Here is a 101,560-nt window from a genome sequence, read left to right on the forward strand (position 1 = left end):
TGACAGTCGAAGCAAACAGAATCGTGTTTGTCCATATACCTGAATGAGCCCAGGTAAACAAGTATATAAGACAATTTTTGCCTTTCGCCATATTTGCTCGTTAAGTGCTTCAACAGAATATCAAGGTCATATAAACGATCTGCAACCTCGACAGCATTGTTCTTAATGTTTTACATATATTTTTTTGATCATTTTTTGTTTAACAAATAAATCTTTTTAAGGCTATTTTTTTAATATCGAGCGGAAGAATATTTGTTAATACAGTTCAACTTGACTTGAAAATTAGTTGGATCATTTGTTAACAAATTAATATCATTTGTAAATAATAACATATAATGTGATACTTTTTAATAAGATGTGCATACATTTTAGACTAATAAAAACCATCTTGATGTCACTTATTAAATAGTATAAACAAAAGAGGAGATATAGGACCTCCTTGTTTTGCAACAAAATGTTTGTCAATTTGTTAAAAAACGTTATTTGTTTAATATTTTTAACACAGGCTTTATCTTTCGAATAAATAGTTTTAAACAGTGTTAATATGTTTTACAAATCATATGTCAATTAGCCAGCTGCATTCATAATACATCGTGTACGATGGTGTAAAAGTCTTTTCATGATCAATAAATGCCATATTTGGGTTTCAATTAATAAAAGACTTAAAATAACTTCTGTATTGTAGTAACCAGGATGAAAATAGAGTCAAATACTTATATTATTTCTCTCTTTTATCTCGTAAACAAAATTAAGAATCGTTTAAGATCTGTTCATGTTCGCTCCATTTATTCATCCTCTTTCTTAACAAAATCGAACTAATTTCAAATCAAAGCAAATACAATAGAGTATTTATGCAAGCATAAGTTAACAATTATATTTATCATTTTTAGATCAACAGAACTGTAACTTTTTAAGACAAGGCAGAAATAAAGTAAATACAAGTATGCGCTACATTTGTTGACACCATCTCAAGACATATCACCATCAAGAGCAAACCATAATTAATGCATTTTCTGATAGACGAAAAGGAGGATGTCTACGACATGCTCCGTGTCTTACAAACCTTTAACGTGTTCTTTGTTTTGGTTACATAACCCTAAACGGAAGTGGAATTTGGGGGGTTACATGCAGTCAGTTTGCTACTTAGCACATATGATGCAGGTCCTGGTGCATAAGATTTCAAAAATGTATTTGAAATGATGAGTTTAGGTATCAGTTTCAAGGTACATGTGTAAGTCACAGGGCAAAAGGCCTGATTTGTGCATTTCTCTGTATGTAAGTGGTAAGTGAGATCAAAGATTGCGAATTATATATATAACAAAGACGGACATTAATTGGGCATGTGTAACCTTTTGCTGTGCTTCGTTTGTCAATTGTTTTTATGCCTAAATAAACGATTTTGTCTGGTGGGAGTAATGCACTTAATATATTACTGTAAACAAGTAATTAGTTCTTTTAACGCTTCCGGGTTGAGAAGTGTCGTTTTTTAAAGATATGGTTATAAGTGGGATAAACACGGTAGCAAATAGTTTGCATAGATTGTCCATTTCAATAATTTGAATTAAATAGCTGAAAAAAAAGCTCACCAAAAATCATGTGCTTTGTAGGGTATTGTTTACAGTTGTACAATCTTACTTGTATTTACTTTTATTTAATTATTTTTTTAATTATTTGATTTTTTTTATTTTTCGTAAGCATGCTTTATTTCGAATGAGATTTATTTTGTTTCTTTACAAAATAAACTAATTTTCTTGCAGTAAATAATATACTAACATTGTAGTGAGTCACGTGTTGCTATTTTGTAAAGACTGTACGTGCTTTCTTTGCCTATTACGTTAATTAGTAACAAACATCATATCAGAATGAATCATCCTAACGCATTTCATTTCGATGATAGGTTCACGTAACACTCGTTTAACGTATTGCAATATTCCGTCACAGAAATAGTTGTGATTATACAATTGACTGCTTTGAACGGCTTCATACGTCAGCAGTGTACCCAACAGTGTCGGCACTGTAACAAGATAATTGAATGAGCCGCGTTCTGAGAAAAATGAGCTTAATGCATGTGCTTAAAGTATCGTCCCAGATTAGTTTGTACAGTTCGCATGTGCTTATCAGGACGACACTGCCGCTATTATGTAATTGTTTGTTTAAAGAGAATCTCTCCTGACCGAAAATTCAGTGTAAGCGGAAAGTGTCGTCCCTTATTAGCCAGTACGTGTCAGTGTAAGCGGAAAGTGTCGTCCCTTATTAGCCAGTACGTGCTGCTCAGGGCGGAAAGTGTCGTCCCTTATTAGCCAGTACGTGCTGCTCAGGCTAATCTGGGATGACACATTATTTATATCCTTTAAAGGGACCTGACACATTATTTACATCCTTTAAAGGGACCTTTACAGATTTTGACAGATATTGAAGTTTGTCATTAAATGCTTTATATTGATAAATGTTAACATTGCATCTAAATTCTGCCAGTTAACAAACCAAGAATAAAATTAGAGAAAGAAAAAAGTATCCCTCACGTGGCTCGAACCACTGACCCCTGGAGTAAGACGTCTAACGCTTAGACAACTCGGCCATCTTTGCTCATACAATGAGTGATGTATTTACTACTTTTTACAAGCAATCCTCATAGTGTAACAACATATAACGACAACAACAGAACTCTCCAAATTATTCAATCGTTTCGCGTTGCAACGCTTTATACTTTTTTAGGTATTTGAATCGTCACAAGATGCATATAATGGCTATTTTAGAGCATGGCAAATGTTCAATATTACTGTTTCCTCACAATTATCATTACTACAACGAAATTTTGCGAATCTGAAACAATTTTGTTTTTATTTTGTCAATTTTCCTAAACGTGAAAATGTCCCTTTAAGCCTAGTTTTCAAAGAACGAGGATATAGTAACTGTTTTGAACGGCCTCATACGTCAGCCGTGCATTAGTGGTTGAGTCGGGTCTATAACAAGATAATTGAATATACTCTGTCTATGACTGCTACCGTATGCACTTTACTAATAGGGTCACGGTGCGGGGTAATATCTGCTCCTTAGATTCTCTTTACTGCACGCGGCGGGCGGTACCAATGCCGTATCCGTTATCCATATCTCATTATATTTCTGACGCGTGCTGAACGCATTAACACTGTGGTGTAATGGAGCGTTTTGAAGCGAGAAAGCGGTATCAAAACAAGCAGATTGCGCCGTGAGAACTTCTTCAGACCACCTGTGAAATAGCGCACGAAAGCCTTAAATCTTAAGGAGATAATTACCTCTTAAATGCATATGGTAAATTGAAGGGAGCGTGCTGATTAGAGGTAAAAAATTAAATGGGCCATCAAAATAATCCTATAATATAAGGGTTCATCCATGAAAAAGATGTTTGTAAATAGATGTATTTTGCATGCATTAATATAACATGTCTTCAATACATATTAACGGTGAAATTTATACATTAAACGTTGCGCTCGGGGAAAATGGGGCTTATTGCCTGTGTTTACAGTTTTGTCACAGATTAGCAGCCTGAGTCGTGTTCTGAGAAAACTGGGCAACATGCATGCAGTCCGCACAGGCTAATCAGGGACGACACTTTCCACATAAATTTGATTTTTGCTAAGAAGAGACTTCATTTAAACGAAAAATGTCATAAAAGCGGAAAGTGTCGTCCCTCATAACGATGTGCGGACTTCACGTGGTAATCTGGGATGACGCATTACGCACATGCATTAAGCCATTCTTTCCCAGAACGAGGCTCATTTTAAACTGTTACCCTCTATACACACGAAATGGTGACTTATGCACATACAGTGTGCGACGCATGTTTCTTTATTGACAGGGTAAGCACAATTTGTATAATACCAACTTAAATGGAAGCAAATATAAATAAAACTTTATATTGGAGTACTTAATAACACGTTTTTAAAGGAATTAGAAACATTTTTGGTATATAGAAATGTTATGTAAATAAAGTAAGAGTGATTGTTGTTACAGAATGGGGCTCATTATGAACCTTTTGTGTTCCGTAAACCCGTATTATTTAACTGCCTAGTTTCACTCCAGTATACTTGTTAGAATATAAATGGACCCAAATAAAGTTTTACTTCAATTGTTCTTCAAAACTAACTCCATGTGCTCTTATTGTTGTTTTTTTCGCCATCGCGCTCAGTTATTTGATTGCTATTACGTTATTTTTTCCATTACTTTATGTTAATGACCGGTAAAATCACAATGAAACCAAAACTTTAAATTGACCCGTATGAGCTTTCGTTATACAGTTCGCGACTTGTCATGTATTTGTCATATTGATCACTCGAATGGAATAAAAGTCACTTAATAATTCACAACGAGTTACTTTCCGGATTATGTATCATGACTTGTATTGTTCTTATATTTAACTTATAAACTTATATATCTGTTATTTTCGGTTGTATTCGAAGTCCAGAGACATAACAGGTTGTTCAATTTCAGTTTCAAACTTACTTTTGATTTACATTTTTATTCTTATTGAGTATTTGATATAAATAAATGAACGTCTTGTGAGTCATGTTTGTAACACATTTGGAAAATAGTTTGTTAATGTCTAACGTTAGGCGTATGGTTTTAACAAATTATTTTTCAAATGCCCTACCCTGTTTCCCATGTAATATAACCATAACGAATATTTTTATCTTAAACATGTGTAACAAACTTTTTAAGCGCTTTCATTGGCTTAGTTTTTGTTCGATTGACCAATCGCATTTTGTTATTTTGCTGAAATGATGTTGCAACATCAAATGACGTCACGAAATGTAAACAAAATTCGGGATTTATCATTATGTTTGCGTAAATATTTATTAAATTTGCTCATTTAAAAGCATGTGATAAAAAGATCTGACACCCATTGTCATTTCATACCATATTTTATTAAACTCGTCCAGGAAATTCGTTAGTAAGCTCGCCAAAGGCTCGCTTACTAACAAAATTCCTGAACTCATTTAATAAAATATGGTATGATATGACTAATTATGCTGTAACTACGTTTGCTTTCGTGACGAACGAATTTTTCCTGATTATGTAGACATCGCTTTTAATACAATCCAAATGTAAGTGGGTGTTGAAGAATCATGCATAAATAAGGAACAAATATTGTTAATAAATAAAGAACGCATAAATAAGGAACAAATATTGTTAATAAATAAAGAACAAGAACACTTTTTGTACAACATAACTATCGGTAATTGATAGGGAAACTCTCTACCATCGATTTTCATTTACTTTAGATGAACACGAGGGAAAATAAGAAATACAACAAGGATTGCTGAGTGGGCGCCAAGATTATTGCCATAGACATCATAGACATCGGGATTTGTTTGAACATATTAAACATGTATAAAACATGTACATTTTCTCAGCTGGCGACGGATCTGTTTTTCTCAACCGTATATTTATAAAGCGTGTTTATTCTTTGACGGCCGCATTGTTTTATTGTTATTACGCACTGGCATTTCGAAGCAAAATGCAATACGATTTTAGAAATTATTTTTGCTAGAAAAAAATGGTGATGAATTTCGTTTTTTTTCTTATAATAAATATTGGATCTTAAATACAAATTAGCATTTCATTTAAATTATACGTGCATGCAAAATGAATAGAAAAGTAACATGTTTACTATCAATCAAAATACATTCGTTCAAAATCAAATAATACTTTTGAACTGAATGGTTTTATTATACAAACTATATGTTACGTACTTAAAGTAACAGTTGTTAAATTTTGGTTTGACATATTATTAATGTAGTAATACTGAATCTAAAACATATCATCAGTAAATAAATTCTAGTCACTATCCGCTTATGTTATTTTGTTTAATTATTGTACAAATATCAGACAGTGGTGTATGCGGAAAGCAAATACATTAAGTTAGGGTAAGTAGGGCTAGATACACTGAATGCGACAATATTACAAGCAAAATGAACAAGTTGAGCCTTGTAATGTATATGAGTCGCGTTCTGAGAAAACTGGGCTAAATGCATGTTCGTAAAGTGTCGTCCCAGATTAGCCTATGCAGTCCGCACAGGCTAATCAGGGACGACACTTTCCGCTTTAATGGTATTTTTAGTTTCCATGAAGTCCCTCCCTAACGAAAATCAAGTTTAGGCGAAAAGTGTCGTCCCTGATTTGCCTGTGCGGGACGACATTTAACGCACATGCATTATGCCCAGTTTTCTCAGAACACGACTCATATCATCTCTAATATCATCACACAATAAAATTATTTACAACTTTTACATGTGATTCACGTACCTGCCGTTTCAATGCCGCACGTCTCTGTCGTACAACCACGGACCTATCATTAAAACCGGGATCAAGCCATCCAAACAATAACATGGTCTGTATATCCATTAGTAGTATACATGTAGCTGTTTTTATATAAATCTGTTCACACTTATAAAACTCACATTCTCATTTTATTTGTATATGGTGATAATTAAGAATTGTTGATAGGAAATAAATTCTATCACAATTTAATCAAATATTCTCCACAATAAACGCACGTATATTTTGCTCAAACAAGTAAATTCACATGAATATATTTCCAAAATATAAGCACAACTCCCACAACACCCAAGCGGCAATTGTTGTTTATTATAAAATATCCGGCTCACATATTAAACCAGTCTTTCCCCGAAAACTTCAAACAGATACACATCAATTAACCATCTTTATAAACCCATAACCAACAACGATCGACTACAAAACGCATATCTGATGAGGCGAAGTTTTTGTCTTGAAACGTTGTTATTTTTCTTCTTCTTTTTGAGAGGTTTTCAAAGAGAGCCTCGCTTATCGGGTCTAATTAATTAACAAGACATTGGCAATTTCGTTTAGCGGTTTGAACTACCTACGTAACAAGTACAGAGCTCTTGGCTGACTCCCCGTATTTAATGAGAAAACCACGGGGCGTTAGAGAGAAGTGTATGAAACAAGTTCAATGGTTTGCCTCAAACTTTTCGACGTTTAATAAGCAAAACACGATCGAGTTGTCAATCACAATCAGCGTGCCCCAGTTTTACTACTAACCCTGTTTCCGATTGCACATATGCCTAACATCAGCAAATCAAAAACACCTACTCTTAAATGAAAGCAGTAATAGAGATCATACTTGTACTTTATGGATTACAGGCTAACAAGAAAAACAAACACGTTTTGAAAAGCCATCCAACGATATCATAAACGTAGTTGTACAAATACGCGTGTCCCTGGTAAAATGGTTAACACTAAAAGAATAAGCAGATGAGAATTTATATTTTGTATGTGGTTTTTTATTAAGGGAATAATATAGTCCAGCAGCAGTCTAGTAACTATACACGGAACTCAAGGCAAGTAACCAATGAAATAGACACACAGGACCACGTGACTCAATGCAAGTGACCAATGAAATAGACACACAGTACCACGCGACTAAATGCAAGCGATCAATGAAATAGACACACACGTCCACGTGACTCAATGCAAGTTACCAATGAAATAGACACACAGGACCACGTTACTTAAGGAAAGTGACCTTAAGAAAGAAATAGGCACGCAGGGGCACGCGGCATAAGCCAATTGACCGTTGTAATAGGCACATAGGACCACGTGACTCAAGGAAAGTGACCGATGAAATAGACACACAGGACCACATGACTCAAGGCAAGTGACCAATGAAATAAACACACAAGACCACGTGACTCAAGACAAGTGACCAATGCAATAGACACACAGTACCGCGTTACTCAAGGCAACTGACCCATGAAATAGACACACAAGACCACGTGACGCAAGCAAGTGACCAATGAAATAGACACAAAAGACCACGTTACTTAAGGCATGTGACCAATGTAATAGACACACAGGACCACGTTACTAAAGGCAAGTAACCAATGTAATAGACACACAGGACCAAGTGACTTAATGCAAGTGACCAATGTAATAGACACACAGGACCAAGTGACTTCACGCAAGAGACCGATGTAATAGACACACAGGACCACGTTACTTAACGCAAGTAATCAATGTAATAGACACACAGAACACGTTACTTAAGGCAAGTAACCAATGTAATAGACACACAGGACCAAGTGACTTAATGCAAGTGACCGATGAAATAGACACACAGGACCACGTTACTTAAGGCAAGTGACCGATGTAATATACACACAGGACCACGTTACTTAACGCAAGTGACCGATGAATAGACACACAGGACCAAGTGACTTAATGCAAGTGACCAATGTAATAGACACACAGGACCAAGTGACTTAATGCAAGTGACCAATGTAATAGACACACAGGACCAAGTGAATTAACGCAAGAGACCGATGTAATTGACACACAGGACCAAGCGACTTAATGCAAGTGATCGATGTAATATACACAGGACCACGTTACTTAAGGCATGTGACCAACGTTATTTACACACAGGACCACGTTACTTAACGCAAGTGACCGATGAAATAGACACACAGGACCACGTTACTAAAGGCAAGTAACCAATGTACTAGACACACAGGACCAAGTGACTTAATGCAAGAAGCCAATGTAATAGACACACAGGACCAAGTGGCTTAATGCAAATGACCAATGTAATATACACACAGGACCACGTTACTTATGGCATGTGACTGATGTAATAGAAACACAGGACCACGCGACTTAAAGCAAGTGACCAATGTAATATACACACAGGATCACTTGTCTTAAGGCATGTGACAACGTAATAGGCACACAGGTCCACTTTAAATAAGACAATAGACCAATGAAATAAAAACACAGGGCCACGCGACATAAAACAAGTGTCCGATTTAATAGACACATGACTTCAGGCAAGTGACAAAGGATATAGGCACACAGGATCACGTGACCAATGAAATAGACGCAAAGGACAATACATAAAACAACGCTAATACATTAAATAGTCGCTTTTCAGACAGACAGACAGACAGACAGACAGACAGACAGACAGACAGACAGACAGACAGACAGACAGACAGACAGACAGACAGACAGACAGACAGACAGACAGACAGACAGACAGACAGACAGACAGACAGACAGACAGACAGACAGACAGAAAGACAGACAGACAGACAGACAGACAGACAGACAGACAGACATACAGACATACAGACAGACAGACAGACAGACAGACAGACAGACAGACAGACAGACAGACAGACAGACAGACAGACAGACAGACAGACAGACAGACAGACAGACAGACAGACAGACAGACAGACAGACAGACAGACAGACAGACAGACAGACGGACAGACAGACGGACGGACGGACGGACGGACGGACGGACGGACGGACGGACGGACGGGCGGGCGGGCGGTCGGGCGGGCGGGCGGGCGGGCGGGTGGGCGGGCAGGCAGGCGGGAAGGCAGGCGGGCAGGCACGCAGGCAGGCACGCAGGCACGCAGGCAGGCACGCAGGCAGGCACGCAGGCAGGCACGCAGGCAAGCAGGCAGGCACGCAGGCAGGCACGCAGGCAGGCACGCAGGCAGGCACGCAGGCAGGCACGCAGGCAGGCAGGCACGCAGGCAGGCAGGCACGCAGGCAGACACGCAGACAGGCACTCATAAAGGCACGCAGGCACGCAGGCAAGCAGACACGCAGACACACAGACACACAGATAGAAATTTTATTTTTCTGGCACAATGTACATCGTCAACATCACATGTGGTTGGTATTGATATATGTCAACATGTATATGCGCAGAAAACAATTGTCAACAAACATGAATATTTACAAAACAAATATATACAGAAGTACAGAGGATGAACAATTTTAAAATTACGATATACGATTTAACAAATTCAATCTAATACTCATCGATTCCTTAACAAACAAACAAAGTTTTATTATTTAAGACCTATTGGTTGATTGAGGCCATTGTACATGCTTAATAACATATGGATTATTATAGAAATATTTTTTAATGCATTTCTTTCTTATATATGAACAAATACAGACAAAATGAAATTCGTCCTCAATATCCGTGGCATATCAACAACGACAATATCTTTATTGTCTAGCAATACTGTTTCCATTATATCTACCAGTCTGTATACGAAGGGGGTGAACAGATAATCTTAATCGGCATATATAAAACCTTACATTTTTCGGAACTAAGTCTAGGTAAATCTCATCTTCAAGATTTGACTTAAATGTTCTATAAATATTTAACATTTAACTATATTCTAGTGTACGGTGCCAATTTTGTTTATACGAATCAATAATTCTGGATTTTAGAATGGGTTTTAAAAAAGTAACATCAATATCATGAACGCTGTTAAAGACATAACTGAATCCGTAATCATACAATAATTTCTTGATGTTATAAATCCGATTTCGGCAGCCTCTGGCGTTATCTGATACTCCAATGTTGTATACAGTTTAGATAATTATGTTATCAGATGCTGCTATTTTAAACCAATATTGTACGATTCCTATGTATCTATGTATAAAAAGAGGATATCTTCCTAACTCACCATGAACACATGCATTAGGTATTAGTTTCAACTCTTTAAAGCCTTTTACAGAACTTCAGATGTATCCTTTCCAATTCTTTAGATCTCGTAAAACCCCAAACTTCTGCTGAATAACCTACAATAGACCAAAACGAATGCATCAAATAACTGACATAGAATTTTTGGCTTTTAATAAAAATCTTGACATTTACAAAACAATGCATTCAATGCTCTAAGAGCTTTGCCAATAAAATGTTCTTGGTTTAACTTAAAACTAGCTGTATAATTGAATACACGCCTAAATAATTAACATTTACAGTTTCTATAGCATGGCGATTGTGTGTCCACATTTCATTTGGCAATAATCCGCCTCTTTTTCGAAAAAAAATACCTTTGTCTTATCAATATTAACCTTCATTCTCCATGTATTACAATAAGTATATAAATTATCTAAATGGTTTTTGATTTCCTCTGATGATTTACCCACAATGGCCAAAATGTCTGCAAAATGTAATAAAATTAAAACAATGGCATCTAGTTGCAAATCTTAATCAATATTATTTTGAAAAAAACACAACAACTCAAGATCTTCTACAAAGATAGAAAACAACAAAGGGGACATAAGCCTATGACACATAATATATATCATTTTAACAATAATATGTGTCAGGATAGTATGATTTAAATGGCTGGACGCTGCATGACGCGTTTAATCATCTAAAACAAATGTTCGTTTATCAAGATATTTCTAAATACCTCACCCTAACCGTTACATATCTACATACATAAACACCGATGTTTGAATGAAATACTGATCGTATCATCGTAATAGAACAACATTACAGTGCGTTGTTTTATGACCAATTAAATACACACAGGACCACGTTACTTAAGGCAAGTGAAAAATGAAATAGGCACTCAGGGCCACGTTACATAAGGCAAGTGACCAATGAAGTAGACACACAGTGCAACGTGACATAAAACAAGTGACCGATGTATTGACACTCATGATCACGTGACTTAAGGCAAGCTACTAAGTAAATATACGAACAGGCCAATACATTACACAACGCTTATGAATTGAATAGTCGCTTTTCACCTAGGCGACCCGGGTTCAATTCCAGTTCTCGGCAACATGCGAGTTTGGTTGGTGGTCACCATACAGGGCAGGTGGCGTCTCAGGTACTCCGGCTGGATATTGCAGCTTTAATTCAAACTTCGTCCCAACGTGCGTGTGTCAATTGATTTAATTATGTTTGAGTGCTGGGGCACACTCCGTGCTTTATGGCGCACCAAAGGGGTCGAAACTTTAACTTAGGAATTTGCTGCTCGAGCAGCATCTAGATAATGCTCGACCAGCAAATTCAAGCAATGTGCAGCTCGAGCAGCATTTTCTCTGCCTCAGCAGAAGTTAAAGTTTCGACCCCTTTGGTGTGCCATATAATATAGCCTATGGTTCGAAACGAACCATATACACAAGCTCACACACACACATATTTAATGACAAGATAAGTATTGATGCAAAGCATCAAAGGGCGTCGGGAATTTCAGTGTAAAAGGCACTCAATGAAGTTACATGGAACGATTTTTTTTCTTCTGTAAATATTAATTTATTGGTCAATTATTTTTAACAAAATAACAAAAGATACTGGTATAACCATTGTCTATAATTTTGTGTTATACCCCCAAATAAGCATTATCTATGAAGTTGTGTTATAACCCCCAAATAACCAATATCTATGATTTTGTGTTGTAACCCCCAAATATTTCATAGTTCATTTTATTTACATTGTTTACTTTTTTTACTGGCATCCGTGTGCAGTTTTCATAAATGGAACAGACTGTGTAGGTTTTAAAAACTGCTTCATCTTGTAAGCGTAATTTCATAGTTTTCTCAACTTCAATTGGAGATGATTCTGAACTTATTCTTACGTTGCTCATTTACGAAAGGGGTTGAGTACTCATTGATATGAAAACACTGTTAAAGTTTTAATGTGTTTACCAACCCCCAACCCGCTCACACATATATTTCATGGGCATAATAAAAACAAAAAAATGGTTACAATAAAACAGCATATTTATTTAATCTAAAATGTCTACATCAAAACAAAAAGTTAACATAGAACACAAATAAAATAATTTGATTCTACTGGGGCTCGATTATTGGGCCTCTCACATGTGAAGCGAGCGTGTAACCACTTCACTACGGAACCGCTTGCAAAATCACCTTCTAACTAAGATATTAATAAGTGACTGCAGTGTAACGGTTATCAGTAAAGCAATAAACCGTGTAATCGCTGTCGTCTTGCAAAATTGAAGAAAATAGGCGTTAACCAAAACTCGAACAGCAAAAGTCTGTGCTATTGTTAGAAAAACCACAAAATAAATATATTTTGATTATGTTTTGTTTTTATACAAAACCAGAAAGTTTCACCGGTTCGCGTATTTGCCCAGTCCCTGTGATCTTTTATTATTGCCCAGTCCCTGTGATCAGTTATTAATTAAAAGAATTAACTTTGCATTATTGGCAATAAAGGTTGTAGTAAATGTAATAGGCACAAATGCAGTACTTATTTACACTAATTTACACAACAAATCACCACTATGCAAGATATTCTGACAACAAAAATATATACATTGATCCGAACAATAACTTCTCCCATAAGCGAAAAACAAACGTATTACATACGAGTCGCCGCACTTCAGTGCGACGCCAATAACAGCTAAGGTCCCTGTCCCCAAACTGTCAGTGAGAATGATAGGGGTTAAAACCAATGGAAAGCCACTTAAAGTATTTATTTTAATGCTTTGATAAATATAACATTATAATGACTTCATTCAATTAAATAAATATTAACCCTTATATTGCGCTTAAGAAGGCATACAGACACTATGTTTTACTTTTATTTTTATGGGTATGTAAATGTTCATTTACGTCCATATAAGCTCACATTTTGTACTGAGGAAAGTACTTTATATCTTTATGTAAACACCGACATGCGTCGTGTGTTATATGCCTAAAACTGTACATTTGCTGACAAAGAAAAAGGTAGTGAACTTGAATTAAGTACAAGATGAAAATTAATATTATGTTAATATTGTCCAACAAACAGTTCTTCAACAATTAAATAATGTCAGAGGATTCAGGGTTTTTATATGACACATAATATTAATCATTTAAACAATAATATATGCCAGGATAGTATGATTTAAACGGCTGGACGCTGCGTGATGCGTATTATCATCTAAAACAAATGTTCGTTTTATCAAGATGTTTCTAAATACCTCACCCGGAACCGTTACATATTTACATACATTAACACCGAAGTTTGAATGAAATACTGATTATATTCTCGTTACAGAACTACATTACAGTGCGTTGTTTTCTGCTTATTAACATGAGAACACCTGTTTGATAGTATCATGCAGGAAGTGTTGTTTTCAAACTGTTTAAATTTTAAACTCACTACAATGTCAAAATAATGTTTTGTACGTCATGACATGTGCTTCATTTAAGCCTGAAAAACTTGCTTTCTCAACATGCCGAACATCTGTAAAGATATGGGTCGTTTTCTGTGAAAAAGGGTTAAATGCATGAGCGTAAAGTGTCGTCCAAGATTAGCCTGTGCAGTCCGCTCAGGCCAATCAGGGACGACACTTCCAGCAAAACTGGATTTTTGGTACGAAGAGACATTTTTTTAGACAAAAAAATATCATAAAAGCGGAAAGTGTCGTCCATGATTAGCCTGTGCGGACTGTACATGCTAATCTGGGACGACACTTAACGCCTTAACATTTAACCCCTTTTCACAGAGCACGGCCAGTATCAATGTTAGCTCTTTATCTGAAGTGATCAAATCTCTGAAAGAACAATTTGCATGTATACGGTTCATGTGTTACATACAAAAGCATCGCCAAGTTGCTTCATACTCATACGTCAGCATGGCGTTGCTTCATACTCATACGTCAGCATGGCGTTGCTTCATACTCATACGTCAGCATGGCGTTGCTTCATACTCATACGTCAGCATGGCGTTGCTTCATACTCATACGTCAGCATGGCGTTGCTTCATACTCATACGTCAGCATGGCGTTGCTTCATACTCATACGTCAGCATGGCGTTGCTTCATACTCATACGTCAGCATGGCGTTGCTTCATACTCATACGTCAGCATGGCGTTGCTTCATACTCATACGTCAGCATGGCGTTGCTTCATACTCATACGTCAGCATGGCGTTGCTTCATACTCATACGTCAGCATGGCGTTGCTTCATACTCATACGTCAGCATGGCGTTCTTTTAACAAACGCTACGGCGGTTAGTTACAGTCAAATGACATTTTTTTAATAATAAAGTCAAATCTTCGAATAAATTATTAAAAACATTTACATTGTGTATTTTTATGTTTTACTGTTTTCATGTTACGTTCATTTGAGTCGCGTTCTGAGAAAACTGGGCATAATGCATTGCGTAAAGTGTCGTCCCAGATTAGCCTGTGCAATCCGCAAAGGCTTATCAGGGACGACACTTTCCGCGTTTATGACATTTTTCGTTTAAATGAAGTCTCTTCTAAGCAAAAATCCAATTTAGGCGGAAAGTGTCGTCCCTGATTAGCCTGTGCGGACTCCTAATCTGGAACGACACTTAACGCACAAGCATTATGCTCAGTTTTCTCAGAACACGACTCATTTTATAAAACAGTGCAGTTGTTAATCCATGATTAATGTTACACCGCTCTGTATAGAAATTAATCCATTTATCAGACGATCCTATCAATTTGGCCTCATCTGACATAAGACCATTTTTCGCATGCTGCTCGTATTAAGCATAATGATCATATAAACCTCGTTCTGGGAAAACATGGCTTAATGCATGTGCATAAAATGACGTGCCAGAATAGCATGTGCAGTCCATACAGGCTGAATCGGGACGACACTTTCTGTCTAAACTGAAATTTTGTTAAGAAGAGACTTCCTTTAAACAAAAGATTCAATCAAAGCGTTCGGTGTCGTCCATTATTAGCATGTGCGAACGGCACAGGCTGTTCTGGCACGAATCTTACTTACGCACATGCATTAAGACCAGGTCTCGCAAAACGAGGCCAAAATGTTAATAATGCTGTACCAGCTGGGCGCTTAAAGTTAAACAGATGTGGTGTCATTTGTTGACACCTTCTATACTGTTCAGCTTATACCATGGATGTAAAACAAGTGTTTGAACAGCGTTTCCACAATTACTAAAAAGGTATACTAATATACGAAGTGTCATATATTACGGACATTGTTTGTGCAGTTTAAAATGCATTATGTTATTTCTGTCTAATATTGTACAAATAAATAACATGTTGCACCCCCCCCTCCCCCCAAAAAAAAAATTCGACTTATTTCAGTTTTACATAAGAACTTATCAATGCAAAATACTGCATTAATTATTTAATTCCCTCAGGTTATCCTTCTATCTGATATTGTGCAATAACATCGATAGCAAGTTACAAAAATATATTTGAACGACCACGAAAATAGTTGTGAACGATAACGTTAATAAGTCTGATAAAAGATGATGCTTTCCTTAGATCATTAGAAAATGAAGCTTATCAAGAATCCAGAAATATAAAAGTAACAAATGTAAAATAATATATTCCTGCATGTTCGCGTAATTAACGGAAACAAAAACTGGACCACCCGTTTGCGATAATGCCGCGTCGTGCGAAAATGGATCATATGTCATATGCAGCAGCGTATGCATTCGCGCATGCGCGCAGTCTGGTCTGGAGCTGCCCTGTCTGCTCGAAATAAGTCTCATTAGCGAACATGCTGGCTTCACACCAGACTGTGCGGATGTGCAGTCGGGTCTGGAGCTACGCTGGGCGCATAAGAAGTAAGACCTATTTTCGCATGGCGCAGACCAATTGAAGCATTGAGCTAAACAAAATGATAAATGTAGTAAAAACTCTCGTTATAATATTTGATAGGTCAAATTGTTTCAATATATAAAGCGATTAATCTGTTTAATCGCACATTGAAACATCTTTTTATTTTCATGCGTGAATAATACAAAAAATCATTCTTAAAGTAAAACATATTTTAACTATTTCATATTTTTGCCTTTGGATATTTTGAGCCGGTAAAGCATTAAAGACTTCGTTCTCGTTTAATTTTGCTTCCAAGTGAGTGTATATCTTAGGATCATAAGTGGTTATATATTATTATAAGTTATCAATTGATGAAGGGTCAATGAACCCGAAACTTAATAAGATGATAACAGGATAACTTACAATCATTGTATCTGTATGACGTTGTACCGTTAACTAATAAATAAAACTCGATTTTCATGTTATATTAACTTATGCCTAGCGTCTAGAAAAAAGGCATTGGCAAACAGCGTAGACACAGATGAGACGCCGCATGATGCGGCGTCTCATCTGGGTCTGCGCTGTTTGCTTAAAGGAATTTCTGTAAGAAATATTCTAAATATATAAATAAATATACTAGACATCCCTAATTTTGGAAATAAATTGATCCAATTTAGAAGGATGGGAGAGTCCACTAGGCATAAATGGGTTAATATGTATCGATATCACACCAATTTAGCCCACCCACCGTCTTTGATTGCAAAAGTCTACGCACGCCTTTTTCTTCAGCATTTTAAAGTGATATTATGGGCATCTAACCATATATATAGGTGTCTATCGCAACCGTTGTTTATTTTTGGTGTTTTCACTCCATATACACTTATATGTGTTAATGCAGCATCAACATACTAAAACAATATCCCAGAAAGAGGAAAATAATGCGTGTATATATCAACTGTACTTTCGTTTTGACAACTGATGAAAGAAATAATTTGATTTACGTTGTGAATACGTTCATACGACACATAGACACTATTTTGTTTTACGGATCATTTCGACTTATAAGACTCACCAGTCATGTAAAATATCGAATATAATATATATTTTGTATAAACAACTGGAAGCAAGATGAGTTGCAGATAATTGGTCAGTAACCATGTTTTAACTAACTCTTTAGACCTGTAAACTCTGTTCAGCTCAATTCAACAGTGAAAAATGCCCATAATATCACTTTAAATATGGGCCGTGCTCTGTGGAAAGGCGGTTAAATGCGTGTACGGTAAGTGTCATCGGACTGCACAGGCTTATCAGGGAAACACTTTCACTTTTACAATTTTCGTTTCAAGAAAGTATATTCATACCAAAAAATCAAGTTTAGTCGGAAAGTGTCGTCCCTGATTAGCCTGTGCGGACTGCACATTCTAATCTGGGATGACACTTTACGCACACGCATGAAACCCCCTTTTTACAGAGCGCGGCCCATATATATGTAACAAGATAGAATGCCAAGGTGACATTCTTATCTTCGTTAAGTTTCTATTAACAAAGACAAATTTAAATGTGATTAATGGATTAAATACATTTGTAAGTTCATAAAAACGATTGATCCATTCGGAACTATATTAAACCTATGAACAAACATACTTAAAAAACGCACTTATGTTACTTGACTTTGGTTGCAACCTTTATTTATTGATATCAAACATTTGAACGTTTGTATGTTCAGTACTAAAAACTGCTAATAAAATAATTTTATATTATCCCTTTGCATGCTGGGAAATTTGTCGTCTGCTAGAATGTCGTCTGCTGAGTTTGTAAAATAAGCATTTTCTTCATTTTATTTCAAAGAATACCATCAGAATAGCAAACAGTTTGGATCCAGATGGGACGCCACAGAACGTGGCGTCTCATCTGGATCCAAACTGTTTGCAAAGGCCTTTAAAATTCGGTTCCCGCACTGAAAGGGTTAAGGTGAATGAATTGCTATTTATTTTTGCAACAAATATCTCGGATACATGCTCCATATATTACATAAAAAATTAACCACCTTTATTGTATCTTTATAATTTTCTATCAGCTGATATCAAAGCTAAGGAATGGTATGAATGCCTAAGGAATTCGTGCAATGCCTATAAACTATGGGTATAAATAGATTTCATCAAACATAAATAGGAATAAAAGCAAGCACGAGATATTAATGATATGGACGATTAGTGTGCTCCCACTGCGATGCCTATAGAGATCTTGAAACTTAACAGGTTGTTTAAGTCATAATTTAGCATCAAAATACCCACCCTAAACAATCTGCTAAACGAAATTGACCTTGCTCTGTAAAAAGGGGGTTTAACGCACGTGCGTTAATTTTCGTCCCATATTAGACTTTGCAGTACTTACAGGCTAATCAGGGACGAAAACTTCCATCCAAACTGGATTTTTGCTGAGAAGAAAGTATCGTTAAACGACAAAAATCATAAAAGTGGAAGTGTTGTCTCTGATTAGATCCCTTTTCACGTAGCAAGGCCCCAATTTATTTACTGGAACAACACACAAAGAAGGAAGAATATATCCGGACAAAAAACTTATTTTGTTCAATGACCAGACGAAATTTAAATGTTAAAACGCCCCCCACCCCACCCCATTCTTTCTATCGACAATTCAAACGCGGCGCCCCATTTTATCCTCTTGAACGTGTTCGTTCCGTTGTACATTTTTAGGTTTTGTCTTGTGCTTTTAGGCTGTCTCAGACTATGAAACAATTCAGCTTTGCTATAACAAAGGACCGCGTGCTGAAATAATGCCTCTCTTGTTTTTGTAGCTGAAGTTCCACAATGTGTATAAATGCATGTGTAATTATTTGGTCAATGGCCATTCGATATTTTTTGTTTGTTTCAGAATTTCGCCAACAGTTGTTTGTTGTCTTTAAAGCTGTATATATACATATATGGACGATAAATACAGAAAAATAAAGCAGTCGCGCTCTTGGAAAACAGGGCTTATTGCATGTGCGTAAAGTGTCTTCCAAGATTAGCCTGTGTAGTCCGCACAGACTATTCCATGATAATACTTTATGCTAAGACTGTTCTTTTCGTGTCTAAGGGACATCCGTCAAACGGAAAATTCCATAAAAGAGGAAAGTGTCGTCCCGGATTATAATGTGCGGACTGGAAAGGCTTATTTGGTACGCACATGCATTGACTCCATTTTTCCATGAGAGCGGCGATTTTTTTTAAATATATAGCAATCCTCAATCCCGTCTAATGCGGCAACGCATCTCAGCTCTCGGCGGTCGTTCAAATCCGAATTGCATGCGAACAGTGCAACTTTAGATATAGCATTTCATGTAAAATTCTCGTTCAAAGCGAGTGCAGAATAGACTGTTAAAATGACGCATTCTTTGCATTGTCCGTTTCAAAGCCGCGACTCAAACTTTGATATGTTTATGTTTAATATTGTTATGAATGGCGATTCGTCGCTTGAATTGCATACCAAGAAAGAGAAGGGAAGCAATAGTTTATGTGTCTGGAGTTAATTTTTATTTCATTAAACAAATAAAAATATATTTGTTCGTAGCCGTTTTAACAGAAATTGCATCAAAGCCTGGTTGTGCTTTGTCCTGCATTTGGCTAACATATGTCTTCGATTTGCATTTATCGTCCATACGCATATGCACCATCTTACTAGCAATAGTACTTCAGTAATTGGTTTATTTCTTCTATTGTTTCTGCTCTTTTTGCTTGCTGAATATAATCATGTTTATAAATGAACATCGTTTTCATCGCGTGTTCCGACTTCTCAAGGATAAGCACGTTTATTTGTATAATCATGATATGTTTCTTCTGTACGTGTCAGAAATTAAAAATAAAAACGTGAAAAAATGCTCTTGTATGTGCCGGTTAAAGCAAATATAAATCATACCTCTACAAATCTCATATTTTTAACTCATTGATTTTAAAAGTCTTTTCCTTTCAAAAAGGCCCTGCAATTACATCACTCATTGCGCTAGTACGAGAGGCCCTGTAATTACATCACTCATTGCGCTAGTACGAGATGCCCTGTAATTACATCACCCATTGCGCTAGTACGAGAGGCCCTGCAATTACATCACCCATTGCGCTAGTACGAGAGGCCCTGTAATTACATCACTCATTGCGCTAGTACGAGATGCCCTGTAATTACATCACCCATTGCGCTAGTACGAGATGCCCTGTAATTACATCACTCATTGCGCTAGTACGAGATGCCCTGTAATTACATCACTCATTGCGCTAGTACGAGATGCCCTGTAATTACATCACTCATTGCGCTAGTACGAGATGCCCTGCAATTACATCACTCATTGCGCTAGTACGAGATGCCCTGTAATTACATCACTCATTGCGCTAGTACGAGATGCCCTGTAATTACATCACTCATTGCGCTAGTACGAGATGCCCTGTAATTACATCACTCATTGCGCTAGTACGAGAGGCCCTGCAATTACATCACTCATTGCGCTAGTACGAGATGCCCTGTAATTACATCACTCATTGCGCTAGTACGAGAGGCCCTGTAATTACATCACTCATTGCGCTAGTACGAGATGCCCTGTAATTACATCACTCATTGCGCTAGTACGAGATGCCCTGTAATTACATCACTCATTGCGCTAGTACGAGAGGCCCTGCAATTACATCACTCATTGCGCTAGTACGAGATGCCCTGTAATTACATCACTCATTGCGCTAGTACGAGATGCCCTGTAATTACATCACTCATTGCGCTAGTACGAGATGCCCTGTAATTACATCACTCATTGCGCTAGTACGAGATGCCCTGTAATTACATCACTCATTGCGCTAGTACGAGAGGCCCTGCAATTACATCACTCATTGCGCTAGTACGAGATGCCCTGTAATTACATCACTCATTGCGCTAGTACGAGATGCCCTGCAATTACATCACTCATTGCGCTAGTACGAGATGCCCTGTAATTACATCACTCATTGCGCTAGTACGAGATGCCCTGTAATTACATCACTCATTGCGCTAGTACGAGATGCCCTGTAATTACATCACTCATTGCGCTAGTACGAGATGCCCTGTAATTACATCACTCATTGCGCTAGTACGAGATGCCCTGTAATTACATCACTCATTGCGCTAGTACGAGATGCCCTGCAATTACATCACTCATTGCGCTAGTACGAGATGCCCTGTAATTACATCACTCATTGCGCTAGTACGAGATGCCCTGTAATTACATCACTCATTGCGCTAGTACGAGATGCCCTGTAATTACATCACTCATTGCGCTAGTACGAGATGCCCTGTAATTACATCACTCATTGCGCTAGTACGAGATGCCCTGTAATTACATCACTCATTGCGCTAGTACGAGATGCCCTGCAATTACATCACTCATTGCGCTAGTACGAGATGCCCTGTAATTACATCACTCATTGCGCTAGTACGAGATGCCCTGTAATTACATCACTCATTGCGCTAGTACGAGATGCCCTGTAATTACATCACTCATTGCGCTAGTACGAGAGGCCCTGTAATTACATCACTCATTGCGCTAGTACGAGATGCCCTGTAATTACATCACTCATTGCGCTAGTACGAGATGCCCTGTAATTACATCACTCATTGCGCTAGTACGAGATGCCCTGTAATTACATCACTCATTGCGCTAGTACGAGAGGCCCTGCAATTACATCACTCATTGCGCTAGTACGAGAGGCCCTGTAATTACATCACTCATTGCGCTAGTACGAGATGCCCTGTAATTACATCACTCATTGCGCTAGTACGAGATGCCCTGTAATTACATCACTCATTGCGCTAGTACGAGAGGCCCTGCAATTACATCACTCATTGCGCTAGTACGAGAGGCCCTGCAATTACATCACTCATTGCGCTAGTACGAGAGGCCCTGCAATTACATCACTCATTGCGCTAGTACGAGAGGCCCTGCAATTACATCACTCATTGCGCTAGTACGAGATGCCCTGCAATTACATCACTCATTGCGCTAGTACGAGATGCCCTGTAATTACATCACTCATTGCGCTAGTACGAGAGGCCCTGTAATTACATCACTCATTGCGCTAGTACGAGATGCCCTGCAATTACATCACTCATTGCGCTAGTACGAGAGGCCCTGCAATTACATCACTCATTGCGCTAGTACGAGAGGCCCTGCAATTACATCACTCATTGCGCTAGTACGAGATGCCCTGTAATTACATCACTCATTGCGCTAGTACGAGATGCCCTGTAATTACATCACTCATTGCGCTAGTACGAGATGCCCTGTAATTACATCACTCATTGCGCTAGTACGAGATGCCCTGTAATTACATCACTCATTGCGCTAGTACGAGATGCCCTGTAATTACATCACCCATTGCGCTAGTACGAGGGGTGCGGAAAGTCTTATCCGTTATAGACGAAAATGCAATGTTCATGTTAGCTCGAGCCATTCATAGAGCTGATGCGGCTCGTAATTTTCATACGAGTACATAAATTAATAGTTGACTTACCTCTCTCAAAACAAATAAGAATCACTATGTGTGTACCTTAAAAACGTAACTGTTTATTTATCATACTATATAGAAGCAGGTCCGGTTTAACCACTATTATGGCGGCACATTTTTGGTTAGGCAGTGCGGCGCTATGAGCCTTCCTGTCATAGTCAGCAATTGACTGTAGGAAGTAATGAAGTAGAAGTAGATTTTTTTTTTAATAATTGACGCCCTTAAGTAATAAATGGATTAAATAATTTGTTTAGTGGAGTTACACTGTTTTCACATTAGGTTACATTATGCTAAATCATTTTGTATTCGCCCGTACCCTCTGTGGTTACATTTAGTATATTGCAACTAAGCGTAAAAACAGCGTCACTCGACTCAACAAAAAAAAGAAATCCAGTTATTACTAAATGGAAGTTTCAATTTAACATGTATCTTATATCACTGTTGGTTTCACTGGGGGCTGACGAGGTCAAAGCGTAGTCCGTTTCGCTACGACGTCGGGTATATGTTTTACTACAAAAACATGGTGTAAATACACTACTTAATCAGGCGAGTTCCATATTTTCTGGTGTTTATGGATTAAAGAACGGAACATCCAGTAATGGTAGGTACTTATTTTCAATAACAAACTAATAACAAATGCGCGTAGTTGCAACCTTTAAGTTTATTTTGAGCTAAAATCGAAATATTTTGATTTGAAGCAATGCATAAGGTGGTTATTCTGTTAAAATAGCCTATTACGGTAACTTAAATTAAATAAAACTACATTTTACTTCGATTCAGTGTACATTACACATTTTAAAGTACAAAACAGGTTACGAACATATATTTTAATTATGCAAATTTTTTGTTTCGAAGGAAATTACAAGTCGTTTTATGTAAAGGTTTCGCACAGAGTATGTATTGGTTGCGCAACGAAGTACAAATATAATGTATAGGTTGCTCAACGAAGTTTCTGTATCCATTTCTGGACATATCACATGCAGTTTTCAGTTACTGCAGACTGCCATTTCCCAGTGCAAAAGATGCCGTGCTTCACTGTGCGCATGAACATCCAAACGAAAAGGTTGAACCCGGTGAAAGCCTGCAGAGTCCCGGCAGAGCCCCGGTATACCGTCACTACGCCGGCACTCACCGGGGTTATACCGGCATCAGACCCCGGCAGAGCTGCGGCAACGCCCCGGTTTAACCGGGGACAACCGGGGCTCCACCGGGAAAGTATTCAAATGTTTAATACCTTCGGGATGAACCAGGAGTTACCGGGAAGGACCGGCAATAACCGGCTTGGCACTGGAAACAACCGGGACTGCATCGGGAACAACCGGGACGGTACCGTCAGAGCACCGGTTTACTTATGTAACGTAGCTATAAAGGGACTCTGCCGGCATTCACCGGGGCGTTGCCGTAGCTCTGCCGGGGTGGTTTTGGGCCCCGGTGGAGCTAAGGTGCCGTCCCGGTTGTTCCCGGTACAGTCCCGGTTGTTCCAGGTGCCACGCAGGTCGTTGCCGGTCCTACCCGGTGACTCCCGGTTCATCCCGGAGGTATTAAACATTTTAATACTTTCCCGGTGGAGCACCGGTTGTCCCCGGTCGTCCACGGTTTATCCCGGTGGAGCACCGGTTCATCCCGGTAGGGCCCCGGTTCATCCCGGTAGATGCCTGATCACGCACTGGGGCTCCGCCGGCATCATAGTGAGACTGGGCCTTAACCGCATTGTAACACGAAGTAAATTTACCGGCCGTCATGTACGCAGTTAACAATAACCTGTGACAGAAACCCACTGCCACAACTTTACAACAATATATTGATTATGCAATTGCGGATTTGTGCCATTGGGGTCCTACTTTCCACACCTTACGGCTGTTACAGGTGTGGATTTTACAGGTACAATCATGTATACGAACATGAAATTCACCTCAAAATTAGTTGACGATTACCGATTTTCAAGAAAATCGCTTTGATATATACAATGTAAAAATCAAAATCCGTATGAGATAAATAATGATCGAAGTTGGAACATGGGATTTACTTTGACATAAGCAGAGTTTCGAGATAAGCGAGTTGGGAATAACGAGAATCGAATGTCATTTGATAAAGAGCACCGTATGCTGAAAACCTATCGTCGGTCTCTACCAAAATGAACGTATAAGGGATTGTCAAAAGGTGAAGATGCGTCATTTTTATTGAGACCGACGACATTAGGTTCTCGACTCTCAACTGTCATCTTATATATGGATTTTCGATTTTAATCGTTTCCTTTGGCCTAGTCGTGAATGTAATTATATCATAATAATGTGCATTACCATGTCGACTGTGCGCTTCGGATCATGTTGTGCCGTTGTTACTACCTCTGTCTCAAAGGAAACATCCAGCCACTCCATGACTCTGTATTAATTTTTTTTCTTCTTTATTTTGCCTTTGAGAGATAACCAATACGTCTTCTGTGAGAAACGCATGCACGCTAAAGCGTTGTCGTAGCGAGGCATATACGTATGCTGTCAGAGACATGATCATGCCTTATAATAATATGTAGCCTTTATTTCTGATAACTGGGTCACCCTACACATTTCTAAACACCCCAGTGGCTTAACAATACATAGATCAATATGGAAATTGTAAAATTGTGTCAATTAAACACAGTTGTAAACCTTAATTGCATTTTTTAAAAGTGAAACTTGACTTCGGTTTGATAAATCAGCGGTCTATTTCATGTTTAACCGCATAAACCAGACACATCTTGGATTATAATTTGATGTAACAGACCTATGAAATGACATTGTGCTTAAATTCAGAGTTTTGTTATTACAAAATCATAATCTTACATGTTTTAAACACAATTTTCGACTTATCCGTTCTCGATGTCATGTGTATTTAAACAATGTTTTCGTAGTAAAACATATACTCGACGTCGTAGCGAAACGAACTGCGCTTTGACCTCGTCAGCCCCCAGTGGGTTTACTAAGTGAAACAAGACGGGACAGTCGAATTGATCCTTTGAAACCACCCGTTAGAGAAGGAAGAAGAATGAATTTGAATACGAAGGAGATGGCAATGAACCTATTCGAACCTATTCTCGATCCAACAGATTAATGCAAAGTATATTTGAGCATCGCTCTGTGAAAAGATGGTTTTATGCATGTGCGCAAAGCGTCGTCTCAGATTAGCCTGTGCAGTTCACACAGGCTGATCAGGGACGACACTTTCCGCTTGTATGATATTTTCCGTTTAAAGAAAGTCTCTTCTCAGCAAAAATCCAGTTTGGGCAAAAAGTGTCGTCCCTGAATTACCTGTGCGGACTACACTGGCTAATCTGGGACGACACTTTACGCACATACATTAAACCCCTTTTTCTTAGAGCATGGTTCATATGTGTTTAGTGATGTATTGCATAATTTGTAAAGTAAATGTAAGTGTTCACTTTATTTATATAAGCGATAATCACACGTCTTCACTAATTTCTCCCCCCCCCCCCTAATGTTTCTAGAGTTTCATTGTTTCCTAAATTCAACGTGTTTTCGTATATGTACAGTAAATTTAAACATTATACTTTTCATTACATGTAATAAACACGAATTTCGTCGTAAGCATTTCTTACATGATAACTGCGCTTCACAGTGAATGGATAGCAATGTCGTTAATTTGCAATAGTGCTTATTATACCTCATTAAAATAGGCATCACATAATAATTTACGGTTGTTATCGCTCATCATTTTTAATTAATACCCTTGAAGAAGTAAAAGATTATCGAACTTGCCAACACTGTTCCAATAGCTTTCCAAATTTCCCCAATACTGTGAGAATTATTCTCACATTCAACATTTATTTGATTGGTAAGTGTATGGCATACAGAAAATAATACGTGAAGTAATCTTATTGTAAAAGCATACATGTATGATAATTTGTATCAACTATAAAACAGTTAGTAGATAAGTAAATGCATGTGCGTAAAGTGTCATCCCAGATTGAGATGACACTTTGCGCCTAAACTAGATTTTTGCCATAAAGATACTTTCTTTCAACGAAATATATCAAAAAAGTGAAAGTGTCGTCCTTGATTAGCATGTACGGAATGCACAGGCTAATCTTGGACGACTTTTTACGCACATGCATTAAACCCCTTTTCACAGAACATGGTCCTTAATCAAGTATTTACAGGTCATGTACAAAGGGATGCCGATTCAGTAGGGTGGCAGGGGATATATCAGTGAAAGGGGGGTCCATGAAAATTACATATCTTTAGGGTAGGGGTAAGCTATGGTCTTTAAAAATCAATTGGGTATTTATAAGATGTATTTCTTGTGTTAGGTTTGAGAAAGAATGTCTCAAAATTTTGGAAAAAAACATTGAAACTCGTGACAGCTCCCTAGCAAGTAAATGTTGAATCTTCAAAAAGGAGGTTTTCACTTTTGGCGGAAGTCAATATTTCACGCTGCAGAAACAGAACAGAACTTTGGAGGTAAATTGTGAAAAATCTAAACGTATGGGAGACACTTTTCTATGTGAATAAACACAGCACAGGGATGAAATTAATGAGTAATGTAGCCAAAACTAGGATTGCATTCTGTTTGAATGTACTGTGCATGCCATGAAATGGGTCAAATTTCTTAAGTTTTCATTAAAAAATGAGGTGGGTGGGGGGAAAGATCAAGGGCCATAGTTTCACAAGTGAAGAAACCAGCCTTGTGTTTGACTGTATTTTCAATGTATGTTGCCTATGTTATGACACTGACACAAAAAGACTTTCATGTGTCACTTTTTGTTTTGATGAAATGGATTTGACTGTTTGCGGCCTTTCGGAACTCGAAATTTGGTCAAAAATATATCCCCTGCCCCCTTAATGATGTGAAGTAAACTGTGTTGACATTAACCTAAGCGATAAGTTTACTAGCAGGATACATCACTCTTGATCAGCAGACGATTTTTTCCATATGTCAATGGTGTACGGATGGGTCCAAAAGTATGGGATACGGATAGGTCCAAAAATCGTATTTGTATCAGACGGTTTAGTTAGAACCGTATCAGACGGTTTATAAACTGTATGATACGCTTTAAACTGTATGATACGCTTTAAGACTTTTGGACCGGTTCGTACGTTAAACCGTATGATTCGAAACCGTATGATACGAATTGTATCAGACGCTTTATGACGGGTATTTTTCAATGTACAATCAGCCAATTTATAGATTTATTCAATGTTAACCGTATGATACGGTTTACGCTAAACCATATGATACGAATCGTAAACAGTCTGATACGAATCGTATCATACGGTTTCGCATCAAACAGTTAAGCGTACAATCGGTCCAAAAGTCAAAACCGTATTCGCATCATACCATCGTATTAGACGGTTTTGACTTTTGGACCAATTGTACGCGTAACTGTTTGATGCGAAACCGTATGATGCGATTCGTATCAGACGGTTTACAATTCGTATCATACGGTTTAACGTAAAACGTATCATACGGTTTACACTGAATAAATCTAATTTTAGATCTGATTGGCTGATTGGACATTGAACATTACCCGCCATAAATATGGGATACGGATAGGTCCAAAAGACGTATTCGTATCATACCATCGTATCAGACGGTTTAGCTAGAACCGTATCAGACGGTTTGGGGGTCATAAACCGTCTGATACGATTGTATCAGACGTTTTTGACTTTTGGACTGATTGTACATGTATGCTTAACTGTTTGATGCGAAACCGTATGACGTCGCTGTCGTTCTCAAACCTCGTAGCTCCAAAATTTTCAAAATATTTTTTTCGTCTTTTTCGAATATATTAAGTCTGGCGCGTGTTTTGTGCTATATCTCGTAGCTCTACGCCAATAAGAGCCCTTGAAAAAGCCACGTGACGAAATGTTGTAGAATGATTGTTGGCTTTTTTCCCGGCGAAAAGTCGTAGCGACGCCATTTCACCTATAGGTACGTCGTTTCGTTTGGACAAATTTTACAAAAACATTTTTATAAAAAAAATTATTTGCAACTACGAGGTTTCCTATCAGGACGAATTGTCGTACCTCATAAAATGACAAAACTGTGGTGACAAAATATCGTAGCTACCATGTCTGACTGTCAGTATGACTTATCAGTATGACTTACGCGTCTACGGCTTATACCGTATTTTGCAGCTTCATTTGTTTGGTATTTTTACAGACTTTCAATTTCTAAAACATCGTTATATAAAAATAAGATGTTTTTTTTCTCTCTCCTGAAAAGTTGACATTTTGTAGCTACGAGGTTTGAGAACGACAACGACGATGATACGATTCGTATCAGACGGTTTACGATTCGTATCATACGGTTTAGCGTAAACCGTATCATACGGTTTACACTGAATAAATCTATTTTTAGATCTGATTGGCTGATTGGACATTGAATATCACCCGTCATAAACCGTCTGATACGATTTTTCTAACTAAACCATCTGATGCGAATACGACTTTTGGACCTATCCGTATCCCATACATAAACCGTCTGATACGATTCGTATCATACGGTTTCAAATCATACGGTTTAACGTACGAACCGGTCCAAAAGTCTCAAAAGCGTATCATACGGTTTAAAGCATATCATATGGTTTATAAACCGTCTGATACGGTTCTAAGTAAACCCTTTGATACGAATACAACTTTTGGACCTATCCGTATCCCATACGATTGTACGCTTAACTGTTTGATGCGAAACCGTATGATACGATTCGTATCAGACAGTTTACGATTCGTATCATACGTTTTAGCGTAAACCGTATCATACGGTTTACATTGAATACATCTATAAATTGGCTGATTGTACATTGAAAAATACTCGTCATAAAGCGTCTAATACGATTCGTATCATACGGTTTCGAATCATACGGTTCAACGTACGAACCGGTCCAAAAGTTTTAAAAAAAGTAATCATACGGTTTAAAGCGTATCATACGGTTAATAAACCGTATGATACGGTTCTAACTAAACCGTCTGACACCAATACGACTTTTGGACATATCAGTACACCATATAAATCATCCTATCTTGCGGAGGAGTCCGGAGATAGCCGATGTAGCACGATTGAGGATACATGTCACAATCAACAGTTAACGTTTAAATAACTTGCAGTACAAACCAGAACAGAACAGTAAGCACATAAAGCTTATCGTACACATGTACAACAACACCACGTGTTTGAAGTAAATACACAAAATACATCATTAAAAAAAATATCAATTTAACAAAAACTAAAACATGATTTATTCACAAAACAACAGAAGCACAAATGCAAATGAACGCCATAGCATCGGGATTGAAATCAAAGAGCTTTTCAAAAGAATACGTTTAAAAGCAAATACCATTTAACTGAAGTTTAATTTATCATAAAATCACAGTTCTATAAAAAGCAAATATATTTTTTTAATTTACATGACCGTCATAAAATCAACAGTTTATTAAATTGTTAAATGTATAGTTACAGTTTGTTTACAGTTGTCTGCGTTTTGTTTAATAAGTACAGATATACATATCAATATTTTATCGCAAAACTTTTTATGGACATTATTAAATATAAATAAGATATTATCACACACAATCTTCGTTTTTTTATTGCTACGAAAAAAGGAATTTCTAAAGCAATGTAATAAAGTTTATTTCCATAAACATATGTCTGTCTTCAACAGCTTCTATATTTTAGGCCAAACAGAAAGGGTTACAATATCACATACTGATTTGTACCGACATATCAAGTTTAAATCTTCTGTTTTTAAATGCCTTAAACACTTATGGGCACAGGCACATGCCAAGAACGTCAGTAAAGGACCACTTGGATCAACTGGAAATAACTCTCAATGAACTGGTGTGGTTGAGATATGCAGTTATCTCCATTATAGACACAAAACAATTAGGATGTAAGTGCAACGATAAGGTTCTTTTGTATGGCCATTATCTATTGGCTTTGTGCGCTTTATCATGATGGTTTCTTTGATGCGCTTTTATATATAACATTGATTGGCATATATCTTTTATGTATATGTATGCTTTGTGTACCGATGCAGTTCAAATGCGCCTATTTTATGTTGTTGTTTATCTGAATTTCTCATGTTGTTTATTTGTATTGCGCGCTTTTTGCACATATTTAATTACGCTTATTATTGGCTTTGGTTGTATTTTCATACCAGGCGCGCTTTTCAGCATTAACTTTACGGAGCTGTAGTTAGTTTTTGATTTAGTAATAAAGCTCTCTTACCCCCCTTATAATTAGTTTGTTCATTCGTTTAAGTGTAATTAAGCTCCTTAATTGTATTAAGACGAATGAGCAATGCTGCGCTGCCCCTTCTGGGCCCCTAGCTGGGTCACGTGGGTTTCCTGTTTATCAGCCCGCCTTTGCACACAGGACATAAATGAATGCGCGTCTGTGCAGAACGCAAGATGTTTTTAACCCACCCTCCGTCCCAGCCGGACCCTTGAGGGGGGCTTTACTTTCTTAATTGCTTCAGGGGGGCATGGGGAACATTTCATTTAAGTGCAACGATAAGGTTCTTTTGTATGGCCATTATCTATTGGCTTTGTGCGCCTTTTCATGATGGTTTCTTCGATGCGCTTTTATATATAACATTGATTGGCATATATCTTTTATGTATATGTATGCTTTGTGTACCGATGCAGTTCAAATGCGCCAATTTTATGTTGTTGTTTTTCTGAATTTCTCATGTTGTTTATTTGTATTGCGCGCTTTTTGCACATATTTAATTACGCTTATTATTGTCTTTGGTTGTATTTTCATACCAGGAGCGCTTTTCAGCATTAGTTTTACGGAGCTGTAGTTAGTTTTTGATTTAGTAATAAAGCTCTCTTACCCCCCTTATAATTAGTTTGTTCATTCGTTTAAACACAAAACAATTAGGATGGGCTCTGTGAAAAATAGGTTTAATGCATGTGCGTAAAGTGTCGTCCCACATTAAGCCGTGCAGTTCGCACAGGCTAATCAGGGACGACACTTTCCGCTGTAATGATATTTTCGTTTCAATAAAGTCTTTTCTTAGCAAAAATCAAGTTTAGGCAGAGAGTTTCGTCCCTGATTAGCCTGTGCAGACTGCACATGCATAAAAAACCTGTTCACAGAGCACGGCCAAATTTTATTCATACAAATCGAACAATATCCCTCAACGTCACGATATAGACTGTTATTGTGAATGTCTTCAAACATCAACATTTTTCAGGGTAGTCACGTCGTGTTTTTATTTATTGCGTTCTGTTTTGTTGTTGTGTGATTTCGCTTTCCTCCTCCTGTTGACAGTAGCAGTAACCTTCCTTACATGTGAATGTTCCTTGACACTCTATTCTGAAGAATTCGCACATTTCGGCTGTGCTACACTCAGCTGAAAATGTATAAAAATAATACGAATTGAAATAAACCAACCTATTGCCTTACCTTGTGTTATATGTTCACTGCTGACATGACTTTTAAGCATAGCAGAAAGACAAAATATACCACTAGTAACCGGAAAACGACGCAATACAGAACTCATATCAATGTATGCAGCATTAAAATGCACTAGATATGGAAATGCTTTTTATATACACGCACAGAGCATTAAAATATTATTTTTATATTCCGTAAAAGGTTTTAACAAAATATACGATAAATAAATACCAAGATATACGATTTACAATATGCACAGTTCGTTTATTTACCTTTTATATGTTTCATTTTATTAACATAAATGACGCACTTTGTTACTACCGTACCTTGTCTACATTGACATTGACCCTTTGAATCGCAGTAGGGAAACGTGCAATCGGTCTCGCTCGAACACGTGACTGGACAGTGGGCAACGTGACCACATTCGCCATAAGCCATACTCTGTCGCAAGTGGCACGTGTCTGATTTTGATGATAATTTTTGTTTCGTGTCCCAAAGGCTTTCAGTTGATTGAATGGAACTATTTTCTGAAGGACTGGACTGACTGTTAATCAGTGCATCCAAGATTGATATCTGGTCTTCTGTTTTATCCGTGTTCAAATTCTCGTACTCACTTCCGTCTGCTGCAATTACATCTCCAGCTATGGTTGCGTCAATATATTTCTCTTTTTTGCCATCAGTTTCCTCAACCTTTAAACTGTGATCGGTTAAGTCGAATTGTTCTGTTTGGTCAATATCTTTCAAACTGTCCGACACCATGTCTGTCAAGCCTTTAGGACGTTCAGCGTAATTTCCGACATCGTCATTTCCAACACCGTCATTTCCGACATCGCCATTTCCGACATTCGTATGTATTTGTCTCGACAGTAGGTCCACCAATGACGCTGCTATGGATCCTGTATAAAGAAAAATAATTGTATTATACAAACCGTAAATACCCCAATACGTCTAATACGTCCCTACCATGATTAACGCTTTAAACTCTCGTATTATAAACACATATCCCCATGTCAAATTAATGCTTTATTTTGCTTAAAAGCACTCTGCATACATTAGGGAAACAGGGCTTAATGAATGTGCGTAATGTATTGTCCCAGATTGCATGAGCAGTCCGCACAGGCTAATAAAGGACGACACCCTACATTTATTTATTTTTTCTTAGCAAAAATCCTGTCTACGCAAATGCATTAAATCTGGTTTTCACAGAATTCTAAGATAAATCATTCACTGACAACATTTCACGATGACCTACATCGTGAAAAGGTAAAAGGTTTTCTCGAAATGCTTTATAAAATGGCATTATTTTTACTCCTTGCAAACGCCCACCCTCTGGTGAAAAAGGTCAAAAGACGGCGTATATATTGGGGGATATATTGGAATAGTAAATTGAATTAAATTAATATAATTTTAGCGTTTTGTTCCATTTTATTTTCTAACTATTGAAATAAATGAACATCAGTATTAACATACATTAAGAAACATGGTGTGCCTCTTATAACCCTGTATCTGTAGATGAATTAAGTTTGTAAGGGTTTGTAACCAGACATACTTGGTGGTCCGATGTCCGACGCGATTGCAGGATAGCATTGACCTATTTGCATTGTGTGTGTGTGTTATTCAGATAACCTCTGCAATGGCACGGCACCTATATTAAGGTGTAGTAGTCAATTTGAATGATATATCCATTTGGAAATATTAACTTTATAGTATGGGCATCTCTCTGCAATATATGTTATAATCATTAGCCCATGAGCAATTCACATTCAATTACATCGACGATTACATATGAGGCGCGCTCTGTGAAAAGGGGGTTAACGCATGTGCGTACAATGTCGTCCCAGATTAGCCTGTGCAGTCCGAACAGGCTTATCAGGGACGACACTTTCGTGAAAAGAAAAATATCATAAAAGCGAAAAGTGTCGTCCCTGATAGGCCTGTGCGGACTGCACAGTCTAATATGGGACGGCACTTTACGCACATTCATTAAACCCCCTTTTCACAGAGCACGGACCATATTTTGAAATGTTCTTATCCTTTTCAACGGTTAAACATTGAAAAGAACCATGCTCTTTATTTAGACGTGATCAAACGTTAAAAATAAAGATTATTTAAAGGCATACACACGTCGCGGCAAGGAAATGGAACCGTAAATAATAATACCCAGACTTTACAAATATTTAATATAAAGAATAAACATATACATAAAATAAAGCACGATGGCTGAATTATAGTTAACATTTTCTTAAAGTTAATAAAATAATGCTCATTTAACGATAGGTTTATAGTTGACACTTTTTGGCACAGTTTCCTGTAAAGAGATATGGAATAAGAAGCATTCCGATTGGAGTAATCTCGGTTTTTTGGTAAATTAACAGATTCAAATTTTGTAAAAAAAGAACAAACTGCAATCATATATAAACTTGCCAAATCTGAAATGATTATCAGTTTGTTACTTTTATATTTTAATGTGAACATCTGCGCACATTTCTAAATTAATAATTAAATTGGTATCTGTTGACACACGATTGAAAGCAGAGGAGTTGAAATCCCAAGTACCATCGTCGTTGCAGAGTTCATCAAAATAGAATGTGTATGGCTATATCGAAAACTGACGGAATTCTTTATCCAAGCAATATTACAATTATGTCAACTTTGCAGGCGCTGTTCCTTGAAATATTTACAAATAGCGTATTACCAGTTTATTGTAGCACTTAACTGATAGTTGTTATGCACGAACAAAGTGATATTAATTTGCCGTCATATTATATTACAGATATCGATGCATGGTATATTTGGGAAACTGTTGACAAATATTGTGGAAAGATTTGAATTTTGATGAAAAAAATACTCAAACCTGACCCGTCCTATATAACTTGACATGTTGTCACTAGTCTTACATAAAAGTCTAACGAATGGTTGCAAGAATGAATATCGTGAAATGGCATCATTCCGATGTTCGATGGATATTGTTAAAAGGGCCATTTTGTTTAGTAAGTCGCACTTTATTTTATTATTTGTGTCTTGTTCTGAGGAAACTGGGCCTAAGGCATGTGCGTAAAGTGTCGTCCCAGATTAGCCTGTGCAGTCCGCACAAGCTAATCAGGGACGACACTTTTCGCTTTAATGGTAATTTTCGATTAAACGAAGTTCCTTTTTACCGAAAAGCTAGTTTAAGCGGAAAGTGTCGTCCTTGATTAGCCTGTGCGGACTGCACAGTCTAATCTGGGACGACACTTTACCCACATGCCTTATGCCCAGTTTTCTCAGAACAAGACACAAATAATAAAATAAAGTTACACACAGATTACCCTTTCAAACATGGACGGATTTTCAATCGTTATATATCGACTATCTCCGGAATCCTCCGTAAGATAGACATATTTAAGCAATAAATCGTCTGCTGATCCAGAGTGACGGATTTTATGACGTTGATTGTTACCACTGGAGACATAGCCGTGTCTAGGGATTGCGTTTTTTTCCATAAAATTACAGATATAACAACGAAAGAAGAACGCACTCTTGCTGGGAAATCCTACGCATAGTTCAGTTAGATATAGTCCTTTTAATTGCAAAATCATAGATTATGTGACAATCTTAAAGAATCGATGTTAATTGGCCAATAAATCAATCCTTTGGAAATGTGTCTTTCAAATACAAGCCGAGAGTACTATTTAAATATCTCGTACATCTCCAATATGCAACGTTTAACTTTATCTGCAGTTGCATTACTCTGTTTATGTGTTTTGCGTCATTTGTGCATTAACTATAACGATTTTGTCGCGACTCTCGTGAATGATTGGTCATTAGGGAATGGAACATTTCAGTTCTGAAAGCTTCTCAATGATTGTATTGTCGCAATTATTGCTGATTGAATGATTACATGTATATGGAACAGCGTTTTATCGTAAATATTGAAATATCATTAAAGCGCTTACTTAAAGTAGAAAGTTTGAAAGACAAGACGAATATTTATTCAGACTTGCACAGTGTACATCGTCTTAAATCTTGAAAGTTTACTACATAATGTTATGTCACAGAGATAAACATTGTAATAAAATAAACATAAGCAGCATCGTGTACGGTAACGAAAATGCTTGGTGAAATACCAGTTATATAATAAATTATCATATTTAAAGCGGATATATACGATTTTTTTTATATGTGTTTAATTGTAATATATTTATAAAATATGTTACAATAACACAAAATAGGCAAGAAAAATTATACATTAAAGCCGAATTTCATAAAATGCAGCAAAGACAAATTAGCGCCCCGAGCCGATAGTGACGAACATATTTTCCTACAATAACCGAAGCATTCGTCTTTGTATTAGGATCGGAGATAGTGTTCGTGTGTCGTATGAATAGATATCGTTGCAGGAATTCAAATAAACCGTTAAACTAAGTTTAGATGCACATCGTACATGTATGGTATACATGCTGGCGAATTCGGCTGTACAGCCGTTTTCAATTTCAGAATTAAATATCTGGCTTATTTCGCATTTTTCGACATATGTTCTTCTTAACTTTTATTTTAATTTATATTGAAATATATATATAATAAGTTTTTTACACAGTTAATATAAATTCATAAATATTTGACAAAATCGTATATACCCGCTTTAATTAAAAAAAAATAGCTTGAAATATGTTGTTGAGCGCAGCCTTTTACATTAGATTGTTGAAATGCAGTGTCAATAAATCGTGACATTACACAAAGACGTTTTGAAATACGCGTATGCATGTGTTTACGTGTTACATTTCAACTTTAGCGACCCAACTGTCGAGGAATTCCGAAACATCAAACGCAAGTGTTTGAGTATTCAAAACCGAAGTTTTCGTTTGGTCTAAATATGATTCCGTTTGTTTCTCTCTTTTCTTTAAAAGCAATATCTTTTTTGTTCATACGTTTCCAACTTCTTCAAGGTGCACGCAGCAGACATCAAATACGACTCGTTGCAGGTATCATTAAGGACAATAATGCATCTCTAGAAACATAATTAACACAAAACGAAAACCTACACCATACCAATCAAAATGCACAATACAACATAGGAATATCATAATAATGATACTAACAGAAGCATTATTAGGAGATAATTGTTCGTTCACAATATCTAGTGTTTTATTACTGTTTTAATATCTTATTACTTCAGGTCGCAATGGCGTATTTGGTTTGGTCTTCGCCTAGCGGCCGGGAGGTAATGGGCTCGATCCCGAGTGCGGGAGAGTTCTTAAGATCTCTCCCCATAAGACAGTAAGTATTGGTTCTACCCAGAAAACGGACTCAATAGCGTTTCAATAAGCTTAATGATAACGCTGAAATGAAAATAAAATAGGATAAAACTTAACACTCTAGAGTATTCACAATGTTCACATATGTACGACAGACGACGCACGACAAACGGCGGTCCAAATGTGATCGCAAAAGTTCGTTTTGTTCAGGCGAGCTAAACATGTATGCGATCGTCATGCACATGTGAGCTAAAAAGCTTCAAGTATTTTGCAAAGTATCAAATTTTAGTCCATTCTTAACAGCATATCGGCGAAATAACACTCCGTTGTATAAACTTCATCAAAACACTATTGAATAAAGCAAATATCATCATACCTATAACGTCAAACGTGTTATGTGCTTTATTTAAGTTTATGTTTATCAATGTTCTTTGTGTTTGGTTTGTTGTATACAAAGTACAAAGACATACACACACAAAATCAAATATAAATGGCAAATATTCGATTACGATAAGTTTATTTTGGTGTTGTTCAAACTCTCAAATAATAACTGTGAAAAAACCTGTTCACAGAGCACGGCCAAATTTTATTCATACAAATCGAACAATATCCCTCAACGTCACGATATAGACTGTTATTGTGAATGTCTTCAAACATCAACATTTTTCAGGGTAGTCACGTCGTGTTTTTATTTATTGCGTTCTGTTTTGTTGTTGTGTGATTTCGCTTTCCTCCTCCTGTTGACAGTAGCAGTAACCTTCCTTACATGTGAATGTTCCTTGACACTCTATTCTGAAGAATTCGCACATTTCGGCTGTGCTACACTCAGCTGAAAATGTATAAAAATAATACGAATTGAAATAAACCAACCTATTGCCTTACCTTGTGTTATATGTTCACTGCTGACATGACTTTTAAGCATAGCAGAAAGACAAAATATACCACTAGTAACCGGAAAACGACGCAATACAGAACTCATATCAATGTATGCAGCATTAAAATGCACTAGATATGGAAATGCTTTTTATATACACGCACAGAGCATTAAAATATTATTTTTATATTCCGTAAAAGGTTTTAACAAAATATACGATAAATAAATACCAAGATATACGATTTACAATATGCACAGTTCGTTTATTTACCTTTTATATGTTTCATTTTATTAACATAAATGACGCACTTTGTTACTACCGTACCTTGTCTACATTGACATTGACCCTTTGAATCGCAGTAGGGAAACGTGCAATCGGTCTCGCTCGAACACGTGACTGGACAGTGGGCAACGTGACCACATTCGCCATAAGCCATACTCTGTCGCAAGTGGCACGTGTCTGATTTTGATGATAATTTTTGTTTCGTGTCCCAAAGGCTTTCAGTTGATTGAATGGAACTATTTTCTGAAGGACTGGACTGACTGTTAATCAGTGCATCCAAGATTGATATCTGGTCTTCTGTTTTATCCGTGTTCAAATTCTCGTACTCACTTCCGTCTGCTGCAATTACATCTCCAGCTATGGTTGCGTCAATATATTTCTCTTTTTTGCCATCAGTTTCCTCAACCTTTAAACTGTGATCGGTTAAGTCGAATTGTTCTGTTTGGTCAATATCTTTCAAACTGTCCGACACCATGTCTGTCAAGCCTTTAGGACGTTCAGCGTAATTTCCGACATCGTCATTTCCAACACCGTCATTTCCGACATCGCCATTTCCGACATTCGTATGTATTTGTCTCGACAGTAGGTCCACCAATGACGCTGCTATGGATCCTGTATAAAGAAAAATAATTGTATTATACAAACCGTAAATACCCCAATACGTCTAATACGTCCCTACCATGATTAACGCTTTAAACTCTCGTATTATAAACACATATCCCCATGTCAAATTAATGCTTTATTTTGCTTAAAAGCACTCTGCATACATTAGGGAAACAGGGCTTAATGAATGTGCGTAATGTATTGTCCCAGATTGCATGAGCAGTCCGCACAGGCTAATAAAGGACGACACCCTACATTTATTTATTTTTTCTTAGCAAAAATCCTGTCTACGCAAATGCATTAAATCTGGTTTTCACAGAATTCTAAGATAAATCATTCACTGACAACATTTCACGATGACCTACATCGTGAAAAGGTAAAAGGTTTTCTCGAAATGCTTTATAAAATGGCATTATTTTTACTCCTTGCAAACGCCCACCCTCTGGTGAAAAAGGTCAAAAGACGGCGTATATATTGGGGGATATATTGGAATAGTAAATTGAATTAAATTAATATAATTTTAGCGTTTTGTTCCATTTTATTTTCTAACTATTGAAATAAATGAACATCAGTATTAACATACATTAAGAAACATGGTGTGCCTCTTATAACCCTGTATCTGTAGATGAATTAAGTTTGTAAGGGTTTGTAACCAGACATACTTGGTGGTCCGATGTCCGACGCGATTGCAGGATAGCATTGACCTATTTGCATTGTGTGTGTGTGTTATTCAGATAACCTCTGCAATGGCACGGCACCTATATTAAGGTGTAGTAGTCAATTTGAATGATATATCCATTTGGAAATATTAACTTTATAGTATGGGCATCTCTCTGCAATATATGTTATAATCATTAGCCCATGAGCAATTCACATTCAATTACATCGACGATTACATATGAGGCGCGCTCTGTGAAAAGGGGGTTAACGCATGTGCGTACAATGTCGTCCCAGATTAGCCTGTGCAGTCCGAACAGGCTTATCAGGGACGACACTTTCGTGAAAAGAAAAATATCATAAAAGCGAAAAGTGTCGTCCCTGATAGGCCTGTGCGGACTGCACAGTCTAATATGGGACGGCACTTTACGCACATTCATTAAACCCCCTTTTCACAGAGCACGGACCATATTTTGAAATGTTCTTATCCTTTTCAACGGTTAAACATTGAAAAGAACCATGCTCTTTATTTAGACGTGATCAAACGTTAAAAATAAAGATTATTTAAAGGCATACACACGTCGCGGCAAGGAAATGGAACCGTAAATAATAATACCCAGACTTTACAAATATTTAATATAAAGAATAAACATATACATAAAATAAAGCACGATGGCTGAATTATAGTTAACATTTTCTTAAAGTTAATAAAATAATGCTCATTTAACGATAGGTTTATAGTTGACACTTTTTGGCACAGTTTCCTGTAAAGAGATATGGAATAAGAAGCATTCCGATTGGAGTAATCTCGGTTTTTTGGTAAATTAACAGATTCAAATTTTGTAAAAAAAGAACAAACTGCAATCATATATAAACTTGCCAAATCTGAAATGATTATCAGTTTGTTACTTTTATATTTTAATGTGAACATCTGCGCACATTTCTAAATTAATAATTAAATTGGTATCTGTTGACACACGATTGAAAGCAGAGGAGTTGAAATCCCAAGTACCATCGTCGTTGCAGAGTTCATCAAAATAGAATGTGTATGGCTATATCGAAAACTGACGGAATTCTTTATCCAAGCAATATTACAATTATGTCAACTTTGCAGGCGCTGTTCCTTGAAATATTTACAAATAGCGTATTACCAGTTTATTGTAGCACTTAACTGATAGTTGTTATGCACGAACAAAGTGATATTAATTTGCCGTCATATTATATTACAGATATCGATGCATGGTATATTTGGGAAACTGTTGACAAATATTGTGGAAAGATTTGAATTTTGATGAAAAAAATACTCAAACCTGACCCGTCCTATATAACTTGACATGTTGTCACTAGTCTTACATAAAAGTCTAACGAATGGTTGCAAGAATGAATATCGTGAAATGGCATCATTCCGATGTTCGATGGATATTGTTAAAAGGGCCATTTTGTTTAGTAAGTCGCACTTTATTTTATTATTTGTGTCTTGTTCTGAGGAAACTGGGCCTAAGGCATGTGCGTAAAGTGTCGTCCCAGATTAGCCTGTGCAGTCCGCACAAGCTAATCAGGGACGACACTTTTCGCTTTAATGGTAATTTTCGATTAAACGAAGTTCCTTTTTACCGAAAAGCTAGTTTAAGCGGAAAGTGTCGTCCTTGATTAGCCTGTGCGGACTGCACAGTCTAATCTGGGACGACACTTTACCCACATGCCTTATGCCCAGTTTTCTCAGAACAAGACACAAATAATAAAATAAAGTTACACACAGATTACCCTTTCAAACATGGACGGATTTTCAATCGTTATATATCGACTATCTCCGGAATCCTCCGTAAGATAGACATATTTAAGCAATAAATCGTCTGCTGATCCAGAGTGACGGATTTTATGACGTTGATTGTTACCACTGGAGACATAGCCGTGTCTAGGGATTGCGTTTTTTTCCATAAAATTACAGATATAACAACGAAAGAAGAACGCACTCTTGCTGGGAAATCCTACGCATAGTTCAGTTAGATATAGTCCTTTTAATTGCAAAATCATAGATTATGTGACAATCTTAAAGAATCGATGTTAATTGGCCAATAAATCAATCCTTTGGAAATGTGTCTTTCAAATACAAGCCGAGAGTACTATTTAAATATCTCGTACATCTCCAATATGCAACGTTTAACTTTATCTGCAGTTGCATTACTCTGTTTATGTGTTTTGCGTCATTTGTGCATTAACTATAACGATTTTGTCGCGACTCTCGTGAATGATTGGTCATTAGGGAATGGAACATTTCAGTTCTGAAAGCTTCTCAATGATTGTATTGTCGCAATTATTGCTGATTGAATGATTACATGTATATGGAACAGCGTTTTATCGTAAATATTGAAATATCATTAAAGCGCTTACTTAAAGTAGAAAGTTTGAAAGACAAGACGAATATTTATTCAGACTTGCACAGTGTACATCGTCTTAAATCTTGAAAGTTTACTACATAATGTTATGTCACAGAGATAAACATTGTAATAAAATAAACATAAGCAGCATCGTGTACGGTAACGAAAATGCTTGGTGAAATACCAGTTATATAATAAATTATCATATTTAAAGCGGATATATACGATTTTTTTTATATGTGTTTAATTGTAATATATTTATAAAATATGTTACAATAACACAAAATAGGCAAGAAAAATTATACATTAAAGCCGAATTTCATAAAATGCAGCAAAGACAAATTAGCGCCCCGAGCCGATAGTGACGAACATATTTTCCTACAATAACCGAAGCATTCGTCTTTGTATTAGGATCGGAGATAGTGTTCGTGTGTCGTATGAATAGATATCGTTGCAGGAATTCAAATAAACCGTTAAACTAAGTTTAGATGCACATCGTACATGTATGGTATACATGCTGGCGAATTCGGCTGTACAGCCGTTTTCAATTTCAGAATTAAATATCTGGCTTATTTCGCATTTTTCGACATATGTTCTTCTTAACTTTTATTTTAATTTATATTGAAATATATATATAATAAGTTTTTTACACAGTTAATATAAATTCATAAATATTTGACAAAATCGTATATACCCGCTTTAATTAAAAAAAAATAGCTTGAAATATGTTGTTGAGCGCAGCCTTTTACATTAGATTGTTGAAATGCAGTGTCAATAAATCGTGACATTACACAAAGACGTTTTGAAATACGCGTATGCATGTGTTTACGTGTTACATTTCAACTTTAGCGACCCAACTGTCGAGGAATTCCGAAACATCAAACGCAAGTGTTTGAGTATTCAAAACCGAAGTTTTCGTTTGGTCTAAATATGATTCCGTTTGTTTCTCTCTTTTCTTTAAAAGCAATATCTTTTTTGTTCATACGTTTCCAACTTCTTCAAGGTGCACGCAGCAGACATCAAATACGACTCGTTGCAGGTATCATTAAGGACAATAATGCATCTCTAGAAACATAATTAACACAAAACGAAAACCTACACCATACCAATCAAAATGCACAATACAACATAGGAATATCATAATAATGATACTAACAGAAGCATTATTAGGAGATAATTGTTCGTTCACAATATCTAGTGTTTTATTACTGTTTTAATATCTTATTACTTCAGGTCGCAATGGCGTATTTGGTTTGGTCTTCGCCTAGCGGCCGGGAGGTAATGGGCTCGATCCCGAGTGCGGGAGAGTTCTTAAGATCTCTCCCCATAAGACAGTAAGTATTGGTTCTACCCAGAAAACGGACTCAATAGCGTTTCAATAAGCTTAATGATAACGCTGAAATGAAAATAAAATAGGATAAAACTTAACACTCTAGAGTATTCACAATGTTCACATATGTACGACAGACGACGCACGACAAACGGCGGTCCAAATGTGATCGCAAAAGTTCGTTTTGTTCAGGCGAGCTAAACATGTATGCGATCGTCATGCACATGTGAGCTAAAAAGCTTCAAGTATTTTGCAAAGTATCAAATTTTAGTCCATTCTTAACAGCATATCGGCGAAATAACACTCCGTTGTATAAACTTCATCAAAACACTATTGAATAAAGCAAATATCATCATACCTATAACGTCAAACGTGTTATGTGCTTTATTTAAGTTTATGTTTATCAATGTTCTTTGTGTTTGGTTTGTTGTATACAAAGTACAAAGACATACACACACAAAATCAAATATAAATGGCAAATATTCGATTACGATAAGTTTATTTTGGTGTTGTTCAAACTCTCAAATAATAACTGGGTCCGAATTTAATTGTATACGTATGAACAATTAAGAAATATAGGAGTTTCGGTTTAGAGACTAACACATCAGAGGTTGGAGGAGTAATTTAATAGATCATCGTTACTCCAGCTAAATATGTTACGTAAAATTAATTGTAATTCGTTGAGTGTTGAAGACATCCCTCATTTATTGAAATTCTAAATTAAATCATGGTTTGACAGAACAATTAATTATCGATTAACACATTCACACACAAATATGGAAACTCTCGTCTATAATCGAATAAATAATTTAACAAGTAATTATTTATCGACGTTGCGTAACATTTAATATCCGAAATAATCTCGGTCCCTCAATCATTGGAATTATTAAGTTACACAACAAGACAAAGCAAACCGCGGCTGAAAAGTGCGTATAAGTGAAGAAGTGATTGACAGTGATCTGTTTATGTGCGTCCAAGTAATGAAGTGATTGACCGTGATCTGTTTATGCCACAGCGGTCTTTTAGTTAAAACAAATAAAATACTTTCTTTCAACCACACAATTTGGTTACGAATTCACGCACTACACGATTGTGGAAGGCGCGCATATCGCAAGGAAAATTACGAGCTCTTGTCCCATCTCCGCAAAATATGCGCGATTCATGAAGTCTTATTGCATGACAATTTTTTTTTTGTAGACCTACTATTGTTATTCCTTCTCATTTTTTTTTATTTCTTTGTTTAATTTTCCGTTAAGAATATTTGTATGCGTTATATTCAACGTTCGGTATTTGAATGAGAAATTCAATAAGTTTTATATACATGTTTATATAAATATATTGTAATAATTGTGATATTTTTTCCATTTTTTTATTGATTGATATGTTGTGTAGTCGACCTATCTAAGCTTATTATGACTGGTTCATCATTCTGACGTGACTTGCACATGTCGTTGTTTAATAACCATAAGGATACGAACATATCTTTGCATAAGCGTTCTTGATCGGTGAATTAACAATGATTTCTTGAAGCGATAGAAGAAGAAAGCTCAATAAGACGCGCATCACTCGCTTTTAAACGTGATCGTTTCTCATATCTTTAATGGAAATGTTAAAAAATATTTTCCTTCCGCGTCAGCAGTATATAACTGTTATCAAAAGAAAGCCATCATTAAATGCCACAAGTGAGCAATAACTCTCATTAAAACACATGCAGGCATTAATTGCGGTCAGGATTACAGTCAACACAAAGAAATTTAAATACTTAAACCTGTTTCAAAAACGCATGAAATATCACTGGGTTAAGGTGGGTCACGATGAAATATGATCTAATTGCACAACATATGTCATTGAATCCGTCACATAATGATATAAAAAAGATAAGCGATTACATAGCAATACGTTTATACGGAGTAAATGCTTACATAAAATTTGCGGTTGACTCAGTAAAATGATCCATTGCTTGTTATTGTGAAAGATCGTGGATAAGTTGTGTAATAACACAGAAACATAACCTTTGCCATTGTTGCGCTGTTTAGCGTTGAATGATAATGTAAGTTAAAATGCACGAATTACGTTGCAAACAGATGGTTGAGGAAACAGTAATGAACAATTGCATACCTTTTTAAATATGTTTATATAAACATAGTAATATTCCAGAATCATTATAAAGAGGGAAACTCCTGTCCGTAAGTATTTTATTGAAGGGAAATGACCAGATTGTCTATATTATACAAGACTATATAAATGACCAGATTGACTATATTTTACAAGACTATATATATAATATGGCATTTGACATACACGTATGGTTATAGCTTTGGTCAATCCAAATAATTGGCTGTGTGAACCAGTTGAAGGAGTTCCGATAGGCATACTTGGCCAAGAATTAAGCCATTTATGCCTTTCTCCCATCCTTCTAAATTGGATCAAGTTATTTCCAAAATTAGTGATGTCTAGTATATTTATTTCTATATTTAGAATAGTTCTTACAAAAAGTCCTGTAAGCAAACAGCACAGACCCAGATGAGACGCCGCATCATGCGGCGTCTCATCTGGGTCTACGCTGTTTGGCAAGGCCTTTTTTCTAGACGCTAGGCATGAATGGGTTAATCACAAAACATTCAAGTGTCAGTAAATACCTTTTGCAACATTATATAAACATAAGTTTAGTTTACAAACGAATGTTTTATCTACAAAGAGTGAGGTTTGAGCGATTGGTTTGAATATGCTTGACATCAATATTTCCAGGGCAGTAACTTCCGTTGTATTATTTATTTCTGTGTTTGTAATGTAAGTGTTTGTGAACAATGATTATATGGTTTCGTTCCTGCTGATACAACTGAAGGTTCAAGTTGCTTTTTATCAAATTACTTATTCATCCAAGAAGTCGGTTTTACTTATTATTTAATAACTGTAAATCAATGAAAACTTCTAAAGCACTTAAAAAATGAAGTGATGAAATTTACGTATTGCCATGAACTGCTAACAATGCTGACATGTAAAAATACATTGTTATATAATTATAAAGAAGTTAACTAAATAATAAATTTACAAACATTGATTTACGAAGTAGTCTATCTACACAAATAATTGAAAGCCTAACCTTTTTAAAACAATAAACTATTATTCTATTTCCTATTACGCCTTTGAGCAATAATTGTTCGTTTGAATCTCGATGTAATCAAATTCTTAAATATGTATCACAGCCAAATTAATATAAGTATTTCGTTTCCTAATACAAGTGCCATCAGTATCTAGAATATGTATGGTTTCTCTACCAAGAAGTGCAATCGACTTCCAAGATCATAGGTTCAATTATGCAGCCTTATCAAGGAAATAAATCGGTGTTTAAACCCTATAGAGACATTGTGATAGATGTCGTATGATTGCAGTCGTCCTTTGACATGCACCAATACAGTAGACACTGGATTACTTCATGAAGACAACGCGTAGCAAATATAATTGAATCCGTCACATAAGGCAACAAAAAGAACCAATATCAAATTCAAAAAACTTTCAAACTAGCTACATGCCTAAAATAGAAACATTATTATAATGTTTGGTACCGAAACACTCTCCAGTGTATTAATTAACTACGTATACAATAACTGATGCAAATGTTGTATTTCATAAAAAAAGTTTTATATTTGTAAAACGCATTGATGTTTCGTTTAAGTAAAACATTTGCATTTTCCTATTGTTTTCATCTTAATCTGTTCTGAACAAAATGATAATATTAGGAACATAGAATAAATGTAAGAATACCATCTTTCACCAAATATGCATTAGACATAAAAGAAACAAGCTATGTCGAAAAAAATATCTTAAGCCGTATACATATTCCATTAAAGACATGCACAATGGGGTATATAATAATAGTAACACTTATAGAAGCACCTCGTTGTGTCTTGTTTGTGTTACTATATGATGCTATAAGTTCTTAAATTTTGTTAACAAGAGGGGATTTAGCTAATGCATGCACTTTCATTTTATTTTATCGTACCTCAAACAATATAATTTTGTTGCTGAGGGGTTTGTTACACATTGGGTAACATAATGACATTTAAATCGATTTATCATTCTGTTTTATTTCTTTTTAGTTTAATTTCAATGTCATTAGTTGAAAGTTTATTTGCACATATGTCTTTTGTGATCAAGTCTGTGCTAGGTGGGAGAATGCATTTGTATTGACAATTTAAATGAGACGTTTTGGTTTATATAAGATTATTTTGTAGTTTCTATATTTAGAATATATCGTACAGAAATTCCTTTAAGCAAACAGCGCAGACCCTGATGAGACGCCGCATCATGCGGGATCTCATCTGGGTCTAAGCTGTTTGCCAAGGCTTTTTTTGTAGACGCTAGAAGTAAATGAGTTAAATCCCTTAGTCTTTCCATAGACCGTTGCAGATGTGATCAGTATTTTATATTTAATATCTTTGTGATTGTGTTTTCTTTATTGTTTAGACAATTGGTCATTTGATGGAAATTAATGACCAGCGGACAAAAATGGCTCTCCAGATAAGGATTCTGGATGAATGTTTTCTACAATTTGGTCATACGATACTTGACACAATTCTTGTCTTGAATTATTGTGCCATCATTGGATAAGGGTTTGGCATGCACGAATAAACCCTTTCCCACTCAGAGACAAAGTGAACATAGCTATGTGCGAACAGCATAATAGACAGCCTGCGAGTAACTCGCAGTCTGTTTAGCTTTGATGCTGTTTGCTGCTCATCAGTATCTTATGGTTGGAAATGAAGCCTAAAACAATTGAATTTAGTAAGAAAAGGTCTTTTAATAAATGTAAATTTCGAAGGGACTGCAAATGCGTCACAATACGTGTTTCTAAGTGGTAAGGGGTTGAGCGTCTGGCAAACAAAGCGTTACATGTGATTTTAAAACGATTGAATGAAGTGGTGGCAGACCCAATGTCATGTTTTAATAACATGGTTGCAAATACACATGTACGTCTACATGGTTTCTGTAATAAAAAGTTCACATTATAATGGATATATTAGACTTATGCGGATTTTCATTACGTTGTGTTTTCTTTGAGATTAATTTAGAAATAGTTTGTAATAGTATAGTTGGTCAAACCTGTTTACCGGCTTAATAATTATTAATGTATTTTTGTAATGCATGCACATCGTTCTCAGTATATGTTATTGAATACTATGAGTGCCCTAGGAAATCGAATGTTGTCAACTGATTTATTGTGTGTATCAATGGAATGTATGAATATTCTTTGAACCATGTTAAGTAACTGTTGTCATGTTGATATATGTTGCAAACCTTTTGAAATATCGGATATATAGAGCCAAAGGCTACGACGTGTGACATGTATTCGTAAAAAAATAACCAAGCTACAGACAACTGGGAGACTTAGCAAACATACATCGTATATACAGAAATATATTAGACTTAGACACTGAGAACGAATACCATGCAACTAGCTAGTAAACGGGGAAACATTTCATAAACGTGTTTTAAACGGGTAAACATTTCATTAACGTGTTATGACTCTATAACGTATGGTATTTTTTATACTAGCAGACGTTACTATATAGCCATGTTGTTTACTAGCAGACGTTACTACATAGCCATGGTGAACTTTAATATAAAAAGTGTATTGTTTGTTTGTTCTGCATACCTTACAACAGTCCATATTGAATCTTATTGTTTATGAAGTGGTGTCCTGGAACGATGTTCCAATTAATATTACAGATATCAATAATCAATTTCCCATGGGAAATATCCTTCTACCAGATGAAGGTGGAAGTAAAAGCCTGAACTATTCCATGTGGACTATGTGGACTGCGGCAGTGTGACTATGACGTCTATGAAGACTGTTATTAAACACTTAGAAATGACAAATAACACTAATTTAGTGCTATTTCGAAAACCAAAACATACTTTAACATTCGATCGCAAGCCTCATATGTAAGATCAAGGAACGACAACTCAGCGTGAAGATTGGAATAACGCATAATGCATGATGTCACGAGTAGCGAAAAACATTACGTAGCCTTGGCCTCGATTACTCAGGCGTGTCTTGTTCTGTGAAAACTGTGCATAATGCATGTGCGTTAAGTGTCGTCCCAGATTAGCCTGTGCAGTCCACACAGGCTAATCAGGGACGACACTTTCCGCTTTTATGGTATTTTTCGTTTAAAGGAAGTACCTTCTTATCGAAAATCTTCTTTAAGCGGAAGGTGTCGTCCCTAATTAGCCTGTGCGTACTGCACAAGCTAATCTGGGACGACACTTTACGCACAGGCATTATGCATAGTTTTCTCAGAACGCGACACAGTCAATGACTTTCCATCACTGAATTCGCCTCATTATTATTTTATTATTCTCACGACATCTTGTCAGAAAATATATTGATTGTTAGATTCACACTGCACATCGCCTACAATGGTGTTTGTTCTATGGAACAAACGGTTGGTGATGGGAATTCATGTCAATTTACCGCCAGAGTTGTATTAATGGGTTGTATCAAAAAGCTGTGTTCATATCTGCGATTGAAACATTTTCATCTTCGATTTTTGCCTTCCCAACAAAGTAACACAGTAGTTGCTAAGGTGAGACGACAATGGTTTGTTAACTTATTTTAATAAAATGATCCATAATACCGGTACATACTATTTTATTGAATGTGGGTCGTGTTACAATAAATAGTTTTCGACATGTGCTATAGTTACTCCAAATTGGTAATTTTTTTAAGCTTTTTATTTTTTAAACATATGAAAATGTATTTAAGATACAAACTAATGGATACATATGTTATGTTCCAATTATGGAAATACTATTTTATAAATAAGTCATTTCATTAGCCGATACTGAAAACGAAATACATGTTTTTCAATATTAATATGTGCAAATAAATCCAAGCTATGTTATCTGGTATTTTTCACCCGACTTCTGCCTGAGATGATAACTCCGATTTTGGGATAGTATAATAAGATGCTACTTTCTGAAATCGTGTCAACAAGACGGAGTTAAGTGGATATTTATTTTATTTATTCGTGCCTCAGAAAGTGGTTATTCTGTTGCCATGGCAATATTAAACAACTAAGTAATCATATTGAAATAAAATCGTTTTTTCCTTGGTTTTTCATCTAAAGTCAATGTAATAAAGTTAAAGTTTATTTACACGTGAGTGTTTTCTATGAAAACTCGCCCAAATGGTGAGATTCGGCGTGCCTTTCAGAGATCGTATAAATGCTATAACATCTGAATAAAGCATGTAAGTGTATTTGTTTATGGTTTTGATGTAGTTTCTATGTTGCCCTCTGTGTTTGTTCCCTCTTATAGCAGGACGGGGCTTGGCGTAACATCTGACCGGTTTAAACCCCACAGACTTTACATGGACACTGACACGAGCTTCAATATTATATATGTTTATGTTTATATTTCTGTCGTATATGTTGTCCTGTCATGCATAGGCAATGTATCACTTGCCTTAATAAAAAAGCATATGAAAACGATGTTTTGTCTTGATTCTTCGTGAGTTTCATTATGACTATACCTTACCAATAGTCTAGTACTCGGCCATATATAATTAAAGGAAGTAATAACGTATTATTAACGGAGCGCATTTTGTTCTTGTGCAAACTAGTGACCGACAATGTTGGTCATCGTTGCATGTGCGTATAGTGTCGTCCCAGATTAGCCTGTGCAGTTCGCACAGGCTAATCAGGGACGTCACTTTCCGCATAAATTGGATTTTTACTAAGAAGATACTTTCTTGAAACGAAAAATATCATTAAAGCGGAAAGTGTCGTCCCTAATTAGCCTGTGCTGACTGCATAGACTAATCTGGGACGACACTTTACGCACATCAATTAAACCCTATTTTGCAAGGCTCATTTATTGTTTGAAATGAATTAGTAATGTGTACTTAGAATATCAATCACAATCGTTTTTAAGTTAATTATTAGTTTCCAGATGAACACAAGTCGACCACATCTTTTCATAAAGAATTCATAAGACATCGGCTTTAGCGGTAAAGTGCAACATCATGGGCGTTCTTTACTCAAATCATACAATCATCCGTGAATATGTGAAACAATATAGCAACTAGTGCCGAGTGATACTCCCTTGACAGAATCAACACAGTCCCTCGGGTATAAGAAAAATAATTACTAGCATCATTTATCGAATCCGTTAACTGAAAGTAATCATATCACTAATAATCGAATGCAATTGTTTCGAAAATATTCATTACATAGTTAATATTTTAGCCATATCATTCGAAATAGAAACAGTTTCAAGCAATATTCATTCCACCTTAAATCACAATGTTTTTCGGTCCTTATTATTAGGGGGTGAAGTCCTCACAGGCTAATCAGGGACCACACTTTCCGATAAAGAACTTATTTTTGTATTAGCAGAGACTTTCTGAAAAGGAAAACTATCATTAAAATGGAAAGTGTCGTCCCTGATTAGCCTATGCGGACTGCACAGGCTAATCTGGGACGACACTTTACGTACATGCATTAAACCCCCGTTTTCATAGAGCACGACTCATATATATGTAGCATGCCACTATAAATATGAGATATATTAAGTTTGAATCTAGGAAGTGTGACATGTATTCGTCAATAACTAATAAGGCAACATACAACTGTCAGACTAAACACACATGCCTGCCTCACATCCAGAGAGATTGATGATGCACTTATGCAGCCATCGAATGCCATGCAATCTAGTTTTATAAACGAAAATAGAGGGAGCATTTGTTGGTATGTGTCTTTAATTATTGAGTATCTATGATAACTATAGCAGACGAACCTGCATTGTAAATGTCAACTAAAATGAGAAGCACTCTAGGTTTCAAAAACATACTCGTAAAACAATTGAGCGATTTTTTTTTATCCGGCTGAGCACAATTTAAATTAAATAGTATTCTATTTGATTGCACACAAATTCATAATCAGCATTCAATGCGAAATATGACTTCATCAGATAAATGTGGGCAGAAAGTCTTATACTATTACGTGACCAATATTTTGCCACTTATAACTTATAAAAAGTCTATGAAGGCTGTAAGCAAACTCAAAAAATGTCAAAAATAGCGAAAATAACGCTCGTTAAAAAAACTTATTTTCATCAGCAAGCCTTACGTTTATATGTGTCGTGTTCTGAGAAGACTGGGCATAATGCATTTGCGTAAAGTGTCGTCGCAGATTAGCCTGTGCCGTTCGCACAGGCTAATCAGGGACGACACTTTCCGCTTTTATGGTATTTTTCGTTTGAATGTAGTCTTTTCTTAGCAAAAATCCAATTTAGGCGGAAAGAGTCGTCCCTAATTAGCCTGTGCGTACTGCACAGGCTAATCTGGGACGACACTTTACGCACATGCATTATGCCCAGTTTTCACAAAACAAGGAACATTATTATGATTGTATATGCATTGTCATGCTGTGTTGGCAGCACAGAGGCAGATGAGATGTCGAAGATACAAACCAATTGGAACTATATCTGTGTTTACTAGAGATTGTCATTGCAGTAGTCGACATATGCACTTATATTGACGAAGGGGATATGTTTGTTACATAGTACGACGATCGTGCATCTAGGGAGGTTAAATAAAATTGAACCGAGCTCTGGGAAAAAAGGGGTTTAATGTATATGCGAAACGTGTTGTCCCAAATTAGCCTGTGAAGTCCTTACAAACTTATAAGGGACGCACTTTCCACACAGACTTGATTTTCGGTATGGGTTTGAAGAGCATTATTTCAGGCTATGTGAACACGTCTAATAGTTTCGTGTTCGTACAATGTATATGCATGTTAAACAGGTCCAATACTGTTGTGTTCTTTGTACATGGTATACACATGTTAAACACTCTAAAATCGCTGCATGAACACCGCTGAAGTAAGACTTAAATCGCTGCATGAACACCGCTGAAGTAAGACTTAAATCGCTGCATGAATACCGCTGAAGTAAGGCTTAAATCGCTGCATGTAATCGTACAAGACAATTTCGGTAAACACATTATATCATGACAGTCCCATCTTAATTTGTGGATAATTTCAATTTAATTATGTGTGAAATGTGATTTCATTTTATATATGATCATCATCGACTTGGTAAATTAAACGATCAAAAATGTTAATGACTTTCGCAAATGTATTATGTTCCAAAATCAAAATGTTTATTAATCAATTTACATGTATTTGTTAAACCTACAAATAGTGTAGACACTTGATATTATATTGACTTTTTTACTTATAAGTGCCTAAGTCACGATATAAATCAAATTTGACTTAAAATTTCAACATTTTTTACATAATTACCCCCCCCCCCCAAACCACCATCACCAGTTTGTGGTTACTTTATTACAAAATAAAATGTATATCAGAACGGTACGTAAGTTGCGGTATGGGAGCGGCTCCTCTGAAGTTGCTCTGACTGTTATATTTGCTTCGTTATTTACTATAGTAGCACTTTCCTTCAGTCGGTTCTAGCATATAAGTTTGAGGTTGATAATAAAAAGAAGGAAATCGACTTTAATATTACTTAGTTTTTTTTATAAAGCTATATGACAAATAATTGTCGTAAATGTAATTTTTAATGTATGTATTTTACTTTTTATTTTTTAATTTCTTATTTGAATCGGTGAAAAACAATCCTGAGCTTACTTTTTGCATGCCAGCCGTTTTCGTACAAAGATGTTAAGAAAAAAAATGCAAATTATATATCATGTAAAATATATGAGCGAATCAAATAATGTTCTTTTACATTGCTTCAATAACATGCCTATACCGTCATGGTATACCATAACATGCCTATACCTTATAGTTATGTTTAATAATATGTTAAAAGTCAAATAGTGGTGTGTTCCTTTATATGTTATATGCATGTTAAATACTCTCAAATCGCTGCATGAAAAGCGCTGAAGAAATGCTTAAAGTGATGCATGTAATTGTTGAAGACTATTACGGAAAATCCATTAAATCATAACGTTCACTTTTTATCCGATTATATTATCGATTTACTAATGGATCCAATGTAATTTCATTTCATACCAGTACGTAATCGACTAAGATTGTTGAAAGGTAAAAAATGTTCAAGGCTTAGGAATTTATGCTTAGTTTCAAGATTTTTTATGTGTTTAAATCAATATGCGTGTATTTGCAGAAAACCTCAGACATTTTAAAAGGAATTTACTGATATGTTTTAAATACCATATACTTCAAATAACCTTACAATTAAATAATGTCATAATATAGCTTAATTTGCATTAAAACTCACACTTTCAAAAAGTTACAATTATTTCAATCCAAGGGAAAATTACATAATCATGTATTAAACCGAAATTAACTTGGCGGGGAAAAAAGTTTTTTTTTAAATTGCCTGTTAGGTCACTTCATTTTTTCGATAATATAGACACACATGAGTTATTTACCAGAATATTTACTTAACGACTTCAGAACGAACATCAATCTTATTTGATGAAAAGTGCCTCTTATGGCGTGTTCAACATTGTGAGCACATTAACACCAAAATAAACAAGAGAGCAAATCAATTCTCACCTATTTGTACCGTAGTCGGTCCCGAGAAATAACAAATGGGAACAAGATCAGAATGCAAACATTCCAAGCATTATGCAATTTGATGTAAACCTTCAATTTGATTAAACAAAAATGTCACCATTTTGCACAAATTAAAGTGATATTATGGGAATCTTACAGTTTATAGGTGTCTATCGCAACCGTTGTTTATTTTTGGTGTTTTCACTTCATATACACTTATATTTGTTAATGCAGCATCAACATACTAAGATAATATCTTGGAAAAAAATATAATTCATTTGAATATCAACCGTAATTTCGTTTTGACAACTGATGATTCAATTAACGATGTGAATCTAAATGTAGTTTAAGTGCAGATTCGTTCATACGACACAAAGACACTACCGGTACTTTGTTTCCCGGATCATTTCGGCTTAGAAGACTCACCAGTCACGTAAAATATCGAATATAATATATATATTTTTTAAACAACTGGTAGCAAGATGATGTGCAGATAATTGGTCAGAAACCACATTTGAACTAACTCTTTTGACCTGTAAATTCTTTTCAGCTCAATTTAACAGCAAAAAATGCCCATAATATCACTTTAACATATCAGACAGAACAGAACGTATGTTTTATTATGACTTGCACAATGTACTTCGTCAGTATAACAAAAACAAAACAAAGCATGATTAAGAACATTCATGTCACGTTAATCATATATATATACATTCAGTAACTACTGTATATCTGTATATACGGTATACCTGGGGACCGTTTCAATAAGCTCTCGTAAGTATGTTACGACTCGTAAACCAGTTGCGATTATCGCAACTTGCCATTTTGCGTTTCAATAAACTTTCGCAACTTACGATATCGTAGAATTCTCTCGTAAGTCTACGAGACGTAAGAAGCAGTCGTAGTTACGTCGAAAACAAAATGGACACCGCGTATGTTGTGCATTTAGACGCCGAATAAGAAGCTTTTGAATAATTCAATACGAGAATCGTAAATCCAATCGCAACTACCCGAGTAACGATATCGTTATATTTACGATACGATATCTTATTGAAACGGTCCCCTGGTCTTTGTTATGAAACTTATTACATCGAATTATGATATACATACATATTGTGTTATTCAAAATGTTAAAGTATGTGTCATTGTTTTACGAGGATGAACTTTCATTTAACAATGAGTTTCGTTTATTTTATAAGTATTTAATAAAAAGAGAAATTTTAACTTTTTTGGTTTTGTTATATATAAATGCCCAACATTTCAAAAAAATTTAAACATCGATGGGTGTTGTTTATAATACTTTGGTACATATTTTTTGCCTATCTCCTCTTAAAATGGACATGTAAGCATAACATGATATTCATCTTCAATATCATGTGAATTACAAAATAAACAATAACGCTGATTCCTATCAATTCGATTTCTACCATATCTACCGGTTTGTATTCTTAGTGGGTGAACCGATAGTCTTAGCCTACAGAAAAACATTCTTAGGCTGCTAGGTAGTAAATCGAGATATGATTCGTAATGCAAATTGTTTTTGAAGAGTACATAAGTAACAAGAACATGGTTTGTCTGCATGCTCTGGGACCATTCCTGGATAAAATTGTCAATGATACGATGTTTAAAACTACAAATAAATTATTTAAAATCGACATTTTTAGCGTCTTCAAAAATATAAGAGAAACCATGATTGCATACCAATAACTTTACATTATATACCCATTTGTTAAGCCATCGCTACAATCTGCTTTGACCTGCTCATTAACCTTTTTAATAATAATATTATCTGTATGTGTAATTTTACTCCAGTATTTAATAATTTGTATATACCTTATAATGAACAGAGGGTATCGACCTAACTCCCCATAAACGCCCGCATTACATTAGTTATTTTTAAATACGTTTGCAAAATTTCAGGTGTATTCTCTATAGTTCTTTTGATTGCGTGAATCCCCATACCTCTGCTGAAAAGATAAGTATACAACCAACATACGAATCAAAGAGTTGACACAGTATCTTTGGCTTTAGTTCGTACTTTTTACAATGTTGCAATAGTACGTTTAATGCCTTAATTGCTTAACCTGCTAAATATTATTGATTCAGCTTAAAATTCCATGTGTTATTGAAAACAGTGCCAAGATAGTTAAAATTGTCTACAACAGTTTATTCTTTGCCATCACAATTCCATTTTTCATTTGACAACAGTCTGCCCCTCTTTCTGAAAACCATAATTTTAGTTTTGTCTGTGTTGACCGACAGTCCCCATGTTTTACAATATGATTGCAAAAGATTAATATTGGTTTGCAATTCAACTGGCGATTTCGCAAAAATTGCCATATCGTCTGCAAAAAGTAACTTCGCATATTCATTATGCCCCGTTTTCCTAGAGCGAGGCTGAATTGTATACGTGGGGCATTTTTAAAAAATCAAATAGCGTAGATTTCTTTTTGATTGTATAGGCATGTTGAACAAATCAAATAGTGAAGAGATCTTTAGCATTGTGTAAGCATGTTGAACTAATCAAATAGCGTAGAGATCTTCAGCATTGTATAGGCATGTTGAATTAACTAAATAGTGTAGAGATCTTTAGCATTGTATAGGCATGTTGAATTAACTAAATAGTGAAGAGATCTTTAGCATTGTATAGGCATGTTGAACTAATCAAATAGCGTAGAGATCTTCAGCATTGTATAGGCATGTTGAATCAACTAAATAGTGTAGAGATCTTTAGCATTGTATAGGCATGTTGAATTAACTAAATAGTGTAGAGATTTTTAGCATTGTAGAGGCATGTTGAATTAATCAAAAAGTGTAGAGATCTTTAGACTTGTATAGGCATGTTGAACACATAAAATAGTGAAGACTTCTTTTACATTGCACATGTATAGGCATTTTAAACAAATCAAATAGTGTGGCGTTCTTTAACGTTATATAAGCGTATTAAATAACTCAAATAGAATTGTGATTTTGCACGGTATTTGCTTGTTGAACACTCTCAAATCGCTGCATATACATTGAAGTAAGGATTCAATCGCTACATGTAATCGTTGAAGACAATTACGGTAAATCAATTAAATCATGGCGTTGCTTTTTAATTCCAATTGTGCATATCATGAATTAATTATAGTTTCAAATGCGCTTAAACTCGCATATTAACAAAGTAACCATTATTTCAGTACAAGCGCAAATTACAAAACAGACCGAAACAGGCTAGACGGCAAAAATACATTTTTAATTGCCTTTTAGATCACCGCATTATTGCGATCAATTGAACACAAATAATCGTTTAAAAGGTATTTTTAATTTACACATTTAAACTTTTGCTTGGACATTTTAATCCTATGGCCCCCCACCAGTTTGTGGTCCTTTTATTGCGAAGTGTAAATCGACGCGGTAAGTAAGTGGAGAAATGGGAGCGGCAGCTCTTTCTGTTGCAATCACAAAATGCAATATTCATCAACTATTTCTCCCTGTGGGATAGCATTTCTGTAATGAAAAGTCGGTCGTTAGTTCTGAGCTTTCTTGTTCCAGAGCGTAATCCTCAATAAAGTCGTCAAAATGTATACAAACAATGAAGGCACTGTTAATACGAATATATATGAGCCTCGCTCTGAGACAAGTGGGCTTAATGCAAACGGGATTTTCGCTAAGAAGACATCGTTCAAACGAAAAATAAAATAAAAGCCGAAAGTGTCGTCTCTGATTAGCCTGGTGTCGTCTCTGATTAGCCTGTTACCAGAACAAGGCTCATGCATTTGAGTCGCGTTCTGATAAAACTGGGCATAATGCTTGTGTGTAAAGTATCGTCCCAGATTAGCCTGTCCGCACAGGCTAATCAGGGACGACACTTTCTGCTGTTATAACATTTGTCGTTAAAATGAAGTCTCTTCTTAGCAAAAATCCAATTTAGGCGGAAAGTGTCGTCCCTGATTAGTCTGTGACGAAACGTTACCTGCATGCATTATGCCCAGTTTTCTCAGAACACGACTCATTTAATGTGCTAGGCTAAGAATCGTCATGCATCTATTGCTGTCGTTTTCTTCTGTCGTTGTTTCGTTACTACGGAATGGTACATTTGTATTTTTGTAACAATTAAAACAATAACAATTATTTAGATATGGTTGTATCTTTAAATCTTAAAATGTCCTTAATAAAATTAAGACATAATCCTGAGATGCACGACGATGATCTGGACTTTTTAATTATGGTCTATGATGTAAAGTTCTGTAATCGGGTCAACAACGAAGGATTTTTTTTATATATTTGTGGTTATTTCATTTCATCGCGACTAAAAAGGTTGTGATTCTGTAGCTCTGATGCATTGTAACCATTGATTCATAGGATTGCAATTAAATTAAACTATTATTTTCGATTCTTGGTTATTAATTATGATTGTGACTCGATTAGATTAATGTTTAATCACACGTTTGTGTTTCATGATTAATTCTCAAAATTGCATGCCATCAATCGGCTTCAACTCCAATTAGTTGCATTGACAGTTACAAGGCGATGACCGCAGCTTTAACTATTGTTTTATATTGACCAGCCTCATTTTTGTATGATTAGGGTTTGTGTTGCATTTATTTTCTTGCATTTGTCTATTGATTTATTTAAAAGACTTGAGGAGGTGACAAGAATATTTTTCAAGATAATGTCTATGGAAATATTTCCTGCATAAGACAAAAGGACAATATTATTAGACTTACTGCAAACTGAAAAGTTAAACTTAAAATAATGCAGACAATATTGTATTTGTCATATTTACTTATCGCCTAAATAATAAGATTTAACTGTCGATTATGTGCTATAAAAGTATGCATTTCTGTGTCGATTGGTCGGAATATACACATAGAGATAGAGAAATTCTTAATGTCCCCAAACTACAATAATTGCTCCCTATACGAGCAGGTAGATAATTGTGTTGACTTATGGAACCCAAACAATTTAGGCATATATACACCTGTGATAATACAGGTATGTTCTTGTGGTCTTTTTGCAGTTTAATGTGACATTGAATGGCCTCCAGCTGTCTTTACATAAATGCGATGCAATGTCGTAAGTTGATCTTTTGTCCGTACTTGGTGTATGAATCGCCATATGAATTTTTTACCAACCGTGCGGCTTTTTCGTAGCATATGTCGCTATGTTCATTGTATTTAATGTGTAATGAATGTTAAAAGTATATTATAAATGACTATATCTGTAATTGATTGCGTTCTTATCAACAGAAGTAAATGGCACGCTTGAATATTCATCACACCCACGACTTGTGTTTTACTGTCAATTTATTCCAGAAATAAGAGGGTAAACATAACAAATAGAAGTCCTTTTATGTAACAATATAACGGGATATTCAGCATTTCTATAAGTAATGTATGGCATTACCACGTTCGTATGTATCTGCTTATAAAAGAGCACAAATATTGTTATTGTTATGTTTCTTCGTGGTATAATCATCGCTATCGTTCGCATCATTCTGGAAAAATCCCTGGAGTGACGTTCGCCCCAGTTTGTCATCATTATTGCCTATGTGACGAAGTTCGACAACGTTGAATGCCAGTCCCTCTGGAGACCTCTGAGACGCCACAGAGTGCCAGGAAAAATCACCATCATCAGGAAGTCGTATGAAGGGAGTCGCGTTCTGAGAAAACTGGGCATAATGCATATGCGTAAAGTGTCATCCCAGATTAGCATGTGCAGTCCGCACAGGCTAATCAGGGACGACACTTTCCGCCTAAACTTGATTTTCGGTAAGGAGGGACTTCCTTGAAACTAAAAAAAAACATAAAAGCGGAAAGTGTCGTCCCTGATTAGCCTGTGCGGACTGCACAGCCTAATCTGGGATGGCACTTTACGCACATGCATTATGTCCAGTTTTTCAGAACGCGACTCAAGGGATGACCTACAGAATCATACAGAATGTCCGACTTCTGCGAAGTGAGGAACAGAGTGATGGCTGGCTGCGTTCTTTCACCTTTCATGTTCCTGATGACCATAGACTGGGTCATGAAGCCATCGACGGACCAGAAGAAAAACGGATTTCAGTGGAATCTCTTGTTACAGTAGGTTGGCATTGACTTTGCCGACGATCTAGTTCTTGTTTCCCACAACCAACAACATATATATATATATAAAGGCCAATATGGTCCCGGGCATGTTTATGTTTATAATCAGGGACGACACTTTTCGCTTTAATGGTAATTTACGTTTACTAAAAGTCTCTTCTTAGCAAAAATCCAGTATGGGCGGAAAGTGTCGTCCTTGATTAGCCTGTGCTAATTTGGGATGGCACTTTACGCACATGCATTAAACCCCCTTTTCACATAGTACGGCCCATATCAACGAATAAACTAAACCTTTTGGTAATACATTGTTTAAATTCCCTTTGAATCAATAAAACCCTAAATATGCTGGTCCGAACTGCTTTTTATTGGCATTGATTCGAAATATTTTATCTTATATAGATACTGGAGATATTTTTGTAGTAAAGATACAAACAAATACAGATAACATTAATTTAATATCTGAACAACCGATTCTAGTTTCAATAAACATTTCCCTGGAGCACACGAGGCGATTCGTTATCGATATGTAGCGAGGCGTTATTTGTGTAAGAAATATTCTAAATATAGAAATAAATATACAAGACATCCCTAATTTTGGAAATAAATTGATCCAATTTAGAAGGATGGGAGAGTCCACTAGGCATACATGGGTGAACAGTGAAACGACTTCAGCAATGCAAAACGATCTGGTAGACGAAGAAGTGACCCAATGAGTGGACCCAATAACTGGTCATCCACCTACCGCAAAAAGGCAATCCAAAGTGCTAGAATTACTCCAATATCGACCTCACCAGTCATCCCAGCAAAGTCATGCTACAGAGCAGAGTGGATTAAGAACTGAGCGTAGAACAGTGCAAAAATATTAAACTGCAGAGCAATCATTTGAAAACGCATGCAATTCCAACGTGAGCTGTTTCAAAACTTTATCGACTTTAAAAAAAAAATCAAATGCGTGTGGCATGATGGCAACATTGACGAAGGGATGGTGCGAGTCATCCAATGAATCAACGGAAACGCCTGCAGCGCAGTACCTCTCAATGGAAAGCATTGGGCGTCCGTCAGGGATATCTCCTATCTACCGTCCTGTTGAACTGTTTTCTTTAGAAGATAATGCAGGAGACTCCCCATGACAATCACAACTTTATCTCCATCGGTGGAAAACCCATCCCCAACTTGAGATTCGCTGATGACATTGACCTCATGGTTGGCACCAGCAGTGAACTTTAAGATCTCACCAACGGACTATGGGTGTCAGCACAGATAAGTCCAAGATCATGGTGAACATACGACCAACACTAGAGTCAACATCACAATGAACGGCGAGAAGCTAGAAGTGTTTACCAGCTTCAAATACTTGGGCGAAATCCTGTCGAAGGATGGTACCAGTACCGCTGAGGTCCGAATACAAATTGCCATGGCGACCGCAGTGATGGCGAGACTTAGCAGGATGTGGGAAAGCATTTCGATGAGCTTCCCTACCTTGTACAAGCTCTACGTCAATCTGGACGCTTCAAGCGAGATACTGCATTTGAACACATATGCCTTCGAAGACTGCTTCGCATCTTCTATACGGAGCACAAGACGAACAAATACCTCCTGAACATGACTGCAACATTTGTTGGTCCAAGAGAGACCCTACTGGCGACCGTCAAACAACGACGAAAATCGACGTTAAGGCCGTCCAGGGAAAGCTGGATAGACAATATGAAAGAGAATACATCCCTTCCAATGGATGAATTACTGTATGCAGCATACAACAGACCATACTAAAGGAGGATTTCTGCATCGTCGTCTCTCATTTACCTCCAACGGCCAGATTGGTCAATGGAACTATGATGACGTTATCTATAATGAGCACATCGACATGCTTTTTTAAAGAAATGTTATAGACCACAAAAAACGATTGTATAAATTATTTTTTTTTTATACAAAAAATGTGTGTGTATTGTGCCGGCAGAACAGATTGCACGAGGTCCTTTATTTCAGGTGCGTCATTCGAAAATGGGTCTTTAGTAATATCCGTACAGCCGGTAGCCCAGGTGCGCAGGCTATTTCGGAGCTACGCTGGTCGCATATGTCACAAGACCCATTTTCGCATGACGCAGCTCATTTATATCGAGTGGTCTTTCGCATCACTCAATACAAGAATAGGAAATCGAGTTAAAAACGCATCCAAATGTGGTGTTTCATTTTGCATCGGGAAACAATTGAACAAAAGAACTGTGCTCTAATTTGGGCAGTATGAGTTAATTTCATACATTAAAATAAATCGTGAGTTAAACGTTAAAATGTAATATTTTTTATGCTTTAAAGCACGTTTGTAATAATACATTATGCATAATTCTGCATCGAAAATGAGATGAATAATTAACTAAAACGGCCTACATCAATTTCTTTTCTTACATGCATTGATAACTGTTTAATTAAGGGTAACACAATATTAATGTCTCCACCATGAAATAATGTATTCCACTATGTTTGCTGGTGTCTTTATAGCAGAGAGAATTTATCATTTGAGAAGGGCTCGCAATAAAAGGGTTCAGTGCAAGTGTGTTAAGTGTCGTCCAAGACTAGACTGTGCAATACGAACAGGCCAAATTCGAGACAATGCTTAACGCTCTGATGCTAATTTTCTTTATAAGAAACTCTCTTCTACACGAAAATCCAGTATGACAGCTTCTCCCCTGATTAGCCTGTGCGGACTGTACATCTGGGAGGACACTTTACGCGCATGCATTAAGCCCCGTTTTCTCAGAGCGCGGCTTATATATATAATAAATAATTATATAGTGTACCTTTAGTACACGTGCTATTTTCCTATATTACGGCTTTAGGTCCGTACCATGCGATAGGAACAATGAAGAATAAGACTAGTCCGGCATTTTTATAAGATTGTTTCATTTAGTAAAATATATCAGTTCTTCTACGGTGTGCGATATATCTTAATTCGTATTAAATGTTTCATTGTTTAATTATATGTATTTGTTTTTGTTGTTTTGATTTGCGATGAACGAGAGAGATAAGTTGGTGTATGTGAATTTGATATGTATTCCAAATATGTAAATAAACGCACTTTTGATTGCTTCCTTCATGATGAGAGTTGTAAACAGCCAAATGGGCCAACAGTTATAGCAAAAATTGTGAACAATAATATAAATCATTCGCCAAAACAAATTCTTTATATTATCAGCATGTGTACACGGTGTCTTAATATTAGATGACGTATTCAATAAATATCTATGATAATATAGTTTTAAAATTAAAAAAATGTTATATTTCTCTTATTCCACATAAGCTATTCATGTAAAAGTAAGTAACAGATTAAACTACAAATACTCACCCTGTACCAGTAATCCAAGGATTATCGCCGCCCTCATTCGAGCACCCATAACGTGTTAACGTACAACGTAACGTATAACGTATAACGTAATTGATAACGTATCCAGACTCCACAATTTACTGCATGCGAATGACGCCTCCCCTTAGCGGTCTACCCATCTAATATACGAATGTCGTTGACTTTTACGATGACAAGTTCCTACCAGCTGAGACCGTGTACCAATCGTGATACATCGGATTTCTCCGGAATATAATATCAGCCTAACCCTCCGTAAGATTGATTGAAGCAAAATATCGTCTGCTGATTTAGCTGCGATTTTTTGTACGTTAGTGTTGCCATGTCGTAGCGGAAGTCAATAATTCGTGCCAAGGCACAGGTTGATTTTAATTAATTTTGTTGACAATTGTGTGAAACTCTGCAGCGATCTGAACTTGCGTTGAGTTTAATTAAATTGTATCGGCTAAAACACGGTATTGGTGCTGAGAATAGTATCACTGACTTAAACATTTAAGTGTTTGATAGAACAATTCAATGAAGCTCATTATATATCCTAGGGTGTCCCCTAGTCAGATCAAGTTAAATTTAGCTGAACCATTATTTCAGTTATGTGGTATAAAACAGTTACAGACACTACACTTGGTGTATAACATGCACTGGTGAGTTTGTGTATTGGTAAACATTACCAAAAAATCTTGTAATCTCTGCCGCACATTTAAAACATAAATTCAAGCCTAAATGAAACAAGAGCACCGCATAACGGTTTTTTTTAGAGCCTATGTTTTAAAGGTTTTTATTAGAGGTCACAGTGACCTTAACCTTTGACCTAGTGACCCAAAAATGGGTGTGGCGTGAAGAACTCATCAAGGTGCATCTACATATGAAGTTTCAAAGTTGTAGGTGGAAGCACTTTAACTTTAGAGCCTATGTTAAAGTTTTATATTAGAGGTCACAGTGACCTTGACCTTTGACCTAGTGACCCAAAAATGGGTGTGGCGTGTAGAACTCATCAAGGTGCATCTACATATGAAGTTTCAAAGTTGTAGGTGGAATCACTTTGATTTTAAAGCCATTGTTAAGGTTTTAGCACAACGCCTACGGCGGACGGCGGACAGCGGACGGCGGACGACAAGCTGGTTATGACAATACCTCGGGTTTTCTACGAAAACAGCCGAGCTAAACATGAATGCACAATCGAACGAAATAATTGTTTGATTATAGTGTTTTGAATAAAATACAAACGTGTGTATAATCTATAAAATTAAATCAAATAGCTGTTCTTTTTTTAAAAAAAAAGCGAGTTACTACAAAAGATAAATGGTCTAACATAGGAATATTGTCATCCGAAAATCGATTAGCAATACCGTTACTGATATCTTTTTTTATCTTTAAATTAACAAAGATTATGCGTCCTCATTCGTGCATAAACACACACCAAGGACTTACGTCATTAGAACTTGAATTAGTTGTTTATTAACTGATAAATAGCTGAAAATTTAAACGTACCCCACAAAGTATTTCACTAATACATAATATTTGCTAATTGTTTTAAAATTGATAAATACTAAACCACGCAAGCAGAAACCACATTCCTGCGCATAGAACAGGAACATATTATTCTTAAAGTTGTCAGTTCACGTTATACGTAAGTATCTCGTCATTTTGGGTTACATATTTTTTAATAAATAACCATTTAATATCGTTAAGATACGGGACTTTTAAACGAGCACTGCTCTTAGAACTCTCTGTTTTTAACCATAAACAACAACTTATATTAATTAGTGTAGTATTAATATATTGTATGATTACAGATCGACATGAAGATATTATAAAGTATAATCGTAAATCGTAACTTTTTAAGCGATTTGTAATAACCTCTTGTAATCGATTTTTTTCACATATCAAACTCTGGGCTTAGAACAAGAAAAGACAATCACGTGTAGTATTAATGCATGAATTACCATTTATTAAAGATCGGCGTATACACGAATCGACTTCCTTTTGTTATTTGTGTGTTTTCTATCGGATATTTATTTGATTAAGTTTTTTTTTAAGTGTGTAATCATACATGTATTAGGGTATGAAAATCAAGTAATGCTTTTCGAAAGAAAGTGTGTGTTTTTGTGCCAGTCAGGATTCAAACGTCAAGACGGTTGCAGTCAACATGAAGGTAAACGGTAGTCATTTAATGATATTCACACATGATTGATTTCAAATTAAATATCCTTACGAAGCAGACACTGGACACCACTCAATGCGTCTTTTAAGTTAATAGATGTAAATATACACGTATTAGGAATTAACATTCAAGTCATAACCAGTATTGTGTCAACCCAAATTATTAGAGGCGTACATCTGATAATTTGGGAAGAGCATGCCTTAACGTGTACATACTACTACTTCTAATAAAACAACTAAAATCAATCAAAGCGCTGTAGGCGCTGAAGGCCTGGGGCTATGTTTAGTGTGACGTAAAATGCATTTAGGATGTTTTGTCCGAATTTCTCCCTTTGTCCGAATTTATACGGATTGACCCTAGCGGTTGAGTGCAGAAGCTCAGAGACTGCAAGAAAAGACAATAGTTGTGTATATTCTACTGTGTACATAGACGGTGGAGGACAACACGATACTGGTTGTGGAAACGATAACCTTTTGTTCAACTCTACAGATCTGGTAGAGGTTCGTCTACATAGGCGGTTAAGATATACAGCAACAACATGGTCGCAAAAAATGTTATTGTTGGCGTCAAATAAATACCTTTCAATAGCCTGAAATAGTTTTCTATTACATAACTAACAGATCAGGAAAACACTCATACTTCCTTCGTAATGTGTATACAAAAGAAAATCCACTTAAGCTCAAGTCTCACTTTTGCCGGTAGAACCCCGGTCCATCCCGGTTTGCTGACGCCGGTCGACCGGCGAGGACCGGGATGATTCGTAGACATTTATTAACGCAGTCACACTATTTCCCAGTGCCGCCCGTTGAAGCCGGTAAACAGCCTGTCAGAGTCCCGGACTGGCTACGGTTTATCCCGGTCAAGCCCCGGTTGTCACCGGTAGTGCCCGGTGAAAGCCGGCAGCGTTCCGGCATAGCCCCGGTTGTCGCCGGTAGTGCCCCGGTGTCAAAAATAAAGTAAATAAATATATTTTTTTAAACTATGTTTCAAAGAAAAACATATTCTTTTTGGGATGGGTAGGGCAGGGGGGGGGGGTTGAGCGGGGGTATAATGTGGGGTGTGGTCATCTATAAGACAATCGTTTAAAAATAAAAAGAGGGAAAAAAATATTTATTTTTTTTTTTTTTCTTTGGTGGAAGGGGTGGGGGGGGGGGGCGGGGGTGCAGGGATTCTGGGTTGGGGCGTGGGGTATTGTTTTGTTTGGGTGGAGTCTATTGTGGTATTCAGGTAAGTGTTGTATTGTCAAATTATGAATAAAATCTTATCATACATATAGAAGATATGGCAATTTAACTAAAATGTATTATTGTGACCTTGAGAGTCAAGGTCATTCAAAGGCCAAGGTCAAATTTAACTTGCCAGGTACAGTACCCTCATAGTATTAAGAAAATATTTGAAGTTTGAAAGCAATAGCTTTGATACTTTAGAAGTAAAGTGGGCCTAAACACAAAATTTAAGAAAATATTCAGTTACTAAGACAAAAAAGGGCCATAATTCCCTCAAAAATGCTTGATATATGTGTCTGCTCTTGTTTATAGATTGGGGTCATGTTGGTAAAGAAGTATGCAAAATATGAAAGCAATATGTCAAGGGATATTGAAAATTTTTGAGGTGGTACGCAAACTTTAACATAGATTTATCAATAATGTGCATATTCTAAATGGAAAAAGGGCCATAATTCTTACAAAATGCTTGATACAGTTGTCTGCTCTTGTTTATAGATCGGGGTTATGTTGGTATAGAAGTTTGCAAAATATGAAAGCAATATGTCAAGGGACATTGAAAATATTTGAGGTGGTACGCAAACTCTTACATAGATAATATGCATATTCTTAGTGAAAAAAGGGCCATAATTCTTACAAAATGCTTGATAAAGTTGTCTGCTCTTGTTTAAAGGTTGGGGTCATATTGGTCAAGAAGTATGCAAAATATTTAAGCAATTTGTCAAGGGACATAGGACATATTTGGGGTGGTACGCAAATTTTTACATTAATAATATGCATATTCTAAGTAAAAAAGGGCCATAATTCTTACAAAATGCTTGATACAGTTGTCTGCTCTTGTTTAAAGGTTTGGGTCATGTTGGTAAAGAAGTATGCACAATATTAAAGCAATATGTCAAGGGGCATAGGAAATATTTGGGGTGGTACGCACACTTTAAAATTAATAATATGCATATTCTAAGCGAACAAAGGGCCATAATTCTTACAAAATGCTTGATACAGTTGTCTGCTCTTGTTTATAGGTTGGGGTCGTGTTGATAAAGAAGTATGCAAAATATTTAAGCAACATGGCAAGGCACATAGGAAATATTTAAATATAGGAAATATTTAGGGTGAGTAGGATAGCTCAACTATATATATTTCATATATAATAGTCGAGCTAAAATTGGGGGTCAGTATTGAAAACGAAAAGTTTCCGCTTTACAATCATGGTTACCCCCCTTTTCCAGAAACGCCATACTGAATTTGAGATTTTTATATGTGCGCATAAAATGAGCTAAATGTTAAAAAAATATTATAAATAAATAAAAAAAGAGGAAAGTCTATAATACACTCATAAACATATAAACATACATACATCTTATATATCACGTGTGAGATGGAACCTACTCAGTGCAGCAAGATTTGCTAACCTAGTTTGAAATTGCACGTGAAATGCGTTCTTCAAAAGACGCTTGGCATTGGTGACCCTGGGCTGACCGTCAGAGTTATTCATTATGAAAATGTTCTTGAGACCATCGCGTTCAAAGATCATTTTCAGATGCATAAGGTGGAGTCCAGAGCCAGCTATAATATTTATGTTGTTGCAGCATTGAACACATGAATGTAAACAAGAACACTCAGTGACTGCAAGTTCCTCGCTTTTTTCTGGGTTGAATTTGAGTCCATAATCTGTCTGGTTTCATTTTCCTCCTGCACAGGTAATCAGCATACAATGTGTCACTGAAAAGGTAACACCATTGTTCCTTTGAAGTTGAAATTTGACTAGTACATGTAGTTTATATTCAGACAGGTTCACAAGAACTGCAATAAGTTTCAGTCGAAGAAAATTATGCATACTTGCAAATTGTGTATGAATAATTTTAACCATTTTAATTTATTAAAATAAAAATATTTGGTCTTTTCTTATTTATTTGGCTTCAATAAGCATTCTCAAAGTTGTTTCTATGAATTGACAACATGTTCTTCATATTATTTAACAAAATAATAATATACAGATGTCAAATACACAAGCACTTGTATAGGAGTAAGAACTGACATTAGTGTTTCATGAGAAGTGTGACATAATCAATTATGATATACGTCATCATTTATTCAGACATTCACGACATAGCATGTCATTACTAGTATTAAAATTATACACACTTTTAAACTGGATTAATAAGTAAGTGTAAACACCACATATATACATTCTTCGTCCAAATTTTAATACCAAATACATGTATCATCCTTACTGGATATGAAACTGACTATTAACGTTACATTTTATTTATTACTTAAAAATAAAACATTTTACATTTACAATCACATAAATCAGTGAAATACCTACTTCGTTTCCATTTTATAAGCTTGTCTGCTATAAAGGAGATAGTTGAAACATGATGAATGGTCCTTCCCGCATGTATTTCCATTTTCTTTAAGTTCAATTGATCATTGGAACATACAGTGTTGACAAAAAGTAATTAACCGTTCCTGGACCACCAATGTTGTTGATCATTGCTAAAAAGATGATAAATATGCAGCATTTTAATTTGGATAACCATAATACATAATTTAGGTCATCACACAAGTAGCAGCCATTGGCATATCCTTTTCAGAATAGTAATTTTAGTCTTTGGGACATAACATACTTTTTTGTTGTTTGTTTGAGGAAAACATCATTTCTTGGCCATACAATTCAAATATGCTGTCATTGATTTCCATGCATTTACAACACAACTTTTTCCTTACACGGCATATTTTTTTTTCAAAATGGAAGCAAATATGAGTTTTAATATAAGGTAAAAATCACTGACAGGGTGCACTTTTCCTACAAAATCTACTTTACTTCAATTATGAATAATGAAACTGTAATACTTAAAAAAATTTGCATAATCCATGTACCTTCCTGTTACCGAGCTTTGTGTAGATAGCAAAACAAGGCATCCCTTTCTTGAAAAATTGAAGACTCTTTTTTACGTGATGGGTTTTGCCGTACGATAACCCGTTCACATGGCTACAGTCATCACACAAGCATAAATCCACTTTATCCCATTTTACTGCTCACCAACAATATTAAATTTTGTAAGTGACACGGGTTGTAAACGTTATTCTTGACTGGTCAAACTTTTCAAGCGTTTGACATTCGTATGTCCAGGAATCGTTTTCTTCATAAATATCAACACTTCCATGCATTAGTTGACGTTTATCATTAACTCCAGTCACATTAATATGAACAATAATAACACTTCTATTAATTTTTCTATTTCAATATAGCAAATTGCTTTTTCTTTAAACGACCCAATCTGTCAGGTACAATGTCGGCCATATTTGTTGTCATTGTATCTAGCTTGCGGGTCCTACATTTAGTATTTCAAAGCGAATTTAATAGAATATTCGTAGTTTTCCGCTCATTTCCGGATAACGTTCGGAGTGACGGATATGTACGAAAGAAGGCGATATTACACGAAGTTCATTAGAGTGATAATACCTTAAAAATGTATCAGACAACATTCTTCTAACTGTCACCGTGTCTCGTATATTTTCGGCCTAGACCGTCAAGTGAGGAACTTATTCTCGCATGAATATGCAAACAATAATAAAAACTATGTCGTACCCAATGCTTAGCAATGTTGCTTCAATAATATTTTTTACACGTTTAATGACACTGTCATGTTTTATAGTGATTTTCTGTATTTACAATGCGGGTTATTGAGATCTGCGAAGCACTTCTTTGCAGGGACCTATTTGTTTGTATAGGTCCCTCTTCTTTGATTGCGCATGAATGACTGCCAAGTGGTAAATCGGGCTTTTGGGAATTCATTCATTCGTGGATGTTTTGGCAGCCAGTTAATTCTGACTGTCTCAGAAATTTGTATCATTACTATGGCCTTAGGGCTTCGCCCCAGGCCAAAAATAATTATCCAATTCGATACGATTTAAGATTCAGAATTAACTTTGTATACAATTTTATTTTTAAAATAATGTTTAATAATACAACACAATACATATACATAATAAAAAATATCGGTGTAAAATACCAATTTAATATTTATTAGTTCACAATTTATAATTTTAACTTAGCGGTAAGTGTACGGTATATAAAACTGTAACACAAAGGTAATACCCTTAATACATAAACTGGTAGTTGTATTTAGTATAGAACACAATGATATCTTTGGACAGTAATGGCCTCGTTAACTTAAGCGTTTATTAAAATACAGTCGACTCTCGTTATCTCGAAGTCGGCGGGAACAATAAAAATATCGAGATAACGAGAGTTCGAGATATCCGTATAGGTGTTTTCAAAGAAAAAAAATAGACGAAAAGTTACATTGTTTTTAACATCTAAATACCTGCTAAGTGGTATTGCTAAAGCCGTCATCGTGTGGCATAACTACCCTATCTATTACATGATATATACGCGTTTTTACGAGGCACCATTAAATTTGCTATTTAATTTAAATGCTTAAAATGACGTTTTAAGTGTTACAGAATTGCATGAACACATGCGGGTATCATTTTTCTAAACTGTAGAGTAAACATCCTGTAATGTTGCTATTTAAAGTTATGATGCAAATGACGTCCAATCAAGACGAGGGTTTTCCATCTGAACATGCGTAAATCACGTACCGGAATACTGAACTGTACATGTACATTTTGTAATTTGAAATGCAAAGTTCAATCGATTATTAGTACAGGATAAAATAAAAATGAAAAGCCATTCTGAGTCTTATATGTATTATTTTTATTAGCATTCCGACAAATTGCCATGCAATAACAGAGCAGCACATAGACATTGGCGTTCATTCAAATCCAAATTTGCAACGGTTTATATACGCAAAAATATAACTCAATGCATTTTGGAATGTTGTTTGTAAAAACAATTAGTCTTTTGGCTTTTCTGCAGGCTGTGTATTTATTGCAGTGACAGGTCTTACTCAAGTGGTAATGGCTAACGACATTACACACGTGTTGTCATTGATGCAATTAACGAATCATTTATCTACCGCACAGTATCGGGAGCAGTCGGGCGAAGCGGGACGGTGAAGTATCCAAGAAAACATTTCTCACCTTTGCCGACACTGGGACAGGTTTTCGCACTTCGAGATAAACCACAATAATTACATGTAAAATCGGGACTCGGGACAGATTTTTATATCGAGATATCGAATTATTCGACATAACGAAAATCGAGATATGCGATGTTTATTAATATAGATTAAGAAGGAAAAAAGGTGGGACATTGAGCTTACTTCGACATAACGAGAATATCGAGATATCCGATGTCGAGATAACGAGAGTCGACTGTATACCGTTTTCGTAATGATAATTGTAATGCCATTTATATTGCTTCGTATAATATGCATTTCTGAATCGCCTTCACAACAAAGTAACACTTCTTTAAAATGTTAGGAGCTGACCAAAGGCTTAATTTAAATGAAACGAATCTTCACCCTCATGTGTACTTGCTAATGTGTATAACACCTCGTTAAACAAAGTTTGAAGGAAACTATACCTCTGTCACCATGTTGGACCATGCGTTAACAACGCAAGTGAAAAACACCCAGAACCTATCGTCAAACCTCTGAATCCGTATCAAAGAGACATGCTAGGTTATATATAACCTCCACTGTTAAGTTTTTTTAGTCACATAACAAATAAGAGATACATTTTTCACCACTTGGTTACTTCGAAATTGTAGTAATAATGTCCCTAAAACCGCAGTCTTTGATAAACTTGCCACAAAAGTCGAATTATATGCAGTACGGCCGCATTTCTTTGAGTTAGCATTTTTGCAAACGATGTGTACGTCTCCCATGCCATTTTCAAATTCTGTTCCAGTTCGAAGCAGTGCCCTAGCATGTTCAACGAGGTATCAAAGTGTGATATATAGAAGATATCGCCCTCCGATGATATAAATGGTATGGGTTTAATGAGTGTTATAAATTTGCCTAATTTCATCAAAGCTTCCGTCCGTTTAGGTTCTCGGTTGAGTAGTTTGTATGTAAGATACTGTAGATAGTAGAGATATGGTTCGATTTGCACACAGATGCACTCATCATAACTACAAAATGGTAATAGATAATCAGGTAAAGTTAGGATGCCAAAACGTCCTCGGTACATTTCGCATCGCAGGAATTCAGGTACACACATCGCCTCTGCTCGTCTAAATTGCAAAAATACCGACCACCTTTGTTTGAAAGTCAGTTCATATGATTGCTTTGCTATCTTTACTGCTAATAACTCTGACTGGGAAACTAATAGCTGGTAAATAAGATTACATTTCTTATCTTCTTCTATCTTTTTTTCTATCAAGTCAAAATAAGTACATGCTTCATCAAATTCTCCATTGCAGAAAAGGAAGGAAACGTATCGCATGTATGTGCCAATAATATCAGCCTTTAGAGTTTGTGCATACATGTGTCTAGCTTTATTGATGCTATCCCGATCTAATTCATGTCCTTCTGCCTTCTGTTCTAAGCACGCGGACGCAAACAAACTAGCCATACGTGACATGACGCCATGCACTACATAGGCATATTTTTGGTATTTTCCGAACGGTAGGCATGAATACATTTCTAAGCTTGTAAATTCGTTTTCGAACGACACTTTTCTTGCATTGGCGGGGGGTAGTTCTAAAAATTCAGGTTCAAAAACTGCATCCATCGCTCCCTCAATATAAAAAAATACATAATTTAATAGTCCTGAATCATTCGCACAATAGGTACTGCGTTCATTTGTTCTCGTACTGAGCTCATAAAAAGTATTTCCAAGGTTGTCTATTTGTATATGTTCGATCGTTGTCCTCAGTGAATTAATAACATATGTAAGTGTTTGCACCAACTTCTGAAACTCGTGTTTTTCAATTTTCCCGTCAAAAAGGTTAACATTCTCTATAGTAAAGTGAGGACAATTGTGGCGCATTAAGAAGCGCCTCAAAGTTGCAAGAATGTACTTGACACAATTGATAAGATTGTCCTCCCTCCACAAATCAGGCCGGGTGTTCTCGACCGCAAAGAAGAAGGCTGTTTTAAAATGAAATGTACTCAGCCTGTCTCGATATTCTTGCCCGAACAGCTCTTTTCTTATCATCTTTGTTAGAACATATGCTTTCAGATGTATTGTATCTAAACTGAACATAAATAGCCGTTCAGTTAAATTTGTGGAAATTCGCCACTGATACTCACTATAATCGTACGTACAAATGTTTGTACTTTTGGGGGATCCCTGTGGGATTATAAACACGCCTGCCTCTTTAAGAATCTTCTCCGAAGGCCAGTGACCGGGGCGAGGCCTTTTAAAAACGAACTTGCATTGTTCGGGAAGACTTTTACAGTACCATGCGCTAACATGGTCTACATTCCCAATCCTTTCTGCAGGTCCATGTCGTGTTGCTTGTCGGAAATCTAACATAACTGTATGTGGAATCCTGCCGTCATGGTTTTTATCCAATCCCATCGACAAAAACCAGGGAGATCAATAGTATTAAGAACCAAATGTTGAAAACGCCTTGCTAATGTGGGTGGTTCAATTCTTGTTAAAACACAGACCTGCGGAGCACAACCGCTTGTGCTTACCTTTATCACGACTTGATGATCATGCGGCTGAATGGGTGGATTTTCTGAATCAAAAAACAAATAGAACATATCAAAATGATGTAGGATGTCTATGTCAGACATCATTCCAAAGGTTAATGTGCCCTCGATTTGACTTCCAAATATAGAAGTTCGTTTGTTACGCCCTAAACCTTTGTGAGTCAGTGTCAATTCACGTTCAGAAGAGCGCATTATTTTCCTTCTTAACTGTATAACGTGTTCATTGACGGCTAAGTCATCAAGAGCACGCGAAAGTATCTCTGAGATTTCTTTATTATCTGTCAAATTAGTCTCCACATAGTGTGCTGCTTTCCACGGTTTCTTATCTATTGTTGTTTTTTTCTGTTTGCTTCGCCTATTGTGATCCATCCTCAAATAGACAAAAGGAACGGTATTTCGTGATTTCTTATTTATGGATGGTGTCTTGACATTCCTGGAACACATGGGGTTTTTTAAATATTGAATAAGGCATTCAAATTACTATAGTTTAAAACAACAGCAACGGCATATTATTCACAATTCATGTTAATGAAGAGACCAGTACTTTGGTTTCAGTCCTAAAGTACAACATAATAACACAATATTAAAAAAGTATAATTTCAAAGAGATTCTTAGGTCTCTTAAGATAAGTGGAAAACATACAAATAAACTATAAGTTACAATACTTTAAGAGTCATTATTCACATGATTTGACCTTGCATTCCAAGTCTAGTTCTTAAACACAAAAATAAAAGATAATCAACATGATAATGGAAAGATGTAAACACAATCTAAATTACTTGGAACGTTGCTATATACCATAAACAAGGTCAAACATTTTACATGCTGTTTGGTACTCTTCACAAAGACCCAGCTCGTACTCTCAACCGCGCTGTCCATTCCTGATTAATGATGTAACAATGGTTTGAAATAAAAATTAAAAGGTGATAATTTTGATAGCATTCGGATATCCCAGCTTTAACAATTGGCCTAAGTCTGCATAGAACAGCGACAGAAAAGACACGAACTAAACCTGAATTTACAACAAAAGACACACAACTTATAATCCTATAAATCCATTCACATACCTTAAATATTTATATCGCTTATTAAGGATACGTTAATAAACGATTCAAATTTGGCAAGATGTCAAGCGCTCCAAATTTACAAGAATACACCTTTCTATTGTCACTATTCTCTTATTATTACTCTATTTTCAAATATCGCAACTTTTCTTGAAACTGAGTGTTCTTAAACAAAGTATTTAAACATCTTATCCGCTTATCTCAAACGCGTAGTCCACTTTTATGTCACATTGTTTCCTATTAAGAATGTACCCAATAACCAAATTGTTGAAACCTCATGAATAAGATCGATAATTTGAAATATAACTACCGGTCCTATTCATGTCACATTATTATGACGCTGTGCTTGACAGATCTATGGTAACTTGTATACTAAATGTTAAAGGGATTCGATCGATGGTCTTAATTACGTAGCGGTCATAATTGAAAGTGGCGGATTATTTTTTGCATGGCGAATGGTAAAACACATTGAAACGCGAGAGTTTAATTTGCTTTGGATTTAGAGGTACAGTATTTTGCATTCAAATGTATATAAAATTATAAATTAAGGCCAAGTATCAACCTGTAAATATTAGCTACAACGCCCTATTTACGTTGTTTAGTTTTTTAACCTGACATGATAAATGAACTGTAGAAGAACATCCTTATTTTAAAAATTACAATAATTTGTATGGGTAAAATATACTCGTATTTACCTATAATTGCTTAAAGGTGCCTTTTCACAGATTTTGGCATATTTTGAAGTTTGTCATTAAATGCTTTATATTGATAAATGTAAACATTGGATCTTTAAAGCTCCAGTGGAAAAAAATCAAGAATAAAATTTAAAAAAGGAAAAAACGGAGCCGGTACCAGGGCTCAAATCAGTGACCCCCGGAGTCCTGGAGTTAGTCTGAAGTAAAAACGCATTAGCCCTTTCGGCTATTCCGCCGAGTAAACACAAGTTAAGTATTGTATACCTTATATAAGCAATCTTCGTAGTTTCGTAAATTTAAACGACAACACCAGAACTCTCTAAATTATTCAATCGTTTCGCGTTGGAACGCTTTATAATTTTTAGGTTTTCAAATCGTCAAAAGATACATATAATGGCTATATTAGACTATGGTGAATGTTCATTAATACTGTTTTCTCACAAATATCATAACTCAAACGAAAATTTGCGAATCTGCAACAACTTTTTTCAATTTTGTCAATTTACCAAACCGTGAAAAGATCCCTTTGATAGTTATGTTACAATACTTTAATAGTCATTATTCACATGATTTGACATTGCATCCTAGTCTAGTTCTTAAACATAAAAATAAAAGATATTCAATATAATGATGGAAACATGTAAACACAATCTATTTTTTTGTAAATATGCTTTATACCATAAACAGGGTAAAACATTTTATAAGGTATTTGGTACTCTCTACAAAGACCCAGCTCGTACTCTCAACCGCGCTGTCCGTTTCGGATTACTGATGTAACAATGTTTTGTAATTGTAGAAAATGAAATGGGGATAATTTTGATAGCACTCGGAGAACCTAGCTTTTACAAAACGATAGAGGATTAAACAATTTGCCTAAGTCTGCATAGAACAGCCACAGAAAAGACACGAACTACGCCTGAATTTCCAACAAAAGGCACACAACTTATAATCCATTCACATACCTGAAATATTTATATCGCTAATTAAGGATACGTTTATAAACCAGTGATAATTTTTCATGTGCGTTTTGCGTTATTTGCGCATTAAAATTACCAAAAGCGCAAGTGACAAAAATATCTTCGTCTAATAAAGCGCATTGATTCTCAAGAAAGACAAATTCGGAAAGATACTTGTTAATACTTAACATTAACCCGAATTGTTCCGCATTTGATCGGAACGCCAGAATGATTTTTATTGTAACGCCCGCTGTATGTGTACTACATCATTCTACGCCATTTGTATCTGCGTTTCATATTGGTTCTCTGCTTTGTGCATGGACTATAAGGTTGAATACGACGATGAAGAACCATCCAAACGTTCGCATCCGCTTTCGCTTTCTGAACTGTCAAAATGCCACAAAAAAACCTGTCAAGATCAATTAACTTTGAAGGCTGCACTTTGAATTGCCGAAAGTAATGAACATGTAGCATCATCCGAGAGCGTAAGCGAGGCATTTACATCTATTTCGAAGAAGTTTTTGTCTAAATGGCAAATAACTTATAGTTGGTTTCAATACGAAAGTGAAGATGACTTTATGTACTGTGGGGTATGCACTGACGCTTGCATTATAAACGGCATGTACCAACGCTGCCAAAATCAGAATTTTAAGCATACAACATAAAAACCAAAAAAGCTCATTGTTTTTGGAAAAAGCTCATTGTTTCAGCACATGTGCACTTTTAAAACTCATTGGTTAAAAATGAAAAAAATATCACTGTAAACGATTTAAAATTTGGCTAGATATAAAGCGCTCCAAAACAAGAATACACCTTTCTATGTCTTAATTGTCATTATTCACTTAGGGAGACTCTATTGTCAAATATCTCAACTTTTCTTGAAAGTGAGTGTTCCTAAGCAAACTATATAAACTTCTTTTAAAGTCCGCATATCTCAAACGCGTAGTTTTATTTTAAATTGTTTCCTATTAAGAATGTACTCTATAACGAAACTGTTTAAACCTTATGAATAAGATCGATATTTTGAAACTCAGATTCTTCTCTATTTCTCTCAACATCTTTAATAAGTATGAACTCCCTTCTCGAAACTGTTTTAGCTTCAGTATCTGTATTTTCCATTTTCAGTTTCCCTGTACAAATGATATGCACCTTCTGCACAACCTATCACCTTTCATTAGCTGATTATAGCTCTGAAGCAAGCATTCTTGACTGTCGCATCGAGACCATCGCAAACACTCTTTCCATGTGATGTTTCGAAAAAATGTCCTGTTACAGATGGCTTTTTCCTCAGGCTTACGTCAGCAAAGGCTTTCTTCCTCTTATACTGGGCAGCACAGCCATCTGTCCACTCACGGATCTCCCTAACTTTCACACCTTTTGTTCTTCAGAATTGCTATAGCTTTGTTCTCAAAAGTGATAGCTAAGTCTGCATCATGTTTGGTTTCTTCACTGATGCCAATAATGGCATGCTTTATCCTTAATTCTTTTTCTCTCTATTTATCTGTATAGTAACACATGATTGGGTGTATTGAAACTTAGTTCCTGTCGAAGAATCCAGATTTTTTTTTCACTTTGAAAAACACACCCATAGTTCTCAATTAAACCCATGACCATAGCAATAGAACCCTCACCAATTATATCAAGACAAATTCCTATATGTTGCTCTTGCCAGTTGGCCCTGAAAACGTGCTCTTGATACTCTTGCATGTAAGTTTCTAAGCATGTAATTAATGTTTGTATGTCTGTTTCTTTAGGCACACTGGAGATGCAACGCTTTACTCTACAATCTTTTGCTATTTCTATACTTTCCCATTGATACCATGATATCTGCCTGTCACTATACTTTTCAACAAATGGTGAAAGATAACTCTGCAAACAGTTCACACCGCATTGTTTGCATTATCTTCTAAAAAAATTAATAGCTGGATTGGTGTCATCTTTACAAAAAGTAGCATCACTTAAGCTTTTCTAATCTACTGAAATTTCATCCAATCTCCATGGTCTTTCACTGCTGTTTTTACATTTGCTAGTTCCTCACTTTTTAGGGCCACGTTACAGCACTTAAGGCATATGCATGATCTTCTGCCTTTTTTTACATTCACTGGTTTCAATCAAGAAAATTAAGGTAGTCCTTTTTTGTGACTAGGGTTTCTTAACTTGTACTCGTTGTTGGCTTCTTCTTATGTCATAGTCATCACATGTTTTTGTAGTATTTCTTTTTGGCCACTTTTTCTTACTTTCACAGTTTCACGTTTATTAGGCACTTCCCTACTGATTTCTTGAGTTAGAAAAAAATCTTTCACAGATTTTTTTAAAGGAGAGTTAAGTTCATCTCTTCTTCTTTTTCTTTGGTTCGTCTTCCACCATGTAGAACTAGCTTTTTTCCCTTTCACTGATACTTTAAAGTCTCTGCCTTTTATATTTATTCAGTAATGCGTCACAAATGATGTTGTATGCATGTTTCGTTGCACCCTCTTTCCTTGTTTTCACTTCTGAAATGCTCTCTGGCACAGATTGTATAACAGTATCTGTCAATTCAAGTTTTTCTGCAATCTGGTGTCATTGTCATTTTATTCCTATTTAGAAACTTTGATGTTGATGGTGATTCAATTAATTTACCTATGATGACTGCTTTTCTATTTGGGATATTTGGTAATACTTCTTTTACCTTTTTTATAGTCTGTACAGAGTTGTTTTAGGTAACACGTTATTCATTGGTGAATCTCTGGCTGACCCAGTATTTCCAATTTCACAATCAATCTGAATACACTCTTTCTGTATACTTTCATTCAGTTTGATACGCCATGATTGTGTTCTTTTCACAGCTTCTTTCTTCTTTCTACTTAATTCAGCAGTTTCGGACTTCTTAATTCAGCACTCTTATTAACCGATAATGCCAGGGATGCTTTTTCTTTCTATTTCGGGCGATACCTTTTCATTTCTTCACGTTTTTTACTTCTTAATTCTTGTTGAAAATTTGAATCGGAAAGTAATTGTTGTTTTTAAATAGTATTGCATCTTTTCTTCTTTCTCTATCAACCCTTTTTAGCTCCTCGTGTTTCGCCTTATTTTCCCTCTTTTTTTTCACTAAGCTTGTACCTTTAGCCTCGTCTTCTCCATTCTAGCTTTAATCTTATGTTTATCTTCGTCTGGCTTATCTTTGCTTCCTAAAAACAAACAATTGCATTCTCATTTTTGTTCCTCTATGTATACGGATGAAATTTAGACTTTACAAAACATAGTTGTTATGAGTACGCAATATGCTTTAATACATAAGCAAACTGGAATAACTTGTAGATTCTTAAAGAAAATTATCTGATTGACAAAAGAAATAGCACACGACCTGATGATTATTCAATGTTATAGCATTAACAATGATTGCACACTTTCCTTAAAACTATTAAACAACAGTTGGGTCAAATCACATGTCTAGTAGTGTTTGTAACCATTTGACAATATCAGCAATGTATCCAATACTAAGTCTGAGCTCATTGAATTCTCATAATATTTCTGTTTGAATTTACTAGTCTAATGATATGGAATGCAAAAATACTCAGTTTCAATTGCATATTATAATAAATCAAATCACTTAAAATGTTGCCTGTTATCAGAATCTAGATGAAAGAAACTATAAATATACCAAAATATTACAAATTGCCGACTGGCAGTATGTCGAATTTTAGCCTTACACATCAATACTGTAATATGAATAAAAAACAGGGTCATTGACAGTATAAAATGGGGATATTGGTTACAGACACTTCAATTGAAGAGTGTGGTTTACCAATTCAATACAAACTTACCAGAGTTGTTCCCAGAGGTTTGCTTTTGTCGTCTTCCCTTGTCTTAGGGATGTACCATGGTAAAGAACAGAAAAGAAATAGGACAGCTTCTTCTAGGATAAGAAATTCGGGTAACATTGTCTTGTAGTCAATTACTCAAACAGACAGTGATGTAAGAATGATGCAATATTCAATCAAGAGAGTTATTGCATCACTTTTTTTGCTCTTGGCTGCAGAGGTTAATAGATAATGATGCACGTTATATCACATATGATGGAACTTTCTATTGAGAAAAACAATGTTTTAATGACAAGTAGAATAATTCTTTAATGTTTCATTTTTATACCTGTTTGTGTAGTGTCTATAACTTTTTTGATTGAGTTGCTGTTTTTTAATGGTACAATACAGCACCACCCATTTTGGCCAACTTTGACTTTGGATACACATGAGCCTTTGCAGGATTTATACTTTTCGATAATGAAACAAAAAAAGTATTGCCGTATAAACTTGTAAATATTACCAACACTACAAGTTTTAGAACTGGAAAGTTTGACAAAGAACAAGCTCTCATTCGAATATCTTGGCTAGCAATGTGATTTAAATGGTTTTACTACTTATTCTAATATAAAGTCGAGTTCTAGATGTCAATAAAAGATCAAATGAATGTTATTTTGTAAAAAAAATGTTGGCATATAACAACAGATTACTGTTTGAATTTCAGAGTTGAAACAAAACCTTCTACTGACGGTATTTTGCTTATAAATTCATATCCATAATATTTTGCCAATTTCTTTAATTCAAGAAGCAATATTTGCCAAATTGGTACTCGGTCGACAGATATGACAGTTCAAAAGATGCTTTATATGAACTTCACTGGCTACCAGTAAAGGCAAGGATAACATTCAAATTACTGGCCTTCATGTATAATTGTTCTGTTGGTCACGCGCCAAAATACCTTACAGAACTTTTAAAAGAAACAGTACCAGCACGTAACCTACGATCTACCGTCTTGTATAACGGATGTTATGATGTGAAACGCACAAAGAGAAAAACATTCTTGAACAGGAGTTTCGGAGTTGTTGGTCCGAAACTGTGGAATGACCTTCCATTAAGCATCCGCACTTCCGCCTCAATAGACATTTTCAAAAGGAATTTGAAAACATTTCTCTTCAGAGACTTTTACAACCTATTTTAATTTGAATACCTGTGATTTAAAAAAAAAATCGAGACTCAGTTGTACGGGCTTATTTGTCACTAGGACTCGGAGGACCAAGAAAATAAAGAATTGCGCGGGCTTCTTTGCTCGAAAAGGATATTTATTGTACAAGTGACTGGTAACCAAGAATCATTAGGGTTTCTTTGCTCAATGATTGAGTTACATCAACCAGCTGCTTTTTAGTCACGCTTAGGCCCTCTAGTTATGTCTTATAGTCACACTGTAATTTTAACCTTCAAGTTGTGTCTTGTAGTCACACTTGGTCAGTCTATTAGTGACTTGTAGTCACGATAGTTCAAATAAGGTTAAAACCCAAAAGAAGTGTCCTTAAGGGTGACAGGTAACTAAAAGCTGTGGGATCCGACAGCCAGAGTACAGAAATATCCTTTTGCGTATCCTTTTAGTTAATGAAAAACAGTGTCTTTATGTTTTCAAATATTTGCTCATTATATCATTTTAATTATTGTCTTAACCCTAGTTATATCAATTTATTACATAATATTTTACTTTTACTGTGTTTTACTAGTGTAGCCGGTATTGTTTTATTGCTTAAGTTTCTTACAGCATTATTATTTATATCACACATATTTAGAAAATCAATCCTTTAATTAATGCTGCATAATATTATCAATACCTCTTATTTTTATCAATTTTATGTACATATATATGTTTTGTACAACGTCATTGAATATAATTATATAAATAGGCGTTTCATCAAATTAGCAAGTTTCAAGTATTTGCAGGATAGAATTCCGCATAAAACCAAGTCAGTAAATGCATAATTCCAGTATGATATTTAGAGGATTTTCTTTTTTATATTCTAGCTTTGTTCGAGTGAGACTTAATTTTTTTTATTTCATGCATATAACATGAAAATTCCTTTATCAGCGCCAATTACGTGTTTTAGCCGTATATTTGTTGACATTTATGTTAAATACCGCAGCGATCTGAACTTGTAGGTGTTGATGTTGGTGCAGGGTGCGACACCGACACGTCGGTTATTGGTTGGCATTACTGTTCCATAATTATATTTGAACAGTTTACGCGGTGTCATTAATCTGCATCTAACTATGCGGTTGTTGCATGGATTGTACAAACAATGACGAAAGGATAGCACCATGAATCTAATTCCGAAACGAAGGTTTGTTGATTTCTGCCACAATTTCTGCCATCGTTCTGGCATGCTTGTTGGTTATAAGGTCATCGGTGACTTTTTAATTGGCGTGTGTTTTGTTATTTGGTAGATAAATTTGTCGTTATTTTGAGTGGACGTGTAGGCGGGTCGCAAAGACAAAAACTCGTCAGAACGACAAATATACCCGCTAAATCTTATGTCGTCCTTTAATTAGTTGAATACAATATCACAACCACGCATAAACCTCATGTAGACTCAGGTTCTATGGTGGTTGTGACGAACGTTCTGCAGCTTGACTTCGTTTCTGAATAGTCCGCCGCCTATCCATGCCAGTAGACCCGACTGTTGACATCAGTCGGCACACGGATTTGTGCACAGAACCCTCTAGCGCCTACTTCTATTATGGGGAAAAACTAAGCACGCCAGCCTATTTGGTTGCAAGCTTTTAGCAGCTCCGTAAAGATGGACTTTTTCCTCTTGTAGGCCTCCTCGCATCTGATTTCCCAAGGTACAGTTAACTCAATTATGACGAGTCGTTTCCCTGCCTCTGACCACAGCACGGTGTCGGGTCTGAGGTTTGTCTGCGCGATACTTAGGACGACCAGCTTGTTGTCAAGGTCAACCTTCATGCTACATCCGGTTGCGCCGTTGACCTCTTTGCATAACTATTCCTATGCTATATATACAGCGTACTATAAGAACAACGCTGATACGAAAATAAAGTTGAAGACGTTAATGTAAAACATATAACGTTTTTTTATTAACACAAATACCGTTATAACCCAATTAAACTTGAACAACGCAAGAGCTACTCATCGTGTGACATTGTTTTCTATGTGTGAAAATAATCTCGTTTATTGCGACAAGATAATGATTTCCTTTTATTTTCCTACTTACGACGGTAAAAAGATTGCAAGACAGTTGTAACTGCTCCTTCAGAAAAGTTTATTCCCTCCGAGATCAATTCAGCTAAATTCGACTTTTTAAAGGGACATCGTGTGTTCTTTTTGTTTCTGAACCCACTGTGGTATTCGGGATAGCTTTAAACTATTTCAATAACAAGGAAAAATACGTATCCCATCATCAGACGTGCATTGCCGAAATGAACCACTGTTGAATATATTTTCCTTTATTTCGGCAATGCTGAACTATAGCTGTAACACGCGGCGGACTTTTATATCAGCCATGTATGAAGGATGGTCATATTTCTCAGAATCAACTATAAAGTAATCATTTTAAGTAAAATCGAATCAGATTCAACAAAACAAACAATTTGATACCAATTTGATTTTGAGATTAATGTTGTTATATGTTCAAACACAAATTGCAACACAAAAAAGCAAAAAAAAAGCAACATTTTTTACAATTACCGTATTAAGTGCGCGTACTCATGGCGTCATTATCAACACGTCAAACGACAAAATTCATATTCTTTCCCGCTAAAGCTGCAGTTTTGTGTGTGTTTTTTTTCTGTAAAATCGGGGACATAGAGGTATGATAAACAGAAACACAGCTTAATGCCTGATCTTTTTAATATATATTAGGCTCGCCACGAATAAAATAATAAAACAATGTTTTTGCTTAAAATAACTTTGATATTTTCCGTGTAGTTCTATTTTCCTATTATATTTTTAAAAAATTGACGACTTAGAAAATTGATGGGATAAATCGAATACAAGGTCGGCGCCAAATAAAGCGAAGTTTATTTTGCTCGGCCAAGGCTCTTAGTTCAGATTTTCTAAGCCTCGCAAAATAAACTTTTTCTATGCTAAACGTGTGTAGTAAAATAATTCAAGAGGCCAAAAGTCTCCCACGACGCGCTAGCGCCGTTTCTTGTTCGCGTCATTAGTTCATTTCAATACTGTCCAAAAATATAATGATTTATCACATGCCATACCCTGTTTCCCATGTAATATAACCGTTACGAATATTATTATCTTACACATGTGTAATATACTTTTTATGCGTTTTCATTAACTTATTTTCGTTCGATTGACCAATCGCATTTTGCTATTTTGCTAAAAGAACGTTGCAACGTCAAATGGCATCACTAAATGTAAACAACATTCGGGATTTATTATTATGTTTGCGTAAATATTTATTTAATTTTCTCATTTAAAAGCATGTGATAAAAAAGATCTGTCACTCGTTGTCATTTCATACCATGTTTTATTAAACTAGTCCAGGAAATTCGTTAGAAATCTCGTCAAAGGCTTGCTTACTAACAAAATTCCTGAACTCGTTTAATAAAATATGGTATGATATGACAACTCGTGCCATATCCAATATATATGCAAAATATTCCGGTTTATGTTATTAACAAGTCGTAAAACGATGTAAAACAAAATGAACATCGAAAATTGAGTACGGTCCGGCGTGTGTATGGCGTAAAATAGGTGATTTCCGGAAATGAACTTTAGTTTGCATGACTTAAATATAACATAACAAGAGTACATGGCAAAGTAGCTCAGCATTCTATTTGGTCAGTCGGGTCAGTGTCAAGGTCGCTCTAGTAACTTAAGTTGATTTGGAAGTATTGTGCTGAAATTTTTTGTTTAAATAATTATCAGGCAGATATGATTCGGTGTTTCATTTGGCGCCAGTTGGATAAAGGTAAACTACTAAAGAGTAGAAAAACAAGACATTAAACACAATACCTCAGACTGCGCTTTGAAGCCACCAAACAGCTATTTCAGAGAAAATTTCAATGTCCAACACTTTATCTGTAAGTCTTGTAGGTAGACTCACATACCAAAAACAGCTGACTATCTGAAAGTGTTTCGTAAGACCTTAGGCAAACGGTTATTAAAGAGAATATTTCAATTTCAATTGCACACAGTTTCGTCAAATATCAATGGACCGGAACGAAACTCACACTACATTTGTAAAGCATGTTGGTAGAGTCAATTGCAAAAAAAAACAGTCCAATATTTCAAAGCGTTGCGTAAAAATTCCGGAAAACGGTTATTATTGCCAAAATGGTTAAGTCTAAGGCCCATAACTTCGCCGAAATTCAATGAACCGAAACAAACTCACACCTTATTTGTAAAGCATTTAGGTAGATGCACATAGCCAAAATCAGCTCAATATGTGAAAGCGTTGCGTAAACAAGACCTCCGGAAAACGGATATGCCACCAGACCGGGAGGGGGAGTGATACATACCGGTCGCCGCTCAATAACTTTTCTGTGGTTGCAGGTTTTGAGATAAATGTTGTAAGTACGAATAGTTTTATTTTAATTACATTAATACATAAAACTTCAAAACATGGTTTCGTTGTGTTCCCATTTTCCTTGTTTCATATCAGACTCGCGATTGTGTTGAATTTTATTAAAATCGTATATACCAATGAATAACATGTTTCTATCAATCTATCAAAACCGTTACGCACACTTATTGTATTCAATCATTTGTGGTTTTTGTAAATAAACTTTGTGCACTCTACTTCCGTCAATTTGGTAATCATTTCTTGCTTCACTAACAGTTTTATGCTAACAGCCTTTGGTATATTTGAATGAGGTGAATGAACGCCACCAGGGTGCATATCTATACGTCATCCGCCATTGTTAGAAGAGACATGACGCGGCAGTTTATTCAATTTGTATGATCAATGGGCCTCACTTGCTTTCTAACACGAAATACTCGGGAAACGGTAGTGCTCGATCAATATTTTATATTTGCCTAACGTTTCGAATGACATTGAATCTTAGCTATCGAATTGATAATCAATGACGTCCTTCCGGCACTCCAACTCGGAGTGTGTAATTAGTTGTATTCTAATTAAATATTAAGGGGTGTCATTGTTTCAATTTCTACGTATCACGGTAACGCTCATGGTAATCAATATGGTCAAGCACGAGCCGGTGTTTATTAAACTAAACGTATTGTAAATAAATTAATTAATATCTGAGCCGCAAATTGGTAGTATGTCATAGACCAGCCTGTGCATGAGACCACTTAACCTTGAGTGACTTTATAGCGGACAGGGAAGCTCATGACCAGACTGCGCGGCTGCACAGGCTGGGCTGGAGTTACGCTTGCCGCACATGGCATAAGACGCGGCTTGTATCACTGAAACATAAAATTATGAAAGATTATGTTAAAATGTATTAATAATGGCTTATACAGTTATTTACATTGGGATACAAATCATATTAGATAAATCAATAATAAATTAATGTATCATTTATGTTGCACTTAAGTTAAACATTAATATAAAATTTCGTCTGCAAACTCCAGTGGTTTTTCTCTTCATAAATTGCAAAACTAATAAGCACTTTTAAATCTTTAATTGAACATGCCTGAACACAAAATAACATTTTAAAACGTGCTGTGTTCTGAATTTATGATACAATGTGAGCATTGACTCTAATGTTGCTGATAAAGTCTGTAACATCACGATTAGATGGATTTATTTGTACAAACCAGCGAAATGACTCACACTATTCTTTAATGCGATTAACACCGACATGGTACATTTTTTAATCTTTTTCTCATGTTAAATTTCTTTTCGTCATATTACTCGGGGTCCGGTCATGAATTTACGACGACATATAGGAATATGAACGAGTGTTGCATACATGCTTGACAACTCAACCTGAACTACCATATGAGCCGTGCTCTGTGAAAAGGGGGTTTATTGAATGTACGTAAACACGGCCGTTAATCATGCGCGCAACCTCTTTTTTTGAGATGCATTAATAAATGAGCCAATGCAACTTCCGAGGTGGCGTGCAGGCCTGGATGTTTTGAAATTTCATGGATAATTTTACTGGGTGATTAGGTTTTATGTTGTGTTTTTTTTTCAACATATTTCGCATTATTCTTAAAATCGGGCAATGTAGTGCGATTCAGCGAAGATTAATTCATCCAAAAATGTACAGAAACATACACCCTCAACCCATTTATAAAAGTGAGATTCTTTATAAGTTGTGGCATGATGGAGTTTTAAAAAGCATTTCGATGAGTTTTTTCCTGTATGACGAACAAATATCCTTCCAATTAAATCACTAACGACTGCGTACAACATACATTAGATGCTACATGCACAAAAATAATGGCTTCTTGTCCACGTAGTAGATAATTGTGCATTTTTCCAAAAGAGATGGAGCCAATGCTAAGGAGATGGCGCTAATGATAGGAGAAGGCGCCAATGCAGGATGTATCAATTAACAGTCGTATCGCAATGACATTAGCACATGACGTAGATTTCATAGATTATGTTATTTGTTATATTTAATTTATTTTTCAACGTACATACGAAGGCCCAAATCTTTACAAAACATAAACACATTCTATGATAAATAAGATGTTGTTTTTTTAAATATATAAGTGATCAACTCAATTAGGAAGTCACCAACATGAATAAAACATATTGTACAATACATGTATATACCAAAAAATTGTAATACTCAATAAAACCAATAACTGAATGTTCAACATTATAAAAATAATTCATCGACAGCAATATTTGTATACAGTATATTAATTCACGAAATAAATTTAAGATGATTTGTGCCCCTTGATCTAAATGCTGAATTCACTAAAAGGCCAAGGTCGATATATCATAATTAAGCACATATATGTTGTTTTTCCCACAATCAACTCCAAAAAATGAAGATAGCTCGGTCTTTTCCCGTGAACTTTTTGTATTATACATGTTCAATGTTCTTATCTTATAAAGACGAATGTTTAAATCCACCAAGACTTTATTATAAAACTACGTTTTTTACATTAAAAACGCACGCGACTCAAATGTGCTAAAGAAGTAAACTTACGAAAAATAATGTAAGTCCTGTAAACATAATAAAACCATAACATAAAATACTTTACTTTAAAATAGCTTTAAATATGCATAGGCGCAACCCCATAATCTAAGCGCCACCTCCTTCGCATTGGCTATCTTTTTGAAATATGCAGATTTATCTATTATATCGACTAGATGCCGATGTTTTTGAGCACGCATTTACTTGTACAGGTTGAAAGCAATCGCTTTATGTAATGAGCGATTTAATTGGCTGGGAATTTGCTCGTCACGCAGGCAAAAGACATCGATTTGCTTTTACGAATTCCACCATGCTATAACTTATAAAGGTCCTCACGTTTCCAAATGGATTGTGATTGTATGTTTCCGAACATCTTTGGATGAATTTAAAGTCACTGAATCGCACTACATTGGCCGAGTTTTAAAAAAAATGCAAAATATGTTTTTAAAAAACATATAAAACCTAATCACCCTGTAAAATTATTCGTTAAATTTAAATAATTCCGGGCCTGAACGCCACATCGGAAGTAGAATTGGCTCATTTATCAATGCATCTAAAAAAACAGGTGGCGCGCGTGATTAACGGCCGTGGTAAAGTGTCGTCCCAGATTAGCCTGTGCAGTCCGCTCAAGCATATCAATGACGAAACTTGCCGCTTTTATGATATTTTTCGTTTCAAGAAAGTCTATTCTTAGCAAAAATCAAGTTTTTGCGGAAAGTGTCGTCCCTGATTAGCCTGTGCGGACTGCATATTATGATATCATAAAATTATTTCTCTGGATTGCGCTGGACTTATAAAAACGAAGCAATACTCCTGAGGTACAAATAATGCTAAGCCACGTCATGCGTTATTTTGAAAGGATTTTAAAATACAGAAAATGTTTGTAGAATGTAAAGAGTGGCGTTTGCCAAACAATATCACATTCAGCGATGCGTCGATCGTTATGCTAATTGTTTTATTAGTAAGACGATGACATGAGTCGCGTTCTGAGAAAACTGGGTTTAATGCATGTGCGCAGAGTGCCGTCCCAGATTAGCCTGTGCAGTCCGCACAGGCTAATCAGGGACGACACCGCCAAAATTGGATTTGTGCTAAGAAAAGACTTCATTTTAACGAAAAATATCATAAAAGCGGTAAGTGTCGTCCCTGATTAGCCTGTGCAGATTAATCTGGGGCGACACTTTACGTACATGCATTATGTTCAGTGTTCTCAGAACACGATTCATATAAACTTTTACTGCAGATTAGGGTTTGGTTCTAGAGAGCCGTAACTACACGAGCATGTCGCTTGTGTACATCTATGAAATCGAATGGACAATTATCTACTCAAAACAATTACCTACGTTTATTAAAAAACAGTATGTGTATTTGACAATTTTCTTGTTTCCTACAAATATCGGAAATAACTTTATACGATCTATTAAACGAACCTTTTCACGTTTTAATAAATTGACAAAATTGAAAAAAATCATTTCAGTTACGCAAATTTTCGTTGTAGTAATGATATTTGTGAGGAAATATTAATATGGACATTAATTTTAAACATTTACCATGCTCTAAATATCCATTATATCCATCTTTTGACGATTTAAAAAATCTGAACATTATATACGTTGAAACGCTAAACGATCTAATTATTTAGAGAGAGTTTTGTTGTAGTCGTTTTATTTTATGCTTTCCGGTGGTTTATAGGGAAATATCAGTGAATTAAAACTGATAATTTCACTGTTTAAACAATGAAAATTATCAGTGAAAATTATCGATAATTTTCACTGTTTACTGTGAAATGACGTCATTTCTTTGACGAAATGACGTCATTATCCCAGCGAAATTCTTTAGTTAAACTCTTTAACAATGTATATAAACTGTTAAAAAAGGCATAAAATAAAAAGAAAATTTGTTGGATTCGATGGAATATCGATTTTAATGCACTCGTGATCATAAAAAACATATATTTTCACTCGTGGCTGCGCCACTCGTGAAAATATTATTTTCTATGATCACTCGTGAATTAAAATCGATAATCCACCGAATCCAACAAATATCCTCTATATATTCTGTGATATTACGATAATTGCCTTTAATTATTTATTAAGTATAAAATACGTCGCTGAAATGTTTGAGAACGGATGGCCGAGTGGTCTAAGCGTTTTACTTTTACTTCAGGGGTCATTGGTTCGAGCCCAGTAAAGTTGTTTTTTAATTTTATTCTTTTTATTTACTGAAGCTTTTTAGATCAAATATTTACATTAGTCAATATAAAGCGAAAGGCTCCCTTTAAATTAAAATATCCGAGATTTAACGTCACGTGCAATCACTAACTGTTCATGTTTTGTAACGACTTGGATGAAATATTGCGTCGCTATTGACTCGGCATGCGATATTGTTGACGTATTGTGGTCCACGCTGGGTGCAGTCAACCTATACCTTGTTCTTATGTGAGATTTCCGGTTTTAAGTTTACTAACTTAATGTAAATCACCAAACCTATGAAGAAAAACACACACATATTGTTTTAAAATATAACGTTTATTTATCGAACAATTATAGAACAACATATCTGATCGTTATTAAATGCACCATCAATGAAGTCCTTTAATGAACACAATCTATAATTGAGTGAAACTGCATGCGATATCACGTGACGATTTTGAATTTGAGAATGCTGACATGATAAACGTAGACAATTTAGCCTTGTTCTGAGAAAACTGGGTTTAATTTATGTGCGTAAAGTGTCATCCAAGATAAGCCTGTGCAGTCCGCACAGGCTAATCAGGAACGACACTTTCCGCCTAAACGTGATTTTCGGTAAGGTGGGACTTTCTTGAAGCTAAAATTACCATAAAAGCGGAAAGTGTCATCCCTGATTAGCCTGTGCGGACTGCACAGGCTAATCTGGAATGACACTTTACGCACATGCATTAAGCCAAGTTTTCTCAGAACGCAGCTCAATTTATGAAAGCTCGACTCTGTTATATTGTATTATTCGTATGTGCGACAAGAAAACAACACACAAAAACATTTGAACATTAAATTAAAACACATGTTTCGTGTCCATACAACTAATCAATAAACATTATAAGTTCCCTATTAATCATTTCAAAAATTTTCCTATAACAAATGAATCATTATAAAGTTAATACGTAAAACTAAAAAAATGTAATAAAGACCTTATAAAAAACTAAAACATAAAACTCGATACGATTAATTAAAAAACAACATCAATTCTAATAAAAAACCTAAACAAAAACATTCAAACATATTTATAAAATGGCATAAACATTTGTTGAAGCATGACTATACAACATACAGGAATAAATAAATGAGTCGATGACAGCGAGTGGAATGACAGTAAGGAATATGATTTCACCAGAAGATCATTCTAAACCGTCCTGGTAATCGCATCATAGGAGGTGGTCTGCAAATAAATTTGCGTCATGCTCTGTGAAAATGTGGTTTAATGCATGTGCGTAAAGTGTCGTCCCAGATTAGCCTGCGCTGTCCGCGCAGGCTCATCCAGGACGACACTTTCCGAATTTTTGTCCTACATTACAAGACATTACAAGACTGCAAACAAATTCATACCAAATTCAAAGTATCTCAATAATGTGCAGTCAGAGATCAGTAAAACGGATATTTAATTCCGTTAATCGTGTTTAAAACATATTTGTCTGCACGTATTAATGTATATTGCTTACACATAATTGGAAATAGCAAAACCAAGATTGAAAACTCAACCTACGACAGGCTAAAGCTCGATTGGTCATCTTAACTCGGGGACCACTTAAATGTACCCCGGGCACTCTTAAGTATACTTAAATGTACCTTGGGTACGATAATGTACTAAAACGTACGCGGGAATTCTAACGCTAAAGCGGTGGTTTTTTACTTTTTTTTCAAATTAACTATGGCAATATTTATGTCTATATTTTGTAAAATGACCTCCATATTATCGAAACTCCTACTACAAAAAGAATGGTATGTAAGGTTTTGTTCGAGGAGAATTCTGTTACGTATTCCGTAGTGCGTTTTACGACATCAGATTTACTACGGGAATAAAACTCGGGTACAGTCTTGATTGGCCGGGTACGTGTAAGTCTATTTTCCGTAACCGGGGTACATTCGAGTATACTTAAGTAGTACCGCAACCGACAATGACCAAGCGAGCGCTACTAATTTAATAATTGTATATTGCGGAATTGTGTAACTGATGTAAGTCAGTGTGAGGAAGTTGACTGCTATCAAGACGCCATCACTGGATGACTAACACACACCACTGTATTTGTCAGATGTATATGTGTTGCACACCAGCTTAATTTTATTTCATTTTTAGCTTGCTGTGCAATCTTCAACCAGCGGTAAACACTCTTTGCGGTTTAATTAATTCCCATCTAAACGATATAGTTTTTTTATTTTGTATAACGATAACTAAACATTCGCACATACATTCATCATCATTCTCAATTGATAAGCGTTTACTTCCGTAAACAAATGGATGTCGTACATGTACAGACATTTAAAACCTACTTAACAATGTTAATACTTTTACAATATGTGCCAGTAGACTAAGTGGCTGCAGTTTATAACACGATGCATATGTCCGTTTCTTTTTGCATAACATGTGAATCTGATGTTATTTGGTAGGGTCATACACGTCATATTGAAAATATTTGTATTGTTTAACAAAATACGTTGCAATGTAGGGTGCTGGGGTTCTAACAACAAATTGGAACAAATTCTTACACAAAATTTGTCGTTTTGGTCCAAAACACAAAACGTGTCTGATGTTAAAAAATAATCCACGGTGTAATTATTTTATTCTGAAGCAGGGGCATATTTTTCATTAACAAATGCTTTTTAAATCTATTTTTCACCTGGAAATCCATATTTGTTACAACAAGTTAAAGATATCGACGTTATTTGAAAATCAAATAATGAAAATTAAACTTCTATAACGTACATATCACTAATTGATGTCCCAAATAATTATTAAATACTTCAATGTCGGAAGCAACGTATAGTTAATATCCTACTCACGAGTTTTCTTACCAAAAAAATCTTTGAAACAAATAATTTTGTACCACGTACACAAATAGGCGTTCCATGTGAAATAATGCTATTGAATGCTATTGAATAAACTTTCAGAAGGATGAAATAATTAGTCATTATCTGATTCACAGCGCTTGACAAATAAACGCCGCCGTTACACTTAAGCGCTGATAATTCGTGATAAAAACAACAACGTATAAGCAAATGCAAACACTAACAACATTATACTAGCCCCTACCTCATAAAGGGTCCTCGACTTCCGGTGCTCATAGGATCAGCGCCGCCGAAAAAAACGTCCAGCTCGTTCCCGATGCCCCCAAGGTTCGGTCGTCCGTCTGGACCCGTGCGGAAGTTAACACGATGAAAACTTGGGCTGTTTACCACTGACTGGGCTGCAGACGGGATGAAATGCAATCAGCTCACTATACAGAGCCTCGTTTTGCGAAAACTGGGTTTAATGCGTGCGCGTTTAGTGTCGTCCCAGATTAGTACATACAAGCTATTCAGGAACGACTCTTTTATCGATTTTTTATTGAAAGATGGTTTCCTCAAAAGGAAAAGCCAATTAATGAGGAATTTGACGCATTGATGTTATGAGTGATAAATGCCTTAATAACGTTTAAAATAAAGATAAACGAGCAATTCATATTAATGGAAGAAAAAACAAACTGACAATTAAAATGAAGCTATTTTTTGGCAAAAGTCTTTTATTTTTAATTAAGAATCGAATCAGGTGTCTTACGTTTTAATGTAACAGTCGAAATACAATTAACTGGTGTTGCCTGCCTGGCATGTCATGTAATTAATGCTTGCGAATAAGTTACTTAGCCATGTAAATCATTCAGCACTCTCAAACAGAATACATAAACATCAAATTATGAAAATTATTATAACAATCAATAGCATAATTGTTTTGTAACTTATTTATTTTCGAAGTGCATAATTCAATAATAAAAAAACTATTTAAGACAAACATAACCAATTTACTAAAATTATAAGTTTTTTTTTATATAAAATATTATGTTTACAATTTAACATCTTGTATCAGATCTTCTGTACAAAAGTTATATAGTTATTTCCTACCTTGAACAAGATTTCGGGACTGGAAAATCGACAAAATTGCCATGGCAACGATTATCATGCACATTGTTTTCACCGGTGTCATCTTGAGCCTCGACCTGTGCGACTGAGCAATGAAACGTGGAGTGTAACCTAGCGCGCGCGTCTTTAAATAGCCTTAACACCGGAAGGTTACGGGTCATGTGCCAAACAGGTCAGTGCATGAAATTGATTTGTCTGTTAAGTAGTGTAATCGGTCATTAATAAAATGTCGTGACCGTGTTTTTTTTACATTTGTTTCTGCTTTTACAAGGAAACAGAATTGAGACATTGGCCTATATTGCGATTTATTTATAATTGTGGGTCGCGTTTTTGGAAAGTTGTTAAAAATTTGACAGAGTACTTTAACATGTAATTTACTTATGGCGAAAAGTATTTTAATCAACTTAAAAAGCCAACATACAAGTTATACAAGCTATAATTTTGGGCGAATATTTTGATAAAGTAATGCACCGGTAGCTTTGTGAAAGAAATATGTAACAGTTATGAATGTTTGTCTGTTCATCGAATAGTTCCTGCGTGCTCTTTCATGAATCTGATAGAAATGATAATCTCAATAAGCTGCGCTCTGTAAAAATGGGGTTCATGTGTGTATGTGAAGTCCTAACAGGCTTATCAAAGATACCATTTTCGCTTTAATGGATTGTTTCGTTTAAAGTAAGCCACTTCTAACCCAGTTTTTCTCAGAACGATGCCAACATTGATTCCTTCTTCAATTGCCTTATTGCAATAGGTGTCAAGGTTGTCCTCGCATGTTGTGTCCGTCAATTCGAACAAAAAAATGAGTCGTGTTCTGAGAAAACTGGGCATAATGCATGTGCTTAAAGTGTCGTCCCAGATTAGCCTGTGCACTTCGCAAAGGCTAATCAGGGACGACACTTTCAGCTTTTATGAGATTTTTCGTAATAATGAAGTGTCTTCTTAGCAAAAAGCCAATTTAAGCGGAATGTGCCGTCCCTGATTAGCCTGTACGAACTGCACAGGCTTATCTGGGACGACACTTTACGCACATGCATTATGCCAAGTTTTCTCAGAACGCGACTCAATTGATCATCCCAACGATCGCATGCCACTCCTGTGTTGCTTCCAGCTGTCTCACGTGTAAGTCATCGTGAAATCTTGGTTCATGCCGGCAGGTGTCGGTGGTCACTAATTGTCATATGTTAGCGAGAATGTAGAGGATGTGCGATACATATGTTTGACCACTTGTTATCAGCCGCAATATGCGGTTATTGTAGAGAACAACTGACCAAGATTCATTCATCTGCATGCTGAAGGATTGGTTTGTATACATCTGCAAAAGATCTTTAAATGAAAAAATAAGGTTTGCTGATTTTGACATTTATGCAAATAATATTGCCACGAATTTTATTATTGTTAACGGTGGTTTGTGAATAATAATGCAAATGAAATTATGTATTATTGTTAAAAGCAATTTAGTATTATTTAAAGATAAAGAACTCTTCTTAACGGGAGAATCTTTTGCAAATTAGAAGCAATTGTTGACCATATTAAGCGTAAGAGATGATAGAAAATCTCCAAATTTACTCAAGAGATTGCAATAGAGAGATTGTTTGTACTTTCAAAGAAATGTCATCAAGAATGTAAGTTATTGTGTTTTGTTTGATTGTTATTTTAAAATGTCTATTTCCTTGGTGTGATATGTTTCATTGTGTGTGTGTGTGTGTGTGTGTGTGTGTGTGTGTGTGTGTGTGTGTGTGTGTGTGTGTGTGTGTGTGTGTGTGTGTGTGTGTGTGTGTGTGTGTGTGTGTGTGTGTGTGTGTGTGTGTGTGTGTGTGTGTGTGTGTGTGTGTGTGTGTGTGTGTGTGTGTGTATATGTGTGTGTGTGTGTGTGTGTGTGTGTGTGTATATGTGTGTGTGTGGGGTGTGTGTGTGTGTGTGTGTGTGTGTGTGTGTGTGTGTGTGTGTGTGTGTGTGTGTGTGTGTGTGTGTGTGTGTGTGTGTGTGTGTGTGTGTGTGTGTGTGTGTTTCATTTTAATAAAAAGTCGCTTTTCCTTATGTTCTTTTGATGTATTAAATGTTTCTGTTATTTCGATCTCGTTAGTGAATTTCGTAAGTAAATTAGTGCTTAATTGATTGTTTGCGTTAAATTGTTGTTACTTGCGTAACAACCACCACATCGACCACACACAATGTTGGTGATTAATAATTAGTTTTTAACTAGGCGTTTTTTCTTAAGACAGTCGGCTGCGAAGCAAAGTGCATGTAACTATATTTCCCTGCAATATCAATCAAATTCACACATCAACGTAGAAAATAAAAGCTTCGCTAAAGGTCAATTCAAACAGCAATCTTATGGATGTTGAAATCATGTAGCGTGTTTTATACATAATACATAAGATTTTAAAAATAGAAATTGTGCGTAACAATCTTAATGATATCCACTTTGAATCGTAGGGGAACGTAGGCCCAATGTCTACTCTCTAGATTCCAAATATTAACCCGTTTATGCCTAGTGGACTCTCCGATCCTTCTAAATTGGATCAATTTATTTCCAAAATTAGGAATGTCTAGTATATTTATTTATATATTTAGAATATTTCTTACAGAAATTCCTTCACGCAAACAGTGCAGATGCTGATGAGACGCTGCATCATGCGGCGTCTCAGCTGGGTCTACACTGTTTGCCAAGGCCTTTTTCTAGACTCTTGGCATAAATGGGTTAATATCGTTAAACGGTAATTCAAAAAACCTAATAGGTATATAAAATATCGGTAAAAAAAGATAATAAAGCTAAAACAGATAATCCGGTATGGTGAAAAAAATAGTTATATAGTAAACTTAAAAATCCGCAAATGTAAACCAGCTATTACTAAATGTAACACGAATAACCCAAGGCGGTAAGCTTGATATTTCTTAAAGGTTCTCCAGATAACACGAAGTCAACTAGATATTTCTTAAAGATAATACAAATAACCCGAAAAGGTTAACTAAATATTTGTTAACGATTCGACAGATTAACCGAAAAGGTCAACTTGATGTGTCTTAAAGGTTCTACAGATAACAGAACAGTTCAACTAGATATTTCTTAAAGGTAATACAGATACCCCGAAAAGGTCAATTATATATTGCTGAAAGGTTCTACACATAACCCGAAAAGATCAACTAGATATTTCTTAAAGGTAATTCAGATAAACCGAAAAGGTGAACTCCATATTTCTCAACGATACATCTGTTGTTGTTGTTGTTTAAATCTACCATTGTTCTTTTGTGTCAATATGTTTTCTTGTTGCCATTACTATGATACTGATAAGAAAATAATTACCAAAAAAACAGACATCATATTCTTAATTTATGTTTCATGCCAAGAATACACTTGATGACTTTTTTACACAATGTTCGCCTGTTGGTTAATATTTGCGGTCAGTGAAACACTCTGAAACGACGTCAACCGTGCGAGCGGTGTAAGAACATACATCCTGTTATGTTCGATCAATTATAAAGTGTGTCAGAAGGGATGTCAGTGAACTCAATTAGTTAAATTTGTGTTCAAACCCCTGGCAGGATGTAAATGAGCACATCTCGGCATTTGCCATAACTAATCGATAGGTCAACAACACGAAAACAAGATTCATAATTTTACATCCATTATGATTAATATACGGTGGCAGTTCTTTCAATTAAATGAATCTATTTGATTCGATGAAGATGGCGTTTTGAACTTACAGATGTAAACAATGGCAAGTTAATAAGACACAGGCTTTTGTATATTTATGTCAAACATGTCAATGCGGAACATGTCAGGATTGGTTGACCGCGTCTGTGATTGTAAGTATACGCTGTATGATACATGTTCACACAACACAGTTACAAGGTTTTCTTCAAGACTTACGGTAATTTGAATAATGCGATCCGACTTAAAAATGAGCCTCGTTCGGGGATTAGCACCGTGAAGGCTCATAGGCAGTGAAACGTTCGGGGCCCCTGCCCCTGGACCCTGGTCGGCCTGATAGCTACTTGAGCGCCAGTGCCCAGTCGATTTCACTCGTTCCAATGAGAATACCAGTGCCAAGGCTGGCAAGACACAATCTGTGACAATAACCTCAAATCGGAGCATAACATTGATCTAAAATAATTGACTTTGTTAAGTTAGTATATTAGGCTAAGTAGGTGAAACATTATTCCGTCACGGTCTCACGGGGCTTCTAAAAGTCGCGGGGCCCATAGGCAGTTGCATAATGGGTAATTTGTGACTGTTTATGCATGTCCGTAAAGCGTCGTCGTGGCTAATCAGACACGATACGTTTCACCCTATCTCGATCTTCTTTTAAAAAATACTTCCTTAGCACGCAAAATACAATCACAGCGGAAAGTGTCATCCCTGATAATAATGTGCAGACTGCAAAGTTTAATCGGGGACACTTTATACACATTCATTTAACCCCATTAACCCTGTGGGCGACTCAGTTGTAATATTAAACATCTTGATTGAAATTATTGTTGATTTAATATGGGTCGTGTTCTGAGAACACTGGGCATAATGCATGTGCGTAAAGTGTCGTCCAAGATTTGTCTGTGCAGTCTGCACAGGCTAATCAGGGACGACACTTTAAGCCTCAATTGGATTTTTGCTAATAAGAGATTTCATTTAAACGAAAAATGTCACAAAAGCGGAAAGAGTTGGCCCTGATTAGCCTGTGCGGACTGCACAAGCTTATCTGGGACGAGACTTTACGCACATACATTATGCCCAGTTTTCTCAGAACGCGACTCAATTATTATAATGATGTTGTACATACATTGCACAATGACAAAACTATATGTAAAAATGGCAAATATATTTTACTGACAAGTATGCAATTTATTACACAATTATTATAACAATATGAAATACGTTTGGTGATATTGAGTAGAACTATTTTTTTCTAGATAAAGTAAAAGTCACAGAGGCATTGAATGAATTCCGCTTTTTGCGAGACCTTGGCATAAGCGATTATGATGTATGCAATTTGATTACAATTGCATCGAAAGCCTCAGGCTTAATAAAACGCTATAGAGTCCGTTTCCTGGGCCTATAACCAGCACTTGGTGTCTTTTGGGGAGATCTAAAGAACGCTCCCAATGTGGGATCGAACCCAAGACCTCCATGTCGCCAGGCGGACAGCATATCAATTACACCACGGCGCCCTAATGGTTCTGTGTTTGTATATTCGAGTAACCAGTTAGATTATTTTCCTAGTTATTTAGCTGAAACCGTTAAGTAGA

The 101,560-nt window shown here is 35.9% G+C and overlaps 1 protein-coding gene and 1 long non-coding RNA gene across 4 annotated transcripts; both read right to left on the reverse strand.

The window, feature by feature from the left end:
• Positions 1-30,679: 30,679 nt before the first annotated feature.
• LOC127857047 (uncharacterized) lies at positions 30,680-64,822 on the reverse strand. 3 transcript variants are annotated; one of them, XM_052393340.1, is made up of 3 exons: positions 64,580-64,749; positions 32,590-33,159; positions 30,680-32,219 (listed from the first exon to the last, which is right to left on the reverse strand). In XM_052393340.1, exons 1-3 carry the CDS (start codon positions 64,626-64,628, stop codon positions 32,083-32,085), a joined length of 756 nt encoding a protein of 251 aa, XP_052249300.1. In that variant the 5' UTR covers positions 64,629-64,749; the 3' UTR covers positions 30,680-32,082. The 3 variants fall into 3 exon arrangements, with proteins under 3 accessions (XP_052249300.1, XP_052249298.1, XP_052249301.1); XM_052393338.1 differs by lacking the exon at positions 32,590-33,159 and adding an exon at positions 38,697-39,266 and having other exon boundaries at positions 64,580-64,746; XM_052393341.1 differs by lacking the exons at positions 30,680-32,219; positions 32,590-33,159 and adding exons at positions 37,885-38,326; positions 38,697-39,266 and having other exon boundaries at positions 64,580-64,822.
• Positions 64,823-92,699: 27,877 nt separating this feature from the next.
• On the reverse strand, positions 92,700-96,427 carry LOC127857054 (uncharacterized). The gene is made up of 3 exons (XR_008038293.1): positions 96,299-96,427; positions 95,454-95,607; positions 92,700-93,584 (listed from the first exon to the last, which is right to left on the reverse strand). It is a non-coding gene; the product is annotated as an uncharacterized LOC127857054 (long non-coding RNA).
• Positions 96,428-101,560: the final 5,133 nt, after the last annotated feature.

The sequence above is a fragment of the Dreissena polymorpha genome, chromosome 14 (assembly GCF_020536995.1).
Source record: "Dreissena polymorpha isolate Duluth1 chromosome 14, UMN_Dpol_1.0, whole genome shotgun sequence".
NCBI lineage: Eukaryota > Metazoa > Mollusca > Bivalvia > Myida > Dreissenidae > Dreissena > Dreissena polymorpha.

What these genes read in the sequence shown, in the direction of transcription:
- LOC127857047 (XM_052393340.1), bottom strand. Translation starts at nt 64,628, where the DNA reads ATGGGTGCTCGAATGAGGGCGGCGATAATCCTTGGATTACTGGTACAG. An exon ending in CCTTGGATTACTGGTACAGG is followed by an intron (nt 33,160 to 64,579) that starts GTGAGTATTTGT and finishes TTCTTTATACAG; the next exon opens with GATCCATAGCAGCGTCATTG. An exon ending in TCAATGTCAATGTAGACAAG is followed by an intron (nt 32,220 to 32,589) that starts GTACGGTAGTAA and finishes ATACATTTTCAG; the next exon opens with CTGAGTGTAGCACAGCCGAA.